Below are 112,929 nucleotides of genomic sequence, written 5' to 3' on the forward strand. Positions count from 1 at the left end.
ATCTCAGGTATAAGCAAGTATTTACAGACAACATTAAGTAACATCAAACAGTATATTTTAGATGCCACAAATAAGAAATTGAGTTTTCAACTTCCTTCTTTTAATCTTGGGGTTGTGTTCAAGTGTTAGATAAGGATAGACTTTTTTACTAAGTTACTTCTGGTATGAAAAAACAAGCTGCTTCAAACACACAGTGGGGAAAGTGGGCAACATAACTTGGCACAACTGGACTTCATCAAGCGTCCTACAGTGAAAAAGGAATAGGAGCGTCGACCTCATCCCACCCCCACCGGGGCCACTATTATCACTGCTAGATACTGGTCAACAACCAGAGACAGTGAGGCTGTTTATCATCATTCTCACAAAGCAAATGAGGATACAACATTACAGAGACACTGAGCACCCTCACATGCCATTCACGTTGATCTTGTTTTTGAAATATTCAGTTTTAGAAATGACATCATCCCATTGAATAGTTGAAACTGGATGTTTTTTTAAAAACGACTCTAGTTATATCTCATACATTCCATAGCGACAGGCTGTTAAGGTCTTAAAATAGCTAACTGGAAAGCTTTCCACCACTGGAATCTCAAAGGTCAAGAGATCACAGCCAGACACTTAGACAGAAAGCGAGTACTTAACAATGATGATCAATCATTGTTAAATTAACACACACATGCTGGAAAAAAAAAAACAGCAACAGAGATGAGAATGAGAATAGAAATGTATAATTGCTTTCAAAAATGTCCAGCTGCTGTTGGGTGTCAGAATAATTACCAGAGATTGGAAACTTCATTGTACGTGATCTGCTTCACTGCAGCAAGCTTGGACTGAAAACAGACCAGAATGTGTGGAGTTGTTTTGGCTTAATGTATAGACAGGGGCTTTTCTACGGCCAGACTCCAACTGTTGTGGATGTCACAGTGTCATATCTCAGAGGACGACAGATCAGTACATTCATTCATAGCTCCAGTCTTTCTTCTTTTTCTCAGAAGATGAACCACACTTCCAAACTGCAAGATTAAAAAAAAATGTATAGCAGAACTTTTTCACTTAGACTTTTGGTCTTTATTATGTGATTTTACAATAAGAAAGAGAAAGAGAAAGTCTGGCCTGACTAGTTAGACAACCTTACACATAATAAGAGATGGAGAAGAAGTAGATGATTCTTCTTCCTATTGTTCATACCTAATGGGTCATTATCCTTTATCCTTTAGATCCTCTTTGTAGGAAACTACTAATGATGAATTTAAGAGGATATTTTTGATGCAGAATTTCATCAAAAGACGTAGTGCATTCTTCTTGATGCATGTCAGTGGTCACACACGCCCAATGAGCTACAATTACAATGTAAGCTATCAGTCGTTCACTGCAGTGACCCATGAACAAATGTCTTAAAGTTACAAAATTAAAATAAAAAAACTATCAAATAAAAACTTGCAAAAGCAAAAGCAAGAAACAAACAAAATGCATGTATTACTATTACTGCAAAGCACGGACTCCCCTTAGAGTCAAATGCATTAAAGCAAGACCTTGAACTAGGTGAATCACTGAACGTAAACATTATATTGTCCACTGCCATTAGTTGTGGTTCAAACATTACCTTGCACTTCTGATTTACTGGCACTACAACTGAGACATGATGAATGAAGGTCATTCCACTGCTATTAACCAGTTGTACCTGGTGCACAGTCTTCTGTGCTCACTCAGGGGGATTGCTCCTATACTGCACTCCAGCAGGGACCTATTGTGACAGATTTTTTGCAAAACAGCTAATTTATCAAAATATTCTTGATTGTTATTGAGAATCATGTGGATCTATTTTGTGTAAATGGCACATTAATTGAGAAATCGTGCTGTTGTGTAATTACTAGCTATGAAGATGATATGACGATTAAAAAATATTTTTGTTCGAAAGACGAAGAAGATAAGAAAAACACCAAGGCTTATCAAGTTATTTAATTGACAGGGATCAAAAGTGACATTTCAAAGCTGCAAAATTGTAAAAGTGTTCAGATAGCGGTTGCATTGGTATGAAAGTACCACTGTCATAAATATAGACATGTTTTTTTTTGTTCTGATGTACTCATGATCAAAAATTAGCGACTCGACAACTTTGCTAACAGCCAAACGTGAACAGTGAAATAGTTAGTAGTGGGTGTCGTAAAGTGTCATGTACAGTGTAATACTTATGATAAATTGGCACAAATTGTTTCTTATATACATGGAACAAAGATGGTTTGTCAATGTTTGGCGCAAACATGAATAGTAAACATATTGCCTGATGAAAAACTACTAGTGTAGTTATCTAAAGCAGAACAGTAACATGCAGGTATGTTACCATTAATAGAAACAGACAGGTTAATGTCTCATGAGGAGAAAACGTTGGATTTATCTGTAGGTGAGAATGAAGTCTCTTTATCTTTATATTAGCTTTACAAACACATCATCTGTCTCCCCAGGTGTAACCATATCAGAACATAACACATCAGAAGTTTACTGCATCCTTTCTATTTATTTTTTTTGACAATATCTTTCTATATTTCCAGTGAGTCTTTTAAAATGAGCTTTAAGCTCAACTCGCATCAAAACTGATTAGATAAGCAGGAACAGAGCTAATTCACCAAACTTTCTGTGTTATGCAGAGCCTTTTATATGTGAGTCCCATATGAACCTTTTATGTGTTTATTGTGTATTTTTATTGTATATTGTGTCATATAATGATACAACTTTGTTGGGCTTAGCATTATTTTATTATTATTATTATTTATTTATTTATTTTTGTATCGAAGTTGAGTAAAAATCTGTCAAATAATGTGATTTAGTTAGCATATAACTGATTAAAGGTAACAGTAAACAAACCTGGAGGGAGATGATTTTAAAGAAGTCGTGAGTTTTTTCTAAAAAGCTTGATGTCTTTCCTCAACTTACTTTCCTCAATATGTTTTTGGTTTTTATTTTTCAAATAGATTTGGACTTTAAAACTTATAAAACTAATATGGAGGCATCAAAGTCTCTGCATTTGTCTCTACGTCTGGTCTCCACCCTCTCCATAGCTTTTGCTTGTTCAGAGTGATACAACATATTTCTTGTATGCTATATATTACTCTTGTGTAGTACTTCATGACTTATGTCTCTGCAAAGCACAATACATACAAATACATTTTACTTACATACTAACTTACATACCCCATTTTGTTTAATTCCTGACGGTGCTGCCTGCTCTCACTCTAGTCGTAGCTCAGCATTGCAATTAGCAGGGTCTTAAACCACACCCATGAGGAATAAAAGGGTCCGAGTCTCAGGCACCTCCAGCCACTCCAGAAACTACCAAACAACTCTAACATCTACTTCAGCTGAGATAAAGAATGGAAGGAGGACAGAGCCGAGCTGTGTCTCCATCCTACCTAGGATGGTCCATTTTTAACACTCTGTGCTGTTGCCTGCCTCTGGGGATTGCTGCTATTGTCTGCTCCTGCAAGGTATGTAACTTTCACTGAACATAAAAAACTTTTTTTAAATCTTCATTTCTGCTCCTGTAGTCTAAGAGTTGCCACAAAATCAAAAACTATACTGTTTTTAGTGTTTTGTAGTATTTTACATTTTGTAAATACATTTTTGTCTACTTTTTGTCTAATTGGACTAAAGTAAATCTAACTTTGCTTTTCAAAGGCACAAAATGCTAATGCTGTTGGAGATTCAGCAGCAGCTGGGGATGCATCAAGAACAGCCAAGATCCTCAATATCATTGGACTTGTCTGTGGAATCATTTTGATCATCATTTTTGTCGCTCTCAAAGCCGTGCAATGAAGGTGCCACTTTGCCCACAGATGCTTTGGATTTGGATCAGCATTGCTTTTACTACAATGAATTCCCCCTCCCCCACAAACAGGACCACTAAAAGGAAACAGATGTCTGCATATGTGCACGCACGAAGGCTGTACAGAGTTGTTTGCCTTTGTACCTTTTTCCAGTGCCCATGAACATATCCCAGGAATGGCTTTATAATTACTTGTTTTGTTTTAGTTTTTTGTTTTTTGTTTTTGTCATGAAAGCCAATAAATACTTGTATACTTTGTTTTAAAAAAATAAACACTCCAAAATAAATGTGTTTGTGTCCAATGATTTCAAGAATTACAGAAATAAGGTTTCCTGTTAAGAAAAAATACATTCAAATTATTCTTTACCAGCAGTGTCAATGACTAAAATAAAATAGACTAAAATAAAGGCAGTAAACTAGAATACTACAATACTTTTCAGGCACAAATGTTGCGACATTGGGTGTCATTTATTTATTTAATTTTGTTTTTATCAAAGTTGAGTGAAAATTAATGTGTTTTATTAAGCTTTTCATATTTTCTTTGCAAAAAAAATGATAATAAAGGTAAAAGAACCCTGGAGGGAAATGATTTTAAAGAAGTTGTGAGCTTTTCTGAAAAGCTCAATGTCTCTGGACTGTGGGCGGGAACCAGAGTACAGCACCAGTCATGCTTGTATAAGACAACGGTAAACCCATAAAATAGCTTTATTCGACATCAAAACTCTCAAATTACTACTATAATCCTGAAATGTCACAGTCTTTAATTTTAAAATGGGACAGACAGAGGCTCCAATCCACTGATTGGAGCCTCTGGTGACGTGCAAAGAGCTTTTCCTCTGCCTCCTGAGTTAACATTCCATACTCCTACAACATTTGATACTATTCCCTCATTTCTGTACTTGACTGTGCCGTTCTCTATTCTCTATACTCTGTTCTCTGTTTAGAGCCGTTACTCTGTTAACAGCAAACAGTGATAGGTGTCTCATATGAACGGAGTTCTGTAGGTCCTGTGTTCCTGCCTGTGTTGTTGCTGTGGCTGTTTTGATATACAGTTCCACCAACTCTGACTGACTTCCACAGTCACACAACAGTACACAAGACTGTTACAGCAGAAAAAAGAGAAATCCTAAAAAGCCTTACAAGCTTGAACTGGAGAATAAAACCAAGCGAGATCGAGGAAAAAAGGAAAAACAGAAAGTACATGATGTTCTCAAGTGGAGTGGGAGTTGCATTGTTGCAAAGTAGCTGTAGGGATTTGATCTTTCAAGTGAGCGCTAATTCAGAGCTTTTACACAGCTGTATTAAACTTGAACAGATTCTTTAAAGAGCAACGTGAAACCTCTGGGAGCTTGGCCACAGTGATTCACAGTTTGTTTGACTGACTGAGGAAGAGTGGGAAAGTTGTGAAATGCTGTACTGACACATTCTCAGTAACACACTACAGCTGTACAAAGCCATATGTACAAAATGTACAAAATGTACATGCCTTCTTTTTGAAAGGAAATTATATGGTTAGTTTTTTTGTTTTGTTTTTTTGTATTTCATTTAACTGAAATATAAAAATGAGAAATCGAAATTAGGAACAAGTCACTGCTACTGGGGCATCTATGTTTGGCCATGGGATAAAATGGTTTCCTACGATCTGCAGCTGACTTCTTTCAGCAAATCTCTGAACTCTAAAGGAATCTGAAACCATAAAACCTGACACCATGGAAACAAACTTTATAACCCTGAGCCCATGAAGGAAAGGTGAAGGTTGTGAAATTGCTTTTTATTTACTGATTTGAGGGGTCTTTCAGTCTGACCACTCTCTTGTGAGCAGAGAGGGGTAAACAGAGACATGTCTTTTGTGTCCTCAGATCAGTAGAGCTGAACAGAATGTTCGTAAAGCTTTTCAGTATTGGGACCGGGCAGTTTCAGCGCTGGTGTCGGCTCCAGAAAGCTGTAAACAGGAAATGGTACACAGCTGCTGTTGTGGTGTTGTCTGAGCTGTTTTGCTTTCTGCTACAGAGATAGTTTGGACTGCAGATGGGAGTACTGCTGTTTGTCCGCGATTCCCTACTTTTTTTACATTTAATATTAATATTAATAATCGTCACAGAAAATCTTTTCCAGTGATGACGATATGAAATGGTATAGTATTAAGTAAAATTATAGCATTAGTAGAAAGTAGAAAAACAAAACAAAAACAACAAAAAAAGAAAATACTGTTAATTAAAATGTTACTTAAGAAAAAGTAAATAAGTATTAACAGCAAAATATACCTGGAGTATAAAATGTTATGGTACAAATTATGGTGACAAATGCACTCATTACACTGTTACCGTTTAACTATTTTATATTTTGCTAAACATTGTGTGTCCTTCTTCCAGCTTGTCTTATTTTGCAGGAGTGACTCATTGCAAGGGCCAGCCAAGAAATGGGGTCGCACCACCATGTCCCGATAAATGTCTGTTTCACTGAAAGGTAGGAAAAAGTCCTTAATCACAGAATAGGTGGACTCCTTTAACATGATATTAACTACACAATAGCTGAAATCAACTCTCACACATGGGACAGGCCAAGAACTATATAAACATGTGTTGCTTTTTTCAATCTTTAACTCTGAATCACCTTGTGTGTGTGAAGACCTCTAACTTTTCAGCTGAAATACTTATATAGAATACTTATTTGATATTCTCTGATTAGTATTCTTTGTAATGATGTTCTTACATATTACAGTTGTATGCTCATGTCATTTCTCTAACTTTATTCTAATCATTAAGCAAAGACAATATTAAATTAACTTTGTCTTGAGGTCACCTTCTCTCTCTGAGACACACTGAGAAAGCAGGCACATTTAGACCTTTACTATGGTAACCAAGGTTAGAAGACAGGACTGTCGTACATCGACACATGCAGATCCACTAAAACAGTAAACATTTCCTTCTTTGTATGGATTGAGTGTGATCATTTATGGCCCTAGAGTAGTCGTGGCACTAATAAATAACAACTAATAAAGTTACAGACTTGTTTTAGTTTGTTTCTGGTCCGGCTGCACTCGATGCAGAGAAACCCATGTGAGGTGTAAGGGCAACTCGTCCTGCTTCATTTAAAGCAATACTGGGCTTTATCTTATCTATGTCCTATGAGGAACGGGGAGGCTCTATTTGGATTTCTGATCCCTGAGTTCAGGCACCAATAGTTTTGAGATTGTGTACAGAAGACAAAATACTTTTTGAGTTTGAAAGTGTGGAGACGTGGATGCAGATGAAAATGTTATTGAAATCTACTTGGAGAAAAACTCCTCCATAAGCAGTAGGAGAAATAAACAATGTGGGATGAAAAGATCAACCTGCTGTTGATAAGCAACACACAGAGGCATGCACACACATACCAGTATCTGACCCCAAAGCACATGTTTTCTCCACGCATGCCAGCTGGATGTGCTAGTAGACAGAAAGGTAGAATATTTATATTTCCATTTTCTTCCCTCTTGTGTGAATGGACAAATGGTGTTTGACCGATCATTTGACAAAAAGAAGCTGCGAGTGGCAGAGATAAATTTTAAGGCAAACTCTGAAGACCCATCTTGGAATTTTAAATACATGAAAGTACGACAGACAGAGGGCACAGGCAGCTCGAGAGACAGATTCAGAGAGAAGAAAGGGAGAGAAAAGTTCAGGAACACAAAAGGAGAGACGGGGCTAAGAGAGAAAGGGACAGAAAGGCTGAAGAATCAGCAAAGAGGAACCAGGCAAACAAAAAAGTGCCGTTGGGTGGTTAAGTCAGGTTAAGTATGGGGATGTCATGGAGATGCAGGAACACAGCAAAAAATTCAAGCAGCAACAATTCAGCTTTTACAAGACCCACTGTTGTCAGTACAGGTTAATGGTAACACATCTCCTCTCCACAAAGCCCCAGAGCATACCAACATCTAACTTTATCATCACTGTAGGCATTTCTGGTTTTGCTAAGCACTACCACAAAAAACTCCAATATCTGTTGAAGGCACAGATGTGCAGCACTCTTTCTTGAAATTTATTAAAAGTCGAATCAACCTTTTTAGAAGGGACATGCAGAACATGCAACTAGTCTCTGCAGTCCAGATGGTTTGCTTTTAACCCTCCCTGATGATGAAGTGGTCCAAGCTTTTCAAATTTTGCAATCCAAAATGGTCTGTTTACATTGCTGGACCTCATGCCAGATATTATCCAGTTTCACAGTGCACAACATTCAGAAAATTGCTAAAACTTTTGAGGGGTGCAGCACTGGCGTTTGCGATGATTCCTCTCCTGCATTGTCATTGTACAGCGGTATTTAACCCGTCAGAGCAGAACAAGCTATTGGCTGAAGGGTTTTTAGATAAACAAAAGGGGTTGGACAAGGAGCAAATGTATATTTAATCAAAGTGAGCACATTCCATAATCACAGAGCACATTTGTCTTGCATCAGCCGCCTCCGTCCACACAGTGTGGGTCCCATCAGACCATTCAGAGTTTCCATCCTTTTTCATGTGGGTTTTGTACATTCAGCCCTACCTAACAGAATCACACTCAGACCTAACGCCACGTTACCACTGATTAAACAATACAGTTAGCCATTAGAAAAAGTGTCATTAGATCATTGTTGGAGCCTGTACAGCCCAAGATAAATTCAGCTCTTAGCCTAATCGTTGATTATGCACATGTACGTAAACTTAGCAATTGTTGATTGTGTGAAAATGTGCCTGCATCAATCCATTCACCAATGCTTTGCCTAAGCTGACTACAAAATACTTTGTATTGTTTGAAAGGGCCTAGCTTCAGGACTTGACAATAATGAATAAATCTATACAGAACATAGAAACAATCCAGTATGTTACAAAAACTGTTTATGATCAATATTTGAAGAGTGGGTTCAATTATGCAACAGTTATTAGCATCGTTCATATGCAAATGTATGTTATACTTGGTTTAGAGTATAGCTCAATACCAATTTGTGAAGTAACCAGCTTTATAAAATGTGAATAAAAAGAAAACGTACACTTTCTGTGTATATTAAATTGATTTCAGTACAAAGACAACACATTCAACATTCCACGGAAAAACAGATTAACAGGTAACACTTTGATAGTATCATGGGCAGAGCGTGATTTTAAGGAAGACGTGAGCCTTTCTGATAAGCTCCATATATTTCCTCAATTAACTTGCCTCTGTATGTTTTGTTTTTTATTTCTCAAATATATTTGGACTTTCGAATGTTTTGCCCAGATTTCTGTATATATTTCAGTGCGTCCCCCTATACCTATCTAAATCCTTCTTTATGTCAGTGGACAAGTTGGTGTCGGGATTTATATGGAATAAGAAAAAAAAACGAATACGGAAGGAAATCTTTTAACAGCATCGTCAACATGGAGGATTATCCCTCCCTAATTTCCAGTTTTACTACTGGGCTGCCAACATTAGGACTATGCTGTTTTGGAAAGACTCTTTGTCTAATGACACTAACCCTGAATGGTTACAAATGTAAAACTCCTCTTGTCTTCATACTTCTTTACACTCACTGTTATGCTCAAAACTCCCTCTTTTGGAATCCATATCTAAATACACCTCAAATCCAATTGTGAAACACTCTTTTAGAATCCTGACACAGTTCAGACGAGGTCTCTCTCTCAAAGATTTGCCCACTTGTGCTCCTATAACAAGAAACTTATAGATGGTGCTTTTCATGAATGGGCTAATAGAGGAGTTGCCACAATAGAAAATGTATTCATTGACAATACTTTTGCGTCCTTTGATCAATTAAAGCTTAAATTTAACATACCAAATTCTCATTTTTTTAGATTTCTGCAGCTCCGTAGTTTTATATCAAAATCTTTTACTCATTTCCCATCCCAGCCACCCGACTCCGTCTTAAATGACATTCTGAAGCTTAACTCAGGCTCCAGAGGGATTATTGGGAACATATACTCCCTACTAAACAAATATAATTTGGAGCCTTTGACATAACTAAAGACTCAATGAGAGGGCGATTTGGGGCTTGAACTTCCTGGGAATATCTGGGAAAGGGCTTTTAGATAGAATACATTCTTCTTCAATCTGCTTACGACATACGGTTATCCAGTTCAAGGTTATGCATCGCCTGCATTGGTCTAAAGTAAGACTAGCAAAGTTCACTCCTAGTATTGATCCCATTTGTGATCGATGCAGGCAAACACCAGCCCCCCTCTCACATATGTTTTGGTTTTGTTCAAAGCTAGACAATTTCTGGCAGTCAATATTCAAAACCTTTTCAGATGTTTTCCAAGAACCTTCTGCCATTACTGCCATATTTGGAGTAACTCCTCACAACACTCACTTTGACCGCCAGGCGAAGAGTGTGATGGCTTTTGCATCTCTTGTAGCTAGGCGCTTGATATTGTTTAAGTGGAAGGAGAAACTTCCCCCAACCTATAAAATGTGGATCAATGACCTTCTACACCACTTGGTATTAGAGAAGATTCGTTACTCTACAAGAGGATGTATTAAAATTTTTTACTCTCTATGAAAAACCTTTTTTTAAGTTATATAGAGAAATTAGATGTCGCTAATACTGGTGTTTAATATGACTGATCTTGTATTGCATATAATCTGCAACCCATAAGGACCGCTTCTGATTACATATTGAATTTTAAATTTTTATTTATTTATTTTTATTTATTTGTGTTTCTTTTATTTATTTATTTATTTTTTATACATTTTCGTATATGTAATTTTGGTATGTACAAGTGTCTGCTTACAAGCTCAGTCAATATTGAATTGTTAAATGGTACAGCAATATTGTTGCAGGGATGGGGCTCTGTTGGAGCGAGGGGGGGTGATGTTTATATTTGTATTATTTCTGAAGTTTCTGTATCTATGTACTTTGTACACTATGTCTTTTTGTATAAACATCAATAAAAAGACTTGGAGTAAAAAAATATATATATTTGGACTTTAAAACCGAATTTTTCATCTTGAACATTAATGTGGAGGGATAAAAGTCCTTGTATCTGTCACTACATCTGTTGACACAATCTGGTCTCCGTCTTTCTCCATTGCTTCAGAGCTATTCTCTCTCAAAAGTCCTTCAAGTTTGGTGAACAGAGACGATTCCCTGTGCTTTTTCTGAAGTTCCTCCACTTCCTGCTCCCATAATTACAAACAGACAAAGAAGAGACATGCAATATCTGGTTACAATCCTATTGCACAATACTGACAGAAGAAAAAAAATAATGAACAATCAGAGCATTATGGCAAATTAACAAAGAAACATTCTGTTCTTACATCTTCCGACAGCAATCCTCGGTTTGGTTTGTGAAGCCTATAAAGCAGCGAGGCAGCATGAGAGTCTAAAGGAGGCCCCTTTAAGTCCCCTGAAGAGGCCTCTTGGTCCTGAAACAACACACTCAAATTGGCTTCCTGTCCAGCAGCAGATATGCCCAGTCTGGCATGAAATAACTCCCCCAGACATGCCTGGAGTATCTGTGATAATAGAAAAAATACAAAACAACAATCATGTCATACTTTGAATGTACATTTGACATCAAAATATATCTTCAACTACTTATATTTTCCCAAATTGTTAATGATTCATGAACACTTTGAGTGTTTGTCTGTACCTTGAAGAATAGCCTCTGGAAGGCAGGACTGGAGTCAGAGCTCATGTTATTAATTTTGACATGGGACAGACAGTGAAGCAGCAGCAGAGAGAAGCCTCCAACTGATTGGAGCCTCTGGCGACGGACAAAGAGCGTCTCCTCTGCCTCCTGTCAACAAGGCCAGAGCCAACAGAGTCACTGACACTGAATCTAAGACTTATTCTCAGTAACATGTTACAGCTGTACAAAAATACGTACATGCATAATACACTGCAAAAGGTAAGCACAGTACTACATTTAATCACATGTACAATACAATTCATTTCTTACAAATGACAAACAAATGACTATGCTATGGGGACAAGAAGAGAAACTGAATCTTGTGGTCTTTTAATCTGACTGTACGAGGGAAGTAGAAGTGGCATAAATTAAAAATACTCAATTAAATTCCCCCAAAAAACAATATATACAAATATATTATAATATAATTATATAAGTGTGATGTTGCAACTTGCATAGCATGCTTACAAAGAGTTGCCATAACCATAAAGTAACAGGTAAACCAAACCATTGGCAGTACTTTGCAAAGGGTGGATTATAGATGACTGATTCAGATGACCGATTCAGCTCTGCAGAAGCCAAAAGCCCTGTGTTTCCCTCACATCGTTCTTTTATACACTCTCTGTCTCTCTCTCCCTCCTTGTCTGGCACGTTGTGGACACCTACAGCTAATTACTTTTTTCCAAAGAAGAACATTCATATCTCGATTGCACAACATCCTCTCACAATCCCTCCACACCATTCAGCTAAAAGATAAAGTGAAAGGCCAAAGTCCTGGAAAGTTCTCACTGTTTACCAGAAACAGATCTACTTTAAGCCAGAAAAAACATGCAAGAATATTACAAACACTAAAATAATAACCTTTAATCCTCAATGAATTTCCTCAATTTTCTCTTGTCATTTCCTCAGGACTGCATTGGCGAAGTTGCTGCAGCTAAGTTTTTAAGTAAATTTAGTGCATTGATGGGGTAGTACTGGCAGGTGTCTTTAACCCCAAGAGCTCAATCTATCGTAACACCATCTGTCCCGTTTCCACTCACGCACCAGCTTCATTTCATTGACTCATGAATATCGTCATTATTGGACTGCATGGTATATTTAGATAATGTGGTGATAAACAACAGTAACACCTGTCACCCTGGGTCATTTCCAGGGGTCGCATTCCAGGGGATTTTATCCCATTGACTTCAAACTTGGTAGGTGTGTTCATATAGACTTCCTTAGTAAAACTTATCAAAATGATGAATTTTGAGGAAACGGTGTGGGTGTGGCGATCCATAAAAAGATTCAAAGAAGAAATCGGCAGGAAGCACCTCCTGATAGGTCTGAAACTTCTTGTGGTTATCAAGTGCGCAGTCGACGTACGCACATGTGCGAGGGCCCGACCATCGCTGCTTGCAGCTTTAATTACTTCTGTTTTTCTGTTTTTTGCTCCTCTGACTGCAAAGCTGAAGTTAGCTCTCTGATTGGATCAGCCTTCCAGGCTTCACATGGATGCAAGCCATATTGGAGCTGGTGCTGTAATCCTTCAAGCTAACAAGATTCAGCTGTATTTCCATGTCCACCTTGACTACAAACACTACCATGCCAATCGTATTACTAGGACTATGTTTATCCTCTGTTTCAATATGATCACAAAGTTTGGGGTGCCAATTGCAGTACAATTCCATTTTTTATTTCGTTTTTTGAACAAGAATATGAGAAAAAGTTGAATCGCAAAACAGTACATCAGATTTCAGTATGTTATATTTCCAAAACACAAGATGTCATTCAGTTACTTCAGCAGCGTCATTGCTATTGTCAAAAATAATAAAGCCTACTAAGTCTGAAGAATGGAAAAAGGTACAACAGAACACCAGACAAGAGACCCAACCTAAAGAGAAAGAACCCCAACAACTACAAGGACTCCAGAGCTTCAAGAGGAATCAGAAGTCTTTGTCATTAACTACGCCGACTACAGTTATCAGTGGTAGAAAATCCACCAGCAATCCAGGAGGATTCACCACAACAGTAAGAAAGAAATGAGAAACATGTATAAATGATGAGTGATGAATCATGGTTAATGGAGAAGGGAGAAAGGGAGGTTCCAGTGTGGGATCTGGCTAAAAGCTCAGGGCTGAGGTCACGTAGACCAAACCCTGACTGTTGTAAAAATTAGGATTATACTGGGGTGCAGATGTTTTAACTCATATAGGTAGTGTATGTGTCCTGTCTTTTACATGTCTCGCATACCTCCCTTAGTTGGCCTCTGATTTGCTGAGGCTGGCAGGGAGAGACAATTATAAATTAGTGGTATAAGGACAGGAGAGACAGGCTAGGGGAGTACCATGTGGATATAAAATAAAGTGCTAATTTCTGAGCAGTAGACCAACCAAAGGAATGTTATGACGTTATCTGTATCAGTGGGGAGGTGTCCGAGACAGCCCGTTTTTGAACAATGTATAAGAACCTATTTTCTCTGTAACCCTCTTGTGTCTTGCACTGTTAAACGCTCCTTCCTGTACAAGAATAATAAATTCTTGTGTGTGCAGGTACAGTATATTGTATATGTATTAGATACTTTGAATCCAGTCCTCTTTATTTAAGGGTAACACCGACAATTCTCATCAAATTAATCTACATCTTCAGCAGTTAATGCTTGTGATTTTTGAGATTTTTTGACCCCTGTCTACAGACTTTAAGGCAGTTCGAGTAAACTATTTAAAAGAGGGAAAGCATAGATTTAGATTATAAGAAAAAATGATTGTTGCACTATTGCTATTAACCTTTGAAGCATTGTTATTGTAAGTGCATAACTTCTGCCAACTTATAAATAAAGTAATCCATCTACATTCAAAGTAAAGATTCCCTAGCCTCCATGTGTTGAGTGCAACTGTTGCTTAAAAGTGCCAATAGCCTCTCCTCAGCGATTTTAAACGGAAATTACAAATTTTGTGTGACTAAGCAAGATTTATAGATGAAGGTTCTCATGGGTTGATCTAGACTTTACAAGTAACATTTCCCCAGCAGCAAAAGTAGATTTGCAACATAAATATATTCATCTATAACCACGGTTACACATTAGAAGGTGGTTAACTAGAGCATTTCCATTTAATATTCTTGCAATCAGGCCAGTGTAGGTGCTAGTGGAAGAGTAGTGCGGGTGAAATTCAGTCAGGAATAAAAAAACTGATTAAAAAAAAAATCATAAAAATAAGAAAGTTTTTCCCACCCCTACATATTAGTGATCATAACCCACTCATATTATTTGAATACTCTGCAAAACCAAAAATAATATAATGGACTCTTTGTCCAATCCACTTGTGTAACTCTTTACAACTTAACTAATAACATACTGTATCTACACTGTAATATGTAGCCTTTGTTTCTCTTCCTCTTAAATTGCTCATAGGCGCCAACGCTACTGAGGTTATAGGTGTCAAGACTGGCGAAGGGAGGAAATACACAGTAAGGGAGGAAATACAGAGTATATACACAAACACTGAGAGGTTGAAGATTAAATATAAAATATAGGAGACCAGACCTTCACACAGAAAATAGAGTGGAGTATCTCCTGTGAAAAAGAGGAAGTGCTTTATAGTTTTCCAGCAAACAAAGAGGTTGTACATGATTGTCCCTCGTCTGCTTATATAAGACATCCAATAGAAAACTTTCAGACACAGTGAGTAAAAACTAATTCTAGCATGAATTAAAGGCCAGCATTAAAATCTCCATCTATGGTGACACAAGAGGCTACGACAACTTGTCTCAAGTTATAGTGTCTTTCTAGGGGCCTCTTCAGGAATGTGCTATACATAGCCCTGACAGCTTGCGTAGATTCAATCTCTTCTGAGGTATCCAAAGCAACACACTTACAAAAGCATGCCAAAACAGAGTAAATAAAGGACAAATCTTGGTGTTTCATGCTAGTTTACTTTGTGTTTGGTAGGGGTCTTCTGTTTAGGTCTAATACATCTCATCATAAAAATGAATGGTTGAAGTTGTCATGTTTGTTTATGATTTAAAAGGTTAATGCACTTTGATTGATGCTGTAAAGTCGAAAGTAGTTAGATCCCGACTGGATATTCCTGTGTCCCACCGTGACTGGATGGGAAAACAAGGACATGTGCAGAAAAGTAATGTTTATCTTGCGTCTGACTGAATGACAATGGAAACAGCAACTATGAAATAGTTTCAGCATGTTTCATTATATTCATTACAAAGATTTGATTAAAAATGTCTTTTGTCACTTTTCACTATATGTCCTGCCATGATAATGTGAAGTATGTCTGTGTCAGCCTCTGCTGAGCCTGGTTATATTGACCACACAATTTTTAAAAACTTTTTAAGAGTTATATAAGTTTGCCTTAATATGCTTTGTCTATTAATTTTGCATGTCTATTGTATTGATCTTGTTTTGTGTGCATCACTTGTAACTTTATTAGTCAACTAATTTGCACTAATACTGTTCAAATTGATTGAACGATTACTGAAAAACATAAATAAAGTCTTAAATAACATCGTCACATAAAAGAGTTAGTTTACCTGATAAAAGAAGGAATTTCTGAAGGCATTGTTGAAGTAGTTGTTGTTTGGGAGACTAGCTGCTATCTGAAGTGAAATGGCAGGAGTCTGTTGGAAAAAAGAACCAAGCCTTTGTATTACAATATGCCAACAGAAGCTCAGCCCGCAGTAAAGATTTAAAAATAATGATATATCAATGCTAATATGTCTCAGAATTAAAATAACAAAGAGCTATTAATAAATTAAGGCCAACACAGAGGCTCATAAGAAATTTAACAGAAAAAAAAGCTTTGGGCCAGGCCATTCAAAGGCTTATATTAAAGAGTAAAAGCAATTAAAAAATGAACAAATGACAAGGTTGAAAATAAGAGAATGACTTTGACACCAACCAGTTTTAGATTATTCAATGTGTGCATCAGGAATATTCCATGCTGGTAGACCAGAAACTCTCTGGGGTTAAGGACCGCTGGGTCCAAAGGGATCAGCTCGCCCTCACATTCCCACTGAGCATCAAGGACATCCATGAAACTCTTGCCTTTATCTGGACAAAACACAGACATGACATGACAGGAACTACATTTTATTACTTACTCCGCTATCAAAGTAGCAATCTGATCACTTATAAGCAAAATTTGTGTGTTTTCTGTATAGCCTCCTAGGCAAATCACAGACAAAAGTGCACATATGTGCGACAGTGCTTGACCACATGTTTGTGACCCTTCCCGAAGTTCCCACTTAAAACCACAAATGTCAAACTGAAACTTACAGTACAACTGTAACTTTCAGTTCAGTACAACTGTAAGTTTGCAAAATGTACAAAACAGTCATGTCAACCTGCTTAATATTTGTGAAGATATTATAGTCGGGACGAGACTGGTGGACCACCAGATTGGCATTTCTATCCCAAGAGTCATAGTGTGGCAAAAAAAGCTTAATAGTTCTTTTTCTTTTTTTGCTACATCATTTGGCAGCACCTCAGTAAGACATATCTGATGAAAGTCATTTAATCAGGCCCCAGCGTCCCCCAAGCCAAACAAACTAACATATGCCTAAACACGACCCATGTCTACCATCTGGGATCCATCAAGCAGTAGAAAGCGAGAAAGCAAGAGCTGCTGAAAAAAACATGCAGGCAGTGGTGAAATGTGAAAAATGCACTTAAACAAGGTTGTAATCTAACCTTTTCACAAAAGTTCACCATCACACAATGGAAACATTATTCATAAATATTTTCAAAAAATCATGGCTATTCAAGTTTTCTGCAGTTACGTTTGATTTGGGGAGAAAATATATTTGATGTGCGTGTTATGCTTGATTATCTATGAATACTCAATTATTATGCTGCCTAGGTTTGTCGTGTGTGTGTGTGTGTGCAGGTACAGTATATTTTATATGTAAATTTCAGCTTACAGTTGGTGCTAGTAAACCAAGCAAACCCAGCAAGTATCCTACCTACCAGTGAGCTCTCCTCTAAGAAGCCCTGCCCCACAGGCCCAGTCCTTCAGCTGCTGCTGCACCCCCTTCAACAGCTGGAACAGAGGAGAGAGCTCCAACAGCTTGCTCCACTCCTCTTCTGGGGGAGCAACATGAATGGATAAAGTTAATGTGACATGCCACATGCCACACAGTCTAGACATGTATTATTTTACATCAGGATGTTACCTGGAATTGTGGGCACTGACATATGCGTAGGCTGAGCAGACTCTTTCTGGCTCTCTGTCGGGAAAATCAAGGTTTAAAATTAAGCTACTCATTAAGTGTATCGATTTATTTAAATGAGGAAATTAATACTGTCTGAAATCTGTCTATCCAATTACCCTTTATACCTGTTTCCAGTCTTTACACTAAGATAGGCTAACTGGTTGCCTGCTGTGGAGCTTCGCATTTAATGGACAGACAAGAGAGAAGTATCTATCTTTTCCTATAACTGACATAAAGCACACTTTTGCTTAATTTCCCCCAATGTAAATGCGTGCGTATCCGTTTCCAGAAGTCTTACTAGAATCTAGTGGAGAACGTGCATTGGGTATATACACTGTAACCTGCTCAGTGCAGAGCACTGAAACAGACCACAGCACAGGATGAAAGGGTTCTTGCGTGCAGTATTAAAATGCGTGTGTTATCTCACCCTGGGAGTGAATTCCTGAGGATCCAGTGTTTCTCTGTGAGTTGCGTGTCAGTGCTGAGCTTGCCTGCCAACCCGTGTCCTTGGATTGAGCTAAATTGACAGGCTCCCTCAAAGACTGGGTGGATATTCCTTCAGAAACACAAACAAATGTTTGCAATGTTTTCTTATTGGAAAACTTTTCCTTGGAGTTTTATGTGCTGAGGTTTTACAGCACAGTGGCTGTTTCCCTTCCCACTTCTCTATTCTGCTGTATTTTGACAATGAACATACTTTACATTGTTTCTACACATATACAAAGCCATGTATTACAAGGCTTGAGTGGCTTGTAAAACAAATACCTTTCACCACAGGCACAGAGGCTGTCCAGACTCTGGAGGATATCTCTAACCCATATGCATGCTTTGTTGACAAACCTGAAACATGCCAGAAATCAAATTTAAAGGATAAGCCGGGAAATATTCTACACTTTTCTGTTCACAAAAAGACCAAAACAAACAAAGAGCAAACAGGCAAAGAGCTCCATTATATTTCCAGATCTATTAAAATCATATAAATGAGCCTCACTACATTCTATGGGCTGAAATATGTGCAACCAGAAACTACATTTGAATCATATTATATTATATTTGAATTTAAATGGCTTAATTTGAATCATTGCATTAAAAAACTGAATTTGAATCGCATAATTTGAATTTGTACTGTTCAGTTTGAATCATTGCATTAGAAAACTGAATCTGAATTGTAATTTGAAATTGAATTTATTAGTCTGAAACTGAATCTGAATTGTAATTTGAAATTGAATTTATTAGTCTGGAAGTGAACATTCAGTTCTTACAATTCAATTTCAATTTTCTGTGACAACCATCCGGGTACTCGAGGCAGAGCCATCGAGCGAAAATACACAGGACGCCTCTTCAGCCAATCAGCACCTACGTGTGTGTGTGTATGTATGTGTGCCACGGCAGTTGCCGGTGTCAGTTATCACCGCCCTGCCATGGCAACCATAGACATATATATATGTCTATGACGGCAACTGCTGCTGTGTATCTGCGCTCGATTGCTCTGCCTCAAGTACCAGCCTCGCCCTTCAACCACAGACCAGAACGAGAGGGAAAATCTATAATGACTTCATATATAGGAATTTGCAGGCTCACTTAGAGTGAAAGAAATGGGAAATGTGGGCTGAAGTACAGCAATTTCAAAGACTGTACATCATAGAATGACACAAAGAGGAGAAGAAAATTGGTATAATTACCAAATAAAGCTGTTATTGTGCTTTCACCAGAATGATGTGTGCTGTTTATCTAAATGTTTGCCTTTTATTCTGTATTACTACCCCTATCATGTAGTACATGAAGTACCCCTATCTGGTATTGATTTAGTACCAGAAATGTGCTGATTGCAGATGTTGGGAGAGAAGCTGGCAGGTTGTTTGTCTTCCAGGAGTTGGTTTAGCCTCTCCAGCAGAGGCAAAGCAATCTGTTGGAGTAAACCCATGACCTTCACAGTCGGCCTGTGCACACTGCACTGGACCAGACCATATTCCCTGTACCAAAAGTTTCCACAAAGTAGTGCCTGGACAAACAAGAAGAATAGAGGTTGTTTAGAATGACACAGAGAGAAATAAAGATAACAAAATATATATTTGTCAACCTTTTGTTAACACTAAATTATGTAATTAAGCACCATTTGTTTTGATTGTTCATCTCAGGTTTAAACAAAGGACAGAGTTCATGGCTATCCACTTGCCTACATCATATAATTATGTTTATTTATATTCAGTGTGTGTCTGTGTTGACCTGAGCGGTGTCGGCACGGAGCTGACAAAGGTGTCTGACGAAGTGCAGCGCATTAAGGGCAGTGTCCAACTCTGTCTGTTTGGAACAACACTGCTCCCACAACTCTCTCTGTCTTAGCTCTCTGTCCTGGAGAATTAAAAAAAAACACATGCTTGTGTAAGAATAGGCATAAAGTCTTATTTACATTTAGACAACAATGTTTCAGCTTGCAGTATAGAACTGGCAGCAAAGTTTAATTACAAGACTTTCCAAAGCTCCCTCTAGCATCATATCTCAAATATATATTGCCTGAGATGGAAGCAAACATCTGACCTAACTGTGTCAGTCACCAATTAAACTACAGGACCAAAAGAGCAGACCATAAGGCCATTATTCTGACCATAGCTTGGAGGGATGTAGTCCAGTCTCCTCCCTGTGTTATCCATTTCTCTTGTTCTTGCTGCAGCTGCTCCATACACACATCCACCTTATCAAGGCCTGACAGTAGCTCTGAGTGCCAAACACACTGCTGATCCCACTCCCCCCCGTCACCTACATACACAGACAGAGATGCACAGACAAGACATGCTGCCAACTCAAATAAAACATTGAACATTGAAATTATGTTAATTGCTATACAACTGAAGAGTGTGATGTGAGACGCTGGCATGTAGAGTGTGTCTTTTGGAAAGCAATGAATATAACTACAGTGCAGGTCGTGAGTGTAATTTCCTTCACGCTCTTCATTCTGCCAGCTTGCCAGCCAATTTACCCAGTGTGAGGATGTGTAATACATGTGGAGGCAAGATCAGAGCCAAGTGGGAGCGCTGAGCTGCTCTCCTCTGGGCCTCAGTCTGCGCTGAATCCTGCAGCTCCACGGCTGCTTCTCTCAGTTGTCTCCCTGACCACTGGACCTGGAGCAGAGTACACACTTGGAACAGGAAATGTGGAGGCGCATATTTGCATGCTGGCATACAAAAAAAAAAACGTGAAAAGAAGGAACAAAGGCACTCATACACAGAGATATATTGACTTTGCAGTTTGCCCTAACTCTTTGTTGTGTACAAAAAAAAAACAACAACTACCAACTTGCTTACTCACAGTTCATGCAAGGATACGAAAAGCTTCAGAATTATTTTCCAATGCTGTTTGCCCCAGCATTCATGTATCCCCTTACTCATTTCCACATGTTCAAAAGGCTCAACCCCTTTGAATTTCTTCTCCTATACTCAGTCAAGGCTATATAAGATATTTACAACCAAAACAGCAAACTCTCCCTGCTGACCTGATAAGAGTTTGCTTCTGTGACTCTGAAGAGGCACTGGAATAAAGCAGAGTCCAGATCAGAGAGAATATCTTCCTCCCGCTGCCTCTGCTGCTGCCAGTAAGTGTTTCTCAGACACACCTCTCTCTGCAGCGCCTCTACCTGGCATACAATAACGGCAACAAAAGTAAGTCCATCAGGATCAGATCAGGATTTCATGTCACCAAATGCAATATGGCTGCAAGAATGAAAAGCTAGAGGTTAAACACAAAAGACTGAGCTGACAAAGTCCACAAGGGTATAAAATCACTTTCACTTCTACTACTTCCGCAGACATTTAAAAGTTTTTATAATTTATGGAAACACATGTTTCAATCTCACCTGCACACTATCTGTTTGATCTGCCACCGTTAGCCAGTAGGAAGCTGTGACAGGTACGACAGTTTTTCTGGACATATCCATCCTGGCTCCAACCACTGGTGCCAACACCCCTGTCACTGGGTCAACAGTCTGAGAGCCATACTGGATAGCCACTAAGCCTATAAACATCACAGACACAATGGATTAGATCAACTGCCAGGTGAACATTGACCTGTATATTCGCTTTTTCTTCATACTACCTTTTCCATCTGGGTCCTCCATGGTTCCTGCTAACGGTATTATAATCCCAGAGACAAGATCAGTCTGACATCCAAGCACTGGTACACTAAGACCAGATCCCATGGGATCAGGATACTCCATCCCCACCAGAGCTGGAACATACATGTCTGAACCTGGGAGAGGCATGTCTCCTGGTTTGAACAACAAAGGAGAAGTCAGAGTGTTAGACTGGAGAAAACAAAATATGATAGGTGCTCAAATATTTATTTCCAAGATAAAAGAGTTGAAAAGTAGAAGTCTTAGAGAAGTGCTGCAGTAACTTTTAACCTGAGGGCAAAGGTGGATGGAATCTAAAGCGAGTCTGCAACTAACTCATAAATGTTAACTTGAGTTGATGCTCATGTAACTTGGGCCAGAGGCATTTGTAAATGTAACTCATTCCCTCCCAGTTACTTGTAGTCACCACTATAAGAGCTTCAAAGTCAGATGAGGACACAGGACTTAAAAAATATACTTACGTGGGGTGTCGCCACTATATAAGAAATTGACAAGAAATATGCTGAATAAGGCACAAGGTGAAGTACAATAAAGTAGTTTAATACTTGAGCATTTTTATATTGGTGCATGACTCATTGAAGTTCATTCAGTTCAATTTATTACAGTTAAAGGAGCTTTATCTTATATCTGTGAAAGAGCTCACTTTAAGTTCCCATGACCTTATAGTCACAAAAGTTATTTGCTTAACCATTGCGAAATGTTCAAGACAGGATAGTCAAAACACAAGCATTGTGTTAAAGTTGATTAATGCTCCAAACAGGAGAAGAGCAGATAATTTAATTCTTTAACTCCATTTTTATATTGGTGCATAACTCATTGAAGTTCATTCAGTTCAATTTATTACAGTTAAAGGAGCTGTATCTTATATCTGTGAAAGAGCTAACTTTAAGTTCCCATGACCTTATAGTCGCAAAAGTTATTCGCTTAACCATTGCGAAATGTTCAAGACAGGATAGTCAAAACACAAGTATTGTGTTAAAGTTGATTCTGATGCTCTGGTGCTCCAAACAGGATAAGAGCAGATTATTTAATTCTTTAACTCCAAAACTAACAAATCCAGAGTTGTCACTTCTTTTGTGAGCATTCTTAAGAATTCCACACCACAGACACTGACTTCACTTTATTTTAGTGCCAACATAAGATAACACTGTGTACTAGCTTTCTCTTTGGCTAAGATCAAACAACCTGCAAACAAAAGTAAATGCAAAAATAAGTACAGACAGAGTGGGAAAATAAGATTGTGGCTGCATGGCACATCTGTCAAATCATATTAAACACTATAGGAAGCAACACTAAGAAGTAGATTCCCAAGCACACAAGCACACATGACTATACAGCAGATGAAATTAGCCACAGTAGAGTTGTAATGTGTGCAAAATGCAGAGAACATGATAAGCCTATCACATGACGGCCGCAAGCAGAGTTTTCAGCACTGATATAATTTGATTATTGATGTGTCAGGAGCTCAAACAGCTAAAAAAAGATAGAAACATAAGCCTACAGTGCAATTAACTGCCGCAGACTTTAAATCCAGTGAGACTTAAATTGCACTTGCCACTTTAATAAGATAAAGTACATTTCGCCAACAGCATTGTGGGTAATCTGCTGTACTGTATGTTATGGCAGGGTGATGTGGATTAATGTTGTAATGTCTTTATCGATTTGAAGTCAGAGCATACATGTTGGAAATGCTTAAGGCACAATAATTCTGTGGTCCCCGTATCTTATGATATGGGTTACATATAAGTTATTGTAGTGCAATTATAATGTGGTTATGTGGAGCAAGCAGGCCACATGGTTATTTTCTGCAGTGTTCTTGCTTATGACAAATAAAGGTCATGTGAAAAGTCTTTGAGGTAGGAAAATGTCAGACACCTGAGGCTAATGAAACCTTTCCAATGCTCATTTTAAACTTAGAAGAATACATTAGTCATTTTTTATACATAAAAGTCTTTTGTTCTCGGCAGTAGAAGGCATTTAAGGACAACACTGTGACATCCAGAAGCATGTGTTTTCTTCTGTGCAATATTATGCCTAATATATGTAAAAAGCAGCGACTGTCTTCAGTATCTGAATTTCTATTCATACATCACATAAAAGATGTAAAGAAGAAGCAGATTAGAAAATACAAAGTGATAGGCCTGCAAATTTATGGTAGTGATGACAAGCGAGAGATTAAAGGTAAAAGGATCATATTTTCTTAAACACAAGCAACAATTTCAACAAAAGTGGAGGACAGATAGGGCGGAGGTTCATATCAGCACAGAGTGCAAAAGGAGAAGTTAGTTTGTGATGTATTGCCAACAAGAGATTATCCTACATCCTCTCACTGGCATTTCCTCACCCAGACTTCCTCCATCTTGCTGGAGACCCACAGCCCAGTCCAGCAAGATTTCCAACCTGGTCTGTAGCTGCAGCTGACAGTGCAGGTTCCTTCCCCAGGCCTTCCTGAGCTCCTTGGCTGCAGTGAGCAGATGATCTTGTCGACCACTCCCTCTCTCACTGCCCTGATGACGTTGCAGAGATTGGTCCGACCCCCACTCTTCAGTTAGTGTCTTCAGGAGCTCCAACACTTTAAACATGACTGCCAGAACCTAAGGGAGATTGTTTGACTCATATTTAAGTCTTTTCTTTGTTCAAACATCTACTGTTTTGTCTCATAACATGCACCTTGTTCACAAAGCTACAAATACTTTCAGTAAGAGGAACTTTGTTTTGTCATTTTTGTTGATAGTATGTGTATCATGCTTCCACAAGTAAACTAGCATCCTTAGATTGAATAATACATTATCTTTGGATATGTTTGACAGCACCTTGCAGTCTAGGAGAGCCTGGTATCCTCCAGCATTGGGAAGCAGCTGCCCAGCCCGTATGCTGGCCCCTCCTATTCTCACCATCCGCCCACTCAGAGGTTCAATGATGGACTCAGCCAAAAGAACTCCACCTACTGGAAGCACAGCTCCTACACAAACACACACAAAAAAAAACAAAGTTAACTCACTGAAGTTAACTGTTGCTGTATTGAAAACTCATCAGCAGCACCAACCTGTTACTGGATCTAGACTGACTCCAACAGTGAGCACAATATTCCCCGTCCTGGAGTCTAGCATTGGATAGCCAATCTGGATGGGCTGTAGCAGGCGTGTGACAGGACAGACATGCACCCCACCTAGTGGGTAGACTAATCCTGTCTCAGGGTGGATAGTTACAGCCAGAATAGGCACTGGGACCCCTGTGTCTGGGTCTGCCATGGGTACACCCAGCTGCAGTCTCTGGCCCGGTTTGAGGCCTCTGAGCCGAGTGCTGGGCAGAGGCTGGTCTGAGTGGCGGGAGGTTGGGTAAGGAATGAAAGGAAGGAGAGGACTGTCCCACTTTCTGTTGTCTCCTGTGAGTAAGACATGTAAGACTGTTCAAAAGACTCTTTAATTAAGTCACCTTTAATGCATGCAATGAGGTATGATATGCAGTTTCATTAATTACGCTACTTAACCACTATCTACTTTGGTTATTTGTTTACCTTGTATACCTTTAATTAAATCACAGTTTAAAGAGCACATTCATGATCATTTCTCAAAAATCTAAGAAGAATTCAGCAAAGCTTCTCAAACCTCTAGCCAGTCCACCACCTACACCACCTTTTTTCCCAGTTTTTTGTGCATAAAGCATATGAGCAATGTCAAGAGGAATAAAAAAAAAATATACAGAGAAAGAAAACATCTACTTCCGGTTGGTCAGCTGACCAATTCCAGAGAACTTTGCGCAAAAAGTCTATAAGACTCACTCATGTGGCTGACATCAAACCCTGCTGTTTGGACCTATAACTGAAGGTATCACTATTACTACCATTAAACTGAGATTCAGCTGCCTTAAATTCCTGAATGTAAAGTTATATCATGTGTATTTGACCTGTTTTTCAACCACCCAACAACAAGCAGCCCTCATTTTACCTGCACACGAGTCAGTTGTTAACACTAAAGTAGAGGTTGCGGGATCATAAGCCACGTTGCCAAATATGGGCATAACTCTGCCAGTCTGAGGGTGGAGAAAGAAATCAGGTGGCACCGGCATGGTGTGGCCGCTGTGCAGCAGCATATGGCTGTGAGCATTTGGTCTTATGAGTCCTGTGACTGAATCACAATGAAGTGCATGACAGACACGCAGGGAACCATCAGGACCTGGAGAGAGACAGAAGGTGAAATGACTGAGAGGAATCATCAACTGTAAATGATTGTGATGATGATTTAAGCTGTTTTGAATTAGAGAACAGTCCCACACTGGGTGGACAGCTTTTCCTGCTGATTTTTTCTTAAATGGATCACTGTAGCATAAAAACTTGAGTCAAGCAGAAAATTGTGCTTCGTTAACATTTAGGTATACCTCTAACCCTCCCATGGGTGGGATAGCTTTGCTTAAAACACTTGTATTTGATTTAATGGGATGTTTGGATTTGGAGAAAATGTGTTTACTGTACTTTGAATGAGAGAAAACTTGAGAATACAAAAGTTGCAATTAGATTTTGGAATTTTCTGTCACTTTGTTCTCCAGAACTTGCTGATATCATACATCGCACACTACACATGAAGTAAAGCTGGGAAAGTGTACATTTACAGAACATAAACACTCGTCAGGGCTTTGTTTTTTTCTTTTACTTAGGCCATCTTGTTTTTGCAGTACACATTCTTAGCAATAGATGGTGCTGTTGCTCTAAGATTCAAAGACAGATCTGTTGGAATATTTAAGCTGTCAAACTTAATGCACTCACCAAAGATGTGGTCCTTGGTCAGTACTGTTCCAGTATCAGGGCAGAGCAGCTTGGCCCCTGTACCCTCACCCAGTAACCCCCAGGCCCCCTGACGCTGGCACTCTGCTGACACTAGCTCTCCCATCTCATCCACCAGGGATGTAAGCCTCTGGATCAAACTGAAGACGGAGAAGCAGCAGATTGAAGATGAAAGGAGGGTTTACTCTATTCTACTTGTTGTTTGTGGCATTTTGCAAAGGATAAATGGGAGCTCTACTTTTGCTGATGTAGTTCGCAGGATGGCTGGTTGTTGTTATAAACCTTGGACAGTAGTCTGATGCACTCTCTGAGCTGAACTGTAAACATGCTGTGGACTCTCTGTTGGGCCTGCTGCTCTCGCCTCAGAACCTGGAGAAACCAGCAAAACAGTCAAACCTAATGTAACAGACACAATTTAGAAAAGAACTAGAACTGAAACGATTAGCTATTAACGATAAACGGTTACTATTTGAGCAAAATGCAAGACATTTTTAAATGACAGCTTCTACATTGAGAGGTTTTGTTGCTTTTCTTTGTCTTCTGTCAAGGTTAGATGAATATTGGAGTTCAGAGAGTTAGTTTGGCTTTTAGGAAATTGACAGCATTTGGACATGATGTACAACAAACAATTAGAACAATTAATATATAAAAAATAATAATAATTTGCAGACTAATTGACAATTAAAATAATTGTTAGTTGCAGCCCAAGAAAGATTGTCTTTTTAAACTCATGAATACACTTTGTTCTCTTTGTTTTATCTCTATTCTGTCCTTGTAATTAGAGTGAATCTATTAGTTTTCAGAAGGAAACTAGCAATTTGTCATTTTTATAATGGGAGATGTACAGATGTAATGTGATGGAAACCTGCAGCTGACTGTCGAGCAGTGTCCTCAGCTGTGATGCCAGAGTCTTTCGTCGCACGACTTCCCTCTCCACTTCCCTCCTTATCCTCTCATAACCCTCCCCCATCTTCTCCTCAATGATGGAGCGTGGGTGGAGTAGCTGCAGTTTCCCAAGCACTCCCTGATATAGCTCCTTTACCTGGATACACACAGACACTTATTTAAAAAACAAAATGTTTGTAACACTAACAGTATCATCATAAAATAACAGTAATTAGATCACACATCTGTCTCCACCCCAATGCAACTAGAACGCAACTAATACTAGTGAGACGTTGACATTTGTGGGATGACACAGGGGTGCGAGATTTGTCGTCTCCCCTTACATCTTTATCACCACAGCTGTCCTGAGGGCTGTAACAACAACCTTTGTCTCCCACACTGCAGCCAGCAATTTGATGGTACAAACAGGAAGGACACAGGAGAGAAAGAGGGGTGCGACAAAAAAACAGATGCATCACAATGTGACATCCAATCTGTTTCAATAGAGTTGAACTTTATGAGTGAAGAAGGGGCCGAAGCAGCTAAAAAAGAAAAGGAGGTAAAGATAGGACATGAGTGATTGGATTAGACCATGGCTTGGGACGAATGAGGCTATAACTAACTGCGTGGCTACAATATCCAATTCTGGGGATGGGCTGCTGGTCCTGCCTCTCTCTCTCCTGTGTTTGGACAAACTGATGAAATGCAGTATATCTTCAAACACTAAAATCTAGCCTGAAGCTGAGATGATAAAAATAACATGAAGTAACACTGTATAAGAAGAAAAATGCAGGTCATCTATAACAACAAAAAACAAAAAATCCATTCTGTAGCCACAACCCAGTTAACTGTAAGTTGCACGCACAATGCTTGGAAAGTTGTCCTTAGAAGATCGATACCACTTGCACTTTTGTACCATTTGTACCATAAATATGAAGCTACAGCCGACAGCTGGTTACCTTACCTTAGCATAAAGACTGGAGGAAACAGCTCGCCTGGCTCTATCAAAAGGTAACATACATCTGCATACCAGCAGGTCAGTAAATGTGTGAAAAATTACTGCACTTAATACTTTTGTACAAATTAAACAAACAAGACATTTTGAGAGAGCTGATTATGGTAGCTTTCTTGCTTAATCTTCTCATTAAATTTAGGCATATTTTAAGTATATCATCAAACTTGAATTGAGATGATTTGCCAATTTGAATTTGATTTGAACTTGAGTGTGTAAATTAATTGTCTAAATTTTAGTTTGATGACGTGTGGATGCTTTCTGACCATCAGGGCAGCAGAAACAAAATCTTATTATATAACTTGCTGTCTGAGGCCTCCTACTGCATTAATTATTCATGAACATGTAATGTATGATATTTATGTATAATTTCGCAGTTACATACCTCAGTACTGAGCTGTCCCAGCCGTGTGGTGACAGACAGACTCTGTTTGAGCAGGAGGCTGTAGAAGGTGTTGCTGCTAAATGCCTCCAGATCCACCTGGTGTTCATAATCCCAGAACTCCTCTAAGGTGTCTGCACAGACTGCTAGACATCACATCAGTAGAATATCACAGACACATTAAAAATGATGTGTTGCATCATTGCAGTAACATATTTACATTTACTTATGTAACATAATATGTATTAACATTTGTTAATATTACTGTAGGTGCATCAAATAATTTTATTTGTTACAGAGCATGTGAGGGCCATTCTGAATTTATTTTGCCCAAAATATTATAGAAAATAATATAGAAAAAGCTGGCACAAAGGAGGAATTTTTCTATGTTCTTGTTTAAAGGACCATTATGGATCTAGTAGTATCTAACAGTGTTCTCCAAAATATGCAATAAACAAGAAAGGGCCCATCTAGAGGATCTAGTGTTTAGTTTGTCCATTCTGTGTTACTGTAGAAACATGACGGTCCAACATGGTGGACAGGATGTCTGTAGATATAAACGCCTCATTCTAAGGTACGATTTACAGTTTCAGGTGATTATACACTATTGAAAACTTAGTTGTGCATACTATATCCCATCACTGGCCCCTAAATCTTACACAGTGGATCTTTAACTGATAGCTTGTATATAGAAGTCTAATGATAAAGCAAGATTAAATACATACTTAGTGATAATTGCAGTGATAAAGTGCACCATCTCAAGATAATAGCATTTGAAGTGATTTCCCAAGTCTTGTGGCATTTGGACTGTTGTCATTGCTCCTGTTAGTCAGTGCACGTGATATCATATGTATGACAAGAGATTCTTTAACAGTAATTGGTTAGTTAAGAGCGACGTAAGAGTCACTGTGAGCGTTACATAAGATGTCAGAAGGGTCTCCTTCAAAGACCAATTAAGTGTTGGTGTGTTTCTGTGTATATAGTGTGTGTGTGCATGTGTGTTTTGGGTGCACAGTGCAGGTGACATGTTACAGATTAAGTTACGAAACATGCTGGTCTTTAGGCTTTTAAAAGAATGTGGCAAGTGGTCATGTGTGAGTTTGTGTTAAAGCTACAATATTGCACCTGGTTGGATGGAGTCTTGTGTTATTCTAGCTTGTTGGTTTCGGTGAATCTTCCTAATAGAGATCGTCCTTGAACCTTTTGATGAGTAGTCATCCATGTGGTAGGCCAACTGCAACAAGCGATACCGTGCCCTGATTGGCTCCTTTTCAGGCCACCCATATTCACGGAACAGGATCTACACATGGAATAGATTTGTTGTGTATCTTTATTTATTTTAATGTGATAGTGTGTGTTTGTGTATGTACACTAACCAGCAGTGTAACACATAAGCAGAGGATGACCACAGCTCCAAATAGCAGTCCTCCAGTCACTAGCCAATCCGGCCTCAGTAACAAGTTGCGTCTCCTACTGATTCCCATCCTGGTCATATGACCAGGGATGGTGGGGAAGAAAGGGCCGGGCTCATAACACTGGCCGCCTGCAGGCATCACCCGCACATACTAAGAAAAGTAAGAAGCAAAATTATGGATCAGTCTCAGCGACATATTGACACATCACAGCTTAATTAAATAGCAGCGAGGTAATATGTAATATACTTCATTAAATGCATTGCAGTGCATGAAGACCCCCTTTGCACGACATATGGGTTTAGTGACATGTCTGCATCTCTTATCTTAATTTATACACAAACAACAGGCGAAGACAGGTAATAACAATTCTTAAGGCCTGAGTAGTTTCTTATCCACCTCGTGTCTACGAGCTGCTGTGACAAGGGATTTTCCCCGGTGTGGGATCATTAACGTCTATCTAATCTTATCTTTTCTTATTAGGCATAAATAAAGCAAACATTTATTTTTGCAAGAAGAATGCATGTCACCAAAACAATGGGAAGAAAAGAAATGTCTTGGCAAAGGAGTTGTTGAATGCATGTGATGTTTGATGATAGTAATATAAATTACAAATGTGATGATAATGAGATGCAAAAAAACAAATAAAAAAACAACAATTGTTTAGTTTGTTTATGATAACATCTTCACTGGTTACCTTTACTGCTTATATTATTTAAAAACATAATTACCAAGTGTCTGTGCTGATTGCTGCTCAGTTTAAAAGCATACACTCCTGCCTGGCTAAAAACAACTGAAAAGAAGCTGGGAGGAGTCCAAGACAGAGTCAGCTCTTCTTTTAGCTGTCTGAATGCACCCCAGTCGAAATCACTGTTTGTGTTGTACAAGTTGTCCCTGAAAGAGATGAAGTGAGGATTAAGGGCAAGTGTAAAGCCAGTCAAAACACATATCCATTGCAGTAAGAAACACAGAGCATCTGACTTACTGATCATACTGAGGATAGTGGCGTGTGTCGACAGTGAACAGTATAATGTCACCCAGATGGAGACATGTTGTGGGATTCAAGACTCCAGCTACACTTATTTCTCTCAGTTCTTCCTCGATATCTGCCACGTTCCCTCTCCTGCTGCTGGAGTTCATTTCTTTCCCTACTTGACTGATATTTTCAACTTTGTTGATGTCCCACAGAACATCAGAAGAACCTTCTAAAACAGAAACAGCACTTTTATAAATGCAGTCATTATGTGAAATGGATAATGTATTCGTGGTTAGTTGTGTTTTGAAGATCAGAACATATTGTTTTGTTGTGACAAACCAGCTGAGCTCTGAATGTCCAGCTGTGTTGTGACAGGCAACAGTTGCTGAAGCTCTTTAGGGAGGCCACTGAGGAGGCCGAGGAAGCCTGCCTCTGCAATCAGACAACAAGAGAGACGAAGACATGAGAGACAAAGGAAGAGAGACACGCACAGAGTCAGTCACTTTGTGTGCTGTGTCTCCACCTGTTGTCTGAACAATGTAGACAGGGTGTGAGGAGTTGAGGTGGCTGTTGCACAGAAGAGTCCCCTGGGGGTCCCACTGTGTAAAAACTGTCTTGAGCTCTCTGTCTGAGATGCCCGACACCTGCACACACACAATAACAGCGTTTGGCATTATTGGGTCACGACAACACAAGAGACGTTTGTCTTGTGCTTTCACTGCTGGTGTAATAAAGACAACGTTGTATGAAGGTTTTGTATGCATTGTCTGACTAGGTAGTGTTCCTAAAACTATTCATTATGTTGACAGTTTCAGTAGAAATACTGTATGTATGGGTATGGATATAATGAGTAGGAGCAGTTCTCAGATACAGTGGGCTTTAAGATACCAGAACATGTGCTGTCTTTTTAGTATTTCTTCATTTTGTGCATAAATTGGTTGGTTTATGTGTGTGTTTGTGTAAATCTGTAGTTGCCTCACTCACCTGACCACCATAGCTCCACAGCAGCTCCATTTCTCCATTGGACTGGCACTGGAGCTTCAGCTCACTAGCTGACCTTCTCCTGCATAAGCTTCCACATGTAGCTCTTCCAGAAGGCTCTTTGCAAATGCACAGACCCAGCTCTCCATCATAACCCATGTAGTCCTCTGCAGATTGACACACCTGCAGGAAAGCAAAGCAAATCTCTAAACAGCTAGAGTCTTTGCCAGTCAACTCCAAAGATGTACACTTGAGCTATTGTGACTCGGACTTAGGTCTACTCGAATCACTTTACATGAGTTAAATTTTCAGTTAATATTAAATACAAAATAATAAAAACCATTTTTAGTGTTGTCAAAGTTGACATTACAAGTGTTTGTGTAACCCTAACACGATATGTGACCACACACTGGAAATGACATTGTGATGATTGGATGACTACCCTGTTAGTCAAGCTCCTTGCAATGCTGCCTGATCATGTATGTATCACATCAGATCATCTTCATACCTGTGCTAAGAATGATCAGTTTCAGATTCGGGAGTTGACATTAAAAAGACTAAACTTCTCTCACAACTCTGTAGCATGGCCTGATCAGAAGAGATATCATAATTAACTCAATCGCAGAATAAAACAATGGTCTCGTGATGTTACATTTCTACAAACTACAAGTATGGACTTAATTTAACCTGTGACTTGACTTGAAAAACAAAATCTTGGGAATTGCTCGATACTTGGACTAAATGAATCCAGTCACGTGTGTGAAACCAAACCAAATTTCTCTCATTTCTCTGTTTTATTTTAAAAAAATCAACTTTTGCTAGGTCTGACTGCGTAACTAGGTGTAAGGTCATTGGTACCAAAGACTGTGGAGCACAACTACAAAAATAAACACTGAATGGGGATAACAGTGAAGGCCTTGCTAGCCGACAGTCAGCGGAAGCAGTTAAATATTAAATGAGACTAATACTAGTCTGTTCTAGATAAACTATTGTCAGGTTCATGGAGGAAAGGGCAAAGACATCTAGGTTGTACTCATTGGTCCTGTCTGTGATAGTTCAGAATGAGTTTCCTGTCATTATATGAAACATGCCAATTACCTTTGCTCTACTTTAGTGTGTGCATGTGTGTGATATAATTGGACAAGATCTAACCTGCTGCCTACAGTGAAGTGACCACTGATATCTGTCCAGACAGCCTCCATACTGTGTACGTGTTTTTCCATCTCTGCAAACATCATACAGTTTGTGCACACACACATCTCCGTTGTTGGAATGTTGGTAGCCGATGGTACAGTGGCATCGCCCATCGCTGGTCTGCAAGGAAAAGGCAGCAGGGTTCAAACATTGAACATACAGTTCAGTTTGTAGTCAGTGCAAATTCATTGATTCATGTACAGACAGCATAATCCATATCTATCTTACACTTAGACTTAGACTTTAGACTGTATTGTCCCCAAGGGAAAATTCCTTTCCACTGCACTGTATACAACAGCACAATGATGGATAATAATACACACTCAGGCCAGTTCAGTGAGGCTTATTATTTAAGCAGGCTATGGCTGTGGGGATTAGGCTTTTCCCAAAGGGACACCTTGTCTGGAGAAGTGGGTATACTATGCCCTATATTTTTTTTAAAGCAGCCCATCCAACAAGGGATAAACACCTTGTGTTATAAACAGTGACTACTCAAACTACACAAGAATGGTCCAGTAGTATTTGCTCTTTGTTTAGACTTCAGGACGTAATGATCATTATAAAATCAACATTAACCACAGAGGAGGTGCAGCTTTTGCAATAAATACTGACCCACAACTGCATAATAATGCATTTTGAGTGAAGTATTCCTTACTCCTTCATCCACTCATAAAAAAACATTATTATAATTATTGAAAACCAAGTCACGCCTTAGCCATCCTTAATTTATTCTGTTTGTTGATTCCCTTCTGTTCCTTCCTTCCTTCCTTCCTTCCTTGCTCACTCGCTTGCTTGCTTCACTGATACCCTCATGTTTGTCCTTCTGTTCCTTCTTCCCTTCCTTCCATTCTTCCTTCATTGATTTCCTTATGTTTTCCATCCTTATTTCATGCCTCCATTTCCCCCTTCTTTCATTTGTTTCTCCATGCCACAGTCAGAGAAGAAAAAATCTCATTCTGCTTATTATGAGCTGATGAGTGGAGGACTCAACAACCGTGGCAGCAGCAACAGACACGGAAACAAGACCCTACTGCAAGGGAACCTGATCTAGAGCTCTTTCAGCTTGAAGCTACAGATTGCTCAGTCTAAAGTTTCGAAGAGATAGTCAGGAAACTACTCTCATATTAATGTGTACAATATATCCCAGGACTCAAGAGTGACAGGAAAAAAAATCATGTGCTTGAAAAATTAGGTTGAGCTTATAGAATAAAGGAGGGGCTCACTAGACAAAAGAAGTGGGTGACTGCAACAATAGGAGGTGGTGATGTTAAAAAATGAATCATAGGCCTATGAAAACAAGGATTTACAGGGTCACATAAACACACTAGGGGAAATACAAAGGAATGACTGCGTTAATCCTATTCGTGCGAAAACACATCACCTGGAAACTCTGTCCCTCACTTGGGCAAACACAGGAGTCCTGACCAGAGAGAGGCTGTTGAGCCACAGGGCCACAGGACAGGGGAGCAGATAGACCTGGTCTAGGACAGTAGTGGTGAGGAGGACACTTCAGACAGCTGTCTATAGAGACAGCACCAGCAGTTTGTCCATAGGTTCCCTTAGGACAGGAGACTGGAGTGAAGCGCCCCAGAGGACAGTAGAAACCTGTTAGGAAAAACAACATTATGTTCTGACATACAGTTTTATATTTATTTAATGATTATATCAAAGTCTTGTGGTGTACCTACAATATACCCATCACTGTTACTGATGTGGTTTACCTTAATTGTACATAAATGATCTTTGAATGTTTCCCACCAGGTTCTAGCACTGTCACAAATAATACTGATTAAAAATGCCAAAGAATAATCTACAAAAATTATAACATAGATTGGCGCTGAGAGGTAGTTTGTCAAACAAATAAAACTGTATATTGTTTACACGTTTTCAGAATTGCTTAAGCACATTTATTGCTCATTTTACTACTTATTATATACTGTGCAGCACAGCACTTAATTTGTCTTATACATATACTGCAAAAAGCCAGTAGTTGATGGGATAAAGGGCTCCATGTTAGTCACCTCTGGTAAAACCTCTGCCCTGATGGAGGTGGAGGGGGGATACAGTATGTAAAACTATGTCTGAAGAAATGAAGGACAGCCTGTAAGTGACTAAACATATAATGAGAACAAATCATATAATGTAATGTTGATCTGATGATATAACACCAGTTTATTTTTTGTTATGTTATTAAAAGATCATTGTACATAGTCAGCACAGCCTACCTGGTTGACACGGTGGCCTCTCCTGGAACTGTTGACTGAAGCTGTTTCCATGAACCAGAGTAAGGAGCATTGCACTCAGCCCCCACACACACTTGAAACTCTTGCATCTGCACGTCCTTAACATGGTTAATCTGTCCATGTATTGAAGTAAAGGATTGGTGCACAAGTAACCAAGCTCTTTTCAAGAATCAGGCTGAAAGTTTTAATTCTTCATCCAGGATCTGTAAATAGTCTCTTGGTTGCCTGCCTTGTTTTGGTCATAGCCAAGGAAGTAGTTATGAAGATGCCGTAGCAACCTCACTCCTTTGATAAACCTCTCCTCTGTGCCGTAGTTCTGCACACATGACCCGCTCTGTGTGTTGGTAGACAGAGCTGCAAGGTAAGTAGTGGGCTAGTTAGTCTGCATAACTTTCAATGGCCTGCTGAATGATTTATGAGGCCTGTGAGGTAAGGTGACAGTGAAAGTGAAGGGGCTGGTTGCTGGTAGAAAGCAGCAGGAAAACAGAAAGTACAGCTGCCTGGTGCTGCCGGATCACATTACTGCACTTGTTCTTCTCAATCCTACCATGAAACTGATTAATGATTTGGCAATGTACATCAACACAGCTTTGCTTTAGAGGAGTCTACTAAGCACCATGTGCGTCACAGCAGCTGCTGAATCCTCACTCAAACCCAGATATCTGCTTAAATAAAACCCCAGGCTTTATGTAAGCTAGCTGCAACTTTCACATTCACTAAATGAAGCCATCTGACACATTAAAGTATTATTGATGTTGTTTATTTGTGCTTACTTATTGGTATTGGCTTGCAGTCTTGTGGAAAGCAGAATGAGTCCATGGTCAAGGTCTGTGTGGTCCACAACTGACAGTAATTTGCATCAATAAATAAATTAACAGCAAGCTGATAAATGTGGTACAGTTCACAAAAATACTTAAGATATGTATTTATTTATGTAGATAACCAGAATTTGGTACAAACATATTGTTTTACTTTATAAAAATAAAGTTTTTCATGGAAACCTTTGACCTGGATACAGCTCATCTGATGATAATCTCTGCACGTCTAACCAAGGTAAGGTTTGCTCCTCACTCAAATGAAACAGAAGAGACCCAGCTCTAGTTTACTGTACTGAGTTGTATAGTTAATTCAAAACAGCATTATGCTGCTATAAATTCTTGCTTATGTGCGTGTTGGCATTAAAGGCCACATACAGTGTGTTGATGTTACTAACTGTTCAACAAGCAACCAGATGTGTGCAGAAAGCATTCAGCAGTGCTGCTTTTATGTACAGTGACCAGTCTTAGTCACTCTGCAGTGTTATTGTATCGAAATAAATGTGGACTTTGGATAATTGGAATAACCTACATATTTCATCACGCTAGCCATGGACTATGATCCTGCAATGACGTCTTGTAACTTATCTAACTGCAAAAAGGATTCAACTTTCACCCACATATCCGTGTCGCTCCACATCACATTCACAAATACACTACAAGGTAATAAGATTATTCACTTCTCTCTTGTTTAGTTGGTAAAAACACCGAACACAAAAAAAGGACAGAATTTAGCATAATCAGCAGTGTTTACTCAGGTTGTTTTGTCCTTGTAGCAGCACAAATAGTGATGTGTAAACTCTCCATTGTCAGGCATCCAAAACAAGCCACATAATCAAGGTTCTATGAGCTGGTCCAAAAAACTGGATACGCTGAATTATTACCTAATTTAAAACATAAAAGTCCACTTCAGATCTTGCATAATGCATTAAAAAGCCACAACAGACACTGTTGTCAAACAAGGGGCCAGATTGGAAATGTTCAGAGAATTCTGGTTCCTGGCCTTTGATGTTAAAAGACAGAAGTCCACCCACATTTCTAATCTGCCTGCGGACATTCAAACTTGAACTCGTTGTACCTTTCTAGGTCACTCCAGTAAACTTCAACCTCCTTTTTTTATTCAGATTAAGACTACAAACCATTGTTGAATGGCCATAATCATTGTATATCATTATTATAACATTATTCTTATTGTTGCACTTTATCCTTATTTCATTATACTACTGATCATAATACTTTCTCCCTCATTGAAGCACTATCTTAAAGTGGTGCATCCTCAGTGACATTACATCATTTCCTTACATCAATGCTGCAAGAATTTTTATGAAGGTTCAGTGGAAATTATGAACAAGGCCTCACTCTGGGTGTATGTGTGTGTGTGTGTGTGTGTGTGTGTGTGTGTGTGTGTGTATGTTGTGTTCTGTCATCACCGTGACCCTCCACGTGTTGACTGTTGACACAGGCAGAGTTTGGGCAGCCGCTCTGATAACAAGAACCTTTATAAGTCAGATGAGAGGATAAGTCACTCTGCAGACCCCTGATCCTCAGGTAAAGGATATATATAGATCTTTTCGTCTTGCCTTAGACTGATATATTATTATTATTATAGAAATGTTCAGTATTCAGTCGTTGTTTGTTCTAATATGTATTTCTCTCTGTCCTTCTAGAGAAAGATAAAGATGCATCTAAAAGTTGTGATCTTCGCCGTGTCATTCTTGACAACTTCAGGTATAGATGCTTTATGCAAATGCTAAAACCCTCAATTTTGCAATCTATTTCTTTGTTTTTCATGTATGTTTTCTTTGCCTATAGCATATCCACTCCACCGTAACACCAGAGAGGCAACATGGTCTGATTCAAAGGCCAACCAAGCTCATGACAAGTCAGAACTCACAGAAAAAGATGTGGAGTAAGTTGACTAAACTAAGTACTGTAAACCTGATTAAAACCTGCAATAATTTCCAACAAATAAATAAATACACTCAAGTCAAAGTGAAATATTCAAAATGAATACATTTTAATGGTTCTTTTGTGTCCCTTTGCCCAGTAAAATCTACAAGATCCACATAGACAGCAGTGGCCGTTACAACCCAGATAATCATAGCAAAAACCCTGTGGCAGAAGAGATCCAGCACAAACTTAACATAGAGTCGGAGCGTCTGCGTATGCGTCTACGCCAAGAGCTAGCCGAGCTGCAGGAGAGGTTATCCCCATCTCCGGCCCACCTCAGTTCCACCCTGGCCAACATGAGAGAGCGCTTGGCCCCCCTCACACAGCAGCTCCAGAGCTCTCTCAGTAGCAACACCCAAGATCTGTGTAGCCAACTGAGCCTCTACCTGCAGGGCCTGGAGGCAGCTGAGGCACAGGAGCAGGCCAGTCCAGCTCTCTATCAGGAAGCCTTCCACTGGATGAGCCAAAGCCTGGAACACAGCAGCTCCAAGGTGGCCGACATCATCAGCGACTTCGATACTAAAGTGATCGAAATTAGTGCTAGTGAGCAAGATGCAGCCAAGTCAGAGCTGTGGCAGGAAATTAGCTCCAGGTTGGAACAGGAAGTGAGTTCACTAAGGGTGGAGGCACAGCATAGGGTGGGGGCCCTCAAAGCAGAGCTTGCTGCTCAACTAGAAACTGCACAGCCAGATAAGGCTGAACTAACAGCCAGTATGCAGCGTTTCTGCCAAAATGCAGCCCTGCAGAGCCAAGTGTTTCAGGCCCGGATGGAGAGGCAGTTTCAGGGGATGGAGGAGGAACTGCTCCAAGGAGCCACCAGCTCTTCTTTGTCTTCCTTGTCCATACAGCCAGGTGGCTCTTTGCAGGAGGACTTCACAGTTAAACTCTCTGCGTTGATCCAGGACATTATGCACTCAGTGCAGTGACAGACATAAAATACTCATTATGGTCAGAGGATTTGAAGTTGTATTCTTGTTGATAAATTTGCTCTGTTGTTTGTCATTGTACTAGCAAAGTAAGTAGCATGTAAATATTTATTGAGGTATGGTTTTGATTGATGAATTGTTTTGTTTTTTTCTGTATGTGAATCAGTGTGTAAATGTCAGAATGTGTTTACTGTAAAAAAGATGCTGCTTTTAAAAAGTGCACACAAATTGCCTGTTAGTATCTTTTAATTACATAATATAAACCACAAAGTGCAACACCAACCTGATTTCAAACTTTATTTTTAATCTGTGCAAAAGAGGTCTGACTCATACACTGCAGATTTTAATGTGCTTAGAGATATACATATATAAAAACTGGTACAAACTGGTAAGACTCAGTGGTCAGCCATGGTCAAAGCAAATTTATGACCATATAAAAATATTAAAATTACTTTGATTGTTTCCATTCTTGTAATGTTACCTTTCTTTTTACATCTAGTTGAGATTTGACTTTTCTTTTAAAACCAATAAATGACTCCTGAATGCTGATGCATTAAGTGTAGACAGAAAAAGTTACATAAGACACCAGTGTATTTGCTTTGTTTCCACCTGACAAGAACATTTGATTATGCCTGAAAAAAACACAAGATTACCAGATTAAAACCTGTTACGATATGAGGTGACGAAGTGCAGACAAATTGCCAGTTGATCTGTCAGGCAAAGGCATGAAATAATCCACCCGTCAAAGCAAACTTCTTTAGGACACACCAGCCACCCAGAACCAGCATGGCAGCTGCAGCCGAGCCAAACACCAATCCTACCACCAGCCCCGTCACGTTCAAGTCATCCGACTCTGATTCCATGTCATCATCTGATGCACGCATGGGGAGATTAATGGAGATAGCTTTTTTGGTTGTCATAAAAATTTTCCAACATATAAAGATGTTTTGTTTTTTTTTTAATGAAGGAGATGATCAAAATATACTCACTGTAGGCAGCTGCAGATGGTCTGTCTTTAGTGGAGAAGATAAGAAAGAGAATCAGTGAAAAAATCTACTTTTTATTATGGTTTACTAAACAGTTGTTTGTGTACTGTGTCTAACCTTCACCGGCCATGTAAAGAGGTCCAGCTGAAACAGTGGCAGAATCGGTACTTTCTTTTCCAAATGGAGCCAAAGATCTTTTTCTTCTGCGATTACAAGACTGAAAAGCAACAGACATGCAGTTGGGTTTAGTTTTATCTGTGTTATATGATGTAAAAATATAATAACTTTTAAATATGCAATAATAAATGGATCACAATTTAGTATATTTCTTTGTTAAAATTTTAAAATAAATCTCAATGAAGACAAAGGTGCCAAATATAAATCACAGCATTTATAGTTTGAATCTGTCTACCTGTGCATCTTTGGCCCAAAATTCTATATATTACGTATTATGCATGATATATATTTCATCATCTCCTAAGATGCAGAAAACAGGTAAACACCCAGGAAAACATTTGCCAAATGGGGTCATTACTTCTCTTAAGTCTTTAAAGCAGTCATTTGTTCTTGACTTCTCAACTTACATTCAGCAGCTCTTGACATTTGTTGGGCTCACAGAGTCTCATTATGCAGTGCAGGTAGATGCTGGACCTTGCCTGGTCACGGTGCTGAACAAAGCGAAAGGCCTCAAAGTTAAATCGGGCGACCTTGGAAACGCCGTTGCTTGTCACAGATGTCCTTTCAGTCACTGAACAGCTATTGGAGAGCCAAATCATTTAGAGACAGTTATATATAAAATGTCATGTGTAAGTTCTCTTATGAATGAAGTTATAATAATGATATGTGCTTCCATACCCGGTGAAGAAGTTGTGCTGTTCAGTGTGTGTCATGTTGTAAGCAGTGGGAGTACCAAAACAGTGATCCAGCAGTAAATTGAAACTAAAAACAGAGCAGTGGGCCAGTGAGTTACTGTTTGCTACAAGAATACACTGTTCCAACTTTCATTTCAATATTTATTTTCAGATAAACCAATTCACTATGAGCATGTACTCATCCAAATGGGCTTTGCTTACTTTCCTGTGAGGTTAACAGCCTTGACCTCCACATAGACCATGGTTCGTAGCTGAAGTCCTGTTGAAGGTACCGTTAATGGGTAGCTGTAGTCGGTGTCCTAAAGAAAGAGTGATATCAGATTGAGATAAGTCAAAAGAGATATCTTTATGGTGTGTCGAAGGCAACTCGAAGTGACAACTTGTGCTTACGTTAAAAACCGCCATTTTCAGTGTATCAATGAAGGTTCCATTGTTATCGCTGGTCGCCACAGAAACTGAGGAGCTAAAAAATCACAGAAAAGAAAATTACTGTATGTGTATGTGCAGAAAAATGCAATAGGAAAAAAACATAGTTTGATTAAATAATCCTTAAAATTAAAGAGGGGCAAGTGCTTACGCCACAATCTCGGTGTTGTTAACCAGGTATTCCAGCGGGTAGCGGCAGGAGAAATGATAGTACAGGTCTGTAGAGTAGCTGATCACCCCTTGGTCAGATCTGGGTGTGTCAATATACCCAGTGATGATAACTGACTGGATACTTGAGAAGCTACTGAAGGGACCTGAGGGATCTGGGGCCTCGTCCACAATCTGAACAAGACAACAAAAGCACAGTTACACGACCTTCTTCTAATGCTGCCATGTGACACTAAATAAAATGTTATTTCATCTCTGTTGCAGTAAAACACTGCACAGGAACTACATGTGCATTTTAATATAGGTCAGTAGCCCTAATCTTTCTAGTATTATTCAACTTCTTCTGACCTGCAGAGACTGGCGACAGGGGTTGTTCAGACTGTGGTTAACAGGAAGCTCGTAACGAATGACTGGAGGGTTCACACTGGTGTCGATAGAGCCCAAGCAGTCTGTGGTGTTGTGGTTCCCGTTCAGAGCCAGGTCTGAGGTGTTGAAGCCTGACCACTGAGCCGTACACAGGTTGACCTCCAGGGTGATCATACTGGTGCCACAGTCAACTGACAGGTCTGAATTGTCTGTAACAGAGCGACAAAGAGAAGATTTAAATGTTTATGTAAATGATGATCCATTTGTTGCTTCAAAGACAGAAATAAGAAAAAGTCCATAATATTAAGCAGTGGGTTAAAAGTAATCCAGCTTCTAGTTAACCCACCTGGGGTCCTATTATACTCAGATGAGCAGGTATAGAGACACACAGCTGGCTTCAGCAGCACAGCCAGCAGAGGGAGACAAAGGTAAAGTGTCATGCTGTCTGGAAGACGCTCAGTCAGAATGATCAATCTCACATTTACTGTAGATAAAGAAAAAAATAGTAGTATCAGCAATAATTTAAAAACAGCAACAAAATAACTCTGAATAACTTTTTCAACTGAGCAGTTAACAATTGCTTGTGATTCTTTCAATTTCTTTTAGTACAAATTTTATGTGACTATATTTTCAATATCAAATTGTGGTTTTTGTTTAGCTAAAACAGTTTAATTTGAAGGATTTTCACTCACTCATAATCCCTAAAATGAAATGAATTTAGAATGGAGACCGATGTGAAAATCTGAGGAGGGTCTTACCTTAGCTGATATCTGAGCAGGTGTCACAGAAGTAGTCATGCAATGTGGCTTTTATAGTGTTTCACATCCTCAAGACACCTAAAACCACAGAGGTGTGACTCTCAAGCCCCCCACCTCTCCTCCTACTAATTATAGACCTATTGCACACGTAAACATTCTCCATGTTCATACCATGACTTTTCGTTTAGACAGCAGCAGCTCCTGGCAGGATTTACTGTCAGATCTTAACCCAGCAGATTAATGTGTCAGTGGGATTTGTCACAGATCCCTCAGGTTAACTACAACTGCTGTTTCAGGTTTCCCTCCATCAAAAATGATTATTGAAGAACAGAGGTGAAAGTCATAGTTTCTGGCTGGTTGTGCTGAAGCAAATGAGATTCAAACTTGGATGCAATAGACATATTTATTGGTAAGTAAACATGTACTTCAGGGAAAGAACTGCAAATTGACGCTAACAACATAATAATTTGGCCATGAGTACATTTCATTCACATTTACTTTTCATAAAATTCTGAGATCTTTAATAAAAACCTGCAGCTTCTTGATCCACACACTACAGCTGAATACTTTTTGTAAAACAAAGACTGAAAAGAGAAATTACTAAAAGATGCAGAACAGAATAAACCCTAATTCTGATAACCCCTTTAATTAATTACAAAGACACTACTGCATTACATATAAATCATACATTCACTGATTCAGAACCAAAAACATCAGTTTTAACTCTCAAAAGAAAAGTGTACATTTTCTAAGATATATAAATCATTGCGCAGAGATCCAGTCTTGAATAAAGGATTCATGCGTTGAGAATGAAACAGATTGAATGCATGAAAGGTGATCATGCTTGCCACAAGCTATGAAGGACTACCAGCCAACCAGGACCAACCTTTGTTAATTTCCCCCTGCATGTCAAACCTTTCCTCTATTGTCTCCATAGACTTGCATTGCAGGTAGTCTCTATGTAGTAGCTATAGGCCAAAACTGTTACAGCTCAACTGAGGAGCCCCATTGTTCCTGGGAAATATTGAATGAAAAGGAGCATCTATGTTTTGCCAAAGTGCCCATGGTGAGAGAAGACATTTGTTACATTATCCACTGATGCGTCACCCTTTTATAATCTTCAGTCCACGCCTGTGTATAAGAGGTTTACCTCCCAGGACACCTGTTCAGAAACAACTTGTTGGCCTTTTTTCTGCGCTGATCACATTCTCCTTCTTGTTTTCCTTTAATCCCTTGATTAAAGGTCGATGGGTCAGGAGAAACCACAAAGAATCCATGAATGAAATATTCATGTAAACTGATAATAGCACACAATTTATGGCATTTTGAATTTTGAAAAGATGTTGTTCCCCAGAGGCAACTACCTATCTAAGTTTTTAGGATTTTGACAAATAAAATAAACAAATCAATCTCAGAATTGAAAACAGCGCTGGTTGTCATCAGAAAGTGACAATATGTCAATTTTCACTTAAAAATAGCAGAGAAATATAACAGCACAAGATGCCTACATTAAAGAAATAAACCATTTAGCAACTATTACCTTACAGGCAGGCTACATTTAGAAACGCCATGATTACAACAGTGTGCTGTACTAATGATTAAAGTACATCTTTACTGGTTCCTTTCACCAAAAGTAACAATGGTTACTGACATATAATCAGTTTAGAAAACAATGAAAACTATTCCCAGGGCAGGATGTGGATTTAGAAGAAAGAGGATACACTGGGAAGCTCTTGAGAAGACGGTACTTCAATCTATTGGCATGTACAGTAAGACAGATCATTAGTGTAGCTAATGACCCCTCCGGGTGCGAACATAGAATATCACTTGGTGACTAACTGAGTGGTAAATAGCTGCAGAAGTCTCTGTCTATACTGCCTATGAGTAAAAGTGTAGATTGTTTATTTGTGTAGCAATAATTAGCTAAATATAATCCCTCTTGTGACATGATGTTGCTGTTTTCTTAAACCATATGAAATATTGCACATATTAAAATTTGAATACATGAGTTAGTACCATTCAGTAGTAGATGATGCATGGAGATGCTTTAGTACCATTACAAGTAAAAGTCCTACAGTACATTCAAAACTTTACTTTGTATTATCAGCAAATGTACATACCAAGTATTAAAGGTAACTCTGCAGAACAATGTCACCCTAACCCTAACCCTTATATTATTAAATGTAACAAGATTAGATAATAATCAATAATCAATAAGATTAATACTAATGTAAGTACTGCATATTCATAGCTGTTGTAGCTACTTTATATCTATTTTAGTTCAGTAGTTACCAAACTAGGGTTCGGGCTGCTCCAAAGAATCATAACATAAATCAGAGGGGTCATGAAAATTAATGGAAATTGTAATTACATTTGGACTTTTCTCTAATCTTTACTTTTTGTGAAACACTCGATAATTTAAACATTTATATAAATGAGACCATCTGAGAGGTTTAGAGGGGAAATGGCACTTTGGTAGAACAACTTAAAACAAGAAAAAGAGCCACAACAAGAGAGTGTTGGATTAATTTTTAATAATTCATTATGATTTATAAGCTTATCAAATGTTTTCTTAATGTAACCAGTACAGCTGTCAGATAAATGTAGTCCCTCTGAAATGTACTACAGTAGTATTAAGAAGCAAGTGGAAATACAGTAGTTGAGTAAATGTACTTATTTACTTTCCACCATATGCCTCACTGCACAATAACTGAGAAGAGAGTTGCTACTCTGCCTTATTTCATGAGTAGTTTGGTGTCATCTGCTGGCCAAAATTAGAATTAAAGCTCAAACAGCTTGTTGTTGTCTCCTTCTGAGAGACTCGTGATTCACCAGCGTTGAGGAGTGCAGCAAGCCAAGAGACACAACTTCTTTCACAATGAACCTACAGCACAGTGACAGCCATTGTGTATTTGGTTCTCAGAAAAACACCAATAGACATTCATTCCTGTAAAGACAAGTCCCGCATTAACAAAGACACAAAATAATGTCCTCAACAGCATAAAAATTATGCGTGTCCTGCACAAACCTGACAACCATTCTGCGCCCTGAAAGTTCTGGGCTTACTGAATGTTGTAATATATACTATATTAAGATAAATCCTGATCTTAGGAAATAGTCTCTGTGTCAAAATCTAGTTTTTAGGTGCTTTATATTTTCAGTTGTTTGCTATTAAATTTCCATGTAGCAAATCTGGGCCCAGGTAGTGTTCAGGCATAGGAAAAGCACACACATTGTACAGAGAATTAATCAGTGCGTTTCCTCCTAAAGGATAAGTGTTTACCTACAAAAATCTCTTCCCACAGGAGTATAACAAGTCTGTTCATACATCTGTGAAACAATTATTTGTATGAAATGTTCCCTTTTTGATTTATGTGGCCATGCTGATTATTGTTGCTCTCAAGCCCCCATAAGGGCTCAAATATACAAATCAATGAAAATACAAACTCAAATCAAATGATCATGCAATGTTTAATGACATAGTAACACCTGTATATACAGTCACAACATTAAAGTCCTGCTGTTAAATTATCCGTGCTGAATTTCTTTAGCACAAACAATCTTTGAGCCTGTTTCCCAACGATAAACACGCTGATGATCTCAACAGGCATTCTGCTTGTAACTCACAGTCACAGCTCCTCATCACATGACAAACATTTGCGTGCATCGACCAATAATCAAATGAACTTCAGAGGCTTTGACCAAAACAAGGAAAGATATCATTTCAGGTCACACATGACAGGAATCCAGGGGCTTCGTCAGACAACAAGACTCCCTTATGATGGATACACTTGTGTTACCAGCAGAGAGAGGCAGATAGAAGATGGCCTGAAGCCATGTACAACAGACCTACACACAGAAAAACAGCTTGTGATTGTCTGTCGTCTCTCAGCTCTCCATGGAGAGGAGCTGGTGTTTATTACTCTGCTTCCAAGGTCATCTGTTGATGGATGTTGTTAAAAACCAAACAACACAAGAGGAGCAGGCTGTGACATCTCCTTATGTCTTGTAACATTTATTTATTCATCCAGATTTAAATCTTACATTGTGTTATAGTATATGGGCCTGCAATAAACAAACGTGTGGAAGCTGTGAGAGACCAATAAAGAGGATATCACGGATATCATTGTTTAATTGTCATTTTCTGTCACATCTGTGCATCTAAATGATTAAGTCTTTAGTTTTTCTGTTCAGTGCTGTGTATCATTGTTGGTAGACATGTTTCAAATGGGTGGTGTCTGTGTGTGTGTGTGGTTTGATGATTGGTAGTATACTATGTCTTTTGTAAATGTACTTTGCAATTTGGTGAAATGTGTGAATGTAATTGGCATTGGCATTTAAGAAACGTGTGTAAATCTATGCATCTATCCATCCAATCCCAGCTGTCAAGAGGCGGGGTACACGCTTAACAAGTCGCCAAAGATAGATTCATGCTCACATTCACACACACGGGCAATTTAAAGTCACCAATCAACCTGTTAACTGCATGTCTTTGGACTGTGGGACGAAGCCAGAGTACCACGCAACTCACACAGCCACAGGGAAAACAAACTCCACACAGTGAGGCCCAAATTAGGTTCAAACCAGGAACCTTCCTGCTGTGCGGCTGAACACTGCACCACAGTGCCGCCAGTATGTAAATCGGAAGAGAAAAACTGTAAGAGATTAAATGTTATTTTTGTGTTAATAGGTAGATGGGTGACAAAATCTCCCATGGGTGTTGAGTGAAATTGATATCTGGAGACTTCAAAGCTTTTGATAAGGCATGATCAAGGAAGAGCCCGCACCTATCCATCCATCCATTATCTATAACCGCTTATCTTCATCAGGGTCACGGTAGGGCTGGAGCCTATCCCAGCTGACTTTGAGCGAGAGGCGAGGTTCACTCTGGACAAGTCACCAGCTCATCACAGGGCACATAGAGACAAACAACCATTCACATTCACACCTACGGACAATTTCAGAGTCACCAATTAGCCTGTTAAGTGCACGTCTTTGGACTGTGAGAGGAAGCAGGACTACCTGGAGAAAACCCACACAGACATGGGGTGAACATGCAAACATGTCCTGTCCCTCTAACACAGTGGAAGGCAAATAGTGGCCTGTTGGTCAAATCTGGTCCAAACAACAATATTTGTTATGTTCTGAGATGTTTTCACTTTTATAGCTTTCAAAACCATCACATACCTTTCCATTAATCTATTATACATTAAAAAATATTGTAAATAAAAGGCTTAGCATCTTGTATAACTCCCAAGAACAGCTGCTACTGAACCATTTGAACAGTGCGTAGTGCTGAAATGAAGTCCAACAAACTGATCACATGAATAAAACTGATTTATTTGGTATGAAACAAGTACCCTTTGAATTCAATCACAGGCTTAGCCTATTTGACAAGGGGAGATGTTGAATACAAACCGTAATGGAGCACTGCTGTCTGTCTTTTCTAAGGCAACAGCAACAACAACTAAAACTATAACAGCACTTTCATTCAACAATAACTGAAGCAGGCCACCGTTTAACCTGTCAACCTCTCAGTCTTTCAAGGAAGGAAGTCTCAGTCTGATGATTTTGCTCGAATAAGCTGTGTAAAAAAGATTTATTTCTGTTGCGTAACCCTTACAACTTTTTCCAGACGTTCATAATGATTCATATTCTGGTTATTAGGCCCTAATGCCTGGAAGCCAAACCAAAGCAATTAACAGGAAGTACAGTTCTGAAAAAAGAAAAAAATCCTTTCCTTTTCCTCCTCTGCATGCTTTCCTGTTCCAGGGACAATCTCTCTCTCTCTCTCTCTCTCTCTCTCTCTCTCTCTCTCTCTCTCTCTCTCTCTCCCTCTTCCTCTTTATCTCTTCCTCAGTCCCTGTCTCCCTCACATGTCCCTGCTGCGTCTCTCTTTGCATAGTGTTTATCGCACTGTGCTCTGAGTCAGTTTCCTTTTAAATGCTTACGCTTGCTTTATTGGAGATTTGGATGTGTTTTTCTTAATTCTTTTTTTAGTTCACCAAACCACATCAGACCCTCCTGTGGTCGATTAACTTCACATCACACGAGATCAGCATGTTTACCAGACAAAGAAAGAAAGAAGGAAAAACTGAGTTGCACCATTTAAGCTTTCGAGAGTCAGCCTTGTGTCTGTTTCTGCTTTCTCGCTTCACTTTCTCCTCTGAGCTATTTTCCCCCCAGACAGCACTCAATCACTGTGTGTGTGTGTGTGTGTGTGTGTGTGTGTGTGTGTGTGTGTGTGTGTGTGTGTGTGTGTATGTGTGTGTATATGTGTGTGTATATGTGTGTAGTGGAATAAGAATGAGAGATACTCATTCTCTATTTTAACACAGGGAGCGTGATACATAATGTATGCACAAAGAAGTCTATTCATTCCTTTATAATGACATTACTATATGTGAAATGGGATTTTGCTAATTTGGTAAAATGGGGGGACATAGGCTGCACAAATGCACGAATTCATACCTCAGTGGTTTGAGTTTGCATCCAGAGAGAAAAGAACCACTGGAAAAGGAAAGACTTTGACTTTTTCAAAGCAAAAAAAAAAAAAAAAACTTGGACTATCTCACCCTTGATTTTTTTTTTCCTCAGCCAGACGCCATATGCACGCCTTCACGAGTCGACCCACTTTTGACTGGACAGACTCTGCTGCCTCTGTCATTAGTCTGAGATTATCACAGGGTTTATAAATCGGAAGTTTATCTCCTAACAAACTACTTAACACTTGATTTTACGGCTGATCGTCCAGAACACTCGGGTGAACATGTAGAGATGGATCTTATGAAGCTGTTTGGCACTGTTATCGCCGTTTTGTTCCACCCTGGATCCGCTTCTAAAATAAATGGTAAGAAAACTCCCTTTTTAAAACTCTGCGGTGGAAGTTTTAATGTGTGTTTTATTTCCGAGGTAAGATTTCGGCTTGTTTATTTCCACCGAGAAAGTAAAAAAAAAAAAAATAAGTATGCATGCATTTGTTTGTGCATTTTCGTGTTTCCTTAAGCGGTTTAAGGTAACGAGATTAATACCGTAAAGGAGCCTAAAGCACGTAGTATGCGTGTGTATCATAATAGTAAACAGGCTGCAGTCAAACTCAGCACAGCAGCATGAGGTGTGAGGTGGTGGAAAATGAACATCAACAAAGTGTTGATGATTAAAATCACTGATCTGAAGTCAGGAGGATAACAGACCAGCACTACAGCATTACGCAACAGATACCCAAAACTATAGAGTGGCTCTGTTTTTAATCCTTTATAAGGAAAGAGGTTTATTTATATGAATATATAGTGTATATTGATACAAATATTTATCTTTATAAACAGAGGCAACTGAAGGAAATTTACAAGATGAAGTTTAGAAAGGTAGGAGGACTAAAAGAGTGTAAAACTTACAAGGAGGCTAAAACATGAAGAATTTTGCCATTATATATAACAATATATATCTATTTTATAGTAATAAGTAAAACAATAATAACAAAAATGTTTAGATTGTTCATTATTTATTGCTTGTTTATGAATTAATGTGATATAGGGATCTCCACAAGTGACCCTGAGACGAATCTAAAGGGTCACTAAATGAAAATGTTCAACTCTTAGATATGCAGCATGGGCTCTGTCTGTTTATTAATTAGAGAAGAAAAAAAGATTATCATCAGTAACTTTGGACAATCATTCATTGTGTAAAAATGATGATTAACACACAGTACTTCAGTCAATAATTTAATGAACCCCGTCACAGTGCCACCTCAGCAGACCACTGGATTTTAGACATGTTCAGACTCACATATTCAAAATGTTTCTTGTTACTGTCACTGTGCACCACAGCATCAAGACTATTTTGTTTGGCACAAGACCAAAAAACAAATCTTTTTTAAGATTTTAAAAATATAGGTTTTGTACTGTAATTTCACGACTGTATGGTTTCTACCCACGTTGCACGAAAATGTGGCCGGATTTTGGCAAAAAAATTCTGGTTCCTAATTTGTCCATGATATTGTAGGTTTCCCGCCATGTGGGTGCCCCAGGAAGTCTTGAAAAAACAAAAACAAAAACCTGCACTTAACATCTTGTTACCTCCCTGATGCTGACTATGGTGTCTAGGCCAAAGGATCTGTCGACGTGGGACAGAGCGCCCATGCTACAAGGTGTCCTACATCCAGGACAGCCGGCGCAGGCTGACCTTTGAGGATGCCAGGCTCGCCTGCAGGATGGATGGAGGCGAGTTGCTCAGCATTGAAACGGAGAGCGAGCAGCAACTGATGGAGAGGTTCATACAGCAGCTACAGGCTGGAGATGGAGACTTCTGGATCGGGCTCCGCCGCAGCCCACATCGGTACAGAGCAGGGACCACAAGCCCAGGTTGCCCCTCACAGTACTATTGGCTGGATGGAAGCAAGGCCAAGTTCAGGTCTTTCTCTTTTTTTTTTCTTTTAACATTTTACTCTTTATGTATGAGTATTTCAGCTGCATCATGGCACAGCTAAAATGGAAATATCAGCGGAAAAAGGGTGTACTCAGTGGTGACTGAAGATTATTGGATTAAGTGATGCTTGTGTGGGAGTTATGGAATTTCTGTCAGTACTTTACAAGAATTTTGGACACAGAAATTCAAATTAAAAAAACAAAACAAAACTGGAAAACAGTGCGATCCAAATTGTAGAATTTAAATGTGATATGACTCTAAACTTGTGCATCTTGTTTATTGAAGGAACTGGCACTGGGATGAGCCATCGTGTGGTGGGGAAATGTGTGCGGTTTTGTACTACCAGCCCTCTGCACCACCTGACGAAGAAGGTCATTTCCTCTTCCAGTGGAATGATGACAACTGCAACTCCAAGAACAATTTTGTCTGCAAATACCCGGAAGGTGAGCCAGTGGATCACAGACACAGAGCTGTTGTACCTGGCTACTCGGTGCTGGGAATTTGGCACTTTTGGTTTCTTGAATCCACAAAATTGGAATCTTATCTTCCAAAAATCATCACTAAAATGTGACCACTGCTGTCAACAGCCAGCACTGAACAAGTAATGTGCAGTTAGTGGCCTGGATTACTGTAATCCTCTGCTCCCTGACAACCTGAAAAGATATATCTGCCTGTGTTTAAGGTATACCTGATACCTTCAGTGCTTATTTTTAATGAACCTAATGTTTTTTACTTGTTTGTAAATGGATCTCCTAATAGTTCTTCACAGGATTTATTTAGTTTAAACATTTTACTCCTCTGAACTCTGATTAACTTTACTTCTATTTCCTAATGATTCTTCTTATTGCTTATCTCTTCTTTTCTTTCAGTTTCAGATTTATATTCAGTATTTGAATGCATGTCTTTATGTCCTTGTCCCTTGTCTTTGGCAGAAAAAGTACCAGTATTTACTGTGGAAAGGAACACAGCGCATGCAGGTACACCATGCACTTGACTACCCCACTATATATACTATATACCATCCATGTACAGTATGTACAGATAACATACAGTTTGTGTAACTTTAAATAGACTACTACAGTACATGAAGTTTTCTTAATACTTCCATTATTTCAAATAATACTTTTGTTTATTGTTTCTTTTGGAAGAAAAGTTCAAATCTGCAGTGGTTAGATAAAGAATCTCATGTCATGTCATATACGTCTGTTTTCTCATTGCTTCAGCTCCGTCTCTGGGGCCAGACATTTTCTCAACTACAGAAACCGATGAGAGGCTAAAGATAGGACTACCTGAGTCATCAGGTAAGAAAAAAAAACGTCATATTTTGTTTTTGATACTTAGAGTTAATGCCCTTAATGCTTTTAAGTCTATTCAAGAATAAAAGTCTATTTCAAAACTCATCTTAAAAAAATGTTATGTGAAGTAATATTCCTTACTTTGCAGTGTCTCTCTCAGACAACACGCTGTATGTTTCCTACATCCTTTATGCAACTATTCCTGCTCTGCTGCTGCTGCTGTTTGCAGCTACTGGGTTCTTCTGCTACAAGCAGCATGCTAAGAGGTAAAAACTGTCATACTAAAAAACATACCTTGTATTTATCTGTTGTACTTCAAGCATAAAACAGGGTGTTTCTGGATGCAGAGTAATAAAAAGACATTAGGAATCATTTTAGTTGCAGAAGAAGTGTCTCTGTCTATGATGTATTTATAGAATTAATTAATATGGCACACTGATGCAGCTCTTCTCCAAGTTGTGGTTGTGGTTAGAAAATCTATTTACCTCTTCTCTTTATGTGGTCATTTCATTGATAAGCAGTATGTCTCCCTATAAATCATGTTGTGATTATCTGCTTTTTAATGTCTTTTGTTTCATATTCAGACGGAAGACAAAAACACAAAGCAATCCTAGCAGATCCAAACCGTGGACGTCGACAACAGCTTCACCTTACGCCATACAAGGACCATATGCCTTTAGTGACATTACCAAACTGCCTCACACTGGTGTGGACAGCAGCATGCCAGCAGACATCATGACAAAGTATCCCAGTGCTCCTCCCCAGGACTCCCAGTGTGACGACTATGAGAACGTGTCATGTGCAGTCAGGGAGAGCGGCTTTGTAACCAATGACATCTATGAGACCTGCAAGGCTCAGAGCCAGCGTCAAACTGGTTGGGTGGAAAACGAGATCTATGGATAAAACTGTTGATGCCCATCTGGGCTAACAAATATGACCCAGCTAGACAGAGGACACAGTGTTCTCCGTTCCTTTCTTTGTGTACACCTGACTGTTTACTTGTGTGATGCAGGATCACTTAATGTGGCTGTGATGCTCTGGACATAGCATATTTTAATTTCCTATGTATATTGCCAGCTCTCCATTCTAAGTGAAATTAATGCTTAGAGAATGGTTTCTCAAAATAATGTAAATTGCAACTCCGTATTCATGTCCCAGAAGCAATGGAAAGGTTCGAAAAATGGTTGCCAAATTGTGAAATGCCTTTGGATTTAAGAGTAACAGATGTGTTATATAAAAATTATAATACATTTCAGATCTTATTCATAAATGTTATTAAACAAGACTAAGAGTCTACAGCCAGTCATTAGCATGTATGAGGTTTACCATGTTTATTGTCTTAGTGTTTGCTAATTAGCTCTAAACACAAAGCTGAGGCTGATCATTCGTTTTGCAGGTGTTTGATTACAAACTGAAGTTTTAAATTGATGGAAAGGGGATCATCAAAGCTATTATAATCCTGAGGGGGACATGGATGTGTGGGTTCCAAATTTCTTGGCCATCCAGCCAATAGCTGTTGAGATACTTCACTCAAAAGTACAAATGTTAATCCTATGGTGGCACTCTGTTATTGTAATACAGTCAAAAGAAAGCCTCTGACAAATCGTGAAACTTCACAGCAGTTTCTTTTTGCAGTGGCATTAATGAGCTCAGATAAACAGAAATGAGTCAGGTCATTGCTGATATATTTATCATGGTGGTTTGCACATTTACCCTTGGGAACAAGTTTTGAGGATTCACACAAGGTTACTCATGTTATAAACAATCCAGAATTAAACTTCTCAGCCATTTTCCAGTCACGTCATCGTGTTATGACACACAAAGACAAAATGATCCTGTTGGCACTCTACAGCAGTGGAGTTGACTATTTTTTCTCTAAACCTGAGAGGTGGTGTCATTCCCATAAGGCTTCCTGTTTGGACTCTGATGTCAGGGAACAGGACAGTACATGCGGAAACACTGATGACAGAACTGTGCTGACCCCAGTAAACCTCAAAGCTGTGGGCTTTCCCAACTCCACCTGACTGTGTGAGAAACTCAACCCTCCCACTGATCTGACAGAAACTTTTTAGGAGTATGGAAACATGTCATGCACTCATTCATCAGTGTTTGCTTCTAAAAGAATATGCCTGCTTTTGTAAATTTGTAAACTAATCATGGATATACATTACTGAACCCAAATGCCTGTGTTATATCTGAGTGTGTACTGTGTGGGCTGTTGGGTTGGTGTCTTGGAAAGATGTAGCAAGCCCAGTAAGGAGAGGCTGAGTGTGTTCTTGGAGAATGTAAGACAGGAAATGCCAAAAGCACATCTGGAACTCTTACATTCAGGAAGTCTATGCGTGACAGCGAAGGCCTTCGACGTGCTGCTCTGCCTGCCCGCTTAGTAATCCACTGTTCTGTGTTTGACTGTCACTGCATGAGCTGAAGAGAAGCTGGCTGTATCTCAAACACGGCAAGACTTCTGGGTGTCAAATAAAGTTTGATTACGAAATATTGTGGCCGGATTTCTCATCTAACTATTACATGGGATTACTCAAATGAGTGTAGGAGTGTGACATTAGATGTGGGTGAGTGTTACTCAAACACAAATACAACTGTACTGAGAGCAGCAGTATGTTTAAAAAAAAAAAAAAGGAAATGTGCAGCCTGGCTTCAATTTGCTATTTTTGCCAACAGATGGTGCTGTTATGTTGCTGACCAAAGTGTCTTTGTGGCTGATAAAATGTCTCACATGAGGCCTTGCAGGCAACATTATAATGCCATATATTTATAATATGTTTTTGTAATGATGTTTTATTGTGATGCTTTTTTTCTGGATTATATAAAAAAAAAAAGAAAAAAGATTTTTAAATGTATATATTTAAATTTTTACTCCCATGCATTCTTGCAGAGCACATTACTATAAGTAAGTAACTAAAGGAGATAAACATTTCCACGCTTATTTACTTTTAATAAATTTAACGCTTCTTCCTGCCTCTTTCTTTCTTTTTTTTTATTTTTTATTTTTTTTTTACTTGCAGCCGACACACACACACACATAAAAAAAGCGTATTAAACACCTGCAGGGCAAAACTTCAAAGTTACCTATGCCTGCAATCAAGGGAGGGCACAGGCGAGCAAACAGATTTTCAGAATAGCAATTTTACCGGTTGACGTAAGAGGTGGGTCTGGTTGTCCTGGCAACCAATTGGCACTGAAGTGTGGAGCGGCTCCGTGGCCCCGCCCCCTGTACAAATACCCCTATGGCTTTGACGTCAATACACGTCAACCAGAGAACATGATGCCTCTTTGCAAGTCAACTCGTGTGCTCTTGTAGCTGATAGAGGCACCTCGAGCTGAAATATTATAGCTCTATTGTATTGGAGAACGTGGTGTGACAGCCCCCCCCCCAACACCACCACCACCACCACCACCACCCCCCGGCAGCAGCAGCGGCAGCGGCAGCAGCAGCAGCAGCAAATGGCCTGCTTCGTAACGCTGCACTGACGGGAGAGTGTCGCCACATTGGCCGTACAAGCTGGGTCAGGGCGACACAAGATATCAACTTTGTGTGTTTTTAATGGACACGCTTCGAGCGGCGGCGGTGGTGGCGGCGACGGCGGCGGCGGCAGAAGCGGCGGCGGCGGGCGGTTTGTTTTCCTTTCGTCTTTATCTGTAGCTCGCCCGTGTTGGAGCCCCCCGTGTGCGTGTGTGTGTGTGCGTGTGTGTGTGTGTGTGTGTCCCTCTGCTCCGTCTGGCTACCTCCTCCTCCTCCTACTTGGTCCACAAACAAGTCCCCAGTTTAGAACAGCATGGTCATGGCTGACAGTGTCCAAAAACCGATGATCCGGGGTCCGGTCCGAGTGGGCTTCTACGACATCGAGCGCACTTTAGGAAAGGGGAATTTCGCTGTCGTGAAGCTGGCAAGACACCGCATAACCAAGACCGAGGTGAGTGTAAGTGTGAGTGTGTGTGTGTGGTGAACTAGTTAGCCTGCAATGCTAACTTATGCTACTGTTCAGCAGCCGAGTTACATAACTTTTTATGCACTAGTTGACACCGCAGATATCCGAAGCTGATACCGAAATGCTGTCCACATCATGCATGCGCTAATAGAAACTTGGATCAGGTAACTTGCCGGGTCACTTGGCCGCCCCCGGTGCGAGCAACAGCTGGTACGTTTGAACTGTGCAGGTACAGGAGGCAATGACTGACTGACTGCACGTTCACCCCCCTCTCAGCTAACATCACTGCCAGTAAGAGGTCTGACCACCAGTGCTGCTGGGAAACACACACTGTAAACATGCATGCTTTCTATCCACACCATCATCATCATCATCATCATCACACCTGCACCTCCTTTACGGACAACTAAAAAAGAAGATTTGTGTAAACATCCCAGTGGTAGGCTGTATCTGGGGCATGCGGCATGGGTCGGTGGTCCCATTATGTAATCCAAATAATGATGTGATTTAGTAGTTTCTTGTGCCGGCAAGTGCCAAGAGCTTTGTGCGGAGCCGGAGCTCTGTAATTTGGAAAGCACAAGGTGTTGTGCACGCATTGCACGCAAGACGGCAATCCACTGAGACTGCTTCTGGGGGTCTTCACTTCACTCTGATATTACAAACACTGCACACAGGATGGGATGAGGCGATGCAGCATGAGCGCAGAGCGGAGCAGCTTCTGTACAGAAAGGCCTTTCTTGGCCGGTACCACCCAGTGCCATGACTTTGTTTTGTAATGACAGAGACATGCAGGGATTTAATGTATAAATGTGTGTGTGTGTGAAGTAGCTGAGACAGAGCGTGATAGAAAAGTAGGCTGCGGATACTTGTGAAAGCACTCGTGCACACTTTTATCTCTGATCTCAAGAGCCTCAAACTGTTTGTCATTGAACGTGAGTAATCACTCTTTGCAGAAAAACAAAGATTCACATCATCCAGAAGAGGCCCTTAGCAGGTTTAATGAATAACTCGTCAAGAAAATGGCTCTTAAGAGTCTTATCGTGTTAATCTGGTTATTGAAGCCTGTGAACTGGCGCGGTCTTGGTCTAGCCAGGTAATCTGCCACCGTGTCAGTGTTACGTGAAAGCAGGTTTTTAATTTCAGCCAAATACTACACCAGGTGATTTCACTGAGTGGCTGCACTTGTGACTCAGCCGGTGTGACATTGGGATTTTTTTACTGGTTTTCAGGCCGCTGGATCGGTAGAGGTCACACTCAAGAGCTGGTCGATACAGCGAGCCACTGCAGCTGCTTGGCACGGCCGGAGCCAGGCTTGTTTGTTGGCGTGGCCAAGGTCAGCCTGAGAGGCAGGCTATCAACTTTATGTGATGCCATCTGTCTTGAGCGTTTGCCAGGGCAAACGAGATGTTATCCTGGAGAGAGCGTGTAAAGAAAACCAGCGTTTAATGACACATGAAACAGCAGATCTGATGTGTCCGTGTGCATATTCCTAGATAGGTGTACCTGGTGTGTGTGTGTGCGTGCATAACCTACTTTTTCTACTCATGGCCCCTGCGTGTTATACTGACCCATTCATCCTATTATGTACATACTGCAGCTTGTGGGTTCACATAGTGCTGGCTCATTCCCATGTGGTCCTGTCTGTCAGGCCCGTAGGTCGCACATTCATCCATCTCTGATCATACCATTGTTCTGCGTTCTCATCTATTCTCATTACTTTGTGTATAAGCTCTAACTCATCGTCCTCAAATGACCTTGTTCCAGCAGAGTTTGCAAGAAGTCTTATGTTGTGTGTTTGTGTTTGTGTTGTTGACTGATGTAATCAATTAGCTCACATCTTTTCAAGCCAAGTGCACTGTAATCCCTCTGTACGAGGCCAGTGATTTTTACATCCTGTGCCCGAGGGGTCTCGACTTAAAGCTGGACCGCCATTAAGAGATTCTTCATGGGATTTAACACCAAACTGCCTGTCTGCGCTGTAGGTCGACAGATAATAATAGAGGGCGTTGAACCTATCAACCCACCATTACTACACATCTGTAAGTGCTAACTGCAAATATGCTAAGGAGGATCAAAATGGGTGTCAGCTGCAGAAGCGGCAGCAGCGGCACATGGGGATTGTGAGTCATATGCATGCAATCGCCACATTCCAGGTATAAGACTTTGCAACATAAGCAGGTCGCGTTCACCTGACAATCACCAGGATGGAGGATAAAGTGATTGTTACTGTGATAAGGTTCCAGAGGAATATCCTCCTGAAAGCCCAAAGTGACTTATTCAAATAGCTTGTTTGTCTGACAAACAGTCCAAAAGCCAAATTTGTTGGTTGTTGTTGATCAAACATCAGTACCTGAAACAACATTTCTTTTTTTTTTTAAGATTATTTTTTTGGCCTTTTCTAGCTTTATTTGATAGAGACAGCTGAAGAGTGACAGGAATGCGGGGAGAGAGAGAGACGGGAATGACGTGCGGGAAAGATCCACAGGTCGGATTCGACTGAGCCTTCGCACATGGGGGCGGCTGCTCTACCAGCTGAGCTAAACACCGCCCCTGAAACAATATTTCTATTAATTCAGTCCTGCTTTTGGTCTTTTTTTTTCAGCTTTCTGGTGTGATTGCTGGGAGGGGAACCGAGGTCTCATGTTGTTTACTCCTCCAGCTTGCCTCACAGACGCTCAGAACACTTCAGAGCATACTGATGAAATGTTGTTTATGAGACAGTCTGAAGGAGAGATGTTAATGTTGCCTTGTTACCTACCGGACATCATTAATCAAAGCCAAGAGTGTTGAAGTTGTGAGTGTGTGATTTAAACACGTATGTGTCATTGCGGTTGTGTGTATGTATCCTACGAGGCCTGTGTGATACGTGATATTTCATCGTAGCTCACATTTTAAAACTGTTTATGGAGCTGTGTTTAAGTATTTATCTTGTGTCTCTGCTCTCATAGCTGAAAGGAACAGACTGTCTGCTTTTGCTGCTTGGAGAATAATAAAGTGCTGTTTGTACTAGGGTGTTTATGAGTTAGGGGAGGCGCCGCTCATTGCCCATCAAGTCTGTTGAGCTTTAAGAATAATTCAATTGTTTGTTATTGAGAAACCAACTGATTGCAGTTGTTTTGTTGATGCTCGATCACTCTGCAGGTGGCCATTAAGATCATCGACAAGACCCAACTGGATGCCGTCAACTTGGAGAAGATCTACAGGGAAGTCCAGATCATGAAAATGCTGGACCACCCCCACATCATCAAGCTCTACCAGGTGAGTTTCTAGCCTCGGTCCCTTCTATCTGCATTATTTTTAAAAATCTTTTGACTGCCCAGCACGCAAGATGTGGACATAATAATTCATCTTTCCTCTCTGTGCTTTCATTGATTTAGACTACAGTATGTCTTGATTTTATATTGAGTTCTTGTGTATCTGTGAATCTCTAATGGAAATATCTTTGTACGTAATTATTCACCATGTCGTAATGCTGTGTGGAGATAAATCTGTCTCCTCCTTGATTTATTTCTGTCTTGAGTTGTTTAGACCCTGATGTATGTTTTCCCACACCACTGTCACTGCAGCAGTAATGTTTAAAGAATGACATCATGAATACCATACAGTTTGTTTGTTTAGTAAATGCCGTAATGTCTCTTACATAAGCCTGAATTCACACAGACTCATTAGTGCCTCACCTGTTGTTAGTTTGTTCTTCTAAGGGGCACTGAAGGCTCCTGGGGCTGTGATGTTTTAGACTAGTGTTAGGTCTTAATGTTCTGTATTAATTTCATTTCTCACATTTAGATGATCGAACACAGTTTAGGAACAAAAATTGAAGTCTGGCATATTTTAATTTTTTATTTAGAAATAAGACACATTTCCATGGCAACGATTAATGACACCTGCTGATACCAGTGGCATTAAATGACATGATTTTGAAATGAAGTTTTGTTTTTTTTATTTCAAATAATGTTTTGCACTGTAAACTGATGGAAATATAAAGCAGCAAGGACATCGTCAGACATTTTTGTTTGCCCAAAAGAAACTATCTAGTCTTTCTTTGTCGACTGTGGGATGAACACTATTCACTGTTGGTGCAATTTTATTTTCAATTCAGTGAATTTTCCCAGTAAAATATTCCTTAAAACAGTTTAACACTTACAGAAAGCGGACATTTTCTGCTGTCATGTTTTTATTTTAAAAAGGATTCATTTACTCTAATCTATTGAAAAGTAGTCCAACTTAAGATAATCAAGGACAAGATAAGACTGCGCAACAGATGATTTCAGACGTGTCTGTCTGACATCTGACTGTTCGTTAGATCTAAGCTCGAGTCAAAGTCTAACATTGCAGTGGGAGCCAAAAGTAACATCTGTTGAGATGGCCCAGAACTTGCTGTGCCTCTGGCTAATCTGTGAACAAATCAGTTTTGTGGAGCAAAATTCACGGTCGCTCCTTGCTGATCATCTCTCCAGGTTCTTTCGCAGTCGGGGGTGTTGAAGCGCAGGACCAATCCAGGTCATTTTCTAATGCATTAGCAAACAACTGCTGCCTAGCAGAACCTGCCACTGCTGGATAGTTTAAGATATGAGAGCATAGTTAATGACTGACTGACACTCTGCGCCGTGTGCATCTGTGTGTGTTCTGCACTTTGTGAAGGTGCTACTGGTACGATTTAAAATGTTAGTAGGTTAAGGTTATATAAATTAAGTATTTTACTATTATACTGGGACATCAGATCTGACCTGTACTGCAGTGTCAGGCCCTTTTTTAGGGTGTGTTTTAAAATCAGATATGGATGTGTTTCACATTCATTCTTTTTATTGACTAGCTTGTAAAATATCTACTTTAGTGCCAGAGGCACAGGCTCATTGCTTGTTAAAGAACATTATTAATTCTTGTCTGTGCCTTCTCACTTTATGGGACCTAGAAAAAGTATTTATTTGAATACGATTACACAGTGTCAGTATTTATTTGCACAATGATTTAGCGGAAAAAGACCCAAAGTGAACATAATCTGCAGTCGCCTGGAAGACATCCACTATAAGTTTTTAAACATAATAGCAAAATAAGTAATATATTAATAACAATAATAATCTGCATGGAATTTAAGGGCTCTGTTTTTGTGGCTGGACAACTACTACACACACAACATTACAGCATGAACAGTGTCCTTTGGTATTTGTCTGCACAGCATGACTGGTTGGAGTCCCAGTTGCAGATGAATTGGTGCAAAGCAGGTTTTTGATATTTTGATGAAACGAGTCACTAATTTGAAATTTGATTAAAAATGACACAGTTAATGATGAACTCTGGTCTTGTTGTCGTTCCCACAGGCCCCTTCCCAAGGACATTTTGACATGTAACGGCACATAGAGTACAGGTGTAAATAATAAAACTAATGATTGTTGAATTTCATCTGTGTCCTTCATTTACAGAGTCCTGGTAATGAGTATGTTGGCTCATTGTCACACTGTCATGGTTTACTCAGAGACATTTTTAAATGTTATTTGTAACACCTGTACTTTTCCTCACTACAATAAGTCGAAATGTGAGAAAGGCCTAATTCCAATCATGATGATGCAATGTACAACATGACTTTCTTTCCAAACTGTAAACTGCATACATGTCTGTCCTGCTTAACTCTTTCCCTTTTGTCACTACCCCTAGTATGATGTGTGCTGAAAGCATTTTTATAGAAAGAAATCCCATAAATTTCATGTCACTTTTTATTGTAGTTAAATGCATGTCTAGATGTAAAAAGGAAGTTCACATATTTTTTTATGATGCTGGAGCTTTATTTTCTAAAATAATTTGTTCTGACTGTTGCACGTTGTTGGTACATTAGCTAGCAGAGGGGAAACCTAGTTACTGTGATGTCTGCTGTCTGGCACAAAATAGACTAACTACCAATAAACGCTCACTTTTGATTGTGATTTAGTTGTATTACATAAGTCTTTGGGTCCTGCTAGTTTGTTTAGGAAAAGTAAATGAGTGTTCATTATCATTACACAACCACGTGGCACTGTTCCAGCGTTCTGCTGTGTTATTTTGGTGTGTATCATTATTTCCAACAGCCCATCCATCCAATCAGCTCAGGTCAATTAGTGATTTCCTTTCCAGTCTCATAAATTAGGGTTGGGCCTGTATCCCAAAGGGAAGCCCAAGTTAATGAAGACACATAGAGCGACACACACATAGACATCCCCACTGTGAACCCCACTCTAGTTTGTCATGTGGCCTCTTCTCTATTGACGTGGTCTGCCATCATTTTGTTTGCCACTTTTGCCTCTGATTCTAGGCTGTTCTACAAATACAAAGATTTTAAGCCACAAGAGTTATCACTGGTTATTGTTTTCAAAAATACAAAACCACTCTCCTTCTATGAGTACTTTCATAGCAATGCCAGTAAAAAACTGTATTACAAGAAATGCTTAAATAAATCGAGGATATTTGGCACATGTACCTCGTTTAATATCCTCTACATTACAATTCATGCTCTCGTTGTTGAAACAATTAATGTAATTGGATTTAAATGTATAAATTACTCAGTTACAGCCTTGTGTTAAAATATTATTTCAGCATTTACTACAGGAACTACAGCTGCACCTTTCTTTATGTCATCAAAGTACATGTTCAAAACCACCAACATATTGTTAATATAATAATTGAGTAGTTTAACACTGAATAGTCTGTTTTGATAAGCAGTGATGTTATAAATCACCTCCAAATGTGGCAGCATCAGACCCTATGAAGTGCTAAACACAAAGTGCAGCTTGCTTTTATTTGGTTTCAGTCATTTCCCCCATAACAGTTAATCATAATAAGCACTCTGCCAGTTAATATTATCTTCAGTGCGTCAATGCTTTTCACTGTCACGCAGGTGCAGGCATGTTATATAAATTGTGTTAAAGTGTAGCCACAGGGCATGCTGTAGGAAGGTCTGCAACACGGCATTGACATCCTGTTGAACTTTATTCATTTCATACAAGAAGACGAGGCATCAAAATTGGATTGATTTCTCTTTGCAAGTAGGGCTGAGAATCCAAACCTCAGTACTTTGTATTGACAGGTTGCATGCATTGAAATCTGGCATCATGTCTGTAAAAAATAGTTTGGTTTTCTCATTAGTTGTTCAGACATGATTAAAACGATAATTATGGAAATTAAAGACAATTTTATTTAGTGGGATTTCTCGCACTTTGACATTTGTGACTTTTGGCTTCTTAAATTCAGTGGAAAAAAAATGTTGAAGTGTTTTTGATGTCTTATTGTAATGTGTACCATCAACCTACAAAGGGACTTTACAAAAGCTTGTTGTGTTGTCCCCTATAAACAAGTAGCAGTGAAAGTGAAACTAAGAAAAGTCAGTGGCATCAAAAAAAATGCCAGCACAACTTGCAAGACTATTGTGAAAATTCCCCCCCAAAAAACACATCTGCTGTGTCGCCCTGCTTTGCCATGTTCTTCCCAAGACTGATATAAAACACATAAAGCCAGTTAGCACATACCTGCTGCATCCCAACAGCAAAGGATAGAAACATATCTGCCATGAACTGAAGAAAAACAGACCTCTCCTATGTTTGATATGTTATCTTGTCAAACACAGGTGTAACTAATAACATTTAATAATGGCTACATTCCACTCAGGTGTGCCGGTGCCAGGGCCCTGCTATTGTACATGCTGGTTCACTGGCACACCTGAATGAAGTGGAGCCATCGTTAATACTGTTAGTTACACCTGTGCTTTTCCTGCTGTGACGAGTCAAAATGTCCGCTGCGAGAAAGCTTTATGTCCCGGTCCGCTTGTTTTTGATTGAACGAGTACCTATAAATAGGCTTAATTTATCAATCAGTTGTATTCCAGCTCCACAATACAGAGATGATAAAATGTTGCCTTGTCTTTTTTGCAACCAAAAAAAAACAAAAAATGGCTTTCATTTCCTAAATCCATGAATCGGTCAGTGTAACAGATGGAAAATTGATCATAAACAATGAGCGTGGGATTTCTAGTGTGAATGTCTGGCTCACTGTGTCTGATTCATCCTCCCCTCTCCATCTGATTCTACCCTCTGCATTTAATTCTATTCATCTCCCGAGTGTTTCTGCTTCTAAATCGGTTCTCCTCCTCCTACACAACGCGGCACTGCGCGAGGACAGAGAGGTTTTAAGTACCATTCAGATATACTCGGCAACACCAACGGTCCACCTCCATTCTCTTACATGGGTGCCATATTTAGAGCCTGTGCCATTCATGCATTTTGTTTTGCTCTTGACTTCGTGGATGCCAGACACTGCAGTTAAAACTCAGAAAGCCATTTGGATAATTGTGTAATGTTTTGGTCACATGTGTCTTTGTCTTCCTTATTCTAATTCTCTCTCTTGTGATGATTGCTGCTATTGAAAAGTGTTTTCTCTGTGTATTCATACACCAACTTTTTTTTTTCTCCCCTCCCTCGGCCCCTGTTCCTTCGTCCTCTTCCTCTCTCAGGTGATGGAGACGAAGAACATGCTTTACTTAGTCACGGAGTATGCCAAGAATGGGGAGATCTTTGGTGAGTGATCTTTTCAAATACACTGTCAATCTGACCTCAGTATCTTTAAAAAAAACACTGTCCCACCCTGGCCATTCACATCTTCTGCATGTCAGTTGCACCAAAAATCTGAAATGTTGCGTCAGTAATGTTTTTGTCAAACAAAAGTATCAAAGTCTCGTTGAGTTTGCCTTGCTCTTTCACTATCCCAGCCTCAATCTCAAAGGTCACACATTTGATGGATATCTGAGAACAATGTCCTGATATGGCCCTTGTCATGTGCTGCTGGTAATTGCTGTACTAAATATGCTGACATTTCTTTTTCACTGCCGGCCTGTGAAGGCCACAGAGAGGTAGCCTCAAAGAGAAAAAGTGACTGATTTATTACCATATGTGGTGCAAAATCACTTACTGCTCACTGGTTTACTACTTAAGGATTATGCAAGATATCATGATTACTGTCTGGATACTGATTGTTAAACTTTTGCCCTACTTTTAACTTCAAGTGTTGAGATGTTTAAGAGAAGATCTTTTAAGCCACTATCTCACACGCGCTGTCATACAGCTTTTTATATACTTTTATTTGCACTGTACAAACAGCATTATATCCGGCAACACGTGACAGGAGAGGTCATGACACTGAAGGTTTACACAGTGGATTTTCCCCAAAATCAAGTTTAATGAGAAACCACGACTTAATAAAATAAAATACACACAAAGACTAACAAAATAAAAGAAAACACTAGATACACTATAAACAGAGCAGTGCACCAAGCAAACGATTTATTATCATAACAAGTAGACATCATCAAGATGAATTAAACAGTGAAATTTATGTGTAATAACATTTTTTTATTAGAAATTGGAGCTGCAGCTAACAATTGTTTTTATTATTGGTTGGTCTGCCTATTTTAAAAATGTTGTAAGATAGTCAATATAAAAAATTAGTTTTGTCCATCCAACAAAACACAACTATATTCAAAGAGTTCATTTCCTATCACATAGGACACAGAAAAGCAGCAAATCCATCAACAGCTCAGAAGCTGAAACAAAGAAAAAGAATTTCACAGAAGCCCAAGTTGACATACTCGAATAACTTGCTCTGTCCGATCAATAGTCCAAAAGCCAAAGATATTCATCATAAAAGACAAACAAAACCAGCAAATATTTATACTTAAAAAGCTGCAACTAGATTATTTCTGTTAGCAGTTTATCTTAGAAATGTATTTAAGTATTTAGATGATGATTATTTTATTATTTTATTGTCAATCCCTAATCTATTAATCATCTTATCGTTTTGGCTATGATAAGATTTTCCCTTTCAGATGAGGATAAGACCACAAAACAAGCTAAAGGCCTGCAAACTACACATACTATTCTTAATTTTAAGAAATACAAAACCTCTTTCACGTTAATCGGCGTGGTATGTGAACTGAGAACAGGCAGTAGTCTTAATAAGGAGCTAAACAGATGTCACAAATAAACCATCTATGATTCATCTTTGCAGCCTCAAGGTCTTTCACAATTATTTTTAAATGACCAAAATAGACCCGATGTTTTGACTCATTCTGCAACAAGTAGCGGAAGTAGATCACTGAGAAAATATCACAGCTTGTCTTAATCATTTCGGACCTTTGGGACAGATAGAGAAACACAATTCCTTTGGTATAGATAATAATTTACAGTCAGTAATTTGCCAGGTTTTTGAGAGACAAATGTGACCAATAAGGAAATGGCCTCAGATTTGTCATATAAACATTAAACAAGTTTACAAGTGGACAGTTTCAACGAGGTACAACTAGGCACAATAATATGTTTTTACAGTAGAAGTGGTTTACACACACACATGCTGCTTCACAGTGAAGCATAAATAAAGACACTTGTGCTGGAACGGACAGATACAGCGCAAGTCAGAACATAGCAAGAATAGTACATTAAGATAAGAAATTATCTCAGGCCGCCACAGCGCCACATGCGCTCTATCGTCACTGCACATGTGTACAGCCATGAAACAGCCACTTTTTTTCACGTTTTATTTCATGATATCGATTTGTCCGATCAAATAAAATCACTTTTAAATGTTTTAGTACATTTATATTTTTATTATTACAAGACACACTGTGTTTTAAGCTGGAGACAAAATGTGCTTGTGTTGAACTGCGGGCATTTGTTATTCAAAGCTGCAAAAAATGAAGATGGATGTGTTTGGCATTATGTCTATTTTGGGTTGCAACACATGCACAACATACTCAATTTGTACATCGTGTACACACTGTAATCTCAATCCAGTACACTGGACATTAGAGCATGTTTACTGTACTTGTTTGCATTCAGTGCAGGATTATGAATGGTACAATATGATATCACAGGATTATTTTTTTTTTTTTCAAAAGCAAAAATATGCTGGAATTATTCCAGTTTAACTACATTCAAACGTTTTGAACATTTATAGTACAAGCACCTGTCTGATGTGGACAGACTGTAAGTGGATCACGATCCACATAGATTATTGGCCACGTCTGAAAGTGTTTTGTACTTTCAGACACAATAGCCGTGAAGATTACTCTAGCGATAGCCTACGGTAAACTTAATAGTCAAGTCTTGGGTGTGTGTGTGTGTCTGTGTCTGTCTTTGTAATTCTGGGGCCAGTGTTCCACTTGTGATATTGACTCAGCAGCAACTCCTGCTCCTGTGACCTAGAGAGCGAGCTGGGAAGTAGACGTGAGGAAAAAAGAAAAAGAAAAAAAACAGAATGAGAAAAAGAGTGTGGTAAATGTGAAGGAAGTGCACAGAGATAAAACGGAAAGACTCCTCTGTGTCAGTTCATATGTTATAACCACTGCAGCTTATTTTGGGTAGACCACGCAGCAGTTTACAACTCACTCACTGTGAGAAATTTGCTTATTTGCTTTCATGCAGATGTTTAGATGACAAGATAGACACCACTCTCATATTTGATTGTAATAAGAAGCTACATCTAGGAAAAGGTAAGTTAGTCTAGCTTATTATAAAGACTGGAAGCAGGGGGGAATATAGAAGAAAGTATAGAAACAAAGGTTGATTTTATTTATTCTATAGATTTGATAAACAACGTAACATTTGTAGGAGTGTTTAGCTAAATATCAAACTATTCCTAAATAACCAATCGTGATTGGTCAACATCATTTTATGTAATACATAGATTTTCTCTGGTTTCATCACGGGGGTATTATAAAACCAGTGTGTCCTGATTCCTCAGACCCCTCTGTCCTGATTGCACAATGTAATATAGTTATGTAAGACGTGTATATGTCATCATCAGCTGCAGCGTTGACTCAGCCAGGCAGACACCAACTCGTAGCTGCAGCACTAGACTAGTATTACAGTATTCAATCTCACAAAATTGAACAATCACTTCTGATTTCCGAATACGCTTTCTGGAGATGGATCAAGTCATTCGGCCATGATGCGCTCAGACAAATGGATAAGCTGTGAGGCCAGATCTCCAGCCTTTTCCTCCACTATCGCCCTCCAGAGAGTTGCCTCCGCTTTTCTGACATGATGAATTTCTCAGGTCTGCTCCTGGCCACAGGTTACAAAGAGCGGAGGATGTGAAGTTGTTGTGGATGCTTAGCAGCCCACCCTGTTACAGTGAATCAGTGAGACAATAGATGAGCCTCCGATTCTCTCTTCAGACCAAACAGTAAATGGTGTTGTGGAGGAGCAGGGGGGGGGGTGTAGTGCATGTGTGTGTGTGTGCGTCTGGAGCCATAAAGACAAAGAAGCGGAGCTGGGTTTGGCACAAGGAGGAGGAGAGTGATGGGTTCATTCTCGCAAAGGGGTGGGTGGGCACGATAATGGGCACAGCAGAGGCATCCATGCCAGCTTGTTGGTGTGCCTTTGTGTCTGTCTGTCTTGTCAGTCAGTCTGCTGCTCCACAGTCTGCCTCAGAACCGCAGGATGGATCAAACCTGGAAATTAGGTCAACCACAAATAAAGCGGAGTTGCAGAGAGCAGAGGCAGGAGAGAAGAGGAGGAAGAAGAGAATAGAGGCGAGAGCAAGGGACATCCATTTGAATTTGGAAGGTGGTGAGCAAATGTAGGGCATGCATATTTAAGAAAGCACTGCTGGAGAAAGAATAGTATAATAGCTGGCAGTGAGTAGAATCACTCATGCAGATCTCTCGTCTGTCTGACTGATGGAAAGGGAATGAGACGAGGAGACTGTTGACTTCAAAGAAATATTCATGCTTTTTTTTGTGATACATTCTTATGTACTTAGGCTGTCAACTTCTATTCCACCATAAAACATCCTTCATATTTACTGGGTCCATTGTATGCAGATCTGTCAGCAGCAAGGGTGTGGCATCTTTGACTTTGACCAGCGAAGGAAAAACATAAATGAACAGAGGAATGGCTGCGCAATGTAGGACCAGTTGTTTGGTACCAAATAACAGGCAAAGCTTTAATATCCTATTTATACAAAAAAGTGTGACCCAAAATGTATTCACTTGTAGTTCCCAAAATGTAACAGTTACTCCTAAATATATAAAATATATAAATGTCTCCAGTTATATTTCATTTCATCTTTTTCTGCGTCCTCATTCTGACCTGTCATTATGTGCTCTCAACCTGACCAACACCAGCAATATTCAACCATTATATTATACGCACTCACCACATTTGTGTTTTACGACAGCAGAAATGTGCATACTTAGTTTATTTTAGTCAGCTACATGCCATTAAAGTTGATATCTACTTTTCTGTGCAGAGTTTGGGTAATGCTTGAAAGGCAGATTTTCTCTCTTTTGATATTTACAAAAAAAAAAAAAAAGGCAGCACGTAAAATATGTTCACAGATATATGGAATCAGAAGTTGGTCATGTAAAATCCTTTTTGATAGAAACTCAGGCTCCTGCTTGAGGCTTAGCACGCCATGTGCAACGTGCTAATTATTAACCCTTAAATGCACAATTATTCCCCGCAGACTAGATAGGATTGAAAGCCTTGAACGCACTATGAGGTAGCTTGACATGCGTCATTCTTAATAATCAAACACACCCACTGTTTTTAATTGCCAGTCACACACTGGCATTGTTTCGTGGTACATGAAAACACCCGTTGTTGCGTCTGAAAGTGGACTGACTTTCTGATTGCATTAAGAAGCAGCCTGATCACAGACCGGAGAAGCAGATGAATAGAAAGCAATTATGTTAGGATATAAATATACCTTTTTAAAAAGGAGAAAACTGAGGAGGTCTGTGTGACCGTAGGGAACGGTATGTGATCTAACACTCACTGGATCAGTCTGGATCACACACGCGCATGATAACACCTGAGATGACATCTGTAAATTACTTAGTGTAGAGTGCTATAGACATTATATGCTATACATCCATATATCAAGAGTATTGGCATGTCTGTCAGTGGAAAAGTGGCACTAAAAATTACCATAATTTGGTAGGGCTGCAACTAATGTTTGGTTACCAGGGTAATCCCAGTTCTCTGAGAACTGAGTGGGCTCTTTCATGATGGGAAGCGCCTTTGGGTGTGACCAGTCCCAGAAGCTCCACTACCAGTACTGTCTGTCAGAGCCCTAACACATGCAAAGTGAAGAGATACCTCACTTCAGTCTGAATTATAATGCAGGTAGATGTGTGACTATGAAGAGAAACGTGATGTGATGGAGGCCGTTAAGGATTACATTTTATAGTGGTGTTCTCGGAAATAAAATTATTTTCGACTTATGTTGCAAAGACACAGCAAATTCAAAACAAGTTAGTGAGAAATTATTTTTGCATTTAAAACAGTCCAATCTAAGTGAATTAAACAAGTCTAAGTGAATTAGACAAATTCATTTCAGAAAGAGAAAAAACAACATGCAAAAAAACTGGACTTGACATATAAAAAGGACGAAAGTAGAGGATGTGTTTGGCCTCGAAAACTCTGTAAAAAAATGGCAATATATACAAATATATACACTGAATAGATGATGGCATTGACAGGAAGATTTTAACACATCACCCTGCTCTCTAAGAGGCTGTTTGCATAAACTCATGAGCTTGAATGGAAAGGCAATTATACACTGAAAACTATAAACTTTTGTTGGAGCTGAAATAAAAGATCTTCTTCTATGCACATAAAGGGCTTATTTCTTTGCAATGCTGTGATCAGATGTGCCCCGGACTCGTCACAATAAAAAGCCAACCTAAAATGTGCAGTTTTATCTTCAGGGAAAAAAAGACATTTATTTAGCACTGAAGCCTGGGTATCAGCTTCATATGAATGAACAGAACGACATGCATGGCCATTCATCCGTGAACACATGTGAAGTTGAGCATTTACGCACTTAAGTTAATTACCGCAGCTGACTGCAGTCAGGTCAAGACCCTGTGGAGGATGACAAGCACTCCTTAAGATAGTCTTGGACAGTTCGTAAGGAAATCTACACATTCGTGGTATTGTGTTGTGTGATAAAACTTTCACATTGTGACCAGTGCAAGGCACACGTGTGTGATAATCATGCTGTCCGTCCTGGATTTAAATAAATTTGTGCGCAAAATTGGAGAGAAATAAACATTTTGTAAAGTCTTAGATCTTTGATTTCAACCTGTGGAAAATGTAAGTGAGAACACAAGTGTTGCGTTTATATTTTTGTAAGTAGGTGCAGGAGTAAGTTATGAGTTTGGTTTCTTAGGCAAAGCAAATAGGATTTATGTTTATTATGGAATAGCTCCTGAATGAGTACCTGTGAGTGTACCACAGATGAAAAGTCACAACCAATAACTGCAGTTGATCTCTGATGGGTTATAACCTGGTTATGAAAGGGCAGTGCTCGGCTCCATCTGGCTCCAGCTTGATTTAACCCCTGAGGGTGCCAGTATTAAATCAGCACCAACATCTATCAACACCCACATAGACGTGACTTTAATGTGGCTGCTGTATTTAAGTGGTTTGGGTATCAGTTACTGATGTGGAAACAGAGTGTGTGTTTGCCCCTTGTCCTCTACACACACATGCACGCACACACTCCCTATTCCCGCCTCACGGTGTTATCTGAAGTCCAGCCAGAGGTCTGGCCAACAAGCCAGTTTGTACCCATGATGTTTGTCCCCTCCAAACCTGAGCAGCTGTTAAGAGACTTAGCTCCTCACCCGGCTCTCAGCAGAAGTGGAACACAGTGGTTGTTGAGCTGTTCCCTAATACCCCTATGATTCATACTTCTGTTCGCTTTCCCAGAATGCAGCTCTGTATGCCTCACTGTGTTGAGGTCCTTGCCCTCACCAACATTGTATCAGTGGATTACTCATCCTTCCACTGGGGCAACATACCGCATTGTGTGTGTGTGTTTGTGTTGATTGCTAAGACAGTAACGACTTGTTTTTTTCAAGTGCTACTGTAGAACAAGCAGTAGCAACACAGCGCTGCCGTTCATACAGAGTTAAGATTAGCTGTGGTGTTCAGCATTTGGCTTGTTGAGCATGTCAGTGTTTTACATTCTCAAAGAGGGTTTTTGTTAGAGCTGAAACCAGCGGATGAAGAGTAAATTGACAGAAAATTCACCTGCAACAGTTTTTCAACCAAAATGCTGTATATTTACTGATTCTTGCTTCTCAGAAGAAAATATTTGCTCACTTAGTCTTCTATAATTGTTGAACTGGATAGTTTGGGGTCATGCACTGTTGTTTAGACTAAAAAGTCAATATGAATTTGTCAAATGAATTGAATCAAATTAATTTAAATGTTTTTTTAAATCAAAGAAAATCTTTTGCAGTTAAACTTATTATGAAAATTATCAGCTGGACCCCTTGATTTTATTTGATAAACTCAAAGTGTCAAAGGGCTATTTCAGGGCATAACATGATAACCGCTTATGCAAGTGTGTTAATCTGTGTGAGAGAGAGTTACGGCATCAGTGCGCTATAACTGAAGTGCTTGTTGGATGATCAAATGTCAGAAACCACCACACCACCAATGTCAGAACTAGGAGGCCTTCGTCCAACAGTTTTTGTTTTTTTTACAAAGTTTTTCTGAAAAGGTGAGAAAATGTTTAGGATATCTCTGTGTCTCTTTTTTTAATGCTCACAGAGCAACTTAAATCCCAGTGTGTACAGACGAGTGCAACACCACGAATTCCTTAGAGGAAAGTTGTCCGACAGTGTGTAGTCTGGTAATACCAGACAATCGGAGATCTCTCTGTCTACCAATCGTCTGGGGATTTATAAATGCAAAGTAGATGCCTGAATGTCAGCTAACAAACATTGGCCCCTCACTTCAAAGACATGCCTTACATGAACAAAATGAACAGGAATTATAGTGAATCACTTTGTAACATGGAGAATTCCGCATGTCACCACCGTGTCATGCCCTAAAGACAAAGAAAAAAAGATTAAACTCTTCGTTTCCACTGATTTTTAGCAACTTAAGCCCAGAGAAAGCGTTTAGAGACTGGCATGAGAGTCTAGACAGTGTGTGACAGTGTAGTGTGTTATCTGTGTGTTTGAGTGACTATTGTGTCTCGCCACTCCCTGTGATGGCAGGCTTCTCAACCTGCCTTAGAGTGCAACAGCTCCAGGTCAGCTGTGGTTGAACAATTTGTTTGGGCTACGCTAGATATGAACTAGTCTGTTCAGCGTCATGCTGTTTGACAAATGTACTAAAGCCTTAAGCGACGCGGACAGACCAAGAAAGGGAGAACGTTTTCTTCACTTTGGAGCCCTGTTCTCCTCACAGGTGCATACTTGGACCTCCTCGACACATTCCCCTCCCCAGTGTGTTTTTTGATTAGCAGCGTTGCATGAAGGTTGCCCTGGTCACTGAATGGCATCCTCTATGGAATTTGCCATCCACTATCTAATCAGGTTTTCTCACTCTGTCAGATGTTGGCTATTTATCAACCACGCTGTTGATGACGGAGGAGCAGTGTTTCCATGAAGCTTAATAGTGCAACTTATGTCCTTCTAGCTTTTTTTTTTTTATTGTACAGTTTTTGTCCCAGCACACAGATGGTCGTGGAGTTGTTGATCTAGAGTTTACAACATGATGCATGCAGCTTGCTTCAGCATATGCGTTGCTATACTTTAACTATCTCACGCTTAGCTGGTGGCACAATGTTTTAATGTTAATGGATGGTGAAATTGGCTTGATGGGACTTCTCTGTGCATCTTGACAGAAGACTGATTTTGAAGTCTGTAAGTGATCTTAAAAAAATGTGTGCACACACCAGGGAAATGACAGCAATATTGCGTGTGTATAAAAGTTAAAGATATAAGGCTTTTCTAACAAATGCAAAGACCAGGCAAAAAGCTGTTTTTAATATCTCAAGAAAATTAAGCTGCAGGTCCCCCTCTGCTTTGTGATTACACAAATGCTCCTATATGAGATCAACCTTTGGATAAGTGTGTTCCATATATTTTGCACGCTCGGTTTACTCGTATGAAGTTTTGTTGGCTGTGTTTGTTGTGGTTGTCGTGCATTGTCGTCAGGTTTGGTCGGTGGTCTGTAACCATGCCAGCTGGAAGGAAAGCCAACACAGAGTGTCCTATCTTGTTTGCCACAGAGTGTGAATTGAAGAGTTTGCAAGCTATCTGGACAGAGAGGTGTGAAGAGGAACCCTGCCGACAGCAACAAGCACCACGCTTTCCAAAGTTCACGCAGACTCAAAAAAAAAAAAAAAAAAAAAAATCATGCATCCCGTGAAAAATAGTCTGCCCGGCCGATTTTGTAAAAAAATTACTGAAAGCTCGGAGTGAAAGGTTAGATAAACAAAGAGGGCGGTAAGAGAGCAGACAATGAGGAAAAAGGTCAGTAATCTGAATGTTCAGAGAAAAAGGACAGTAAAATTTATGACTTTGGCCGCCCCAGAGGCAGCATAGACTCAGATTTCATGCGTCTTTCTGAACAACCACAAACTCAGTCTGTCTCACAGAGTAAGCAGATGATCAGATGATGTTGTTACACTTTGGGCAAGAACTCAGGATCATATTTACATTGGTATCTTGATTTCTCTCACTAATTGTCAAGTTTGTTCGTATGTGTATGCGGGTACACTGCAATCATATACCTCGCGCTAACCCCCCCCCCCCAACTCACACCCTGTTCCAGCTTGTCCTAATGGGAATATTATGTAGCGAAGGACAAGTTCTCAGAAACCTCGTACTCCCCTTTCCTCCTTCCTTCCGCTATGACAACACTCGCTTTTTCCGCTGTCAACCAATAAATCGCACATTCACACGCAGCTTGACACACACATTTAATGCATAGGGTTAGAACAAGGGGTTTCCGAGAGAAAAATGACACCGTGCATCTTGCATTGAATCACTTTACAAAGCATTCTGTAATGTAGAGCAGCTGTAAACTACTACTGGCACCAGGCCTGCGCCTCATCAAAAGTAAATTATGCTTTCAACACAACCACCAACACTCAGCGGAATGAAGAATCTGCACAGATGCAGCTCTACAAAGTGATACCTTATACTGTGTTTGTAAGGCCTGTACGGTCATGTTATATAAGTCAATGTAAATTATTATCTGGATGTAATTCTGACACATCACTTCACCTCCCTCCACTGTCTGGCTGCAGACTACCTGGCGAAGCACGGCCGCCTCAGCGAGTTGGAGGCCAGGAGGAAGTTCTGGCAAATCCTGTCGGCGGTGGAGTATTGTCACAACCGCAACATCGTCCACAGAGACCTGAAGGCGGAGAATCTGCTGCTGGACGGCCACATGAACATCAAAATTGCAGGTACCGTGCCGACATAGTGGAGGAGACACTCATTTCAGACAACTCATGTATGAATGAGAAATACAGGGTGTCTGCATGGAGTCATTTAGTTTTGATCCATTGCCTGCCATGATCTCACTGCCGGTGTAGTTAAAAAATGTCTTAACTACCTGCCCAGGACATTTGCACAGTGTCGAGAAGTGGTCGAAGGTTGCTTGCGAGATAGCTGTTGGCTGAAAGATGCCACGACAGACAGAGAATCTAGAGGCTTGTGCCAAAACTGATCGGAGGAGATCAAAAATCTCTTCTCAGTACCTCTAGCTTTAATTTTGAGGAGGAAACATTAAAGATAGAGGGCAGGAAGGGGAACAGTCTCAGAGGCAGAGATATGAGACTAAGCTGGAGGTCTGTAGTACAAGCTTCAAAGTGTGATTATTAAGCAACTGGCATTTAGAGCTAGCAAGTGAGAATGTCACCCTACCGCTGTTTTGCAGAGTGAGGGAGGTTGAGGGAATGAGGGTGGCAGGAGAGGAGAGTTTGGTTTTAATTGGAGGAGGAGAGGAGCTGATGATATGGATTGGCTACTTTGGAGGTGGCGGCTGAGAGGATGAAGGAAGAATGATAAGGAGCAGTGCATAGCAGGGTGGCAGGACTGCAGCTGTGACAATGCTCTGAGGTTTATCTTGGGCTTTATGCGGAGATACTGATACTAAAATCCATCTAAGGTGAGCTGATCACATGAGGGCGGCTAAAAATACAGGTGTGAAACCAGACACACTGAGCATGAAAGTGTGCTCTAGGGTTAAATAGCCTCTTGTCCTCAAAGGACTCCATATGATAAAATAAAAGAATAAAACCATTTATTTATTGGTTTGATAAGTGTTACTTCATGTGGGTAAAATGGCAGATGAGATATGAGTTCATCTTTATACCAGTCATGGCCGGTGTTGGTGGATTTTATTTCTTCATAAGGGAAAAAATGAGACAAAACTATACAATAACTGATAAAGAACCGAGTGTTTCACCGGCATCATTACTTACATCATCCTGTCCACTGTTTCTCAGAAAGGTCCAAGATGATAACCTGGAGATGTCATTACCCCAGCAGTAATTTTCACAAACAGGTCTGACTCACAGCCGATTGTCCGCGCTGCAGATTAGATTTGAAGCAGGAAAACAATGAACAGAACATTACCTGGCTTGTGATTAGAGAAAACGTCTCTGGGGAGGACATCAGCAGCAAGGTACATTCTGTGCTGCTCTTAACCGCAACATGTTCAGACAAGTTTGGTAAATGGTACACGAAGATTGGTACATGTCAGATTTGTACTGTACATGATGAAGTCCCACACTTCTAATGTCCTCAGTGCATTAGTGGCATTAGTGTCAGTTAAGATCATCCAACCAAGAGGTGAATATTTGCTTTTCTTTTCTTTTTTGTATTTGGCTAATCTGCACTCAGAGCTGCGAGATGGGATGATGAATGCATTTCCTTCCTCATAAATCTATTTTTTTTTTAAACATCCATGTAAACCAGCTTGCAGTCTCCTTTTTTTCCTGCCTTCGTCGGTGCATCACTGCGCATCCTGACGTATTACTGCCACCTGTAGATCAGTCAAATAGTGTGACAGCATTGGTAGGACTGTATCCTGCTGTTAAGAGGTTGAAAAGTTACCTTTTTAGATGCTAATTAGGTAGGGCTGAGTCATGGCAGTCAGAAAACCGGAAGCTATGGTGTGGTGGTGAGGTGATGGAAAACCAAATGAACACAATATCTGTTGTGAGTATGAGTTGCCCCAAACCTCTATAGGAGAGACTAACTAAACAGGAAGTTTACGTAAGCACAAGCAAGTGTTTCTTTTAGATTTGTAACCTATTTGACATTATATTTAAATTAATTATACCACATAATAAGAAAGAGTGTCAAATGTTCATCTCAGTTTTGGAGAGCCAGAGGTGACATCTTCAGATTGCTTTTTTTGTCCATTGTGTGTGTATATATATTATATATGTATGTAAATGCAGAATAACTTAATTTATGTAACTTATTTAAACTTTTATTATTATTCTACCCACACTGTTACTGTATTTTAATGTTTTGTTTTTGTTATCTCAGTTTATTGTAAAGCATTTTGAGCACCATTGCATGTAGTAATGAATGAATGAAACAGTTGATTGATTATTAAAATGTTGATTATTTTTCTGTTTCTCAACTAATAGTATCAGCACTAGCCTGAATATGCATGTCCAGACCAATGCTTCTGTGTTTTCGCTGCAGTCTAATGATGTTTCCGTGCTTGCTAAAGGCCACCTCTGGTCAGTCTGTATGAAGTTTAACCAGGCAGCGGCCAGTCAAAGAAAGGTCACACTCATGGCGGCTGCAGAAGAGAAGGGAACGGCAGCAGTGGGGGGTGCCCTTCATGTTTTCACTTCAAACAGTCCCTCTACGTTCAAGTTGACACATTGAGGAGGATGGAAAGAGAGGAGGAGAAAGAACAAAAACAAAAGCAAGTTGTCGGATCAGAGGAGGAGAGCAGGGCAGCCCTTTGTAGCTTAGCAGGAAGATTTATGTCCCATGTTTGGGCTTGTGTTGAGTTTTTTAAAAACAAAAACAATATGTCATACATAGTCTCACATCACCAAACTGTTTATAGCTTCATTAACTATTATTTGAATTTTCCAAGGTTGAAACCATCCACCGAGTGGCGTCATTGGAAGTGCACCAAACCCTAAAGGTGTTTCATGCTCAATTAAATGATGTAGAAAGTACAAACAGTCTCCAGATCAAGGACACCTGTTGGTGAAACAGTTTCTAATTACTTGTTGCGTGCACTTCCAGTAAAAGAAACAAATGGAATACACTGGGATTATACATATTGGGTTATTGTGGTTTATGTTCTTTCTGGCTTTATTTGGTTTATAGGATTTTGTGCAACAATGTATTGTAGGACCTCGATATGTGCTTCAAAGTCCTTTCTTGTTCTTGGAAACAGAAGTTGACAGAACAATCTCACTTCAGGGTTCATTTTGTAGCTGTTTGTCAGCTTTTGATTGTATTATATCATCTTTTTAACTCTCTAAAACTCAGGTTCAAATATTGAATATTTAATTTGTGCTTATTTAAAGTGTGTGTAAAGGCAATTCAGAGATATCTTTCAAAATACATGAAATATGTTGGAAAATAGTTGCTGAAAACATGTGATAAGACATATGTTACTGAAATGTGGAGTTAGAGGTTTTTCACCAGTTTTCAGTCCAAGATTTTTTAGGCTGTCCTAAAGGGTGGCCCGAGGATCAGATTCTGATTCAAATGTTGCCGATAGGTGCTCAGAGATACTTCACCTTTTTCCAACCGAGCAAGTGCAGAAATTTCTGTCTAAACTTTGCTTTAGTCATCATAAGATACTGGTCATATCAGACCAAGTGAGGTTGTGTCGACAAAGCCCCAGGCGTATTGAATTGTGCAAGTTTGCATTTTATTACTTATGAATTCAACTTTTCATTTGTACGAGGGAGAATGTGTTGCTTCCAAAAGTTGCATAGTCTCACATTAAACAGTGAAAATGCCTCTTTTTTTTCTTTTTTTATAAGTGTGAAAGAGGTTTGGGGGAACCTGAGGCATACGAGGAGAGAGGAAAAGTTTTTAAGGTGATAACAAGTGCGAGAGAAAAGACAAGGAGGCACAACAGGAGTGAATCCAGGGCAGTGCCTCCTGAGCTGCAGCCCAAATTATATCAGTGGTAACATTTTTGACTGCTGGATGCTCATACTGCGACATGATGATATCATTTATACCCTTGTCATCCGCATACATACACACACATACACACACAGAGTTTTATAAGCCTTTAGTGTTTTGCAGTGTGTCATGTTTAGGATAATATTATGCTAATGCTGTTGTGTGCAACACACACACACACACACAGACACACACTCGCCCACCCCTCCCCACCCTTCCTGTTGAGCTATGAATTCTGTTAGTAGCCTGCAGCGTGGTGGAGCGTTTGACGTCAACCAGTCTGCTCAGTATTCAGCTCCATGAAATGGGTCACAGCTTCTGACGATAAACCAACTGCACTGCTTCGCTCTGCTGTGCCTGCATCTCACATCTCACCTTCACAGCGGCATCAGACAGTAAACATACTTGTAATAAACCTCAGCGTGGCGCTCTCCTTTAACCTCCACTTTATTTCAACCACACCTGCCGCTACCTGCACTGCAGTGACTCAATAGCTTGAATACATACACTTAACGTACACAGTGTCAGAACTCCTATTTTCTCTCTGCATCTCTGAAACTGAATTCCTACATGTATTTTACCAGTGACCTAGAATTTTCTTCACTTTTTCTTTTCTGTACAGGCAATTCGTGCATACAACACCAGGGTTACAATTGACCTATCTTGCAATGGTAGCGAAGTGAAAAGTATTACTTGTGTATCTGCTCCTTTTCATTTGGATCCGCTCCAAAATATAATGGTTTCTTCCCCAGACTCATGCTACACCCTTTCACCAAGTGTCATGAAAATCAGGCCGGTAGTGTTTCCTGTAATCCCGCTGACAAGTCAAACAAACAGCACCAAAAACATAACCTCCTCTAAGCGTGTGCTTAAACAAATAGTCAAGCGACATACTGTAACAGGACGTATGATTGTTGCTTTTGTTTGCTCAGATGTGACTTTTTTTGTTTTGTTTTTTGCCGTACACTCGGTTGCCTCTTTATTATGTACATTTGGCTGAAGCTTCTGCAGTCACAGCAGGTTCTGTCTTTTTTAAAAACTGTTTCAGAGATATGTTGATGATCATTTTGGAGGATGTTTGTGGTGCTGTTGAACCGTATTCCATTATACTGACAGGTGTTTCTATTATTTTGTATACCCCATTTACGTAATTGAGAGCAGGCTAAGTAACAGAAATCCTTTTCTGGACTGTACTTTTTGTCTTGTTAATTGTTGTAAAGGATCATGATGCAGAAAAAAAAAGCACGGAAAAGGAATTAGTTACACATTCTCTCACACACTGCTTAGTGTGTGTGTGTGTGTGTGACATTCTCTCACACACTGCTTAGTGTGTGTGTGTGTGTGTGTGTGTGTTTGTGAACCCTCATCACCTCACCATTCCCATTATGTAAGATTTTTTTTTCATCTGTATTATTTATTTGTTTTGTAATACATTTTTTCTCTTTATGTAACTGTTTCGAATTATGGAAAAAGGGTGGGGGGGGTGGAGGGTTAAGTGAGCTTGTCTGCTCCTGCTCCCGTCGGGTCCCATGACACCATCACAGGGTCCAACTGATCACACGGTCCCACTGATAATAGACTAGAACTAAACATGGATTCTTTTTTTCTTATCTATCAGCTGTCGACTCACTTCATACGATTTATCGACCATATTTCAACCGTGAAATCCTCGCATCTGAAATGCTGCAACCACCAAATGTTAGGGATTTTCTTGATGCATTACTTCAAATTCACATCAGTTCTCAAAAGTGATTAATTTTCTGTTGATAGACTGACGGATTAATCAACAAAACAATTGAGAATACAAAGGATCATTTAGTGGAGAAGGTTTGAGAAAGAGGAAAGGAGAATGATACAAACAAACGGGGGAAAAAAAGGGGCTGGCTGAGTAATTGCAGTCACGCTAGTTGGCTCAGTATAATTTGGCAGATATTGCTGCAGCTTTTAGTTGGATTTTAATGAAAGACAGACTTGAACTTCTCAGCGTCGTGTGTGTGTATGTGTGTGTGTGTGTGTGTGTGTGTGTGTGTGTGTGTGTGTGGAAGTTGGACTCTGTCTTGTTCTTCTGATGAGTCAAATCAGAGTTTTAGTTAGCTCCTCAGACAACCAGTCGGAGCTCAGCATTGATGACCTCATGTCAGTCTCCAGGGGGAGGTTACCTCATACAAAGGTCCATTAGCTCAACGTACAAACATGTGGATCACATATTACATTATGTAAAACCTGCAGACCCCATGGAGTTAGAAACTCTCAACCACAAGGCATTACCTACCTTTGACACATGTTTGACCAGCACATCAATTGCCACAGTTGTACTGTAGATGTGTTTAACCGCTTCCACTTTTTCAGTAATACAGTTATGGTTGCCTCTTTGTGTACAGCACTGAGTGTACAGCAGATTCCAGTTTTAACAAACTTGAAAGTTATCTTGACCTTTTCTCTCCCCCAACCCCCACCTCTGTGTAGATTTTGGATTCGGGAACTTCTTCCAGCCCGGGGAGCCTCTGGCCACGTGGTGCGGCAGCCCTCCTTATGCTGCTCCAGAAGTTTTCGAGGGCCAACAGTACGAAGGTCCACAGCTAGACATCTGGGTAAGATGAGTGATTGCATTAAGAAGACCATTGCACCACGTTCTCTTGAGTCATGTTTTCCAAATATAATGAAATGTGCGTTGAATTTACATCTGGATCCCTTTTCTTTGCCGTGAAATCAGCTTATGCAATTCATTTCTGAGAATTATTATATATATACAAAAATCTGGATGATTAAGTCAGCAACTTTTGTTCCTGTTATATGTTACTGGTTTCCCAACCACAGCCTTTAGCCAGCCTATCACACTCATTCATCATGTTTTTGCATGTTCCTGTGTCTGTGAACGCAATAATGAACCTTATTTACATCCAGACACCTGCCTTATTCATCTACAGCCCTGACCTTTTTCTGCTTGTGTGTGTGTGTGTGTGTGTGTGTGTGTGTGTCATGTTCACAGAGTATGGGGGTGGTTCTATATGTGCTGGTGTGTGGTGCGTTGCCCTTTGATGGGCCCACTCTGCCCGTACTTCGACAAAGAGTGCTAGAAGGAAGGTTTCGCATCCCCTACTTCATGACTGAAGGTAAGAAAAGACTCTCTGCTACGACTGAGGACAAAATAACAAAGGAGTCTATGCCTCCTCCCACCTCACATTTATGTAAATCTACACGCTTGCAGGACATCAGACAATATTGGACAATAGATCACACTTTCCAATCTGAGTCACCATACATGCATTAATATTCGTCAGAAGACTCTCCTGTGGTGGTGGTGGGGGGGGTCATTTCATTACATTAATTTGAAGGGGATACAGTAGGAGACGCTCTCTAATTGTCCTCTGTGCGTCAGTGTGTATGTGCAGGGGTGAGTCAGGTTGGCTAACTGTCTCAAAGCAGTCCTGCTGTTAGCGGCTGCACTAGCGAGCTGGCAGCAGATTAAGTCCAGAGCTGAAGCTGTTTATGTAACCTGGGGAAGAGCCAGTGACGCCTTCCAGCAGCTTGCCTGTCTGTCTCTCCGAGGGGACTCTTGCCTTGTCTGTTTGTATGTCTGTCTGACTCACGCTCTCTATCTATGTGAGACATCTTCCTGTCCGTCTGTGGCTCGGTCTGTTTCTCCCGTTTTGTTTCTCTGTATCCCATCTGCAAGTCTGTAGCACTTTCTCCACGGGGGGTGTGGTGAGAGAGTCGACCAGATTTTTTTTTTTTTCTTCTTTTCCCCTGTTCAAGACCTTGAAACAATTAAGACATAAGGGGAATGTAGGAGTGTAATGTCAGCGCTGTGGCCAAACTGACACTCAAACCCGCCTCCCCACCTCCAGTCCGGCCCCTGTTCCCCGAACAAGGGGAACAGAGTGTGCCGATTTCTTCATCCATCTCGTCTCCTCTCTTGTTTCTCTCACCGGCCAGCACTGTGGTACACAGCACAGCCTTGCACCGCAAGCTCTCACTAAAACATCTCAGCACTGCGAACGTTGTGGTCTGCTACCAACCTTACTGACTTAATAACAACAGTAGATGTTCTCTTGTGTCTCCCCTGCTGTTGCATGCTGCACAGGCCTGGTACTTAGTATGACGGAGTAGCCTAGAGTCATGTTATCCAGAACAACAAACAACTCAATCCCAAAGTTTGTGTTCTTTTATGTGCGCATGACGTCTGCAGCTCAAACTCCACGCAAATTGGTCGGGTCAAAGCATCTAGTGGTACTTTATTTATTAATCCATGAATAAATCCACGAACAATTGAAAAAAGAAAAGTACACTCTGCATGCAGCTTTGCCTCGTGAAGTTTAGCCGCTTGTGTTGCTGCACATGGCATTTTTTTTCTTCTTCTGTCTTGCTTTGCAGCAACACAGTGATGTTCGCAGTCATGCACGATAGTTGGTTACATTTTGTATATACTGATTATAGTCTAAGATCTTGTGTCTGATGGCAATGAATGAGTCATAAAGTCAGCCTCAGTATCTACTCCCCACTCTTCAACACTTCTTCTACACCAGTGTGCTGTTCTCCTTCATCCGGGGTACCTATTGTAACTCTACACCACTGGGACATTGCAAGTGCCAGGATGGTTCTGTGGTTAAGTCATTGCGGTGTAACGTACTGGCTAAGAACAGCGTGTCAATCAGTCAGCCAGAGAAGCCGATGATGTTAATGCAGTGTCGGCCTCTTTACATAGTCCAAGCTTCCCTGGTGGTTAGTACCTTTCAAACATGTGCTCAGCTTCAGCTGTTGCTATAAACACGTGCGTAGCAACGAGAAGAGCCTGAGGTAACTTCTGGGTCAGACAAATTGTAGTGTCTTGTATTTGAAGCAGGTTGTAACGTAGCAGCCACACAAGCTGCTTAGATGCCACAGCATGGCGTAAAAGTTCAGTAAATGGCACACTGGTTATGCACATAATGGGGAAAAAATTGTCTTGGCTGAACCGCCGGCCACGAGGTAGAAAAATGTGATGTAAGCAGACGATAGTAGATCAGCTGGGCAGCTGGGAAGAATGTGAAGCAGGGAGTTAATGTTGGCTGCCAAGGGTCTTTCTCCTATCTCCTCCTGAGAATATCTGTGAACATCAATAGAGCAAAAGAATAAGGTGACCTGAGGAAAGTTGCTAATGTGTCCAGAACTTCAATTTCTCTGACGTTTCATATTTAAGAAGTTTATTTGCTGTGCCTCGTGACAATATGATTGAAAACCTTGAAAAGTAAAGGTAGAGATGATTTATTTCAAATATATACTCCAGAGTCTATTCATTGAAATGACACTTGTTTTGCTTGAAGACCATATCAGACTCAGAATAGGTGTCTTAGTAGTTTTTTACATACATACAAGGAACTACAATAAACAGCAAGTAAGAAAAGTATAAATAAAGAGGTGATTGAGTACTGCAGTCCAAAAGCATAAATAGGAAAGTAGAAAATTGACAATAGCAGCAGGGTATATGGGTAAAGATGCCGTGTGGCGGGCTGGAATGCAGTGCAGGCAGTGGGGGTGCAAGCAGGCCAAAGTGGCACAGCCAGGGGAACTGTAATCCTGTTAAGAACCCAGCTGTGTCTGACGTCAAACTCATCTAGCCACTAACTAGAGGTGAGGAGCTCGCATTAGGAGGGTAGGAAAGTAGAAAAAGAGTGCAGACACGCTGTTCAGAAGTGACAGCAGAGGAAACTAAGAAAAGAAATGCAGCGGATTTTTAAGTCCTTAAGTGTTAATTCTGCCCCACTTCATCTGGGTTACTTTGATGGGGACTTAATTTGCTTCATTATAGCTTATAGAAGGAGGGTTCAGCATTATTGAGCACAAAAAAAATGTTTTTGGTTAATGAAATGCTATACATCTCACATCCTCCTTGCAGACTGTGAGCACCTGATCCGCAGGATGTTGGTCCTGGATCCATCCAAGCGTCTATCTGTGGCCCAGATCAAGGAGCACAAGTGGATGGCCCTGTATGTTCCCGTACAGAGGCCTGTTTTGTACCAACAGCCTCTGTCCACTGAGGGTGAGGCGGGCGTCGGAGAGTACAGCGAACAGGTCCTTCGCCTGATGCACAGCCTTGGTATCGACCAGCACAAGACTATAGAGGTGAGGAGTGAGCTGCAGGGTGGAGGTAGCTTTATTTATTCAACAGGGGTGTGATGGGGTGAGGTTTAAAGGTCAGAGCTTCAGTCTGTGACACTGGACAATGGAAATGCAGGAAACATGAGACTACTGAAAACTACTGAAACTATGTGCACCAGGTTAGTGCCTAGCAGAGCAAGTGAACAACATGCAAACAGACGCAAGTTGGATACAAATATGTAGTTCCTCTTTGTTGTGGCCATGGACAGACCCAAGCATGCAGGGGTTCGCTGTGCCTTAATCTAACCATTTCCCTATTTGAGGTTGTTGGCTGATACCTAAACAAGCCACTGGATGTTAGTCTCAAAATAAGTTCTAAGTTATTCTCCCCAATGAGAAATTGCAGCGTACAAGCAGATAAGTCACACATGGATCACAAAACAAACAACACAAGAACACTCAAATAACTAAAACTACAATTTATGTTGTGTGTCATCCTCCAGTCCCTGCAGAACAAAAGCTACAACCACTTTGCTGCTATCTACTACCTGCTGGTGGAGCGGCTGAAGGCCCACCGCTGCAGCTTCCCCGTCGAACAGCGGCTCGATGCCCGCCAGCGACGGCCAAGCACCATTGCCGAGCAGACTGTCGTCAAGGTAACCGCAGGGGGTTCTGAATAACCTGTACAGAGATTACCATCCACACCTCCCTGATCAAAGCGCCATTATTCACACCTGCACCCGGGAACAAACAACCGGACAGAGACGGCCCATTCATTTATTTATCCAGCCAGGTTCTGTCTTCACCTGCTCTCTCACAGTCTTTTCCGCCCAGCCTTGATCTTAATTTGTCTCCCTCGCGTCCATTATTCATTATTTCCTTTTCTTTGCAAACTGTCTCTTCTTAGCGACACTGCAATTTCTCTTTCATTTCCCTCACCATCTAGGATCTGGCTTTTGTGTCTCATTTTGGATTACAAAGTCAAATTTACAGCGGCTCAATTTTGTTGTAATTACATGATTGTTGAAGGATGAAGATTTTTTTTTTTTAATGTAATGTCAAAGACTCTTTCCTTCTCTGGTTTCTCCCTCACTGCAGTCGACCAGCGGTTCAGCCCAGGTGGGTTTGCTCCCACAAGGCGTTCGTATGCTGCGCTCACCCGCTGTGCCCCAAGCCTCCTCTGATGCTTTCACCTTCCCCCAGACTGCCTGTCCCCTGGAGCAGAATTTCATGGTGGAGGACGTCAACACGCCTAAAGTAGGTCCAGGACGGAAAAAAACGGTTATGGAAGTTGTAGTTATTACGGTTATCAGTTTGCACAAGTATGTCCTGAATAATGATCCTCATAAGCTTGACAGTGATTTGCTTTGATAAGCAGACCCACTCACTGTAAAGTGTGTGTGTGTGTGTGTGTGTGTGTGTGTGTGTGTGTGTGTGTGTGTGTGTGTGCGTTGTGCGTGGCGTGTGCGTGTGTGTTTGAGGTTTTGAGTGTTGGCTTCCTCCATCAACCTGCCAGAGTGCAGCTGACTTGTTCACTTATGTAAGAACTCAGCCAGCACTCACTTCAGACAGGACAGCTGCCTGTCCTGCACGGCTTTCACACACACACACACACACACACACACACACACACACACACACACACACACACACACACAGACACACACACACAGGTTCCAGTGACCTTTTCCTTCCAGCCTGTTCTTGAGCTGCCCGACTATTAGAGAACACAGACACCAGAGGTCTGAGCTGACGGACTCACACACACACACACACACACACACACACACACACACACACACTCGAACACAAACATGCCGTATCATTCTTCAAGATTTCTTTTCCATCCCCCTCTCCTGGATTCAATAAAGAGACGTGTGTGTGTGTGTGTGTGTGTGTGTGTGTGTGTGTGTGTGTGTGTGTGTGTGTGTGTGTGTGTGGTAAGCGGAGAGAGAGCTAGAGAGAGAGAGACAGAGTGCACGTTATCTGCGTGAATGGAGTCTGGTTATGTAAGCGGTCCTGCGATGATGTGACCTAATGCGAATCTGAGTGAACACACATGGACAGGAAGCTGCTCCAGCGATCTCACCGCTGTGACCCTCCTACCGACAGCCAACAGCTCATCTTTTCTTTTTTAGTTTTTGGCTCTCCTGTTCGTTTGCCTTTTCTTTTCCTTTCAACTTCTTCTCCCTCTCCTCTTACTCCCCCCACCATGACCCCCAACCTTTTCCATCGTCTATTTCTCAATGTTGTTTTCCCCTCTTGTGTGTGTGAGAGAGAGAGCGAGAAAGAGAGTTGAGTAACAGCATTCCTATCCCAGCACACTACAGAAAGCAGATGGGGAATTGGGCAAAGTTGATCTTTCTAGGCCAACACCAGGCTTTCCGGTTACTGCAGCCACTCATGCAGATGATCAGTGTGTCTGTGTGCGTGAATTATTGTCTGTCTGTGTCTGTGTATGTGTGTGTGTGTGTGTGTGTGTGTGTGTGTGTGTGTGTGTGAGAGTCGAACAGCACTTTCAGTCAAAACTGACTTCCTGGCCCCGCATTCCTTTATCCCCACCCTCCACCTCTAGGCCAATACACACACACACACACACACACACACACACACACACACACTACATGCCGTAACACACACCCACTCGCAGTATGAGACCAACTGTGGTTATTGGAGGGAAAACAGAGGGAGGAGAGTAACTAATGGAGCCCTTATTCTCACTATGGTGGTCGCCTTATTGTGTCCAAATGGTCGAAGGGAAAATGGATTGTGTGTGTGTGTGTGTGTGTGTGTGTGTGTGTGTGTGTGCACACTCTGTGTGTGTTTAAGATGCCACAATTTGCCACAACAATGTGTCCTGGATCCTGCTGTTTCCTTCCTGGCACACAAAATTTTTTGATGTATGGTTATCGTTCTCTCTTTCTGTTCATCTCTCCCCCCGTCTAGGTGAACGGCTGCCTGCTGGACCCCCTGCCTCCCCCCACTGTCCTCCGCAAGTCCTCCACCTCGTCGCCTAGCAACATGATGGAGACATCGATCGATGAGGGCATCGAGACAGAGGAGCCCGACACAGAGGATGATCCGCCACACCTGCTCTCGGCCTATCAGACAGCTCGGTTCGGCCAGAGGCGACACACCCTCTCTGAGGTGACCAACCAGCCGGGGCCTTCGAACCAAGGTATGATGTCATCTGTCACATGTAATGCCACAATAAAGCTGCTTTCTGAATCACTTCCTTTAAAATTAAATTAAAAAATTCGGCCCCCAGGTAAATTATTCACTCTAGGCCACAATCCCTCCATGGGCAGCGTGGACTCAGACATCGGCTACGACATGGGCTCCATGCACAGCGACCTCGGCCTGCTGGAGGATCCCCCCTCTCTCGGTGAGGTGGTACCAGCCAACAGCTCTGCCCCCGGCGTCCCCCCTACCCCTTTCATGAGCACACGACCGGCCAACCCAGCGATGGCCGCCCTCACTTCACAGCATAGGGAAGCGCACAACCGCTCCCCCATCAGCTTCAGAGAAGGACGCCGTGCCTCTGACACCTCCCTCACCCAAGGTCAGAACCACCGGTGTTCATTTGTCTTTTCTTTTCTCCTGACCGTTCATTCCTGTCTCAAATCACCCACTTCCCCGCGTGCACTCAGACTCCACTGACTTCATAATGGGTTAAGTATCTTTCTCGATAAACCCCGGCACACCATTTGAGGGTCGATGCACAAAGATGTTCTGTCATCTTGAGGGAAAGTTTCACTGCTGTGTGACTTTGCAAGAAATCAAATCCACTATAAAGGAGCGCTGCACCTTTATCACACATAAAAGTCTGTCCACGGGTATTGGGGAGCATATAAAATAGTTGTATGAAGCCTTTTTGACTCCAGATGGATGCCTGATGAATCTCCAGCTGAACTCTTGGTGGTCAAGTTGCATTGTGGGTCATGTAGATGGCAAGGTTTGATATGCTGGATCAATTTTTATGCTTTTTTTAACTGACTTAGATGTTATAGAAGTGCAATGCTGAGTAGGTGCAGCACTCGTTAGTCTGTCACAAGACATTTTGACATTGTAAATAAAATAAAACCCTTATCACACCACCTACACAGCTGAGTACAGCAAGGTCACACGTGCTCTGCTGTCCCGAGACATAGAAAAATCACTGTCTAAAGCGGAAGTAGGCAAGACAGATCGAGTGAAAATCTTTAAAATCACACATCAGTCACATACAAGTGTCATCTAAATGTCAGATCTGACACGTCTCCTTAATCTCAGTCACTACGAGCTGCAGAGAGCTTGATGTATAAAGTGTCACAGTGCATATGTCTCCGGCTGCAGCATCCACGCAGCACTAGAGCAGCAGTCAAGATGAAGAGCATTGATTCTCATGACACAGACGCAACACCCCTGCAGCAGCTGCTCCTTCACACCCTTCTACACACATAGACACGCACGCACATATGTGTACATATGTATATGCATACTGCCTGCTGGATAAAAATGCCTCATTCCCACTCTGTCATTTTCTTCCCCCTCCTTTTTTTTCACACTCTTTTTTTTTCCCGTCTCTTCCTCCTCTCTCATCCTCTCTAGTCCCTCTGACGACTACAACGCTGATGATTCACGTTATGAATCACAGACAGATATTTGAAGGTTTCAGCCCACATATCTCTCTCTCTCTCTTCCCCCTTCTCTCTCTCTCTCTCCGTCTCTATTTCACTCGCTCACCTTCTCCCTCTGTAACGCTCGTTCTCCGTCTTGCTTTTCTTTCTCTTTTTCAAAGTTTCAGTCTGCGGCAGGCAGGATTTGTCTCTGCTCCATATCAGAGAGAAAGAGGAACCAAAATATGAGAAGGAATATTAACCAACCTATACCACCGCTCCACTTTTTTTCCCCTTAACAGCAACATTATTCTGCGCTGCTGGTTGTAAATCACCTGTGCTTTAGCCAAATAGAAACTATAATTATAGCTTTAAATGTGTGTTACTTCCCCGGCTCTGCATTGACAACATGCACTGTGTACTCCCAGTTGGTATTTGCAGTTATTTATATATTTATTTTTTTTCTAATCCTCTTTGGAGAGTGTTGATGCGGTGGATTCTTTTGCGTCAGACTGCTGACTCTTGTTTTAAATAACTCCCACCATCACAGTGAGTCAGGTCCTGTCGTTCACAGCCACAGCTCGTCACCACTGGACGGGTCTTATCAGAGCCACTTGCTGTTGGGCACATACAGATACTGTCAAATGTTCACACACACACACACACACACACACACCCACAGTGGCTCATGACGCACATGCAGCCACATTGTCAGTAGGGGCGATTAAAAAGTGCTAACCAGTCAACCGGTTTGCTAACGTCAGTGAGGATTAAGCCTGACTCTGACAGGATGAGCCTCCGACATCCTGTTAGAAGAGGAGAAGTGATCCTATTGTCAGCTGCTGAGAATCAAAACCGACTGTGTATTGTTGTATTTGTTTTGCGCTCTCAGGTCTGGTTGCCTTTCGGCAGCACCTCCAGAACTTGGCGAGGACCAAAGGCATCCTGGAGCTGAACAAAGTCCAGATGCTGGTGGAACAGATGGGCTCTGGAGAAGGGGCCGCAATGGGCCCCATGGGACCACAGCACCACTTGCACAACCTCCTGGAGGTCAGTCATACAGAATAATCCAAAAACACACACATCCTTCATTCAAACCTTCATTCACATTCCCTTTACTATCCTCACCCCATGTTGACCAGAGAGAGAGAGAGAGAGAGGAAAAAAAAAACTAAGCACCCAAGCTGTTGTGTAACCCCAGGAGAGGCAGCCAACTGTGGCTTGTTTACTGTCTCCTGTCCCCCTGCGGCCTGGAGCCTGGAGCCTAGGCCAAAGTGAATGCGCCCATTGTTGAAGTCAGACTTAACCATAGTAGTGACTGGCACTCAACAGGCCCAAGCTGCAATCACACACAAAGACAAGCACACATATACACAAAATAATACACTGGCATAGACACACAAGCAAAAGGAACCATTCGAGGAGCGATCCAAAAGGTTTTCCTGTAAAGAAAAACACGCAAATGAATCGTAGAAGCAGACAAGATCTTCCTTTTGTCCATCTCTCATAATGCAATAACGCAGCTCTTTGTTGGTTATGATGCTCGGGCCCCATCATCCTTTTAATTTGCGTTCATTTCATTTAACTACTGTGTAATCCCTGTGGTACATGCCATTTAGAGAAAGGCATCTGGCTGATCAGTCACCACGCAGGCATTTGGGCAGGAGACAGCATGGGTAATCCAGTTAGACCTCACGATGAAGCACCCAGACCCTGACACAGCTTCATTAGCCGACAGAGGAGGGGGATCTGGGATACGTGTGTGTGTGTGTGTGCACGTGCATACGCATACGAGTACACGTGCGTAAACGTCCATTGTTCTCCTTTATCTTGTTTAATTGAAGGGCGAGGCATCCAAGCAGCAGGAGGGCCTAGCTTTATACCAAGGTGGGCCGCATCCGCCTCTCCTGTCCCGCAGACAGAGCTTGGAGACACAATACCTCACTCATAGACTACAGGTACAGTCTAACACTGACTACACTCACTCATTACGATTGCATGCAATGATCAACTGATTTATGTTTATGATGTAGATGACAGGCCAAATCTAGATCTAGATACAAAAGTCTCGGTTGCGCAACATTCAGCAATATCATTTCGAAATTTTAAAGATGAGCTCTGCCAATGACGCAACGATGGTGAAGCCGTTTATAGCTTGTTACCATAGTGATTATCCTGAACAACAGTCATCAATCGCAATCTCTCTCCTCTGCCCAAAAGGCCAACGTCTTGGCTAACAGTCCTGCTAGCTGCCAACTTTTCTGCAAGGAGACTCCTCGAAGTTTAGAGCAACAGCTGCAGGAACACAGGTAAAGCACGCTGTAAACGTCTGCTCGTTTTCTGGTATATTTTTTAGTGGTTTTTTTTCTTGTGTCCATATAAACAGTTGTGACCTTTCACTGCTGGAAGATTGTATTTAAAGCACAAAAAAAGCATTTGCAATGAGTTGGTCAGAGCGACAATTACTGAGCCCGGTAATCAGGCTGAAGTGCCATTTTGTTTCACGTCACTGATTCACATTGACATTATGTTCCTGTTAGCTGATTTCCTGTCAGAAGAGGTGTTATTTTCTTTTGTAGCGAGTCTGCGTCCATCTCATCCCAAGCTTGTCACCAATTTTCTGCTGCTAATTTTCACCGATGTCGATAGTTAGCAACCTAGCAATGTAGGATGTATGTGACTTTTTCAGATGCTGAACAAAATGGTGATGTGGGCAGTGTTTAAATGTTCTGGGACAAAGCTAATAATTACTACCAGAATGTGGAAATACCATGTTTGAATTCAGTGTTTGATTCCCCCGAATCCATTCCAATTTTCCCCACCAGTGCTTCTACATAAATTTTGCAAGCTTTTCGTTGTCACTTGTGTTAAATCAAAGTGTCGTCTTGATCTAAGTGGGCTCTCCTGCTCTCTCTCTCCACAGGCTGCACCAGAAGAGGATGTACTTGCAGCAGTCACAGGGCGTGGGGCTGCAGGCTTACTTTAACCAGATGCAGATAGCTGAAGGATCCTACCCTACAGGCAGCCCTGCTCTGGATCCAGCTGCATCTCAAAGTTCCCCTCAGGGCCCCACCATGTCAGCTGCCCACCAGCCTCTGCTCCAGCAGCAGGGTAGTCCTCAGGACTCGCCTCCCTTCAGCCACCCCCATAGCTTGAGCCCCTTAATGGAACCAGGCGAAGGCCTGGTGTATGATCCCTACATGAGCCACCACCACTACACCCAACACCTTCCCCCTGGATCTCACCTCCACCACCAGCTCCAACATCCCCAGCCTCATGAAGCTTCTGCCAGCGGCCTGGGCTTCAGCTACCCTCTAGGCTGTGAGCAGCAGGTCCTGGGGCATTCCACTGAGGCTCTTCTCCCAGAGCAGTATGAGTTCCCCCTGGACCCCGCCTTGCTGCCCCCACCTGCTCCAGGAGAGGCTGAAGCTGGAGCTGTGGCTGGGGTTTTGGCTGGTCCGGGGCAGTCAGACAGCCTGGGCCTGCCCGAGCTGCAGAGCTCCCTCCTGGACAGTGAAATGATGGAGACCGTGGACTCCCAGCATGGCTTCGTACTGGTCAACTAAAGCTAGCTTGAGGGGGTTAATAGAAAGCAGTATTAAGCAATGAGAACCCACACAGCACTAAGAGCAGAGAGAATGGAGATGTAAGTGGAGGCAACAAGCGTAGCAACAGGGAAGGAGAAGTGTTAATTTTTGTACGACTAATACAAACTTCATTTCTTAGTTGTGACGAACCTCAGACGACCTTTCTACCAAAATCTTCCCTTAGCCTACCTCCCTTTCTCCCTCTCCTCTTCTGTTCTCGTTCTCATCCGCTCTGTGAGGCAGGGTCAGGTCCGATATGTCGCACAATGTGAGCTTCGCCGTGACCGAATCGGCGAAGCTGCTGTTGTCACGGACGATGTGCCGCCTGTGAGGACTGCGCCGTGCAGCCCGCGGTGATGCTGCACATCCCGGAGGCTGCAGAATTTCACTTAGAAATGGTTTGGAAGTGAAATCATTTAGGACTGACTGACAGGCAACCAAAAGGACAATGGCTGACAGTGCTTTATGTATTTAAAATAGGACACCATTGACAACAATAGACTGGTTCTTAAAACACTTTTGTGCATTTCTTTTATTTTTTTTTAAATTTCAGTAGATAAATAAACAACTGAACAAGAGAAAATGGCCCTCATTTATCACGGTACCATGGATATTACCACAAATTCAAGTGTCAACGGTGTTTTGTTGTCCGCTTTATCGAAACAATTTGACACACTAATTCATTAGCGCATAGGTTTGAACACTAATCTCTACAGTATTCCTATGAAAAACAACAGGTAACCTTTGTTTGACATTTGCCTAAACAAATACCCCAAACGTGGGAAGTGAGTCACCAGGTGGGTGAGTAATGCACCATTTGTCGAGCTACATTTATGCTTTTAACAGCACTAAACTCTCTTCAAGCTATATTTTTAGTTGATGGACTAAAAAAACCAATAATAACTCTGTAGCTGCAGGCTTTTGTGTAAGCTATGTGACATTAATAATCTCTGTTAATACAGTTGTTTTTGTTTTTTTGTAACTTGTAACTACTGATCCTGATTTATTTCTTACACTACTGAACTGCTTATTCCACCTTTCCATCCGATTGCGCACACTCGCCGGGCTCCGTTATGCTCGTTAAGATGAGGATAATTCCCAGTTTCGACAGTTGAATTGTGGGTCATGCGTTCGCCTGATAAATGAGGGCTGATGTAATTAACGTGTGTTTGGTTGAGAAGTAGCCGTGTTAGACAGTCGATATTATTCTATTTTTGTGGCAATACTGAAGCAATATTAATCCTTTAGTGTTTGAAGGGATTATGAATGGAAGCCTCACCTGTACAGCCAACTCTGATTGGTTCCTGGGAACCTCTTGAGTCGTCAGCAGTGACATCACTTGAGCTCATGATGTAACCAGGAGATAATCTCTCACTCATTCGCCCTGGAAAGTGCAGGGACAAGCCTGGAGACAGAGGTGTGTGTGTGTGTGTGTGTGTGTGTGTGTGTGAGTGAGTGAGTGAGATTGTTTGTTTGCACAACTCATACTTCAAATTTTGTCAAATCACTTGTCGTCATTACTGAAAAAAGACAAACACTGTATTGACGTCTCCATTCAAAATAACACAAACTGTGCGTTTCCCCTCAGTGCACAGTTGTAGCTTTTAGATGAATTCTGGTTTACATCTTCAGTGCTCCTGTCATGCCTCTGTGTTGTTTTATTGATGAATCATGTTTCTAATAATGAAATGACCCCTTAAAGACTCCCTGCATTCGATTTCACAAAAGAATGTTTCCTCTCTGACGTTGACGGCTGCTGTGAGATGAAGACCAGCAGAACGTCGGTCACCTGACACTGGATTTTTGACTATAGGCTCACCACCGCTCTTTGACTGACAGCAAGCCAGCAACAAGACGAGAGATCTTTTTTTTTTTATTATTATTTTTCTTACAGCACTTCGACTGTGTTTAATCTACTTGAAGCACACAGATGTATCTTCTCTGACAGACGATGATGAGTTAAAAAAAATCTTTTAATTGGAATAAGAGGACGGTGAACGTCAAAGGGTTGAGACGAGATTATTAGACTTATTGTTATTATTATTATCTGCCAGACTGTGTGACCTTCACTGTTCGTGGGTTAAACTGTAGGAGTGTTTGTAGTCAGATTAGCCTTCACACAAGACAGTAACTTACTCTCAGTCTATAGACTTTGACTGAGCAGATATATCTCAAGAGTTCACGATCAGGCTCTAAAGAACAGAGGTGGTTTGACTATGGAGTCTTTTATAGTTGCAGTTAACAGTCTTAAACGTTGGCTAGAAAATGTGGACCAACTGTGGTTGCAGTCCTGTGCGAGGCTGGAAGGAAAAATCCACCCCAAAATACTTTTCACACTGTTTCGCAACAGATTAAGGCTGCGGCTAATGATCGAGTTATCTGCTGATTATTTTCATCATTAATCACTTAGTTTAATCTATAAATGTCACACAATGGTGACAAATGCCTGTCACAAGAGTTCAGTTAAATAAAAAAATGGGCATATTTCTATCACTTTTACCACATCTGCTTTAAAAAAACAGACTTTAGCAATGCAGTTTTCTCCTGGACCTCTTTTTGTTCTTCAGTTTACTTTTTTTTTCCTGAGTACAAGTGATCAATATGACATCGCGTTGAGATATTTCTGGCATCCATAGTACGTCACCATTTAGTTTTGACATTTAACAGAGATACTCAACAGTGGCCTCATTGGCCAGAGCACACTGCAGCCACAAGACATGTTGCAAAACAGGTCTTGTGGTTTCATTAATAGTTCCACCCTAAAATTTACAAACTAGTCGGGTTAGCTGGCTACGTTTATGTGGTCAATACACCCACAAATTTATTGACAGAAATAAGGTCACACCCAGTTTGTGGGTCGTGATGAAAATGTCCGAACATAAAACAATAACTCTATACAGAACATTAAATTGTCGTTGCACCGCAGTGCAACAGTACTGAAGGGTGGATTTCGCCTTTTTTTTTTTTAAGCAAATATTTTGATGATTGTTTTCTTTAATTATGTCAATAGTCAGGCTACAGCTACAGGATGATCTGTGGTAGCTGAATACTGGAGCACTTTGACAACAAGGGGAAGACGAGATGTAGCGAGAGAGAGGAGGAGGTGATTGTGGCGGAGGTGGTGGAAAAGGTTTGTATTGCTCTGCCGTTTCCTGGCAGATGAAACGAACCGTAATCTGTAGGAAACACCTTTCTCCTCTCTCTCTTCCCCCCCACCACCAATAATGGACACAAAACAAAATCTTCTTTCAAAGAAAGACCAGACACAGTAACACTTTATCTGATTGTTGATTTTTAATCCAAGAAAGAGCAACACTTTCTTTTGTACAAATTAGAGGTGTAGTGAATCTTCAGTGTACGCTCAAGTCGCACCGAGGTGAATTTTTGTGTTGAACGTGAAAAGTGTTCAGTGTGCCTTTTTACTTTTTTCAATCTGAGTTAAGTTTCTGGTTGGACCCTTTTATCATTTATTTGATTACCTTTCTTTCTTTTCTGTTTTTTTTTCTTTTCTTCTCTTCCAGAAGTGAGTAGAGCCAGGTTTTACAAAGGTACAAAACCAAAGTCCCTCAGAAGTTTCCCTGTACGACCCACCGTGTGGAGTTTTGGAGCTTCTTTATCAGCTTCTCTACCGTGCTTTTTTTTTTTTTTTTTCTTTGTTGGTCGATCAGTGTATGCCATTTAAAAGTATTATAGCAATATTTCTCTAGTTGAAGACTTAAAAGTCATGAAGATTCTAGTGGACGTGTTTCAGAGTATCATAATTTCACCTCCTGCTGATAAAAGACATCAATCTATCAATAGAAATCAAGTTTTATATTTACCTTCATTGATGTTGACCACACATAAGCTAACTTGCTGTTGAGATTAAAAAAAGGTTTATTGAACATAAAAAAAAAACGCAGTGAGTGTTTTTCTTTTGTGTGTCGCTGAGTCACATGACGTCAGTGTGTTGTGACAATACTTTAATATTTATTTACTGTTTGTGTTGATCCTGGTTATTGAAACACAACTGCAGAGCTCACACTTAAGCATTTTCTACCACACACACACACACACACACACACTTCTAACTTCTCCACATAATCCAATTGTCCACTAACTACTAACTGCAGCCGTCTGATAGCACCCCGGAGTTGCACTGTGTAGGTGTGGGTTAATGACCTGGAAAAATGAATCACACCATATAAACTGTTGAGTCATAGCTGAACCTGAAATCATTTCGACCCAGAGGCGGTCAGTCCAGCAGGAGCCACAGGGCTACTTCTTTTGCATCATTTAAATAATATTTATATTCTCTAATACTAGAATTAAAGTAGCAATAAAACATTTGTTGATAGTTAATACCGTTCTGGTCATAAAGGTGTTAATACTTTCAGATGAAGTCTTAGGTAAAGTTATACAGAGAGGGATGTGTCCTTCACTCATGACAAAAGAAGAAGTAGCAGGATGTTAAGGCAGTCCGAGGAAGAGGAAGTACTTAAAAGATCTTAAGTTTACCTGTCAGTGAATGACAGCGTACCTGGACAGAATTACCCCGAAGCCAAAAACTCTACCCATCTGCTCTGACTAACGTGTGGAGACACTTTCAAGTGCTCTTTGGCATAGGTTTGGTTAGCAGAGGGGAATTTACATAAAGTCAAAGAAGATACACAATCATTCAGACAGGTCCATTTTTCTAAATCATGGGTGCCATATTTCACACAGCAGACCTGGTACTGGAGACCCCCACAGAACATTACATGGTACACTTCATATCCTGAATTCTGGGGACTTTTGTTAATAATATAAATAATGTTCATAACAACAAAACCTACCTGAAATGTAGCCAATGAAGTGCTCTGAACAGAACAAAGGTGCTGCACAGGCCAATCCGATTACAGCTGGAACAAATGTCCCCGTGGCCCTGGCCCTGAGTCGGATCAACCTTTGCCCTGGGCAAAGGTTGACCCGTTGTTTGTGGTAATTAGTTTAACACAAATTAGTTAAGCAACACTCGCCATGTAAATTTCAGGCTCCTGCAAGTCAGGTAACAATGCAGCGCCTGCGACGATCATTTCAGCTCTGCTTCAGTCGGCTTTCCGCTGCACTTCACCTCCTCTTCCCAGTGGTGAGCTCACAATTCGGGCAGCCCCGCTAACAGACTGACCTAACGCTAGCTAACAGCAGCTACATTTTGCAGCAGGTTACTCTATTGCCCATCAGGTAACTATAAATCACAGATTTTCTTCATAAAATATGTTCCAATTTCTATCTATCTATCTATCTATCTATCTATCTATCTATCTATCTATCTATCTATCTATCTATCTATCTATCTATCTATCTATCTATCTATCTATCACCTTAGGAAAGGCTCTGAGCACACAGAGAAACATAAGTGACAACATGGACAAATAAAACTATAAATTTTCTTTATCAATAGTTTTTTTTAGAGGTTTGGTCATTTGGATGAGCTGACCCTTTTAAAGACCGAATTCTGTGTGCAGACAGAAATGCACCTTTCTTTTATCTGCAGTGTTCACATGCACGAGGAGCAGCTGAATAATTCACTGCTGAAAAAGAACCGAAGCCCTGGTCTGACATCACATTTAGTCCATCTCCATGGTGATTTCCTGTCAGTATCTATCAAACCACATGAAAATCAAGCCCTGATAGTAACGTGTGGCTAAAAGGGGGGTCTGTCCTGAGCCGAGCTCTGATTGGCTGACCTCAGCTACACATTTGAGAAGATAATTGCAGGTTTCTGCAGAAAGTGCAGAGCAAAAAAAATGTGCTACAGGGAAATGAAAAGGACTTTTCAATGCTGTTTGAGAGGAGGCAGAGGTTTGCCCTTCTTGTGTGGAAAGGATCATGTAGAGAACACGTCAATCCTATCGGCCCACTCAGACAGAGAACAGCTAATCCCACTAATACACCACCAGAGGTAGGTGGTTAGGGGGTAGCAGGGAGGAGGGAGGGGGTCAATCTGTTCATGGAAACCAGGGTCTCACTTCTTTTCCTGTGATCAGACCATGTACACAAAACGCTTTTGGCACTGGTGATCCAAACTGATAAGTCTGAAACACGGCACGGCTCGCATATGAAGCTCCCCTTGACACTGATCGGATTTCAGACGACGTAGCCTCACGTTTTGCATCTGTTGCATTTGATGCAAAGTTCATTTGACTCTGTGAACAGAGAGCTGCAAGACAGTGGCTTTATATGGGATCCACCCATGAGCTCTGCTCTCTGCCTGCACAACATCTCCTGCTCTGGTATGAGAGGCAAAAAAAAACAAAAAAAAAACAGATAAAACATAAAATAAAGGATATTTTGACACATTTTAAATCTAAATCCTTGCAGCAAATTTCCCCACACAACGGCAGCATTAAATGTACAACTGTATGTGTTATTTATAGTATGAATTCAGTGCCATTGTTTGCTATTGAGACCTTCAGCACGCTGCCTGCCGCAGACTTCTCTTGGGGGAAGAGACAAACAGAGAAAAGAAAGCTGATACGAGGACAGACAGCACTAACTTGTTCTTTTTTTTTTCCACCATCCCCCCCCTCCCAATAAAAATATCACAATATCAGATGCCTATTCACTCATCAGGCCAAAGTATACTGTAATGACATCAATGGTTGCCATGACAACAGGGGGAGGGTGGATGACAACATCCTACTGCGTCTTTTAGAGCAGGAGATCACAGCACTGTTCAGAATTATAGAGACCAAAAAAACAACAACAACAAATGCTCGAGCTCTGAATGCAGAAGAAGAAAAACTTTGGTGACAAGCTGTACATTTTATATGTGGTATTCACTGTGCAATACACACAACAGAAAAAAAAAATCATTTAAAAACTGCAAAGCCCAGTGCAGCATGCAGGCTCTGTAGCATGTGAGTCTGACGTAAAATGCTTGCTGCTGAAACATTTTCTTAGACGAAAATCGGCTCTTCACTGAAGGTCATACTGCACTCATACGCATGTGTCCCCCATTATTCAGCTTCAGTCCCTTGTCTCTGAATACACGCTGAACACATGCTGGCCAGCAGATGGACAGAGTCAGAAATCCCAGTACAGATGACCCAGTAGTGCCTGTAAAAAAAAATAAAAAATAAAAAAATCAGCTCCTGCAGGCTCCGGGCTGGATGTTACAGCAAAGAGCCAAGAGTCACACACGCTCCTTGTTTGCTCTGATATTATCTAGAGTAGAAAGTTTGTATAGTTTATAAAACCCTGCGCTGCATCGCTGAAAGATGACAGAATAAGAGAGGGGAGGGGGTGACAAGGTGACTTAAGGAAAATGTGTGGGCCAACGCTCTTCTTCTCCCCGACTGATGTTTGTCATTTGTCACCCTGAGAGCGTCTGACCTCACTGTATATGTGTGTGTGTCTGTGTGTGTGTGTGTGTGTGTGTGCATGCCGTGCTGTGTGGGGGCTTTGCTTGACTCCTTTCATTATAAATGACACAGTCCTGGGAGGCAGCTGCATTGACGTCACGGCTCTCAGCACTGTCAAGAGCTCTGGCTGCTGAAAATCCCCCCCCAAATAACAGGATCTAAATAGAAAGAAATAGGTTGCTGCTGTTTCATTACTGCCTCATGAACTCTAGTGGATTTACTAGGGGGGTGGATTAGCCCTCGTCCTCAAGTAATCATGCTTTAATGAAGATTTTGGGTTGTAGGAAAAAATGCAATTGGCATGTTTCTCTTGCGTGGAGATCAGCAGCTTAAAAAAAAACAACAAACCCCTCTTATAAAGTATATAGTTTGTTATCAGTCCCAACGGTTCCATGTACCATCAACCCGCCCCCCTACTTCACACCATTTCTCGAGAAGGCCGTCCTGCCATGAAGCTGCTATATTCTAAATAGCTCTCAAGGTGGTCTCGCTGTAGCAGATTGTGCTGACACCAACCTGTGCATCACAGTATATGTGCATAATGTGCTCTGGCGATGAGATATAGACTTGAAAGGGGTTGGGTGGAGGATTGGGAGGGCGCATGGCTCCGAGGAGGGCTGATGGGAAGATTTGAAGAGATTAAAAAAAAGAAGGAAGGTTGAGATCTCTGCCGTGTGATTTATTGCCTTAATCCTCACTGCCGATTGCTAATTTGAAATGGCCCCAAAAAAATAAAAAACGAAGGTGCGTCAAAGATCTGCAAAGACAAATAAGCATCTCCGAACCCAGCCCTTATTTTGCAGCGTTCCTCTCCCCAGCAGTAGTCAGGATGAGGGCAGGTGTCAGCTGCAGATCCTGCCCTGCTCTGCGTGGTTCCCTGTGGCCCAAACAGCCCGAAGGACCTACGCTTTCATCTCCACAGCAGCTGCTCGCCAGGTTGGAGCTGACCAAACACGAGACCAGGAACATGTGAAATGAATCCCACATTTTCTTCTTGAGTCGTTCACAAGTGCACTTGAACTTTTACATCACAAAAGTCAAAAGTCAGATAATTTCAGCCTTTTTTTGTTTGATACCGAACACATTCAAACAACAAGCTTTTCTTGCACTGCAATAAACACTGTTTGCTTGAAATCCCAACATCTGAAACACCCCATCGTGAAGCCTTGGGGTGGCTTCATCCTGCTATGGGATGCTTCTCTGCAGCAGGCCCTGGAAGGCTTGTGAAGACTGGGATAAAAAAAACAACAACAACCCAAAAAATGAATGCCGTAAAAGACAGAAAGAAATATCCTTGAGGAAAACCTTCTACAGTCCACAAGACAACTGTGACTAGGTAGATTTCTTTTTTTTTTTCCAGGAAGAAAACAAGCCCAAACAGAAAGCCAAAGCTACAAAGAAATGGCTTAAAAACAACAATGTTAAAGTCTCGAGTCCAGACCTCAAGCCAATCCAGAATTTTGGCAGGACTTAAAAATAGTTGTGCACTCATGGTTACCGTGTAGCTAGGCAGAACTCGAGCAGTTTCACAAAAAAAGAACAAGGTCCTCATACCAGTGGTGTCTTTGTGTACACACAGTGATGTGAAGGGGTGAATATCTTTTTCGAGTTAACTGTAAAAAAAAATCATTCTGTGGCAAAACATTTCATCTGCATTCATCTTATTGAGCTGAAAACATGACCTGCTTTAAGCCTATACATGTCAACTTTAACTGATGGTCTGCTTTCACATATAAACAACGCCTATAAGCACACTCCACTTAATTACTTCAATTTGACTCAGCAGGTGCGTCCATTTCAACTCCTTTTACAAATTGTACAAATTTTGACCATGTCAACTTCAATCAGCATTTAACGATTTTATTGTTTCGACCTCAAAATATCAGCGAGCGCACACATTTCTGCAGATCATTTAACCTTTTCTGGTTATATTTCTACCTATCCATCTTACGTCAACGGAAAAACATGAATCACAGAGAACGTGGGAAGTGCAAGCGTAACCATCCTAGCCAGCATCTGCATGTAATTTTGATTTTTTCATGTTTGCCTTGGCGGTGTCATTTTATGGATTATTAAAAAGGTGTCATGCCAGATATGATCATCCATGACATTTTCACACTTGTGTAATGTCTTTAACTGAATCAAACTTCTAATAAACTCATGAACTTGTTATTGTGATTTAATGTGAACGTCATTACAGCACTGTATATTTCACTGGTAATTCATTAGTATGTTCATTATACATTCTAATAAAGTGGTTGCTTTGATAATTTCCTGTTGCTTGCCACCATGTAGGTAAATTGGCAATTACAGTGACAAGAGGCCTTGATGTACTTGAGTTGAACATAGCTATGAAAGCAGGCTAGACCGGTTCCTTTGTGTTACTTTATTCAGATCAAGATACAGTAGTACAGCATCCCAATTGTGAAGAGAATTCAAAATAAAAATAAAAGCACAGTCTTCTTGATACAGGACAATCAACAATCAAGGTTTATTCAAGAGAACAAAATGAGGGGAGGGGGGAGGAGGAGAAGGGAACAGCGGGAGCAGTTGAGGGAAAGACAAAAGTTTCTTTTATCAACACAGACGATACATTTATTCAACCCGCCCATAACCACCCCAGCTCCCACCCCATAATAAAACATTATGCAGCCTTACGTACACATGCTCCATGTCCCCCCCCATCCCACTTTCTTTGAAAGCATGCGCTTGTTCTCCATCGCGTCGAGGTTTGTAAGCATGAATCGCTGGGTGGCCCTTCACATTCGCTGACCTTATGCTTGTAAATCTCGTGTACAGTGGAGGACCTGGCATGTACTTTAAGGAAAGACTGGGTGGCTCTAGGACACGAGGAGTGCCATGGTTTTGATAGTCCCACTGCCCTCTGACAGCTGTTGTCAATTTAGCTTTAAAATCCCATTAACGTCCCGAGGAATAAAGTGTCCCTTACAAGAAACAACAAAGTCGTCTCTTTTACAGGAAAGGACAGGTGAAAACTGTTTACCTAGGCACACTAAAAGAAAATACTACTGCTCATCAAAGTCATTGGCACAAAGATTAAGAACAATGCCGAGAACATATTGCAGAAAAATCACAAATGACTACAACTTCCCACCCTAGCACATCAACAGAAATCACTGAGGATTTTGAAAGAGGGATGATTAGGAGCAACACTTTTACGACTGAGCTGGTCCACATTACGGCGGGCCGAGGTAATTCATTGGTTCGACCAATTAAATCCGTGTTGCCGCAGAAAGCAAACGGCACAGAAGGGCAGGGTGGTCTGGAGTTGGGGGGGGGGGGAACACTATTTGAGATTGATCAGTACATGCAATCATTGAGAGAGTGCATCAGATTACATGCAGTAATGGACACCTCATTGTTTTATAGCCTGGCAGACCTGCACGCGCCCGTCAATCGCTCCTCTGGAGAGCCACGCCAGAGAAGTCGGCGAATAGAGAGAAGCTACCGAAGGGCCGATTCGGGAGGAAGCTCGGCAAAACAAACAGCTTGTTGAACCATCTGTTGCTCAGAGTTTGCGTCTAGCGTCGGGAGGACAGTGCGGCGGCACAGAGAGCCAAGCGTGGCCTCCGAGGTGCTAGGTGGCGAACGTAGACATGTGGTATGCTGCAACGACTGCGGTTAAAGCACAACAGCGGCCCGAGGGCGTCAAAGGGAGGAATGTGAAAGGGGGTTCTGGTTAGCGATGCCTAGCTAGTACAGTAGCAGGTTAGTCAGCATGCACCACTTAATGCAGATTGATCACACTTTGCCTTTTTTTTTTTCCAAAAGCACCCATTTACAGCGAGGAGGAAGGTCAACGAGGAGTCTGTGCTACGCCTGGACGTGGTCTACCATTGGACAGTCAACAAAAGGGAAAAAAAAAAGAAAGAGGATAAAACAATTGTTAACAGCTTTCTCTATACATTAACCAGTTGTTCCTGCACATCAATAAATATCTTGTAAAAGTGTTTGCGTTGTTGTTCCGGGTGGTCGTCTGGTTTAGCCATGTTGGGTTGGTTTTATGCTAGGGCCAAAACTGTGAAAGAGAACAGGAGGAATGTTTTTACTTCATCCGGTTTTCAAATGATATGAAACATGAGTCACGTCAGTCAGAGAGAAATACTGACCGCTGATAGCCTCCTGGGCAAAGTACTTGACATCCATGTCTGTGTCTGTGGCCAGCTTCTCCAGCACCGGCTTCACCTCTGTTTGAAGGGCACTGTGAGGCAAAGACAGACCGGAATTATTTAATTACATTTTTTTATTAGCGTGGAGAGAGAAAAACATCTGGCGCTGAAGTCAGTGACGCGACATACTTGCTGTCAAGGACGGGGCCGATCTTCTGAAGGGACTTGGCCACGTTGAAGCGGACGTTGGCCACCTGGTCGTTGGACATCTTGAGGACCACCGGTAGCATCTGCTTAGTGGTGATATCCTGGCCGCACGCCTCTGACAACGCCTGAGAGACGAAACACAAAGCGGTCAAGCAGGACGGACAACAGTGAATTACAGCAACTACTAAATAATGGACAAATACCTTATTTTAAAAAAGGGAGCTAATATTAGTTTGAGACAGAAAATGGTGAACTCACGTTGATGCAGAATAGAGTGGTCATCCTGTGGAGGTAATTGGGGTCGTTGGCCATGCCCAGCACTTTGGGCACGATGGTGTTCTGAGCCCATTCAGCTCCAAACTTCTCCACCAGCTTCATTAGGTTACAGGTGGCCGCCTCACGGATGGCATACACTAGAAAATTAAAGTCGTGTGTAAATGGTTTGCTCGACTTTGGCTGTGTGGCTCAGATCACATCCACTCACAGTCCATAATTTGTTTTGTGTTGGTTTATTCTGTACACACAGCATCTGTTGCACGACAGACAGGGGGATTTTGGAAGGAGTCAGCTCATGTCCCTCTCCATCCTGCTTCAGTTTCATAGCACCACTATAAGGAAGTGGTCTGGTGAGTAAAACATCCCATAACCTCTCTGTGTGTGCAGCAGAGCCTGACACATACATCACGGCGTTATCAGGGTTCAAGCTCAAATTAAAACACAAGCGGTGAGCAATCTGAGCGGAGCTGGGTGAAGTCTGAACCGAGTGCGGAGCCGCTTTCAGTGGAGTGAACGAGCAGCGGAAATTCTCCCCATTCCACTCACATGCTCTGTTTTAGACTACATTAACAACACTGACTTCTTACAACGTCTACTGAGTATCAGGATGATAAAGCATCAGAAAACATGGAACATGTTATAGAGATCCTGCAGTCTTTCTTTGAGAGCTTATGTAAGGGTGGCACAGCCCTAACCCCGGCCACAGCCAAACACTCACACACACACGGTATGGAAACTCACATCAGCAGCATTCCAATGATGTAACCCAGCTGGGCCTTTGTCCTCCACCGAGAACGTGTGTCTCTAATTGGAAAACTCCATGTGAAGGGAACACTGTACACCGAGTGAAACATTTATGCAAAAGCCTGTTCTGTATGTACGCTGCTCTTCTGTTCTTGCATTTGAATATGAATGATTGACTCACAGAACAGTTTAAACTGCTGGGCAGACACAAACTAACCCACAGTGACTTGAGTCATTTTTTTTAGCTCTTCATCTGCAGCATAAACCCACAGCATGCGTTTCAGGTCGTGGCCGACATGAACGAGATTAAATTAAGTAGCTTAAGTGACACACACGTAGAAAGTGGTAATTCAGACTCTAATGACTTTCTGATAACTTGTCAAAACCGCTGTACTACAGGATGTAGTCGTCTTTTTTACGTTGCCCTTTCATCCTCGCGGCTCGGCGCGCCGCACATGGAGTTCAGAGAGAGGACGGGGCCTTTTATTCAGCCCGTCCATTAGCCGGTACATGATTGCAGAGAGCTGCTGACTGCCACGTTTCTCCCTTACCTTTAGCCCGTCCCTCCAATTTTCACACACACCGCCACCATCTACAACAATCAATCTATATCCTGCAACCACAGGCTCTTTGTTCTGGTGGTAATAGTCAGGGCTTGAGGGGTGCTAGTCTCTCACTCACATTTGCCCCTAAAAACAGGTATGTGCACATCCACTCACGGCTAATCATTCAAAACATTGTTGGACATGAAGAAGTCACAGTACTGTGGTTGTAGCAGCCCATTATATAGAAACAAGCAAGAGCGATGCGTTGGTGACCCGCTTTGATTATGCACCAGCACCACGTCCTCCTACTCAAGATCCTTAGAACCAGCTCAGCTGTCGAGGAGTTAAAATTGAAAGGTTTTGGTTTGGCTGCTGGTTATTTAGTATACAGAGCGGCTTTTGTTGAAAGATGTTTAACCAATCGTAGCGTTGATGGGATGTGACATTTAAAAAGCGGCCGCCCCGTGTGTGGAGGCTATAGTCCTCGCTGCAGCTGGCCCCGGTTCGAATCCCGCATCGGACGGCTAATTTACTGCGTGTCACTCCCCCTCTGCCCCCTGCTTCCTGTCTATCTTCAGCTGTACTATCATAAAAGGCAAAAAAAAATGATCTAAAAAAAAGGTGTTACAGTTCAAATCCTAAACTTATTGATCTGCGTGGTTAAGTTAGTTACTCATCCAGGTTATAGATAGTGCATGGATCGTGCGGTGGACTGTAGATTTATGCAGTCATGACGCTCAACGCGCTCCTTTTAGCCAACCTCCTCCTAATGGCAACACTTGAATTTACTAAAATTGTTCTAAATAACTTTTAGTAATCTTGTTTCAAAAAGTGTGCTGTGGGTTGTTGGATGGCACGCCACAGTCCCACATGTCGTAAGACCCAATAAGCCAATCAGAGTTCTGTTTTCACGTTGAGTCACTTGAGCTTTAAATGTTGTGTCAATGTTGTCAAATCTGTTTCAATGTTTGAAAAAAGTGTCGTCAACATTTTAAGGCTCATGCCAAGTGTTAAGACGCCCGGCTCTTTCGTAATTGCACACTTTATTGACAGCACATGTACTCATGGGAAAAGAAGCAAAGATCGAGCCCTGACAGTATCACAGAGGTTAAGCGGAGACCTGGCTGCAGACCGGCCAGGCTCGGGTGAGTAAGAGCGTTGATGCTCTGAGATATGGAAAACCCAAGTCAAACACAAACTTGTGTACTGACAGTTCATGCAACTTTGCCGACGTGTGTCACGGAAACAGATGTAGCAGGAGTTGTATGGGACGTTCGTCAGAAAGGAACTAGTGTCTTATTAAAAAGTCACTAAGGGGGTCAAAGCAAATAAAATGACCACAAGTGGAAAATGCAGAAACGAGATGTCAGGGTCCTTCTGTGATTTTTAGGAGGTTATGATGTAACAAAATGAAATAAACTAGAAATTATGGATAATATTTGGGACTAAATATATACTCAGGGTTAAATTATACTGGGCGAAAAAGCTGCTTATATTTATACAACTACTTAATAAAAACTTAGTTTTGAGGGATTCAAGGTTACATTTTGTTAACACCTCGCACAGCTCCTTGGAAAAGTTAAACCCAGCCTTACCGTGGTCAATAAGCCAGGCCATACAAAGGGTGTTGAGCTTCTCGTCGAAGAATTCCACTCCCTGGGAAAACACAGACAGTGTAATTAGAGCGTTGTCCTGGATGTCTACAGACGGCTCTGATAAAGTCTGCACATTTCTAATAGATCTGGTTCTATGCATGGTACTAATTAGAAAGACCTTTAAAACATATTTTATACGGGCTACAGCTGCGTTCCTAGAACCCATGACTCACCAGCTGTCCTGCCAACAGGGGCATGTACTCAATGATGGCGAGGCGGACCCTCCACTTGGCGTCCTCTGCCAGCTCCACAATGGCCGGCAGCAGTGACTGGGAGAGCTGACGGATGCCAATCACCTCGTTCACGCAGTCTAGGTTGGAGATGATGTTGAGACGCACCTCTGGGCACTGAGACAGAGAAATTAAGCATGGCATGTTACGCTTATGCCTGCACACGTCAGTCACAAAATATTCAGATATTAGAGAAATATTTATAATGTAATTTGAAGTCAAATAAAGATTTTTAGCTACAGCACGGTTTTTTACCCTCTCCGAAAAGAGAAGATTTCTTGGCTCTGGCCACGGCGAGACACTTTAGTTACTCTAAACAAGACAGACTTCCACGTAAGTTTTGTCTAAAATAACGTAACCCAAGTTTATATCCAATATTCCTAAATGGAGATCTGCTTTAGTTCTGATCTGGACCAGCAGCTAGATTTGACTTTTCATCCACGTATTGCATATATCATCCCGCCCCATGATTTGACACTCCATCAGGACGGTTCCACTAAGTGGGAGCAGAGGAGCAGCCGAATAAGGCGTAGTGACAATTTGAAATAATTCAGCTCTTGAATCGATGACATGTTTGCAGAACGGTCTCCATCTTGCTTCCTTTAAAAACTGTCCTCGGATAGATGCGCGTTGAATTATTGAAATTTGCAAGTCAAAGCTGTCAGTTTGGACCGTAATCTAATTAGACACTCTTGGTCTTGTGTTTGTGCTGTGAGGAAATGGGGCCATCTTTAAATAGGACTAAAGAAAAGCAGTGGAAGAACTGACAGCCTCGAGATGTCCAAATCATGTCTATACCTGTGTGTTTAATGTGCCAAACTCGATATGCAAATGAACGTCATGAAAATGTATTCGTCAAACAACATGTTACTGGGTTTTCTTGTTCGAGTGTACGAGGACATTCATCAGCTAAAACCCAGCCCGCTTTAACTTAACGCAAACTCTAGAGCGCTCTGGAGACAAATCGTTACAGAAAAGTAAAATACTGAGTCACAAAAATACCTGAAATGCAAAGCGGACTGATCGAAGGATGTGTCCAATCTACAAAACTATTCTGTGCTACACGTGGAGCTCAAACTGATCTAGCTTAGCCAGTAAATATCTACATTTTCAACTACACGTACAATCAAAATGCATCAAACAATAACTGACTTGGTTTCAAGCGTTTCATTACACTTGCCTCTAGACACAGCAATTCAGTCTTCTAATTCTAAGGTCTATGTCTGGCTGCCGACAGCATGAATCATCCTCCTACCCAGCCAGGTGGCAGGCCAGGTACATCTGGCGGCTGTGGCTAAGTGGCTTTACCCGGTCTCAGTCGTGCCGATCACTAAAAGGCCACAGAAGCTGGTCAAACCTCAGGCGCCTCGCAGGAAGCCTTTGCTGTTACCAAACTAAAGCGCCGCCTTGAGAATTTCCAAAGCCAGCTGTGCAAAACGGAATGGAGAAATTGGGACCCGTGATTACAAGTCCGCATTTCCTTTACCTCGTCCTTGAGCTGAGCCAGGAAGAGAGGCAGCAAGTGCTCTATTGTGTTGTCCTTGCCCAGGATGGTTGAAAGGCCCATAATGACCGAGGCCAGAGCTGACTTCACATGCTGGTTGGTGTCTGAAACAAGTTCCTGGAGACAGAAAGATCAGCACAAACAAATCGTTAAGACAGAAAGCACGTAAATAAACACTGAGACTATGCCGCTATGGGTCATATTCACAACACACAGGTCGATTACAGCCTCCCTCTCTGTAAATACACGGCAAAATGGACTTAATACTAGTGCAGACAAACAGTCATTGCACTTAACTGCTGTAGGTGGCATAAGTTCACGTATGATGTCGACAGGAAAATGGCTATGTATTAATATATTTTTTTTAAAACAAGTGGCAAAGAAATTGTAGATTGCTCGCCTTGTTCACTGATTATTTCAAACTGTTAAAGCTGTCACATCAAAGCTTATGGCAGCTAAAGAACCGCACCACTGCTGAAAATGTCAATTTTAATTAACAATCAGGGCGCCTACAGGTAGCGGGACGTGCACTAAAGCATCACGTTTCATATGTTCTTGATTTATTATCATGTGACGTCTTTACAGCTTTGTAAGGGTTGTGTGTCAGTTTGTTGCTACCTGCATGGCTTTGTTCCACTGTTGACAGGATAAGCAGAATTATTATTTGTGATGCCGATCTGTATCTTTTAGAAACAGAATTTCACTGCACGTCTACCCGTGCTGCCTCTAGCATTAGTGAATTAAATAAATAAAAAATAAAAAACTGGCAATGATATAAGAATTTTTGATCAGTACTGGTAGCACCAAGACTGAACTTATTGTTGAACAAAAAAAAGCAACAGTGCCACCTGCTGTTCAAAGTCTGATCCACACCGGTACTCAGACCATGTCTGTTTTCTGCACCACCGCAGTAAACATGCCTCCTTTTGGTTCGGGGTTATGTTAGTGAGCATCTTTCCATATCTGCAGATCTGCTGTCTCTTAAAGGTTGGAGTCACACAATCCCTTTTTTAGTGCGTGCATGTCCCTGAATGAGTTTCACGGTTTACTCAGATCGAGAGCTTCCAAGCAAAAACACACATTTGTCAATCTAGAGCAGTGGAAATATTTAGATTCCTGATTATTAATTTTTGTTTACATCTTGGTTCTCATCTGGAGAGAAATGAGTCAAGTTCGCCAGGCGATACACCGCCTGTAAACAGACGCCCAGTGACCACGGTTGGAAGAAGATAATGGAGGCTAATGTGATCATTAATCAAAAGTGCACGCCGTAAATGTGTTTACAATTCCAGAGCTTTCCTGGTTAAACTTCAACCTTCGTTACTTATCGTTACGAGTGCACAGTTATTCTTTGCAACAGCATAGCTAGTTATTTTTATTTTCAGTTTTTTTAGTGGTTCACCACATTTTAGATATCAGCAATTAAGTTGGTAAACAAAAGATCATCAATCCAGTTTTCGAGTGGACGTCATAACAGCACACGTCAGGATAAAGCCTTTGGGGACGGCTATAAAAAGATGAGCCTTTAGTCCATTTTCATGCTTAAAAACTCAGCGAATCAAAGTGTTTTTTTTTTGTTCAGCTCTGAAGTGAAGTACCAGAGAAAATGTCACAATGTGGCAGACAGGAAGTTTATATTTTTACCTTGACGCAGGGCAGAATGTGAGTCATGATGATCTGCTCACGACTGTCCTCTGGAAGGTTCTCACAGAACTCTAACAGAGAGAAGAAGAGTACATGGAGAAAACGTCAAACAGACCGGACATGAAGTTGTTTTCAAGTTTTTCCATTTAACCAAGCAGTTAGTCTTTTCAGGAAGTCTCCATCCGGCATTAAAGTTTCCATTAATTAACGTGTGTATTTATGTACTGACCTTTTACTTTGTTGGCTGCAGCAGCACGGACCTCAGCTTCACAGTCCTTCAGAAGATTTTGGAAGGCTGGGACCAGATCGTTCTTGGTGATCTCCGGCCCCACGGCTTTCTGGAGCTACATTCAGAGAGATGCCAATGTTGAAATAAAAGATTTTTTCCCCGATTGTAGAGAGACAAGAATATAAATATAACAATAAAAAGATATAACATATGACCAAAGTAACCAAATCAATTCTCCCAGAGAAGTTCATGCAAAAACTAAAATTGGTGACAGAGATGGAGGTCTCTCTTTTTTTTGGCTCTTCCAAAAACCACGCACAGAAAACTGTTATCAACCCACTTCCTACTGAATGCATTACAACAGCCCACTTAAGTATTCAGCGTAGAAGTCCAGTTAAAAATTGCTCTACTCCAACATTAACTGGGTTACTGTGTCATACAAAGATCGTGCAGAATTCTTTTTTTTGCAAACCGTCATGACACATTTTGGTACCAAAATAAAACCTCAAAGTGCAGTAAGTACAGAAAAAAACTAAATACCAAGGAAATAAAAAGGTTTAGTGTTGCCACATG

General features: G+C 40.9%; 6 protein-coding genes and 1 long non-coding RNA gene across 7 annotated transcripts in view; 4 read left to right on the forward strand and 3 right to left on the reverse strand.

Annotated features, from left to right (window-relative positions):
• Positions 1-3,313: 3,313 nt before the first annotated feature.
• LOC109140340 (uncharacterized) lies at positions 3,314-4,107 on the forward strand. The gene is made up of 2 exons (XR_002042456.1): positions 3,314-3,482; positions 3,673-4,107. It is a non-coding gene; the product is annotated as an uncharacterized LOC109140340 (long non-coding RNA).
• A 6,222-nt stretch (positions 4,108-10,329) lies between these two features.
• Positions 10,330-30,401, reverse strand: LOC109140339 (uncharacterized). Its single transcript, XM_027280318.1, has 25 exons — positions 30,323-30,401; positions 28,852-28,991; positions 27,435-27,611; positions 26,808-26,938; positions 26,552-26,709; positions 25,737-25,964; positions 24,836-25,174; positions 24,603-24,751; positions 24,134-24,383; positions 21,753-21,923; positions 21,514-21,671; positions 21,154-21,294; positions 20,641-20,782; positions 20,269-20,420; positions 19,890-20,015; positions 19,476-19,665; positions 18,429-18,503; positions 18,091-18,219; positions 17,625-17,678; positions 17,419-17,535; positions 16,352-16,503; positions 15,984-16,070; positions 11,421-11,567; positions 11,086-11,283; positions 10,330-10,944 (listed from the first exon to the last, which is right to left on the reverse strand). The coding sequence occupies exons 1-25, from the start codon at positions 30,399-30,401 to the stop codon at positions 10,783-10,785; spliced, it is 3,852 nt and encodes a 1,283-aa protein (XP_027136119.1). The 3' UTR covers positions 10,330-10,782.
• Positions 30,402-37,973: 7,572 nt separating this feature from the next.
• Positions 37,974-39,807, forward strand: zgc:162608 (Apolipoprotein A-IV). The gene is made up of 4 exons (XM_010729632.3): positions 37,974-38,017; positions 38,137-38,197; positions 38,282-38,378; positions 38,517-39,807. Exons 2-4 carry the CDS (start codon positions 38,149-38,151, stop codon positions 39,343-39,345), a joined length of 975 nt encoding a protein of 324 aa, XP_010727934.2. The 5' UTR covers positions 37,974-38,017; positions 38,137-38,148; the 3' UTR covers positions 39,346-39,807.
• LOC104918043 (zona pellucida-like domain-containing protein 1) lies at positions 39,412-49,560 on the reverse strand. The gene is made up of 11 exons (XM_027280781.1): positions 49,497-49,560; positions 42,510-42,647; positions 42,146-42,372; positions 41,781-41,971; positions 41,594-41,666; positions 41,405-41,502; positions 41,187-41,270; positions 40,916-41,087; positions 40,449-40,548; positions 40,335-40,358; positions 39,412-40,216 (listed from the first exon to the last, which is right to left on the reverse strand). Exons 2-11 carry the CDS (start codon positions 42,601-42,603, stop codon positions 40,059-40,061), a joined length of 1,221 nt encoding a protein of 406 aa, XP_027136582.1. The 5' UTR covers positions 42,604-42,647; positions 49,497-49,560; the 3' UTR covers positions 39,412-40,058.
• Positions 49,538-55,477, forward strand: laynb (layilin b). Its single transcript, XM_010729631.3, has 7 exons — positions 49,538-49,771; positions 51,024-51,330; positions 51,631-51,788; positions 52,278-52,322; positions 52,569-52,646; positions 52,789-52,906; positions 53,225-55,477. Exons 1-7 carry the CDS (start codon positions 49,699-49,701, stop codon positions 53,541-53,543), a joined length of 1,098 nt encoding a protein of 365 aa, XP_010727933.3. The 5' UTR covers positions 49,538-49,698; the 3' UTR covers positions 53,544-55,477.
• A 414-nt stretch (positions 55,478-55,891) lies between these two features.
• On the forward strand, positions 55,892-97,704 carry sik2b (salt-inducible kinase 2b). Its single transcript, XM_027279929.1, has 15 exons — positions 55,892-56,572; positions 59,729-59,845; positions 65,061-65,124; positions 75,665-75,826; positions 82,011-82,135; positions 82,534-82,657; positions 85,420-85,646; positions 86,126-86,278; positions 86,721-86,879; positions 88,569-88,800; positions 88,891-89,184; positions 91,113-91,270; positions 92,065-92,178; positions 92,441-92,529; positions 93,144-97,704. Exons 1-15 carry the CDS (start codon positions 56,435-56,437, stop codon positions 93,784-93,786), a joined length of 2,799 nt encoding a protein of 932 aa, XP_027135730.1. The 5' UTR covers positions 55,892-56,434; the 3' UTR covers positions 93,787-97,704.
• Positions 97,705-103,563: 5,859 nt separating this feature from the next.
• Positions 103,564-112,929, reverse strand: part of ppp2r1bb (protein phosphatase 2, regulatory subunit A, beta b) — a 22,692-nt gene continuing 13,326 nt past the window's right edge. Inside the window, exons 7-15 of the mRNA XM_010729629.3 lie at positions 112,357-112,471; positions 112,128-112,198; positions 110,466-110,600; positions 108,923-109,096; positions 108,690-108,750; positions 105,788-105,942; positions 105,512-105,654; positions 105,323-105,414; positions 103,564-105,231 (exon numbers count right to left, since the gene is read on the reverse strand). Coding sequence (XP_010727931.1) covers positions 105,215-105,231; positions 105,323-105,414; positions 105,512-105,654; positions 105,788-105,942; positions 108,690-108,750; positions 108,923-109,096; positions 110,466-110,600; positions 112,128-112,198; positions 112,357-112,471 — 963 coding nt within the window. The 3' untranslated portion in view covers positions 103,564-105,214. The remainder of the gene's footprint in view (positions 105,232-105,322; positions 105,415-105,511; positions 105,655-105,787; positions 105,943-108,689; positions 108,751-108,922; positions 109,097-110,465; positions 110,601-112,127; positions 112,199-112,356; positions 112,472-112,929) is intronic.

The sequence above is a fragment of the Larimichthys crocea genome, chromosome VII, assembly GCF_000972845.2.
Source record: "Larimichthys crocea isolate SSNF chromosome VII, L_crocea_2.0, whole genome shotgun sequence".
NCBI classification, from domain to species: Eukaryota; Metazoa; Chordata; class Actinopteri; family Sciaenidae; genus Larimichthys; species Larimichthys crocea.

What these genes read in the sequence shown, in the direction of transcription:
- LOC109140339 (XM_027280318.1), bottom strand. Translation starts at nt 30,401, where the DNA reads ATGCCTGCAGGCGGCCAGTGTTATGAGCCCGGCCCTTTCTTCCCCACC. An exon ending in GCAAGATGGAGGAAGTCTGG is followed by an intron (nt 21,924 to 24,133) that starts GTGAGGAAATGC and finishes TGTTCAAACCAG; the next exon opens with GAGACATGCCTCTCCCAGGT. An exon ending in GAGGATTGCTGTCGGAAGAT is followed by an intron (nt 10,945 to 11,085) that starts GTAAGAACAGAA and finishes TTATGGGAGCAG; the next exon opens with GAAGTGGAGGAACTTCAGAA.
- zgc:162608 (XM_010729632.3), top strand. Translation starts at nt 38,149, where the DNA reads ATGCATCTAAAAGTTGTGATCTTCGCCGTGTCATTCTTGACAACTTCA. An exon ending in GTCATTCTTGACAACTTCAG is followed by an intron (nt 38,198 to 38,281) that starts GTATAGATGCTT and finishes CTTTGCCTATAG; the next exon opens with CATATCCACTCCACCGTAAC. An exon ending in CTCACAGAAAAAGATGTGGA is followed by an intron (nt 38,379 to 38,516) that starts GTAAGTTGACTA and finishes CCCTTTGCCCAG; the next exon opens with TAAAATCTACAAGATCCACA.
- LOC104918043 (XM_027280781.1), bottom strand. Translation starts at nt 42,603, where the DNA reads ATGACACTTTACCTTTGTCTCCCTCTGCTGGCTGTGCTGCTGAAGCCA. An exon ending in CCTGTCGCCAGTCTCTGCAG is followed by an intron (nt 41,972 to 42,145) that starts GTCAGAAGAAGT and finishes TGTCTTGTTCAG; the next exon opens with ATTGTGGACGAGGCCCCAGA. An exon ending in TGAAAATGGCGGTTTTTAAC is followed by an intron (nt 41,503 to 41,593) that starts GTAAGCACAAGT and finishes CTCTTTCTTTAG; the next exon opens with GACACCGACTACAGCTACCC.
- laynb (XM_010729631.3), top strand. Translation starts at nt 49,699, where the DNA reads ATGGATCTTATGAAGCTGTTTGGCACTGTTATCGCCGTTTTGTTCCAC. An exon ending in ATCCGCTTCTAAAATAAATG is followed by an intron (nt 49,772 to 51,023) that starts GTAAGAAAACTC and finishes TATGGTGTCTAG; the next exon opens with GCCAAAGGATCTGTCGACGT. An exon ending in AGGACTACCTGAGTCATCAG is followed by an intron (nt 52,647 to 52,788) that starts GTAAGAAAAAAA and finishes CTTACTTTGCAG; the next exon opens with TGTCTCTCTCAGACAACACG.
- sik2b (XM_027279929.1), top strand. Translation starts at nt 56,435, where the DNA reads ATGGTCATGGCTGACAGTGTCCAAAAACCGATGATCCGGGGTCCGGTC. An exon ending in ACATCATCAAGCTCTACCAG is followed by an intron (nt 59,846 to 65,060) that starts GTGAGTTTCTAG and finishes TTCCTCTCTCAG; the next exon opens with GTGATGGAGACGAAGAACAT. An exon ending in GCCGGGGCCTTCGAACCAAG is followed by an intron (nt 88,801 to 88,890) that starts GTATGATGTCAT and finishes TTCGGCCCCCAG; the next exon opens with GTAAATTATTCACTCTAGGC.